Source organism: Phacochoerus africanus, chromosome 9, assembly GCF_016906955.1.
Source record: "Phacochoerus africanus isolate WHEZ1 chromosome 9, ROS_Pafr_v1, whole genome shotgun sequence".
In the NCBI taxonomy this organism is placed as follows: domain Eukaryota; kingdom Metazoa; phylum Chordata; class Mammalia; order Artiodactyla; family Suidae; genus Phacochoerus; species Phacochoerus africanus.
The window spans coordinates 78,797,055-78,919,982 of NC_062552.1; the positions used below are offsets into that span (position 1 = coordinate 78,797,055).

General features: G+C 43.0%; 5 protein-coding genes across 8 annotated transcripts; 3 read left to right on the plus strand and 2 right to left on the minus strand.

Moving 5' to 3' along the window:
- Positions 1-7,430: 7,430 nt before the first annotated feature.
- Positions 7,431-7,814, minus strand: LOC125136676 (ribonuclease homolog). The gene has a single exon (XM_047797487.1). The coding sequence runs from the start codon at positions 7,812-7,814 to the stop codon at positions 7,431-7,433; it is 384 nt and encodes a 127-aa protein (XP_047653443.1).
- Positions 7,815-42,814: 35,000 nt separating this feature from the next.
- On the plus strand, positions 42,815-57,208 carry SALL2 (spalt like transcription factor 2). 3 transcript variants are annotated; one of them, XM_047796052.1, is made up of 3 exons: positions 42,815-43,074; positions 52,599-55,414; positions 56,041-57,208. In XM_047796052.1, the coding sequence occupies exons 1-3, from the start codon at positions 43,002-43,004 to the stop codon at positions 56,278-56,280; spliced, it is 3,129 nt and encodes a 1,042-aa protein (XP_047652008.1). In that variant the 5' UTR covers positions 42,815-43,001; the 3' UTR covers positions 56,281-57,208. The 3 variants fall into 3 exon arrangements, with proteins under 3 accessions (XP_047652008.1, XP_047652006.1, XP_047652007.1); XM_047796050.1 differs by having other exon boundaries at positions 42,816-43,074; positions 55,867-57,208; XM_047796051.1 differs by lacking the exon at positions 42,815-43,074 and adding an exon at positions 51,878-52,182 and having other exon boundaries at positions 55,867-57,208.
- Positions 57,209-64,429: 7,221 nt separating this feature from the next.
- On the plus strand, positions 64,430-82,652 carry METTL3 (methyltransferase 3, N6-adenosine-methyltransferase complex catalytic subunit). The gene is made up of 11 exons (XM_047796796.1): positions 64,430-64,754; positions 76,167-76,384; positions 76,477-76,881; positions 77,926-78,101; positions 78,937-79,153; positions 79,382-79,569; positions 79,931-79,969; positions 80,158-80,266; positions 80,389-80,454; positions 80,619-80,731; positions 82,424-82,652. Exons 1-11 carry the CDS (start codon positions 64,655-64,657, stop codon positions 82,533-82,535), a joined length of 1,743 nt encoding a protein of 580 aa, XP_047652752.1. The 5' UTR covers positions 64,430-64,654; the 3' UTR covers positions 82,536-82,652.
- Positions 82,653-83,340: 688 nt separating this feature from the next.
- On the minus strand, positions 83,341-102,380 carry TOX4 (TOX high mobility group box family member 4). The gene is given in 10 exon segments (XM_047796795.1): positions 83,341-83,879; positions 85,159-85,322; positions 86,688-87,434; positions 88,069-88,149; positions 90,663-90,769; positions 90,772-90,892; positions 91,236-91,496; positions 92,515-92,757; positions 102,014-102,082; positions 102,290-102,380. Coding segments are annotated over 10 exon segments (1,860 nt in total). The 5' UTR covers positions 102,296-102,380; the 3' UTR covers positions 83,341-83,818.
- A 104-nt stretch (positions 102,381-102,484) lies between these two features.
- Positions 102,485-121,043, plus strand: RAB2B (RAB2B, member RAS oncogene family). Of its 2 annotated transcripts, XM_047796797.1 has the most exons (8): positions 102,485-102,748; positions 102,986-103,057; positions 106,810-106,877; positions 111,662-111,744; positions 111,966-112,058; positions 115,961-116,072; positions 117,612-117,680; positions 119,427-121,043. In XM_047796797.1, the coding sequence occupies exons 1-8, from the start codon at positions 102,703-102,705 to the stop codon at positions 119,532-119,534; spliced, it is 651 nt and encodes a 216-aa protein (XP_047652753.1). In that variant the 5' UTR covers positions 102,485-102,702; the 3' UTR covers positions 119,535-121,043. The 2 variants fall into 2 exon arrangements, with proteins under 2 accessions (XP_047652753.1, XP_047652754.1); XM_047796798.1 differs by lacking the exon at positions 117,612-117,680.
- Positions 121,044-122,928: the final 1,885 nt, after the last annotated feature.

Consider the following 122,928-nt stretch of genomic DNA (forward strand, 5'->3'; position numbering starts at 1 on the left):
TTGCTTGTGATCTGAGGGCTGCTATCCAGGGCATGTACTCACATGAGGGACCAAGTGTCAGTTGAAGATCACTGTAGGTTGCTTGGGCATTCTACAATGGATTGTATAATGGGGCGATCACTTTGTAAGACAGTATAGCAGTTCCTAAAAGAAATAAAATAAAACTGGAATTACCATATGATCCACAATCCTGTTTCTGGGTATGAACCCAAAAGACTTGAAAGCAAGGTCTCAAAGATACTTGTACACCCATGTTCATAACAACATTATTCACAATAGGTGGAAGCAACCCAACTGCCCTCAACAGATTTTCTTTGGATTAAAGAAAAAATGTGATATATACTTACAGTAGAATATTACTCAGCTTTTAAAGAGAAGGAAACTTGGTAAATACTAAAATAAGGATGAATTTTTAGACACTATGCTAAGCAAATTAAGCCAGTCACAGGGAGTTTTCCTGTGATGCTGGGGATTAAGGATCCAGTGTTGTCACTGCAGCAGCTTGGGTTGCTGCTGTGGCACGAGTTCCAGCCCTGGCCAGGAATCTGCCTCAAGTGCAGCCCCAAAATTAATAAGCTAGTCACAAAAAGACAAATATTGTGTGATTCTACTTACACGAGATCCCTAGAGGAGTCAAATTCATAGAAACAGTAAATAGAATGGTGGTTGCCAGGGCCTGGGGGTAGGGAGGAATGGAGAGCTGTTGTTTAACATGTGTAAAGTTTCAGTTTTGCAAGATGTGATGCGTTCTAGAGATTGGTTACACAATGTAAATACTCAACACTTCTGAACTATATACTTAAAAATGGTTATGCTGATAAATTTTATGTTATATGTATTTTACAATTAAAAATTTTAAATGGGGAGTTCCCTCATGGCACAGTGGGTTAAGTATCTGGGTGTTATCACCACAGCAGCCCAAGTTGCTCCTATGGAACAGATTTGATCCCTGGCCAGGGAACTTCCACATGCTATTGGCACAGCCAAATAAATAAATAAATGTTAGGAGTTCCCTCATGGCTCAGAGGTTTAAGGATCCAACCTTGTCACCACTGTGGCTCTGGTTATAGCTGTAGCATGGGTTCGATCCTTGGCCAGGGAACTGGCCAAAAAAAAAAAAAAATTGGTTATGACAGATGGAATCACTCTAATATAAACCTCCAAGGAAAATGTACCCTCCTCCACTGTTGGTGGGAGTGTAAACTGGTATAACCACTATGGAAAACAGTATGGAGTTACCTCAGAAAACTAAATATAGAGCTAACATGTGATTCAGCAGTTCCACTCCTGGGCATATATCCAGTCAAAACTTTCACTGAAAAAGATGCATGTACCCATATGTTCACATTAGTACTATTCACACTAGCCAAGACATGGAAACAACTTAAATGTCCATTGACAGATGAATGGCTAAGATGTGGTACACATATACAATGGAATTTTACTCATCCATAAAAAATGCAAACTAATGCCATTTACAGCAACATGGATGGTTGCTGTAAACCACAGAGACTCTCATACTAAGTGAAGCAAGCCAGAAAGAAAAAGACAAATACCATATGATATCACTTATATGCACAATCTAAAATATGGAACAGATGATCCTATCTAAAAATAACAAAAAACAGAAACAGATCACGGCCAAGAAGAGCAAACTTGGGGTTCTGGGGTCGGGGGAAAGGGGAGGGAAGTGGGATGGATGGACATTTGGGGGGTTTTGGAGATGCACACTATTATGCTTATAATGGATGGGCAGTGGGATCCTACTGTACAGCACAGGGAAATATGTGTGATTAGGTCACTTTGTTGTACAACAGAACTTGATGAAACATTGTAAGTCAATTACACTTTAGTAGTAATTTTTAAAAAGGAAAAAAACCTCCAAGGTTTTCAGGTAATGACTAGTACTGTTGAAAAAGAAAAACAAGAAATGAAAGATAAATTTAAAAATTTTTAAATGTTAAAATTCCACTGCTGTGCATATATCCAGACAAAAGTTGTCAGCTAGAGGGCATTCTCGGTAAGGAAAGGGGAGAGGGAAGAGGGAGGGGGAATGTAGATTTGAAAAGCCATGTGTTCGTTGCAGCTGGCTGCACACAGGGTTTCATTCTACTCTTTACTCATGTGTACTTGGAAATTCCCCTTATAAAAGATTTTCTGAAAGCCATAGCCATGAAAATCTCAAGAAAAATTTTCCAAACTGAGGGAAAAGCTAGTACAAGTCTCAGGATGGAAAAGAGTTTGGCATGTTTGAAAGGAAAGCAGATTTGGGGGGCGGGGGTGCAGAGTACATGATTACATCACAGGAGCAAGCAAGGGAAACTATAGAAGAAGGTTGGATTTAGTATAATGGGCCATGTGTTTTCTATTGCTTCATAACAAGGGATCACACATTTAGCAGCTCAAAGCCCATTTACTAGCTCACAGTTTGATAGGTCAACAATCTAAACACAGCACGACTTGATTCTCTGCTCAGGATCTCACAAGGCTAAAATCAAAGTGTTCCTGAGCTGCATTCTCATCTGGAGATCAGGGTTCTCTTCCAAGATGTCATGGTTATGACAGAATTGAGTTCCTTGCAATCCCTGTTTCTATCCCTGTTCCCTTGCTGGCTGTCAGCTAGAGGGCATTCTCAGCTACTGGAGGCTGCAGGAATTCCTGAATTCCACACGGCCTCCTCCATCTTTAAAACAGCAATACAGAATCTCCCTCATCTGGAATCCCTCTCATGCTTCTAATCTCTTTCTTCAAGAAGAATGCAGTCCTTTTTAAGGGCTCACCTGTGGAGCTAGGTCCACAGAGGATAATCTCTGTATTTTAAGATCAGCTCACTTGGGGCCTTAATTACATCTGCAAAATTCCTTCACATCAGCACCTAGGAGGAATTTTGATGGTGTTTGATTAAATAACTAAAGGAAAGTGTACATGTCAGAGGACAAAACCCTTGGAAGCTACCTTAAGCAGGTGCTTAAAAGCTTTTCAACCTTTCTCAGTTTTCATGCTGGATAAAATTAATGATTTTCTAGAAATCAGCAGCAGCAGATTGTTACCAGCCTCCCGTTGCAGAATCTTTGGGATGCTGCAGCATTGGAAGCAGGCTGTCCCCAGCCAATGAAAATGCAGTGGGCCACTAGGGTCAGGCTATTTTTGCCCACCTCCACTTTAGGCAGCCTCTGACCTGCAGCTCTTTGGGCTGCCTGCGACTTTCTCAGCACCGCAGAGCAGCCTGAGTCTCTTCCTACTTCATCTTCCTTCCTTACCACTCTGAACCTGCTATTCTGACTCTTAGAGTTTGCTTCCTAGAAAACCTGAATTAAAATACCTGGCTGTGTTAGAAATACCCAAATAAACAATACTACATGGAAACCTCAATGTCATTTTGTCACTGGTAGGTATATACTAGCCTATTTCTTTTTTTAATTTAATTTTATTTAAGTATAGTTGATTTACAATGTTGTGTTAATTTCTGCTATACGGCAAAGTGGTTTCGCCATCATTGAATTACATACACACTGAATTACATATACACATATCCATTCCCATATAGGTTATCACAGAACATTGAGTAGATTTCCCTGTGCTATACAAAAGGTCTCTGTTGAGCATCCATTCATGTACTAAAGTATGGCTTTGCCATTCCCCAGACCCCAGTCCATCCCTCCCCTTGTCTGTTTCTCCTTTAAAGGAGATCCCAGGGACACCTCCATGACTGCCACACTAGGGATGTGCTCCATTCTGCAATTTGGGGATGCCCTGTGGACCAATTTACTATCAATTTTTGACATAAACTGTGGCTGTAAGTGTAACTCTTCCATCGTTGCCTTTGTGAGGAGGCAGAGATTTGTGTCTGTTTTTTTCACCACTGAATCTCTAACACTAAGAAGAGTGTTAGAACATAGAAGGTGCTCAGTAAGTATTTGTTAACTTATTTAATGAGTATAGTTAAATCTCTTGTTCTTTCACTTTATAAAAGGAGGCTATTAGAACCCCTGCTTTTTCCTCCACCTCTTTTATCTTCACCTCCCAACTATTGTTACCTGTACTTTTTTTCTCTTTCTGGCCACACCCATACCATGCCCAGGCCAGGGATCAAACATATACCATATGAGCAACCCACACCACAGCACTGACAACACCAGACCCTTAACCTACTGTACCACCAGGGAACTCCCATTTTCTTATAAACATCTTTATCACATATGTTTTTAAACATTCCTCTAAATGCATTAGAGAAGAGCTGTTACATCCAAACCCTGAAGTAACATTCTTGTTAATGTAGCTTGCAGAGAGCACTTACTCATATAAATCATCCTTAATATGTGGGTTTTGTAGGGTTTGGGGGTTTAGGGTGTTTTTGCTTTGTTTTGCTTTTTGCTTTTTTTAGGGCTGCACCCTCACATATGGGAGTTCTTAGGCTAGGGGTCGAATCGGAGCTACAGCTGCAGGCCCATGCCACAGCCACAGCAATGCAGGATCCTAGCCACGTCTGTGACCTACAACAGAGCTCACAGCAACACTGGATCCTTAACCCACTGAGCCAGGCCAGGGATCGAACCCACATCCTCATGGATCCTAGTCGAGTTTGTTAACCACTGAGCCATGAAGGGAACTCCCAGTTTTGTGGTTTTTATTGAAATATATTGGACATATAACATTATATAAATTTAAAGTATACAACATGTTGATTTGATACATTAATATAATATGATTTCCATTGTATCAATAATTTACACCTCTATTGCATCACTTAATCATTCCTTTTTAGTGGTTGGAATAAGTAAGATCTAATCTCTTAGCAAGTTTGATTATAATAAAATATTGTTACATAGTTTTAATATTAATAGATATTACTGTGACACCATCCCAGATTGTAAAAATCCATGCTCCTAATTCATTGTGTTGAATGACTATAATACGTTATGTATTTTATACAAGCTCTATATATGTATGTATAAATGAACACCCATTCTCCCACTTTCATTCACCTGCACTAGATCATATTAACTAGTTTCTGCAGTCTGTTGGGCAGCTCACTTTTAATTTCTCTGACCAATAGAGAGATGGGGCGTCTTTTGTTAGATTTATTTGTCAATAGGAATCACTCTTCTAGCCTTTATCTCTTCATGTACCTTGCCTATTTTTCTACTGAGCTGTTGACTTCTTCCTACCAATTCATGAGATATCATTTTTTATTAGAAAAATCATCTGTTGGGAGTTCCTGCTGCAGCGAAGCGGGTTAAGGATCCCATGTTGTCTCTGTCGTGGTGCAGGATTGATCCCCAGCCTGGCGCAGTGGGTTAAGAATCCAGCATTGAAAAAAAAAAAAAAAAACATGGAGTTCCCGTCGTGGCTCAGTGGTTAACGAATCCGACTAGGAACCATGAGGTTGCGTGTTCGGTACCTGCCCTTGCTCAGTGGGTGAACGATCCGGCGTTGCCGTGAGCTGTGGTGTGGGTTGCAGACGCGGCTCAGGTACCGCGTTGCTGTGGCTCTGGCGTAGGCCAGTGGCTACAGCTCCAATTCAACCCCTAGCCTGGGTACCTCCATATGCCGAGGGAGCAGCCCAAGAAATAGCTAAAAAGACAAAAAAAAAAAAATCCAGCATTGCTGCAGCTGTGGTATAGTTTGCAGCTGCACCTCAGATTCAATCCATGGCCCAGGAACTTCCATATGCCAGAGGTGTGGCCCCAAAAAAGAAAAATCATCTGTTGCTAAAAGTATAAACATACAATTTTTTCAAATGTCGTTTTTTGTGTTTATTCTGTCATTTTTATTTTTGTGCAGTAATCTTTTCCTTTATGGGCCCTAGGTACCTGTCTTGCTTAAGAAACTCAACCCCGCTCCAAGATTTTCTACTGTCCTAAATTTTCTTCTAACATTCTTATAGTTTTGTTCATTTATATCTTTAGCCCATCTGAAATTTATCTTTAAATTTGGTGTGTAATAATAATCTAGATTAACCTTCCCTCTTCCAGAAAGCAACTGCCACTTAAAGGACAAAAGAAAGTGAGCCAAACCAACAGCAAAGACTCTGCTCTTCTTTTTTTTAACTAATTTTTAGGGCCTCACCCGTGGCATATGGAGGTTCCCAGGCTAGGGGTCTAATCAGAGCTTTAGCTTCTGGCCTACACCACAGCCACAGCAATGCTGGATCCTTAACCCACTGAGCAAGGCCAGGGATCAAACCTGTGAGCGCATGGATGCTAGTCAGATTCGTTTCCGCTGAGTCACGACGGGAACTCCAACTCTGCTCTTCTTCCACTAAAATTTTAAATGTACTCATGAGTCCTAAACTTTTCCTCACCAATTTCCTTGCAGGAACTGTAGTAACCAAAAGACCATAGAGATGATAGATTTAAAAACTTTAAATATTACGCTGATGTAGAAAGGGGTTGATTCTAAAGTCTGAAGGCTCTCTGGAGGAACTAAAATGCAAGGCAAACATCTTCCCATCCTCTCATACCTTTCCTTTCCCTTCCACAGTATAGTGTCCAGAATGTTGGAAGTGTTTCTGGCATGCTGAGGATGCTCAGTAGATATGCTGGGTACCTTTCTTGATCCCTTTGGACCACAGTCTAAGTATCTCAAGGTGATAGGCAGAATGGAACAAGTTAGGAAATCTCTACTTGGTAGCTTTATGCTAGTTACATCCTCTGGATTAATTTTCCTTTCCTCTTGGTAATCAGTTTGGTCTTTTCCACATTTCTTCACATCTAAGCAGAAGCAGAAAGACAGGTGTTCAGGGTGGTGGGCCAGTGTGGAGGAATGTCAGAGAAGGGATTGTACCTCTTGGGATGGGTTTGCCCCAGGCCCCCATCACTCCCATCTCCTGACAGTGAGGCTCCTACCCACTACTGGTGTTTGACAATTCTGGTGTTTGTTTCTGTAAAGGAGGCTTTCCCCTCTGTCACCCACCCCCCTCCGATAAGAGGGAACTGGAAACCCAAATTCACAGAGTCATTCATGGTCAATGCCCTTGAGAGTTTTATTAAAGCAGCAGGTGGACAAATGGGCTCAGCAGATCCCTGGGGCAAAACTGCCCACCACAGGCTCTCAAACCTTCCCCTGACTTACTCTTCCACTGTAGGGATTGAAGGCCTGAGGAGAAAAGGGGCCAAACCCCAGGAGAGAATTTATCATCAGCTCTCTTTCTCTCTCTCTGCAGTCAAGACAAGGCAATTAGACAGGACACCCACTGAACATCCTAAAGGCTGCTGATGACAAGCCCATCTCCCCTCTGCCTCCACATCCCTCTAACCAAAATCCACAGGAGGACTGAGAGAGAGCAAGGGTTGGGGGCTAGGACCCAGGGAACAATGAGGTGGCCCAGGCTATGGGGGAAACCAAATCAGCCGGGATTGAGCAGGACTTCGCAGCGGGAATGGGGTGGAGTGAAGGAGAACAGCGAGCTTGTTGAGAGGCTGCAGCAGCTACTCATCCAAATGAATTGGATGGTTCCCCATACAAACCACACTCACATCCCTCCAGAAGGTAACACCTTTGTAGTAACAGTGTGGGGGCACAGCCTCTGGGTAGAGATTACACTGAGTGACTTTGAAGATGATGAGGTGGCAGTTGTAAAATTCAGACATCTTCACACACTTCACAGCCGGACCCTCACAGAGGCCACCCGTGGTGGGGGACACACTGTGGACAAAGGTCTTGGTCTTCTGACAGCTCTTGTCAGTGGCCAGCCCTCGAAATTTCATCATCATGTCACAGTAATATTTGTGCTTGGCAGAGATCTTTGTTTTAGGCCTGTCAAGTTGGTGATGGAGGAGGTCTTGGGCCTCAGAAAAGCCATGCTGGTCCATTAGGAGGAATAAGAGAAGGGTCCATGTCAGAAGCATGTTTTCTATTAGAAAAAGGAGGAAGGGTAGCAAAAAGGAGAAATCTGTCACATAGCCCCAAACATCAGGGCTTCATGGGCTCAAAGTCACCCCTGCACACCAATCTAAGGATTACAAATGCCCTCTATTTGTCTCTAATAACACTCACTTCTCTGCACTCATCCCCCCAAAAATCATTGTGGTCCATCCTCCTTTCAACATTCATCTTTTCCTCTTTCCACGTCCTCCTTCATTTCCCCTCATCCCACTGCTGGGGTCCAGCACATTCTTTTTTTTTTTTTTTTTTTTGTCTTTTTGCCCCCGCAGCATATGAAGGTTCCCAGGCTAAGGGTCTAATTGGAGCTGTAGCTGCTGGCCTATGCCAGAACCACAGCAACTTGGGATCCAAGCCACATCTGCAACCTACACCACAGCTCACGGCAAAGCTGGATCCTTAACCCACTGAGCAAGGCCAGGGATCGAACTCGAAACCTCATGGTTCCTAGTCGGATTTGTTAACCACTGTGCCACGACAGGAACTCCCCAGCACATTCTTAATTATCTCCCTTAAGACTATACTCATTAAAGAAATTAGGATACAGGGATCCATAACCCATCCATACCTTCCACCCCATCATGGTCTTACATAAGAGAGCAAAATTGGACCCCAAGTGCTTTGATCCTCAGTCAAGCAGTAACACTAACTTATGGAGTACTTTACAATGGTGCTTTTAAAATGTTTACATGCAGTTAAATATCTGGTAATCTTGTTAAAATGCAGGTTTCGATTCAGTATATTTGGAATGGGACCTAAGATTTTCATTTCTAACCAGGTGCCAGATGATTTTGTGCTTTGTTCCAGGGGCCACAATTTAAATAATAAGGTTTTAGCGCTTACAAAGACTTCTCAGAGAATTCCTGTTGTGGCGCAGTGGAAAAGAATCTGACTAGTACCCACGAGGGTGTGGGTTCAATCCCTGACCTCGCTCAATGGGTTAAGGATCTGGCATTGCCATGAGCTGTGGTGTAGGTCACAGACACAGCTCAGATCTGGCATTACTGTGGCTGTGGTGTAGGTCAGCAGCTGTAGCTCTGGTTTGACCCCCTAGCATGGGAACTTCCATATGATGCACCTGCAGCCCTAAAAAGAAAAAGATATAAAGAAGAAGAAACAAAAAAAAGACCTCTCACACATATATAAGGTCATCACCTTCTCTGTGAGGTAAGACAAGTATAATGGTAACCCATTTTTAGTAACTGACTTTCAGAAAGGTTCAATGAATTGCCTAAAGTCATACAATATCAAGGAGCTGTACCCAAATCTTAGAACATTTAGGGCTAAAGAAAAGTCTCTGCTCCAATTTATATTAATCCACTGGCCCACTGTATTACCTACAAATATAAAGCTCTTCCATTGGAAACCTGTTTCATATCTGCACCAGGGAAAGGCTTGACCAACCATCCCCCTTCTCTGGTATTCACTCTGCCTTAATTGTAAGAACCTCCTTGACTCCTTACCCACTCCTGTTTTCCTAGTCTTTTCTCTGGGGCCAAAGAAAGATCACCAAGGCTACCTCTACTCCTCCAGTGAAACACTCACATACCTAGTCTCAGTCCTGTGTGTGCTGCTTTACTTGACCCCAGGCTGATGCTCCTGGAGAGGTAGGTCCTGGAGATTCTGTGGCTGGAAAGGTGTCTGAGTCTTTCTCCTCTTAGGCTGTGTTATTATAGTACCCAGCTGTAGAAGGTTGGAGGATGGATGGGGTGGGGTTGAGTAACTTGGGTAGTGACCCAATACTTTCTGACGCTACAAGATGCTGAGACTTTCTGGCCTGATACCCAATACAGACCTCATTCTACGCTCCATTTAATGAACCCAAACATCAAGAGCCAGGTTTCCCTCAGTATAGAAGACCTCACATAGCCTGGAGTATGAAGAGAAGTAAAAGAAAGGAGCCTGGACTCCTAAACCTTTGTCTCTACCCTCTGGTAGAGAAGGAGTTATATAGAGAAGGAGTCCCTGTTCCCACTGGAGCTAGGCAGTTCTCAAGGACAACATACAACTACATCAGTGGAAATTCCTCAACTAACTTGGACCCAGTTCAAGCAACAAATCAGCTTCTACCACATCTGCGCTCCCCAATCCCAAATGCCCAGCATTGAGGCTCTCAGGCTGGAGGATCTAGCAATCAAAGGTTTGGGGGATAATAATATCGTTTTCCAGAGAGGAAAGGGCAACAAGAAAGAAGTAAGGGGGGGTGGCGCTGAGGAACCCTTGAAGAGAAAGGGCAGGTCCTAAGGTCTGAAGGAAGAAACAGGAAGCTGGTGACGTTGGAAACTACTCTCTTTAATACTTTCCTGGCTACTATGACTTAAGATCCCGACGACCTAAGACCTTCCTTCTCTCCACCCACAGCCAGGGCTTTGTTCTTTGAATGTTTGCCCTGGAACCATACTAAAACAGCTCTCCAATGCCTTGGCAGCCTTATCTTTCCCTGACCTCTGCAGCCTTTGTCCCTGCTAGGGCAGGTCACTGTATTTGTTTCTCTGCTTGTTGACTCTTTCAGCCTGACCACACAGCCCCTCTGGGCCTCCTTATTCCATGCTCCAGAATATCTCATGTGATTCAGGCCTTACCTGACCTGCCACAGGCCAATGGGCAGGAACGATTATTCCCATGCCACAGTATGTAGAACACTGAAGGAAAGAGATATTTACCTAGTAATGGAAAAGTGTGTCGGAGTTCCCTGGTGACTCAGCAGGTTAAGGATTGGGCATTGTCACTGCTGTGGCTCAGATCACTGCTATGACATAGATTCAATCCCTAGCCACAGAACTTCTGCATACCATGGATACAGCCAAAAGGTATGTGGATAGTAGAAGAGAACTAAGATTTGAAATATACAGAATTGTATCAAATAATTAGTTTGCCTATTCTAGGTACATCATATAAGTAGAATCACATAGTATTTGTCCTAAGTGCTTTTCATTTGAATAAAGTCTTCAAGGTTCATCCATGTTGTAGCATGTAACAGAATTTCATTCCTTCATAAGTTTGAATAATATTCTATTGCATGGCTATACCACATTTTGTACATCCATTCATCATTTGATGATTATTTGGGATGCTTCCACATTTTGGCTATTATGAATAATACTGCTATGAACATTTATGTAAAATATTTGTGAAAATATTGTTTTTAATCTGAGACAAAGGTTGAGAAAGAATTAGGCAAGACTAATATGGTTATTGAGAGTAAGGATAACAGAGATGAGAAAAGAGAGGACAAGCAGTGTGTGGGGCCATTTAGATCTTTCTAAGGACTATGGTTTTCATTCTAAGTATAATGCCAAAGCCACTGATTAAATCAAAGCTCCACATTGACATGCTCCAACTTGTGTTTTAATATTGTCACTATTGCTGCTTTATAGTAAGTGGATTGTGGAGAACAAAACATGGTAAGGAGGCTAGTAGTAAAACTATTGCGACAGTTCAGATAAGCAGTGATAATAGCCTGGATCAAGGTCATAGTGGTGAATATTGAAATTTGGAAATGCATTTTTTTTTTGGTCTTTTTAGCTATTTCTTGGGCCGCTCCCACGGCATATGGAGGTTCCCAGGCTAGGGGTCGAATCGGAGCTTTAGCCACAGGCCTAAGCCAGAGCCACAGCAACGCGGGATCCGAGCCGCGTCTGCAACCTACACCACAGCTCACGGCAAGGCCAGATTGTTCACCCACTGAGCAAGGGCAGGGACTGAACCCGCAACCTCATTGTTCCTAGTTGGATTCGTTAACCACTGCGCCACGATGGGAACTCCTGGAAATGCATTTAAAATTTGTCTCCTCTATTGGGTTTAAGTGTTGAAAGAAAACAAAAAAAAAGAATTTAATAATTTCATCGACTTGTACAACTTCAGCATGAGTTACACTAAACAATGCCTTTTTCCAGCATTTTCAGCTTTGAAGTTGTGCAATTTGGTAGGACTTCCATTTTCTTATCTGTTTATAAACTCGGAATACAGAATTAACATTTCAAACAAGCTCCTGTGATCTGTTAGCTAACTGTGATCTCCACCAGGAAGGGCATTATTTAATTCATTTTGTCTTAATACACCTTATTTCCCTTTCATAATAATTTTCTAATTAGAATACATACAATGGTCATAGTAGTAATTAATCTCTTTTAGATCAAAGGTGCCATGTTCTTTCTCTTTTAAAAATAGACATTATTAAAAAGACATACAGGAAGTTCCCTTATGGTGCAGTGGGTTAACGATCCATCATTGCCTCAGCTGTGGTACAGGCCACATCTGAGATCCACAGCTCAGATCCAGCGTGGGTTCGATTCCTAGCCCAGGAACTTCCACATGCCCCATGGGCATGGCCAAAAAAAAAGAGAGAAGACATACAGATGGCCAATAGGCACACCAAAGGATGCTCAACATCACTAATTATTAGAGAGATGCAAATCAAAACTACACTGAAGTATCACCTCACACTGGTTAGAATGGCCTCGCTTGGTGGGTTAAGGATCTGGCATTGCTGTGGCTGTGGCATAGGCTGAAAGCTGCAGTTCCAATTTGACCCCTAGCCTGGGAATTTCCATATGCTGCAGGAGCACCCCGAAAAAGGAAAAAACTAAAACTAGAGTTACCATACGATCCAGCAATCCCACTTCTGGGCATATATTCAGAGAAAACTCTAATTCAAAAAGATAACATGCCCACCAATGTTCATAGCAGCACTATTTACAAATAGCCAAGACATGGAAACAACCTAAATGCCTATCAACAGACGAATGGATTAAGAGGATGTGATATAGGAGTTCCTATTGTGGCTCAGCAGATTAGAGCCCGATATACTGTCCATAAGGACAGGGGTTCCATCCTTGGTGTCACTCAGTGGGTTAAGGATCCAGTGTTGCTGAAAGCTGTGATGTAAGTCACAGATGCAGCTCAGATCCAGTGTTGCTGTGTCTGTTGCGTAGGCCTACAGCTGCAGCTCCAATTCAGCACCTAGCCTGGGAACTTCTATATGCCATGGATATGTTAAAAGGGGAAAAAAAGATGTGATGTAGATATACAATGGACTACTCTGTCATAGAAAAAGAACACAATGATGCCATTTGCAGCAACATGGATGAAACTAGAGATTCTCATAAGTGAAGTAAGTCAGAAAGAGAAAGACAAATATCATTATGATATCACTTGCATGTGGAATCTAAAATATGATACAAAGGAAATTATTTACAAAACTGAAACAAACCCTCAGACGTAGAAACAAATTTATGGTTCCTAAAGGACAAATAGCTTAGGGGAGAGATAAATTAGGAGTTTGGTATTAGCAGATACAAACTACTATATATAAAATAGAGTTCCTTGGTGGTTCAAAGATCTGGTACAGTCTCTGCTGTGGCTCAGGTCACTGCTGTGGCATGGGTTCAATCACTGGCCCCTGGATCTCTGCATGCTGTGGGTGCAGCCAAAAAAATAAAATACATAAACAAAGCTGTATTGTATTGCACAGGGAACTATATTCAATACCTTGTAATAAACTACAATGGAAAAGAATATGAAAGTATACACACACACACACACACACACATCTGAAGCACTTTGCTGTATACCAGAAAATAATATAATATTGCATATCATTTTATATTAATTATACTTAAATTTAAAAATTAGATTTTATTAAGCATGTCTTTTTTAATTATATCATTTTTATTTTTTTAATTTAATGATTTTTATTTTTTCCATTATAGCTGGTTTAGTGTTATGTCAGCTTTCTACTGTACAGCAAGGTGACCCAGTCACACATACACATACACATTTCTTTTTCTCACATTGTCATGCTCCATCATAAGTGACTAGATATAATTGCCAGTGCTATATGGAACTTTTGTGGTCTTTTGTGGTACATTGATTATCCATTCCAAAGGCAATAGTTTGCATCTATTAACCCCAAATACCCAGTCCATCCCACTATCTCCTCCTTCCCCTCGGCAACCACAAGTCTGTACTCCAAGTCCATGATTTTCTTTTCTGTGGAAAAGTTCATTTGTGGCATATATTAGATTCCAGATATAAGTGATGTCATATGGTATTCGTCTTTCTCTTTCTGACTTACTTCATTTAGTATGAGAGTCTCTAGTTCCATCAGTGTTACTGCAAATGGCATTATTTTGTTCTTTTTATGGCTGAGTAGTATTGTGTATATATGTACCATACCTTTTTAATACAATCATCTGTCGAAAGACATTTAGATTGTTTCCATGTCTTTGAATAGTGCTGCAATGAACATAAGGGTGCAGGTGTTTTTTTCAAGGAAAGTTTTGTCTGGATATATGCCCAAGATTGGGATTGCTGGGTCATATGGTAGTTCTATGTATAGTTTTCTAAGTTACCTCCATACTGTTTTCCACAGTGGATGTATCAATTTGCATTCCCACCAACTGTGCAGGAGGGTTCCCTTTTCTCCACACCCTCTCCAGCATATGTTATTTGTGGACTTATTAATGATGGCCATTCTGACTAGTGTGAGGTGATACCTCATAGTAGTTTTGATCTGCATTTCTCTAATAATCAGTGATGTTGAGCATTTTTTCATGTGCTTGTTGGCCATCTGTATATCGTCTTTGGAGAAATGTCTATTCAGGTCTTTTGCCCATTTTTCCATTGGGTTGTTGGCTTTTTTACTGTTGAGTTGTATAAGTTGTTTGTATATTTTAGAGATTAAGCCCTTGTCAGTTGCATCATTTCAAACTATTTTCTCCCATTCTGTAAGTTGTCTTTTTGGTTTTCTTATGGTTTCCTTTGCTGTGCGAAAGCTTGTCAGTTTGATTAGGTCCCATTGGTTTATTTTTGCTTTTATGTCTGCTTCCTTGGGAGACTGACCTGAGAAAATATTTGCAAGGTTGATGTCAGAGAATATTTTGCCTTTGTTCTCTTCTAGGAGTTTAATGGTGTCTTGTCTTACATTTAAGTCTTTCAGCCATTTGGAGTTTATTTTTGTGCATGGTGTGAGAGTGTGTTCTAGTTTCCTTGATTTACATGTAGCTGTCCAGTTTTCCCAGCAACACTTGCTGAAAAGACTGTCTTTTTCCCATTTTATATTCTTGCCTCTTTTGTCAAGGATTAATTGACCATAGGTATCTGGGTTTATTCCTGGGTTCTCTATTCTGTTCCATTGGTCTGTATGTCTGTTTTGTTACCAGTACCACACTGTCTTGATAACTGTGGCTTTGTAATATTGTGCAAAGTCTTGGAGAGTTATGCCTCCTGCTTGATTTTTGTTCCTCAGGATTGCTTTGGCAATTCTGGGTCTTTTGTGGTTCCATATAAATTTTGGCTTGTTTGTTCTAGTTCTGTGAAAAATGTCATGGGTAATTTGATAGGGATTGCATTGAACCAGTAGATTGCTTTGGGTAGTATGGACATTTTTACAATATTAATTTTTCCAAACCAGGAGCATGGAATATCTTTCCATCTCTTTGACTCTTCTTTAATTTCCTTGATTAATGTTTTCTAGTTCTCAGCATATAAGTCTTTCACCTCCTTGGTCAGGTTTATTCTCAGGTATTTGATTTTTTGGGGAGTGCAATTTTAAAAGGTATCATATTTTTGTATTCCTTTTCTAATATTTCATTGTTGATATACAGAAATGTGACTGGTTTCTGAATGTTAATCTTATATCCTGCTTCTTTGCTGAATTTGTTCATCAGTTCAAGTAGTTTTGGGGTTGAGTCCTTAGGGATTTCTATATATAGTACCATGTCATCTGCATACAGTGACACTTTTACCTCTTCTCTTTCAATTTATTTCTTTTGTTTGTCTGATTGCTGTGGCTAGGGCTTCCTGTACTATGTTGAATAAAAGTGGTGAGAGTGAGCATCCTTGTCTTGTTTCAGATTTTAGTGGGAAGGCTTTCAGCTTTTCTCCATTGAGTTTTATATTTGCTGTGGGTTTGTCATAAATGGCTTTTATTATGTTAAGGTATGTTCCCTCTATACCCACTTTGGTAAGAGTTTTGATCATGAATGGATGCTGGACTTTGTCAAATGGTTTTTCTGCATCTGTTGAGGTGATCATGTGGTTTCTGACTTTCCTTTTGTTAATGTGGTATATAACGTTGATTGATTTGTGTATGTTGAACCATCCTTGTGCGCCTGGGATGAATCCCACTTGGTTGTGGTGTATGATCTTTTTTATATGTTGTTGGATTCAGTTGGCTAAAATTTTTTTGAGAATTTTCGTGTCTATATCCATCAAAGATATTGGCCTATAGTTTTCTTTTTTTGGTAGTATCTTTGTCTGGTTTGGGTATTAGGGTGATGGTGGTGTCCTAGGATGTCTTTGGGAGTGCTCCTTCTTCTTCAACCTTTTGGAAAAGTTTAAGGAGGATGGGTATAAGTTCCTCTTTATATGTTTGGTAGAATTCACCTGTGAAGCCATCTGGTCCTGGACTTTTATTTGTAGGGAGTGTTTTTATGACATATTCAATTTCATTTCTAGTGATTGGTCTGTTCAGTTGATCTATTTCTTCTTGATTCAGTTTTGGCAGGCTGTAAGTCTCTAGAAGGTTGTCTGTTTTGTTGGCATACAAGTGTTCTCTTATGGTTTTTTGTATTTCTGCAGTATTCATTGTGATTTCTCCTTTTTCATTTCTTATTTTGTTTATTTGGAGTTTTTCTCTCCTCTTCTTGGTGAGTCTGGCCAGAGGTTTGTCAATTTTGTTTACCTTTTCAAAGAACCAGCTCTTGGCTGGTTCCTGTCATGGCTCAGGGGTTAACGAATCTGACTAGGAACCATGAGGTTACAGGTTCGATCCCTGGCCCTGCTCAGTGGGTTAAGGATCTGGCGTTGCCATGAGCTGTGGTGTAGGTTGCAGATGTGGCTTGGATCCCACGTTGCTGTGGTTCTGGCATAGGCCAGCAGCTACAGCTCCAATTAGACCCCTAGTCTGGGAACCTCCATATGCTGTGGGAGCAGCCCAAGAAATAACAAAAAGACAAAAAAAAAAAACAGCTCTTGGTTTTATTGATTTTTTTTCTACTGTTTTTTGAATCTCTATTTTATTGATTTCCTCTCTGATCTTTATGATTTCCTTCCTTCTGCTGACATTAAGTTTTGTTCGTTCTTCTTTTTCTGATTCATTTAGGTGGTGGGTTAAATTGTCAATTTAAGACATTTCTTTTTTTTTGAGGAAGGCCTTTATTGCTATGAATTTCCCTCTGAGCACTACTTTTTTTTTTTTTTTTTTGTCTTTTTGCCATTTCTTGGGCCTCTCCCGTGGCATATGAGGTTCCCAGGCTAGGGGTCGAATCGGAGCTGTAGCTGCCAGCCTACGCCAGAGCCACAGCAACACGGGATCCAAGCCGCGTCTGTGACCTACACCACAGCTCACGGCAATGCCGGGTCGTTAACCCACTGAGCAAGGGCAGGGATCGAACCCGCAACGTCATGGTTCCTAGTCAGATTCGTTAACCACTGTGCCACGACAGGAACTCCTGAGCACTACTTTTGCAGCATCCCATAGATTCGAGTGGTTGTGTCTTCATTATCATTTGTCTCCAGGTATTTTTTTATTTCCTTCTTGATTTCCTCATTGACCCATTGGCTTTTTAGTAGCATGTTGTTTAGTCTCCATGTAGTTAGTTTTTTCTCATTTCTTTTCCTATGGCTGATTGTTACATCTTTTTTTGTTTTGTTTTGTTTTGTTTTGTTTTGTCTTTTTGCTATTTCTTGGGCCGCTCCCGCGGCATATGGAAGTTCCCAGGCTAGGGGTTGAATCGGAGTTGTAGCCTCCGGCCTACGCCAGAGCCACAGCAACTCGGGGTCTGAGCCACGTCTGCAACCTACACCACAGCTCACGGCAACGCCGGATCGTTAACCCACTGAGCAAGGGCAGGGACCGAACCCGCAACCTCATGGTTCCTAGTCGGATTCGTTAACCACTGTGCCACGACGGGAACTCCTGTTACATCTTTTGTAGTTGTCCCACAGCTCTTGAGTATTCTGTGCTATTGTTTGCTTGTTTGTTTTTTTCAGTCTCTTTTCTGTTGCTTTTCAGTTTTGGATATGTATATTGAGATATCCTCAAGGTCAAAGATTCTTTCCTCAGTTGCTTCCAGTCTACTAATAAGACCATCAAATGCATTCTTTAGTTCTGCAACAGTGTTTTGTTTGTTTGTTTCGGTTTGTTTTTTTTGTCTCTTGTGTTCCTTTTTGGTTCTTAGGATTTCCATCCTTCTGCCTACATTGCCCATCTGTTCTTGCATGCTGTCTACTTTATCCATTAGAGCTATTAGCATCACAATCGTAATTATTTCTAATTCTAGTCTAATAATCCAACATCCCTGCCTTATCTGATGCTTGCTTTGTCTCTTCAAACTGCTTTTTTTTTCTTTTGCCTTTTGTTATGTCTTGAAATTTTTTTTTTGATAGCTGGGCATGAGTTTCTTGGTAGAAGGAAGTGCTATAAATATGCTGTTAGTAGTATGGTGGTGAGGTTTGAGAGGAGGGAAAGCATTCTACAGTCCTATGATTACATCTTATTTTGGTGAGCCTGGACCTCTGGATTTTGAACTTCACATGTCCTTCTCATGGCACAGTTGGGACAGGATGACTAGAGCAGGCTGGAGTTGAGTATTTCCCGTTTCCCAGATCAGTTAGGTTTTGATAATACCCCCAGCAGATTAGTCTCTGGTTAAACAGTTTCCCCTGGAGGCAAGACTTTTTAAGAACAGAAAGCTCCATTTTCACTTCTCCTGCTGGAAGCAAGAGAGAATTTTTCTTCAATATTCAGTATAAGAACCAGGTAGAGGGAGTTCTCATTGCGGCTCAGTGGGTGTTCCTAACCTGACTAGTATCCATGAGGATGCGGGATCCATCCTGGCTTTGCTCAATGGGTTAAGGATCTGGCGTTGCCATGAGCTGTGGCATGGGTCACAGACATGGCTCAGATCCTGCATTGCTGTGGCAGAGGCCAGCAGCTGCAGCTCTGATTTGACCCCTAGCCTGGCAACTTCCATATGCAGCAGATGTGGCCCTAAAAAGACCAAAAAAAAAAAAGATTCATCAATTGTAGCAAATGCACCTCTCCCAAGGGGATGTTGATAATGGGGGAGGTTATCCATGTGCGTGTGCATGTACAGGGGGAATATGGGGACTCTCTGGACCTTCTGGACAATTTTGCTGTGACTCTAAAACTGCTCAAAATAATACAATCTATTTTCAAAGAAGACTTTGGAAAAGAACCAGAGAAGGCCAAAAGATGGAAATAAAAGTTGGGGAAACAGAACTTCAGAAAAGAAGATAAAAAAGAACAATTAGTCAACATGTTGAATATGTTTTTTGTTTCATCCTATGTATACACAAAACCAGGAAGAGATGCACCACCTATAATTTGAAAGAGTTCATACAAGAAAGCACACCCCCCTGAAGAAAATGGACCATTTCTTATGCTTTCTTCCTGTGCTGAGCCCTAGAATCCCTCTAATGGGCCCTTAGCTGGAACTTGTGGCTACAAGCAGGTGATGGAATTGTGCTAATAGCTAGTTAAGAGGAGCCTTCTAGCCTAGTTGCTAGGTTCTCTTCCTGAGAAAACTATCACATCCCCCTAAACTATGTTTGGGAGACACTGGGATCCTGTATGATAACTGTGAGAGTCTAACAATAGCAGTACGTGCCTGCCCCAACCTGGGCTTCTGCTTCCTCGGTGGAGAGGGAGAAGATTGGCATTTCAACTCTTGTTCATTCCTTCTGCCAAGAAGTACTGCAGGTAGTCTCCTGAATAGGGGCAAGCACACACTGTCATTGTTTTATGTTTTGGGGATTTTTTGGGTCTTTTTTTTAGGGCCCAATGGTGGCATATGGAAGTTTCCAGGCTAGGGGTCAAATCAGAACTATAGCTGCTGGCCTACACCACAGCCACAGCAATGTGGGATCCTTAACTCACTGAGCAAGGCCAGGGATTGAACCCATGTCCTCATGGATACCAGTTGGGTTCGTTAACTGCTGAGCCAAGACAGGAACTCCCCACACTGCCACTGTGATGATTAATTTTCTTCTGAATCCAACAGAAGGAACACATATTCCTTTGCCTCAACTTATTGTGAAATAACTCTGGCTTAATAATGCTAAGGCAATTCTGGCTCCCTCCAGAATCCCCTTTCATATTGTAACCCAGTGAATGGACTCATTTCCCTCTGCAACAGAAAGACCAACACTTGAGGCAGCAGAGGTCTTTTGCAGAGAGAAAAGGCTTTTTTGCAGGGCAGCCAAGCAAGGAGACAGCAATGTTCAGATTGGTCTCCCCAATTTGAGTAGGGTGTTTATCTATTGTGGAAGTAGGAAGCAAGAGGGAGAAGGGACTCAAAAATGACTGGTGGAAAGTAAATGTAAGTTTCAAGTTTTCTCAGCACAGGTGCTACTATCCTTCATGCCTCTTCACGGGTCACATGTGCCCTTTCAGGGGATTCTATATGTTACATGCAGTGGATTTTCGGCCTGTGACATCCAAAGTTCACTATTAGTCATTCTGGTCCCCCAATGTGCCTGCCAGATGCTCCGTCCAAGGGGCTGTTAGCAAGTTGTTTCTATTCCATTCCTGGTTTCCCCTGGTACTCTGCAAAACAAGCTTGGGAGGGGGGGTCTCTGTTAATCATTTTGTTTCCATCTCTGCGGCCTTGTAAATTATAGAGTATGGGTTCAAGATTAGCCTATCTGAGCCTCCTAGGATAAGTGCTGCTATCAACAAATAGATTCCTCCTGCCTCCTATAGTAAACCAATTAAAATACTCACTTTTAAGGAGTTCTCTTGTGGTGCATCGGATTAAGGATCTGGCGTGGTCACTGCAGTGGCTCAGGGTACTTCTGTGGTGCTGGTTGGATCCCTGGCCCAGGAACTTCCACATGCCTCTGGTGTGGCAAAATATTAATTAATCACTCTTAGAAAGGATATTTATAAGCCATTGCAGATGTGGCTCAGATCTGATGTTGCTGTGGCTGTGGTATAGGCCACCAGCTGTAGCTCCAATTGGACCCCTAGACTGAGAACCTCCATATGCCTCAGGTGCAGCCCTGAAAAAGACAAAAAGACAAAAATTCTTATGGGGCTCAAGATTAGGGACTATTGGCGTTCCTGTCAGGGTGGCTCAGAGGTAATGAACCTGACTAGAATCCATGAGGATGCAGATGTGATCCCTGGCCTTGCTCAGTGGGTTAAGGATCCGTTGTTGCTGTGAGCTGTGGTGTAGGCCAAAGATGCAGTTCGGATCTGGCATTGTTGTGGCTGTGGCATAGACTGGCAGCCACAGCTCTGATTTGACCCCTACCCTGGGAACTTCCATATGCCACCAGAGTGACCCTAAAAAAACAAACAAACAAAAAGATTAGAGACTCTTTCTCACTAGCGGCTAGAGAGGCTAGGTACATTACTTAAAGCACCCCTATCCTGGAATCAGGAATACCTCAGAGGTGAAATTATATTCAGGTCACTTGTGAGCACCAAAGTAGAAAAGGGGGGCCAGCAGTTGGAGGGCTCTGTACTGTCTACTAGGACTGCCACAGTAAAATACCACAGACAGGGTGGCTCAAGCAACAGAAATGTATTTCTTACAGTTCTGGAGGCTGGACGTCCGAGACTGAACTGCCAGCACAGTTGGTTTTTCCTGAGGCCTCTTTCTTTGGTTTACAGAGGGCCACCTTCTTTTTAGCTCATGGCCTCTTCTCTCCCGCGTACACACCCTTGATGGCTCTAATTCTTATAAGGACACCAGTCCTGTTGGATTAAGGCCCAACCTTTAAGACCTCCTCTAACCTTGATTACTTCCTTCAAGGCCCCATTGCCAAATAGAGTCACATTAGGGGTTAGGACTTCAACATACCCACTTGGTGGTACACAGTCTGGCCCATAAGCAGATGAGTTTACAGACCTAGGTGGAGCCTAGTGAGTAGCCACAGCTGCTCTCTCAGAGAGCACTGGCTCAACATACGAGTCTTGATCTCTGACCCCTTTTCCTTAGGCTCCAAGAAGACCCCTCCCCTTGTGTTTACAGTCTTCCTTAGGCAAGTGACTGTGTGATCACATAATTCAGGTTTCTGTCAGTTACGAACACATTCCAGCTGCCTCCCCTTGCTATGCCCAGGCTACCTGATACATTTACCTTTTCCAAGTCTTTTCAGGCCCATATCCAGAGAGTCTGTATGGATCTCTATCTAATTCTACCCATTATATGATCACTTTACTAGGTTAAAGTTAACCTAGCACTTTTATTTCATTTATTTATTTTTCTTTAATGTCTGAACCCACTGTATTTGGAAGATCCCAATCCCAGGCCAGAGACTGAATCTGAGCCACAGTTTCGACCTATGCAGCAGCTACAGCAATGCCAGATCCTTAACCACTGTGCCAGGCTGGGGATCCAACCTGTGCCTCCACAGTGACCTGAGCCACTGCAGTCAGATTCTTAACCCACTGCACCACAGCAGAAACTCTTAACCTAGTACTTTTTTTTCTTTTTTCTTTCATTTTTTCATTTTTTAGGGCTCAACCTGTAGCATATATAAGTTGTCAAGCTAGGGGTCAAATTGGAGCTGCAGCTGCCAGACTACTACACCACAGCCACAGAAACACTGGATCCAAGCTCCATCTGTGACCTACATCTTGTTGCTCGCAGCAACACCAGATCCTTAACCCACTGATTGAGGCCAGGGATCGAACCCACATCCTCATGGATACTAGTCAGGTTCATTACCACTGAGCCACAGCAGGCACTCCAACCTAGAACTTTAAAAAGATAACCTAGCACTTAAAAAGACAGTGTAGGGAACTGGTTAAAAGCAGATTCGGAGGCCTGACCACTAGGATTCAAGTACCAGTTCTCCCACTACCTGAGTGACCTTAAGCAAGTTACTTAATCTCTCAGTGTCTCATTTTACTCATCTGAAAAAGGGGTACATACTAGTACCTTCTTCCTAAGTAGGGCCAGGACAAGCATGAAGCAAAAGAAGCACCTAGGATGGAGTTTCCTCATAGTACAGTTGGTTTAAGGACCTGGAGTTGTCACTGCAATGGCTCATGGCTGCTGTAATGCAGGTTTGACCCCTGGCCAGGGAACTTCCACATGCTAAGGGCGCGGCCAGAAAAAATCAGGGGGAGCACATAGGATGCAAAAGTACACTTGTGTGACTGAGTCAGTGCCTCTTAAATTTTGCTCTGCAAATTCCTCTCTTGCCTCATCCCAGTCCTGCTCATAAGGTTGTAAATATGAACAGCAAAACAATTAGTACAGTGCATTGCACAGAGTGAGGGATAGTTGTTAGTTACTATTGTCATCATCATCATCTTTTTTTTTTTTTTTTGTCTTTTTAGGGCCACACCTGCGGCATATGGAAGTTCCCAGGCTAGGGGTCTAATCAGAGCTGTAGCCACGGGCCTACACTGCAGCAACTCCAGATCCAAGCCATGTCTGCAACCTACACCACAGCTCACAGCAACGCCGGATCCTTAACCCACTGAGTGAGGCCAGGGATAGAACCTGCAACCTCATGGTTCCTAGCCAGATTTGTTTCCACTGTGCCATGACGGCAAGTCCATCATCATCATTATTATTAAGAGTATCCTGGAGTTCCCGTCATGGCGCAGTGGTTAACGAATCCGACTAGGAACCATGAGGTTGCAGGTTTGGTCCCTGCCCTTGCTCAGTGGGTTAACGATCCAGCGTTGCTGTGAGCTGTGGTGTAGGTCACAGACTTGGCTCGGGTCCCGCGTTGCTGTGGCTCTGGTGTAGGCCAGTGGCTACCAGCTCCGATTGGACCCCTAGCCTGGGAACCTCCATATGCCGCGGGAGCGGCCCAAGAAATAGCAAAAAGACACACACACAAAAAAAGTATCGTGGAGAAAGATCCAGGGTGGAATCTTGAAGAATTTGATTAGAAAAACAAACAAAACCAATTACTGACCTTTTGACTCCTGCACCCCTGAAATCAGGATGGATCGCCAGCAGCCATGTTGAACCCACTTTCAAAAATTCAGCTGTGTTGAAGTTCCTGCTATGGCACAACAGGATCAGTGGTGTCTGCAGCACCAGGACACAAGTTCAATCCCTGGCCCAGCACAATGGGTTAAGGATCCTGTGTTGCCAAGCTGTGGTATAGATAGAAATTATGGCTCCAATCTGATCCCTGTTCTGGGAACTCCATATACTGCAGGGAAGCCCCCCTCCCCCCCAAAAAAAATTTCAGCCATGTTTCTCAATTCTTCTGAGTCTGCTCAAACTGGATGGTCTGATCCAGAAATATGGCCTCAATATATGCAGCCAGTGTTCACAAGACTATAAGAAGAATATAGGATTCATCAAGCTTGTCTAAATGATTTTCCTTGAATGGATTATCCAAAGGATTTACCTGGTGAAAGAAACAATAGTTCTTTGCACATAAAAGTTAATAATAAATTTTTAAACTTGGTGTTTTGTTGTAAATGGAATAGTTGTTACAGAAATTTTGTGCTGTACAGCAGAAATTGACAGAACACTGTAAATCAACTATAACAAAAATATATTTTTAAAAAGAAATCTTGAAGTTCCCATTGTGGCACAGCAGAAATGAATCCGACTAGTATTCATGAGGACACAGGTTTGATCCCTGGCCTCCCTCAGTGGATCAGGGATCCAGCATTGCCATGAGCTGTGGTGTAGGTTGCAGACACGGCTCGGATCCTGAGTTGATGAGTCTGTGGTATAAGCCAGCAGCTGTAGCTTTGGTTCCACCCCTAGCCTGGGAACTTACATATGCTGCAAGTGTGGCCCTAAAAAGCAAAACGAAAGAAGAAAAGAAAAAAAATTTTGTTTAAATTTACCATTTTCAGAGATCCTGTTACGGCACAGCAGATACGAACCCAACTAGTAACCACAAGATTTGATCCCTGGCCTCGCCTCAGTGGATTAAGGATCTGGCATTGCCCTGAGCCATGATGTAGGGTCACAGATGCAACTCAGATTCTGCGTTGCTGTGGCATAGGCTGGCAGCTGTAGCTCTTATTAGACCCCTAGCCTGAGAACCTCCCTATGCCGAGGGTGTGGCCCTAAAAAGTGAAAAAAAAAATTTACCATTTTCCTCTCAATGGATTTATCTTTGAAATATGCGACTTGTTTTCCCTCGGTTATATAAAAGTATTTATGCTGGAAACAAAAGGTTGTTGAGTTTCTTCTTACTATAGCACTCTACTAAATGCTGTGAGTAGTGCAAAATGAACACAATATTGTCTCTATGCCTGAGGAATTCTCAGTGCAGCCAGAGAAACAGGTATGAGCTCCACCTTTGATAAAAGGTAAACTCTGGTAAGTGGTATAATCAAGGTACAAACAATGTACTGTGCTATTGTGGAGAAAGGAGAGGTCACAGGTGATTCGTATGCAAGTAGAAAGTTTAATGAGATCCTAGAGTGTGTTCAACACTGTGCCCAGAGCTGTGGCGTAATAGAAGGTGCATAAAAGCCCTGACCTCTTCTCTGACGTAGATGACTATTTAGTTGGGGTGACAAAGCTAACACACATTATAAAGAGCAGCAAACAATGTTCCATGTTAGGTTGTGGACAGAATACTAAAAGTATTGCAGCCTTCCAGAGGAGACGGAGACCCATAGAAGCTGGAGGAGGGCAGGAGGGCTCTAGGACATGAGGAAGTGCAGGGGTGGAAGTGAATGTGGGGCCAGGAAGTAGCCTGGCCAAACTGCAGCAGAGGGAGGAAGAGGCAGGAAGAATAAGGCCATTTGGTAAAGATGAGGTCTCAGGAAACAGGGGGATATTACTGCATGTAGTAGCAATGTAAGAGCCATTGAAATATTTGGGACAGATGAGGGTCCCGATGCAAGTGATATTTAAGTTTCTGCTGTGGCACAGTGGGTTAAGGGTCTGGCATTTCCACAGCTGTGGTGTAGCCAAAAAAAACTAACAAAAAAAAAAGTTCGTAGGATGCAATAAAGAATGAAGATGGTGGTGAAGAAATAGCCTAGAAGTGGGAGGAGGAAGGTTAGAGGTGATTCTTTGGAGGAAAGAGCTAAAGATAGCGACTAGGAAGTACCTGTGGAAATAAAAAGAGAATATTTCCACAGTATTTTATTATTATTTTTTTAAATCTTTTCTAGGGCCGAATGAAGCATATGGAGGTTCCCAGGCTAGGGGTTTAATCGGAGCTGTAGCTCCTGGCCTACACCAGAGCCACTGGAACACAGGATCCAAGCCGCAACTGCAACCTACACCACAGCTCACGGCAACACCAGATCCTTAACCCACTGGATCGAGGCCAGGGATCGAACCCTCAAACTCATGGTTCCTAGTCAGATTCGTTAACCACTAAGCCACGATGGGAACTCCATTCACAGTGTTTTTTGAGACACAACCATGAGAAATATTTTCATATAAGGATTGCTCTGTGGTTATTGCTTTGGTTTTTTCCGTATTTCTGTTTCTGTTATTGTTTCTTAGGAAGAAGGAAAGTATTGTTTCTTAGGAAGAAGGAAAGTGAAAGTGAATTCTGACTAATTAATAGAAGCAAATGCCTTCTACAGGGAAGGTAAAGTTGGGAGGCAAAGCTGCTTTAGGGGACAAGATAACTAGATGTGGTTTAGATATCCTGCTATAGTGGGAAGGAACGGGGAATCCCTCACCCCCTTTAACTCATCAGAGTTAAAGAACTCAGAAAACTGGACTTAAAAATTCCAGAATCTGAAGCCTATCTCTCTCCTCCATCAGGCCAGGAATGGGGACACACTTCCTCTAAAGATTCAAGTCTTGAGGTATCTTCCCTTGCACAGTAAAGGGAAAATCTAAGCTGGCTAAAACTTCAATTTTTATCTCTCTGACATTGTAATTCCCTTCTGAAACTGCCCTAACTTTCCAGTTAAGAACATCACAAGTCCTCAGGTGAATCTCTCCTGAGAAACAAGAGGGAGAGTTCCCGTCGTGGCGCAGTGGTTAACGAATCCAACTAGGAACCATGAGGTTGCGGGTTCGGTCCCTGCCCTTGCTCAGTGGGTTAACGATCCGGCGTTGCCGTGAGCTGTGGTGTAGGTTGCAGACTCGGCTTGGATCCCGTGTTGCTGTGGCTCTAGTGTAGGCTGGTGGCTACAGCTCCGATTCGACCCCTAGCCTGGGAACCTCCATATGCCGAGGGAGCGGCAAAAAATAAATAGCAAAAAGCAATAAAGAAATAGCAAAAAGACAAAAAAGAAAAAAAAAAACAAGAGGAAGGAGATGGATCTGTCCTTCCCTAGTCCTTCCTATTTCCTGAAAAGAAAGAGACAGTACCTATGGATGGGTGGGAGGAGGCAGGGGGCACAGACCACCTCTAGTGGCAGCATTAAGAATCATACCCCTAGGAGTTCCCATTGTGGCTCAGCGGAAAGGAATCTGACAAGTATCCATGAGGACAAAGGTTCGATCCCTGGCCTCACTCAGTGGATTAAGGATCTGGCATTGCCATGTGCTGTGGCGCAGATCAAAGATGTGGCTCCAATGTGGCATTACTGTGGCTGTGGCTACAGCTCTGATTTAACCCCTAGCCTGGGAACCTCCATATACCCCTAAAAAAACAAGGGAGGAAAAAAGTGTCATACCCCTGAGGAACCAGAGAGGCCATATCAAAAAGACAGTAGAAGAGTTCCCATTGTGGCTCACTGGTAACTAACCCAACTAATATCCATGATGATTCGGGTTCCATCCCTGGCCTCGCTCAGTGGATTAAGGATCTGTGTTGTGGTGAGCTGTGGTATAGGCTGGCAGCTGCAGTTCTGATTCTTGACCCCTAGTTCCATATGCTGAGGGTTAGGCCCTAAAAAAAGGCAAGAAAAAAAAAAAGACTGTGGAATAAACAGTAAACTAGCAAAGGGTGCCCTCTAGAAGGAAAAGGAAGGAAAAAGCACCTTCCAGCTCTGGGATTACACTGAATTTATGGTAAGAAGACATTTGGGTAGGAAATAACTCCTGTGGAGTTGGGAGATATAAGACTAGACCTTGTGTACCCATATTTGGATTGGATACAAAAACAAAAACAAAAAAAACTGAGTTATCAACATAAAGATATTTAAATATTTTTAAAATATATGTGAGAAGGAGCAAGTACTAAATGCTAAATACTTTCCTGGGAGTGGCTCCTGCATGTTAAGTCTGCATCCTCTTCCTTTTGCTGCTAAACCTGCATTGCAGGCTCTCACTCATCACTCACCTTGGCAGTAATTTTGTGTTTCTAGCACCAGGTGGCGATGTCCCACTGTACCTCACTGACGATCAAAGCGAAGCGAGGTCCTCATGAAATTTGGGGGAGGGGGCAGGGGGCAGGTTCTTTGGTTTCACTAGTTATACAAATAAGCACTTGCCTTCACGCCCAAGAGCAAAAAGAATTTGGAGAGTGAGCATAAAAGGTCAGGCAGTAGCTGCCTCTTCCTCTCTTTCTGTTTTCTTAGCCCTTTGGTTTCCATGGGGATCTCTGTTTGAGCAGCAACTCTGAATCCATTTTCTGCCCCTCCAGGCTTGGGGCTGAGCCCAGAGACTGGCTATGAAGAACAGCAGGAGTTGGAATGGCTTGTGAGGTGGAGACTCATTTGGTGAATTTGGGTAGCAAAGGATGAGGACAGGTATAGGAGAAGGAGTGACGGAGTGAGCCTTGGAATGGGATGCACAGAGGGATACGAATGGCAAATAATGTTTTAGTTCAAATAAAATCAGGGAGCATTAAAAATCTTTCCCAAAACTCTTGAATCAGGGACCCTTTGTGAGAACATAGACCATTTCAGGACACACTCTGGACCCTTTATATTACCACGTTCTCTCCCACCCCTATCCAAAAACATCAGTAGACCTGTGTCAGTACCTGCCTGGGTGCTGATACGTCCTCCTGTTCCAAATGCACTCGAGCAAGAGATGAGACCGCCAAGGAAAACTACCCACTGTACTCCCCAGGCAAAGTATAGTGACAAACACATAGTAAACTGAATGGATAAATAATTAAATGAGTGATAAGAGTAGGGTAGCCTTGACTAATTTTACTTAATCCTAGCTTGAGAGAAGATACAAGGCAAAGAAAAAATGTTATTTTCTTGTCATCAAAATCACAAAGATGTGGGACTTCCCATCGTGGCACAGTGGAAACGAATCCGACTCGTAACCAAGAGGTTGTGGGTTCGATCCCGGCCTTGTTCAGTGGGTTAAGGATCCAGCGTTGCCGTGAGCGTTGGTGTAGGTTGCAGATGCATCTCGGACCCTGTGTTGCTATGGCTGTGGTGTAGGCCAGCAGCTGTAGCTCAACCTGGGAACCTCATATCCTCGAGTAAGGCCCTAAAAAGAAAAAAAAAAATCATTTAGATGTGAATGTGTTCATTCACAGATCAATTCATTCAAAGATTGATTAGGGGGGTTTGTTGTTCTTCTGCTTAAATCAGAGGTTTTTCATATGTGCATTACTAATAGCCCCTGTTTGTAAGAGTATTTGCATTTCCGTCAGTTAGGGCCATTATTCAGTAGTCATTCATGGATAGTGGTCAATCTACATATGAACAGCCCTCTACCTGGGGATAGATTCAAGTTTTCCCTCTAATGGATTACCTTGCAGCCCCACCTTTCCACCCTACTTTCTCTCCCATTATCCTGTTTAATTACCACTCTCAGTAATTATCTAATTTATTTACTTGCATTTTTATTGCTTGTCACTTTCCACAGATAATAAGCTCCTTGCTGTTTTCCTCCACAGAGCCTCCTATTCTAAATCTTAATCTAAATGTTCAAGTCTTATCTTAAAAAAAAAACAAAAACTTCAATTTAAGTGACTTCATCCACCTTTAATCTTTCACCCTCCTGCCCTCCAGTTTGAAATGAGCTTTCCTCCCTCTAAATGTATACATATTTGATCTGCATCTCTCCTAGCCTTCACCCCTTGCTACCTATGCAGGACAGCATAATATTAGTCAACAAATGTAGAGAGCTTGAAAGATTGGCCAGGCACTGGGCCAAAGGCTTTAACTGAGTTTTGTTAAATTTCCACCACAATCCTATGAAATAGATACTATTAACCTTATTTTTATATGACGAAACTGAGTATCAGAGAGGTTAAATAAAATGCCCCCCCAAATCATGTAGCTGATAAGTGGTGAAGTCAATTTAAACCCAAAGTCACACCCCAGAATTCACATAGCATTTAGAACACAGACTTTGTTGTAAGATAAATGTATTAGGGACTCAGTTCCATAATTCACAGCTGCATGACCCTTAGCAATTTACTAACCTCTCTTAACCCCAATTTCCTAACTGGGAAAACAGAGTTAATAATGCCTACCTCACAAGATCACTGCAAAACAGAGCCTCAGGTAGCTTTGTCACAAAGAAATGGCTCATAAAGAGCTGCTATTAGTATTACCCAGTTACCTGTGTTTTATCTCCCATACCAAGTTAACACTGCTTCAAGAAGGATCTGTTTTTATTCCCTTTGGTTTGTGACATCTAGCACAGTGATTTATATATACTAACTAACCACCACAGACTTTTGTTTAATAGAGGAATGGAGGAAAGAGGGATGGATGGATGGATGAATGATGGATGATTTATTGCCAGTTTCAATCAGTCCAAGTCAAATCTCTTTTCTTCTTCTCATGGAACTTTATGCACACCTCTATGAAATTTCCTCACAATGGAGTTCCCATCGTGGCTCAGTGGTTAAGAAATCTGACTAGGAACCATGAGGTTGAGGGTTCTATCCCTGGCCTCGCTCCAGTGGGTTAAGGATCCTGTGTTGCCTTGGGCTGTGGTGCAGGTTGCGGATGTGGCTCGGATCCCACGTTGCTGTGGCTGAAGCTACAGTTCCGATTTGACTCCTAGCCTGGGAACCTCCATATGCCGCAGGCGCAGCCCCAGAAAATACAAAAAGACCAAAAAGAAAAAAAAAAAACTTCCTCACATTATATATTTTTTCTTTTTTTTCCCTTTTTTTTTTTTTTTTTTTTTTTTTAGGGCCGCACCTGCAGCATATGGAAGTTCCCAGGGTAAGGGTTGAATCAGAGCTATAGCTGCCGGCCTACACCACAGCCACAGGATCCAAGCTGTATCTGTGACCCATACCACAGCTCACATGGCAACACCAGATCCCTAACCCACAAAGCAAGGCCAGGGATGGAAACAGCATCCTCATGGATAGTAGTCGGTTTCATTGATCACTGAGCCATGAATGGAACTGTGTATATTTTCTTGTTTAACATTTCACCTTCAAGGAGAGGCAGGATCCATGTAAGAAGAAAGGCCATGTGTTATTTTTACCTATTTCACCCCAGCATCTCATTTCTCTTGTTTGTCTCTTAATACGAGCATGCACATGATTCTGTGTTCAGAAGTGCATTTTTTTTTAAATTCTGCTTGCTCCCTAAATGCAGATCTGGTGAATGAAATATGAAATGCATCTGATAAATATTTTGGTTTTTTGTCTTTTCTAGGGCCGTACCTGAGGCATATGGAGGTTCCCAGGCAAGGGGTCTAATTGGAGCTGTAGCTGCCGGCCTATGCCAGGGCCACAGCAACACAGGCTCTGAGCCGTGTCTGCAACCTACACCACAGCTGATGGCAATGCCAGCTCCTTAACCCACTGAGCAAGGCCAGGGATTGAACCTTCAACCTCATGGTTCCTAGTCGGATTTGTTAACCACTGCACCATGAGGGGAACTCCAGTATTTGGTAAATGTTTGTTGAGAATATAACTAATTGGAAGGCCTAGCCTGCCCTGATGTCCCAAAAGAAAGGATTTTTTCTGGCTTGAGTTTGGCTTTAAAACCTGAGGTGATTCTACCATCTTGAGATACAGAATCACGAACCTATAAGCTGCTTTGGTTTTTGACTGGACTTATGTGTAAAGGTCACAAAGATCAGCATGTCTAAAAATTGTTTGTTAATTTTAATATCTTTAAATAACAATTCAAATAAATTTCAATGTGCATATTTAATTACATTAAGGTCTCCCAAAGAAAGGGAGAAACAACAACTTAGGGAATGTAGTCAGAATATAGTCAGAATGGCATTCCATTCAATGAGCATACAGTGAGTCTCTCAGTTCTCCTGTCCCTCTCTAATATATACAAGTATAATTCTTTTTTTCTCCCTCTTTTAATTTTTTTTGGCCACAGCCAGGGCATATGGAAATTCCCTGGCCAGGGATCAATTCTGAGCTGCAACTGTGACCTATGCCACAGCTGTGGTAATTGTGGATCCTTAGCCCACTGGGCCACAGCAGAGATGCCTATACAAGTATAATTCTATATTGATACTTTCTATTCTACCTACCCGCTAAATGCAGGCTTTGTGCATCATTTGATACTCAGTCAAAGAAATGATAATCTGTTCCAATACCAGAGCAAAACAGTCTCTGGTGTATTCCTTCCTCAGGGATTTTCAACTTTGACTCTAGGTAGCTTTGTCTTAACTGATCCCTTTAGAAACTGACTCCCATGGATTTATTATTGCAGGACTTATATAGTAATTGCTACAATAGAGACATTTTGTTTTTTAGGGGGGTTTTTGTTGGGTGTTTGTTTTGGTTTGGTTTGGGATTTTTTTGGTCTTTTCTTTTTAGGGCTGCTCTTGTGGCATATGGAGGTTCCCAGGCTAGGGGTCGAATCAGAGTAGCAACCGCTGGCCTACACCAAAGCCACAGCAACACCAAGTCTGAGCTGTGTCTGCAACCTACACCACAGCTCACGGCAATGCCGGATCCTTAATTCACTGACTGAGGCCAGATGTCGAACCTGTGTCCTCATGAATGCTAGAGAGATTAGTTTCCACTGAGCCACAACAGGAATTATGACACATTTTGCTGATAGAGGCAGATAGTCACATATGAAGTACAGAAGTTAAAGCTGGGTGTTAAAATCATCTGGACTAACCTCATCACGGCAAATGAGGGAAGGGAGGTCTGGCAAAGACATTTTCCTAAGGTGATTTGACTGGGCACTGGAAGATCCTACTAGAACCCAAATCATTGATTTTCCCACCAAAAATGGAAATATATGTCCTAAGAGCTCTATTTGTGAAGTAGACCTTCAATATAAGCTCTCAAGGGGTAGAAAGGATGTGAGGTTACATTCATATACATCATGCCCACCTAGCATAGAGTGATGCCCAATAGGCATCAAAGAATGGCCAAACTATGATTTCATATAAATGTGTTTTTTATTTTGAAAAGTATGTTTTAATGCTCTTATTTTAAATAGATCTTAAATTTATAAGGATTTTTTTGTCTTTTTGTCTTTTCTAGGGCATATGGAGGTTCCCAGGCTAGGAGTCTAATCAGAGCTGTAGCCGCTGGCCTACATCAGAGCCACAGCAACACGGGATCCAAGCTGTGTCTACAACCTACACCACAGCTCATGGCAATGCTGGATCCTTAACCCACTGAGCAAGGCCAGGGATTGAACCCCCAACCTCATGGTTCCTAGTCAGATTCGTTAACCACTGTGCCACGATGGGAACTTTAAGAATTCATCTTACTTTAAGAATTTCATCTTACTCTAATTGTTATGACACTTTGTCTGTTTTCTAAGATTTTAAAGTATGCAATGTGATTTTATTGAGTTTATTCCTAAGGCTATTTTCAGGTATCTCATGGGAAAAGGTGGGTATTCCTTCTCTCACTTCAAGAAAAAATGTTAAGGAGTTCCCATCGTGGTGCAGTGGTTAACGAATCCGACTAGGAACCATGAGGTTACGGGTTCGATCCTGGCCTTGGTCAGTGGGTTAAGGACTCAGCATTGCTGTGAGCTGTGGTGTAGGTTGCAGACGCGGCTCAGATCCCGCGTTGCTGTGGCTCTGGTGTAGGCCGGCGGCTACAGCTCCAATTCAACCCCTAGCCTGGGAACCTCCATGTGCCATGGGAGCGGCCCCAGAAATGGCAAAAAGACCAAAAAAAAAATGTTAATACTGGGATTTCAAGCTGACTGAATAAAGATGTGGAAGGATGGGAAAGTTCGCAGTATAAAGATAGGAGGTGGTGATGAAAAAAATAATTCCACTTGAGAAGCAACCTTGTTTCTCCCAATTAATTCTCCCTTTTCACTCTTTTCTTTCAGACTTTTATCCAATTTTTTGGAAATATACACATATCCTGGTGACAATTACCCCTTGACCAAAAGATGGAAACAGGTCACTGAACCAGATAGGGCAAGGAAAGATTTAAACCTCACAGTGTGGAATTTAGTTAAGTATCTTCTCCATCATCCTCAATTTCTGCTCCAAATCCACTGGCCCCTTCTCCTCATTTTTGTATATACATTTCAAAAGATATATTATTTTTATACCTCTATAGATATATTTTATCTATCTCTCTATATATATAGAGAGAAATACAGATATCTATATATATCCTTACAGATATCTGTATCTATCTACCTATCTCAGAAAAGGAGAGAAAAAGAGGAGAGATAGCATTTACAACATGTATAGTAAATTTCTGAACTTCATACTAGATTCCATGGGATTAAGTGGGTCATGGGGTCAAGAAATATGCAATGCACTTTGATGTGGAGAAAGAAGAGAGAATCAAACAGTATATGATTATTAAATGATATAAGTACTATTGCCATCCAATCTTAAAAGAATGCTTGATTGCAGAGAGGCACAGAATTCTCCACAATATACACCATGCATCTTTTTAAAGTAGTTAATTTACAATGTTGTGTTAGTTTCCAATGTACAGCAAAGTGATTCATATATATACATATATATCTTTTCCATATTCTTTTCCATTGTAGTTTATTACAAGGTATTGAATATAGTTTCCTGCACTATACAGTAGGACCTTGTTGTCTATCTGTTTTATATAGTTTGTATCTGCTAATTCCAAACCCCTAACATCTCTCCCCCACCCCATTTCCTCTTTGGTAACTATAAATTTCTTTCTTTTTTTTTTTTTTTTGTCTTTTTAGGGCCACACCCACAGCACATGGAGGTTCCCAGGCTAGGGGTCTAATCGGAGCTGTTGCTGCCAGCCTACACCACAGCCACAGCAAAACCAGATCCTTAACCCACTGAGCAAGGTCAGGGATCGAACCCGCAACCTCATGGTTCCTAGTCGCATTTGTTTCCACTGCACCACAACAGGAACTCCCTATAAATTTATTTTCTTTCTTTTTTTTTTTTTTTTTTTTGTCTTTTTGCCATTTCTCCTGCCGCTCTCGCGGCGTGTGGAGGTTCCCAGGCTAGGGGTCTAATCAGAGCTGTAGCCACTGGCCTACACCAGAGCCACAGCAACGCGGGATCCGAGCCGCGTCTGCGACCTACACCACAGCTCACGGCAACGCGGGATTGTTAACCCACTGAGCAAGGGCAGGGACCGAACCCGCAACCTCATGGTTCCTAGTCGGATTCGTTAACCACTGCGCCACGACAGGAACTCCCCAAATTTATTTTCTATGTCTGTGAGTCTGTTCTTGTTTTGTAAAGAAGTTCATTTGTATTCTATTTTAGATTCTTCATATAAGCGATATATGATATCTTTCTCTTACCTCACTTAGTATGATAAGTTCAAGGTCCATTCATCTTGCCACAAATGGCATTATTTCATTCTTTTTATGGCTGAGTAGTATTCCATTGTGTATATATACTACATCTTTATCCATTCATTTGTCAATGAACATTTAGGTTACTTCCATGACTTGGCTATTGTAAATTCTGCTATGGTGAACATTGGTGTTCATGAATCTTTTTGAATTAGAGTTTTCATCTTTTCTGGATATATACCTGGGAGAGAGATTGACAGATCATATAGTAACTCTATTTTTAGTTTTTGAGGAAACTCAATACAGTTTCTATAGTAGTTGCATCAACTTACATTCCCACCAAAAATGTAGAAAGGTTCCCTTTTCTCCACATCCTTTCCAGCATTTATTATTTGTAGACTTTTTAATTATGGCCATTCTGACTGGTGTGAGGTGATATTTCATTGTAATTTTTTTTTCTTTTTGTTTTAAGGGCTGAACCTGTGGCATATGGAAGTTCCCAGACTAGGGGTTGAATCTGAGCTACAGCTGCCAGCCTACACCACAGCCACAGCAACCCAGGATCCAAGTCACATCCGTGAACTAGCCCACAGCTCAGGGCAACGCCAGATCCTTAACCCACTGAGCAAAGCCAGGGATCAAACCCTCATCCTCACGGATCCAAGTTGGGTTTGTTAAACCGATGCACCACTAAGGGAACTCCTACTTCATTGTAATTTTAATTCACATTCCTCTAATAATTAGCAATACAAAGCATCTTTTCATGTGCCTGTTGGCCATCTGTATATCTTCTTTGGAGAAATGTTTGTTTAGGTCTTCTGCCCATTTTTTGGTTGGGTTGTTTGGTTTTTTTGTTATTGAGTTGAATGAGCTGTTTGTATATTTTGGAAATTAAGCCCTTGTTGGTCATATCCTTTGCAAATATTTTCTCCCATTCTATAGGTTGTCTTTTCATCTTGTTTATGGCTTCCTTTGCTGTGCAAAAGTTTATACATTTGATTAGGTCCCATTTGTTTATTTTTGCTTTTATTTCTATTGCCTTGGGAGACTGATCTAAGAAAGCATTGCTACAATTTATGTCAGAGAATGTTTTGCCTATGTTCTCTTCTAGGTACACCATGCATCTTTAACTTCCATGTTTAAGCTAGTTGCTATTTACCTCAAACCCACAAGCCCAGTAAAGTCAATATTTACATCACCCCTTCCAGATATTAGCTCCTCTTTCTGTTAACTCACTTGCTATTTCAGCCCCCTTGAATTAGCAGTTTGCCTTTGGGAATCTTGATCTCCTCCTAGTTCTCCTCAAGTATTCTGGCCTTGATTTGCTCCTTCATCAGCTCTCCTTACTTTGATTTATCTTCTATAGTAAACTTGCTCTAATCAACTCCATGAGAACCATGTGTCCTCACTCATTCTGAGGCCAGAAGAGCAGTTTCAGGATAAATGAGGACCGACATCAGAAGTCCCTAAGAATCCTGGTATTATTCCAATTATGGGTGAGGAATAAAGTGGCATAATTTGGAAAGGGAAATAATGTTAAAAACAAAGAGCTATCACCAAAAGACTAAAGTCCAAACAATTAAAAAATAATAATAATAAACTGAACAGTATTAGTTGTCTTTTCTGTTGTATACTAGGTACTTAGCATATAGTAGGTGCTTTAAAAATATTTGTTGAGTTCCCTGGTGGCTCAGTGGGTTAAGAATCCAGCATTGTCATTGCTGTCACTGCTTGGGTCACTGCTGTGGCTCAAGTCACTTTCATAATGCAGTTCAGTCTCTGGTCAGGGAACTTCCACGTGCCATGAGTGTGGCCAAAAAAATTGTTAAACAATGATTGTGAATGAATAAACTCTACCAAGGACAGATTTAAAATATACTTAAAATATAATTAGGAATCATTTAGGCATGATCAAAATTTTTCTCCATATTTTAATTAGTCATTGAAGGATCCCTTTCCTGGGAAGAATCTCCAAAGTGGAGAAGGGGTTATTATTTGATTGAAATGGTTTCAGGTATGAAGTTATGAGAATAGAATTGGTTACTAAAATACAATGGTCCCCACAAGGAAAACAAAATGTTCATAAAAATAAAAGTTCATAAATTCTAGAGAACATGGAGAAATTAAAGATCTAGCTTTTACATTTTTACTTCTGCTTGGGCGTCTACTCTTCCCGCTTCCTATTTATTCTCCAGTTCCATGACAGTACAAAGGGCAATTCTCTGAGATAAGATCTGCTTCTGGAGAGTCATTTAACCTCTCTTGGTCTTAGTTTCCTTATCTAAAAAGTGAGAGGTTTGGAGATGATCCCTGTGGCCCCTTCCAGCTCCAAAGTCCTTGGGAGTCCACGTCTTCCTTAAAGTTTTCTCCTGAAGTCTCTGACCATGTTTTATTATAGGTTGTCAATTATTTGTATTTACTGACATACTTCAATCCCTTTGTTCCTATTCCTCCAAAGACTTGCCTCTGTGATTTAACTCTTTCCCATCATGTTGATCACTCTGATTTGTTTTTCTTTCTCATAGCTTGGTCTATCATTTTTTCATTTTTTTCTCTTTTTTCTTTTTTTTTTTTTTGCCATTGTCATCCTGCCTCCTCCTTGCCCTCACTGAACCTCATTTGTTGATTTGTTAATTTTCTTTTAAATGACAAACTGGCCTCAGGATCCCCAGAACTTTAGCAAATTGTTCTCTAATTCCTTCCTTGAAAACACACATACACATATACTCCTCCCCACCCCCACCCTAGGCTTCTTCCACTGCCTACTAGGCTCATGGCCCTTCCCCCACAACCTCCCTTTCCAGTTCCACTACCTTGATCTCTTCACAAACTTCATTTCTACTTTATTTACCATGAGTAACATGGAGAAATTCAGGAAAGCAAAAAGACTAACTTCTATCCTTTCTCTTACGAATGTTTAAATCCCTGCCATCCTTTGCAGAATGAACTCTGAAAAGGAACACCAGACAAGACTCAGTCTGAATGACCTCCTTGATCTTCGCTCCCTCCATCTGCCCCTAAAACACCATGGCAACTGCCACCTGAAAGAGGCCAGGCAGAAATTATCTAATAAGACCCGGATCAGTTGCCAATGCTTTCTTGTTTGATAAAGTTTTGCAAAGAACACTTTTTCTTTACTCTTCCTTGCCTTAATGCTCCTCCCTTAATGCTAGCAAGACAAAGAACATGTAGTACATGTAATTTTAAGAACCGTAATTTGTCACAGGTATTTAGTTATAGATCTTTACATTTTCTTTGGAAGTTGAAAGTTTAAGTCATCCTCTAGGCCTGCACCCAGAGTGTGAGGCCTATAACAGAGGCAGAAATTGTTGTGGTGAGGAAAAAAAAAAAAAGCTGTGGAATCAGGCAGTGCTTGGGCAAATTTCAACCTGCTATTTATTAGTTAAAGGACCTTGAATGAGAAAGCTACTTTGCCTCTCTCTGCCTCAGTTTCCTCATTTGTAAAATGAGATGTTCTGCTTGTTTCAATGGGGATTACATAATGCTCCCCTTGCAAAGTTATTTTAAGGAATTAAAGGAGGCCATGCATTCAAAGGGCAGAGCATACTGACTGCAGCCAAGCTATGAATAGCTATGAGTATGGTTATCAATAGGAAGGTTACATGCATTGGCTCTCTCTTCTACAAACTAGAAAAGGAGGAATGCTAAGACCAGAGAATTGTTCTGTGAGAAGAGGCCTTGTATAAAATGCAAAAAAAAAATTTCCTGAACTCCCCACATGACTATAGCTGTATTTTTAGAGCAAAAAGCCACTATGAGTTTAGAAACACTTTTCAATGTATTTTACTCTCAGCAACATCAACAAACATTTGGCCAACAATAGTATATACAATTGAGAGGCATGTTATTTACTGGGGCCACAGGCTGGGCTCACTTCATAAGTACATGGATTCCCTTGTAAAAACACTGCAGTCCCCTAGGAATCTAGAGTCCACGGTTTAGAAACCAACAGTCAAGCTCAACTGTCTCAAATGGCAAACAAATCATTTAAGAGCTTATTTTTCAATCTTGAGCCCCACCCCCCAGAGATTCTAATGAAGTACATCAGGGGTGAAGGCTAGGAATGTGAATTCTCATAAATTCCCTATGTGATTACTGTGAATCCAGAGGCCTGATAGAGCTCCAGGAATTAGCATCCCTGACTGGCCCCTCTACTTTCTCTTCCAGGGATCTCATTCCAGTCACCTTCCCTTTGTTCCTCACAAGTTCTGGGCTTCTTTAACTGAAGTGTTTTGCTGATATTATAAACGATGTGTAGGAAAATCTCTGAGAGTTGAACATAGTAACTGGATTTCTTTAAAAAGCAACAACGTTCAATTATACCTCAATTTTTTAAAAAAGCAACAACTAATTTTTTGACACTAACAATATCTTAACATCTGTTTTAAATAATTCAGAGGCAACCTATGCTCACAAATGGAAATTCAGAGATTATTCTCTCGAGTGGCCTGGTTTGAAAATTGGCTCCATGATGTAAACACTCAACAGGACTTTAAGCTACTCCTGTTGAAAGAAAAAAATGTTAACCCAATATGGAAGCCAAAATAGAAAATGTTAAAATTAGAAAATATCATGGGAGTTGCTCTGTGGCTCATCAGGCTAAGGATCTGGTGTTATCACTGCAGTGGCTCAGGTTGCTGCTGCAGCGCAGGTTCGATCCCTGGCCCGGGAGTGTCCATATGCCACAGGTGTGGCAAAAAAAAATTAATTAAAAAAAATCTTCAGTTAAAAGGAGGAAAATATAAGAAGGAACCACAAAGCCAGAATAAAGAGCCCATCTTTACCACCAACTTCCCCCATCCAGAATATTCCCCTAGAGCCTCTCAGGCCCCCACATGGGAGCCCAAAGAACTGAGGGTTGGGAGCCAGGATACATCATCCCTTTTTCCCATCTTTTATTGTCTTCAGTACCCTTGAGTGCCTCTTCAGCTCTTAGGGAACTTAAATGCTTAGTTTAGAAGGTCAAAGGACCATGGAACATCTTCCAAAAATTAAATCACCGATTAAAGAAAGAAAATTGTTGTTTTAATATTCTCTTCTACTACTAAGTTTCTCTCAGTCTCTCTCCCCCTCCTCTCTCTCTCCACATCTCTCCTTTCATTCTCTCACTCTTTCTCTCCCCCCCTCCCTCCCTTTCTCCCTCTCCCTCCCTCTCTCTCCTTCCCCTCCCCTCTCCACTTCACCACACACAGAAACCCCTTTTCAAAGGGGCTTTTTTCCAACTCAGTGAAGTAAAGTCTTTGCCCCTTTGTGGGGAAGGCTCATTAACATTCCCACAGCAGCATCTCTTCAAGGATTTTACTTTTGTAACTCTGTGGGGAGGTCAAGAGGCCACAGTGGAGAGGTAAAAGGAAAAAAAATGGTAAATGGGGGAGGGCGGAAGAAAGGAGAGGAGGGGAAAGAGCCCTTCCTTTCACAATAAGGCCAGCAAGTAGGAGGGTGGACCAAAGCAGGAAAAGACCGGACAGACAAGACTCAGGAAAGAGATGACAATTGGGCCCCCAGATCTGCCCTTGGAGATCTCCAGACTCCTGAGAAAAGCAGAAAGCTATGTTCCTTCTCTCATTTCTCATCCTCAAAAAGGAAGTAAATGATGGAAACAGTAGGATGAAAGAGTGACAAGACCCAGTCCATTCCACTGAGAAATTAGATATTTCCCTGGCCTCAGTGTTCCCATTTTCCCTACAATAGCCTAGTGATAACTGCACCTGTTTACCACAGGGAGATTAACAGGATGAATTAAGACAATGTCAGCAAGAGTTCCAAGGGTAAACCATGGGGGAGACACTCAAGGTCCTGACCCCAAAGAACTGGGAAAATAATGGAGATTCAGTGAACTCCAAGGCAAAGATCAGAGTGCTTCCCAAATCTGAAGATCAGATGTGGGTACCCACCCCCATGTAACACCAGAAATTCTCCTACCATCTGTTTCTCTCCCTTTTTTAGCATTGCCAACAGAGCCTGGACTTGTGTAAGAGAAGAAATGAAGGTAACTTCACGTTTGCACCCAACACTATGAGTGAACTTTGCTTTGCTTTTCTCTCAGGATGCAGCTATCAGAGATTTATGTCACTAAACTCCAAAGGGAAAAATAATTTCCACTTTCCTAACTGACAGTGTTTCAGATGCTCTCTCATCTTAGCCAGAAAAGCAAAAGGTAAATAAGGTTAAAAGAGAGGGCATGGCATTATAGCTAGAAGATAGAGCATATCTGGATAGTCTATGCCCAGTAGTATGGTATTCCCCAAATTTAGGTAGGAACAACAAGGTCAGAAGTTAAAGAACAATAAACTAATTACCCTTAAGTGTGCAAGCTGAGCAGGAGAGACATCGTTGGTTGCCAAATCATGTATTTTAGACATAGAGGAATCCTTAAAGGTCAAACTTCATAGCCACAAGGAAATTCTTTCCACAGAATCCTTGACAATTGTTTTCAGCCTCTGCGAGAACATATTACAAAGAGCTCACAAATTCACTGGAGAGTCCATTGCCCTTTATAAAGTTCCTTTGTATTGAGCTGAAAGTGCCTCCTTGTAGCTTCTACTCTGGAGTACCACGGAACTCATTTATACCATCTTCTCCAAGGTGGTATCCCTTCAACCCTGGAAGCTGGACAGGAGTAGGAGAGACAGAAGTGCCACTGACCCTGTAGCTATTTTAAATTAGATTCCTTAAATGAGATCAATCACTTCTCTTTTTCCATGCTAGGAGTCTGGTAGCATATTGTACCTTTAATGAGGTAGTAGGAAAAAAAAATGCTAGACTGGCTTCAAGGCTTCTCCCTGTTACATCATAGCTGTGCAACCTCCGATAGGTTACTTAACCTCACTGAGCCTTTTGGTTCATCTATAAAGAGGATCATCTATAAATAGAAGTAGTAAAACCTGCTGTGCTAATCTCAGAGTTGTAATACTCACAATATGTCAAGTACATGAAAATATCCTGTAAACTATAAAGGGATCTACATACATTAAGTAGTTATTATAATAACTGTTTTTACTTGATCTTTTTATCAGCCTTCCATATCCTCATTTTTGACTGGCAGGTAGCTGATTTGTCAACCTTATAATCAGGGTATACCATAAAGTTCTCATTTCAGTTTATACCCCAGAAGCAGTCATATCATCAAACAAGGTGGTATGGAATCATGAAATAGCCAAAAAGCACGGTGGGGTGAAGATCTTAGAAGAGGGTTAGAAAAACAACCGAGGGACATTTTCTGAACAGACAGCATGGTGAGAGGCCCGAGCCCTGGCAGGGAGGAGAGGGTTAAATCCCTTCCTCTGCAGTACAAAAGAAAAGAGTGTGCGGAAAGATTAGGATTTTTGCTTTTACAATGGGAGCTGCAGAAGCGTAGGGAAGAAGCTGAAGAAAAAAAAGGGGGCGTCTCCCCTTTAAAGACTTGCAGAGATTGAGAAAGAGCGAGAGTCAGGGACAGAGAATCAGAGAGAGCGCGCGCGTCTGTCTGTCCGTCCCAGGAAACGAGAACATCTCTGCTTCACAGTGATTGGCACTGGGGGAGGCATCAGTTGGCTTCAGACCCAAGGGGGAGACCAGACCAGGTCACCCCGGTTAAGACTAAGTGAGCGTTGCCCCTCCCTATCCCACCTCTCTCTACCCGGGAATGTCTCGGCGAAAGCAGCGGAAACCCCAACAGTTAATCTCGGACTGCGAAGGTCCCAGCGCGTCTGAGAACGGTGGGTGCCTGGGGAGGGTGGGGGAGCCCTGAGTCCAAGCCTGTGTGGGTCAGGCCAGGGCAAGGGAGGGCACCCGGGCCATGGGCGAAACCAGGGGGAGGACTTGGTCACTGGGTGGGAGTCGGGGGGTGAAGGAGTTGAGATGCAGGGAGTGAGGAGATGACCTGTGCCCGGGAGAAGACCCGCTTGGCTTTTCTCGGGAGTTGATTCTGTTTGTGTTTTCTGTGTTGTTTTTCTCGGCTGAAATGGAGTTTTCAAACTGGCTCTGTCTCCCCACCCAAGAGTTTTCTCCCCAGGTCCCCCTTTGCTCACTGGTCTTTGTGCCGTTGCTAAGTAACCTCCTCAGACCTGAAGACCGTCTCTTAGGGGTGGGATTTCCCCCCTCGCCTTTCTTTCTGGGGAGTTGGGTTGCAACAGAATGAATTGGATAAACGTGAAGGTTCCCCTGAGGGAGAAGAGAAAAAAGTTTCTCATTGTTGGGCTGAGCAGACAGCAGAGCAGAACTCCCAAAGGGAGTGAGCTAAAGCCGGTCAGAGGTAGCCTGGTTTGGGATGTGTATCTGTGTCACCTGGTGTAGAGGCTGGAGGAAAGGTCTGGGTGAGGGGCATGGGTTGGTTTGTGCTTCAAGGGAGGCCAAGCTAAAAAAAAATGTATGAGTTAACATACCTGTTAATACAAGCATACCATTTTATGAGGGTATTAGGATATTATCAGTTTCCTTAAGTAACAGATTTTCTTTGTGAGTTTTCATGTATTCTTAAAATGTTCCAGTGAGTAAGAGGCAGCCTACAGGGCAACTAGGGTACTCAGAAGTGACATTGCCCAGCCTCAGAAACAGAGGCATTGTCGAGACAGAAAACTAGGTTTCATGATATTCAGGGTAGGTGGTGCTGACTCCACATAAATTAGGGTTTTCCAAACTTGCTTGATTATGGGTAGATCTGGGCTAGGGTCGGGGAATCTATATCTTTGCAAATGTCCAGATAATTCTTAAGATTGAGCAAGTTTGGGACAATCTGGCTACATATGTTCACTTTATGGAACTCTGAAAGTCCTGGTTCAGGGATTAACTAATTTGCTTAGCAAATAATTGATTCACCCAACAATATAGTGTAGGATTAAGTACAGGGGTTCTGAAGCCAGATGTTTAGGATTCAAATCCTTGCTCTACCATTTGGTTAGCTTTGCAATCTTGGTTGGTTGACTTTGCCTTTCCATGCCTCAGTTTCCTCATCTGTGAAATAGGGATGATTCATGCTAGCTACCTCATGAGGTTATTGTGAAATGAGTTAGTACATATTAATACACTTGGAAAAATAACTAGCATAACTAAGTGCTTAATACATATGGTACAGTCCCTATCATAAATAAGTACTTAATATGTGAGTATTATTAGCATTATATGTGAGTACAGTGGCACTTCCTGCAAGTGCTGAAATATGACCAAGGCTCAGGAGCCTCTTGGTGAACTTAAGCATTTCTTTATGAAATGTGTGCAGTGAAAAGCTTTAGGATAATGTATTTGTAGTGACTAAAACTAGATCATTGATTAAACTTACCTTTCCACCTGTTGTTAAAAAAAAAAAAAAAAAGATACGATCAAATCAGGGCACCACGTGCTATGGAACAGCCTTAGCAGACATACTGGGTTTTGGGTAGAGCGCATCCCCCTTGAGTCAGTGCTTTACTAGGATCCCACTGTGCCAATATTAAGAGGTTCAGGCTGGTGGCATCCTACCCTCCTGGGACATATTAGCCCTTCTTAATGCTGCTACAGGCCGGATGTTTCCTCCTGCTGCTCTACAGGAGACTTCCCCCAGAGCCTCAGAGTTGCCTTACAGCCCTGCTCCCCTGCTGGTTGGATTGTGGAACAATGCTGAGTCCCCTCCACTCCAGAGGCATCCTCTCCTTTCTTCCCCTCTCCTCTCTTCTCCCCACATCCTCAGTTTACCCATTCCCCATACCACCGCTGAGCAAGAATCTGGGAGGAAGTCACAAGAAATCTTTCACAACTGCCCTGGGTGGATTCTCAAGCCCCACTTGGGACTGTTAACACTTGGGGGCTTGGGGGTACTGCTACAAAGCTGTCTCCATAGAAACAGTACAGGCTTGAACCCAGTGGCAGCGACAAATTTCAGTTAAGATTTTTTTCCTCTGAGCCATAAAAGTTAGAAACATAAATGTAAGGAGCAAGAAAGCAGTAGTAACCTTAAGAAAGCCCAAGGGGTTTCGATTCCAAATTCTCCAGAGACTGAAAGATCCTGAGCTACTTGCATGACCTAGAGTGTTCACTGGGTCTCACTTGTGAAAAATGAGGTGGCTAATATTTGATCAAATCTAAAATTCCTTCCTGCTCTTGTAAGATATATAGATAGGGTTTCTATTCACTTATGTGATCTTCAGCTGCCTGAGTTTTCCGCAGGGACATTTTCTTGTTCTGCATGCCCCAAAATTAGGTAGGGAGAGCTAATATTGGAGGCTCTTATGTGTGTCCTTTTACAAATGTACCTGTGAAACTATGGATATCATTGTGAGAGTCAGCAGACATTTATTTAGGAGACAAGGGTGCCACTAGGGTTTTCAGGAGTCTTTGCCTTCTTTTAAGCAATGTTTACCCTATGTGACAAGCAAATGCTGAGCCTTTGTTGCACATTTTAAAAGCCTCATCTCTGCAGTGACCTAAGATGTCACCAAGACACAGTCTGAAAAACCTGTTTTCCAGCCCTGTTTCTACTCAGTTTCCCTGACCAGAACACCAATACCTAACAGAATAGTTATTGCACAGAATGATGAGAAGGAAATAGTCTATTTACTTAAAAACTCTGGAGAGAGAAAAAATTTTCTCTCTCCCCTACAGAGTCTAGAAATCTGGATTAGAGGACATAAGGGGTGTGAATAGGGAAAATGTAAACTAGTACATCTGGGAAATAAAGGAAACGATCAGAAACCCAGATATTTAGTGAGAAGGAGAAACCAGGACAACAGCCAGACAGATCTAGAGGGAGAAATGGAAGTTGGCAGACATCAAGAGCAAAAGGGGAAAGAAGGCAAAAATAGAGTTTTGAGGGTTCTGTTCTCTTTATTGCTGAATGTAGAGAACATTGTCTCTCAGGGGTATTGAGCCCTGAAACTTTCAGCCCTAAGGACCCCTGGGTCAAAAACAAAACCGTTCCAAGTAGATAGAAAGTAACTCTGGCAGCATACAACAGAGCCCTGGATAAGGAAGCAGGAAACCTAGTTTTCAATCCAGCTTCGACCTTGAAGCTTTGTGACCTTGGACAAGTCCATTCTTTCTCCAGGGCTTCAGCTTTTAGCCTTTAAATGATAACATCCTTTGCTAAAACTTACCAAGCATTTAGTATTTGTCAGGTGCTATGCTAGGCCCTTTATGTATTTCCTCATTTATCCCCCCCAACTCCATTCCTACCTCCGTTAAATTTTTAAAAATTTATTATAAAATATACATAATAAAATTACTGTTTTTAAGCATACAATTCAGTGGCATTAAGTATATTCACAGTGTTATGCAACCATCACCACCATCCATTTCCAGAACTCTTTCGTTTTTTTTGCAAAACTGAAACTCAATAGCCCTTAAATAGTATCTCCTCATTCCCTTCACCTCATCCCTCCCAGCCCCTGGCACTCACCATTCTATTTTCTGTCTTTCTGAATTTACCAGTTGTAGGTACTTCATATCATGAAATCATACAAAATTTGTCCTTTTGTGTCTGGCATATTTCACTTAGCATAATGTTTTCAAGGCTCATCATGTTGTAGCACGTATAAAAATTTCATTTTTGTGGCTATGTCCCCATTTTAAAGAGAAATCCAGGCGTTCCCACTGTGGCTCGGTGGGTCAACGACCCGGCTTATCTCTGTGGAGGCACTGGTTCAATCCCCAGCCTGGCACAGTGTGTTAAAAGATGCAACATTCCCGAAGCTGTAGTGTAGGTCGCAGATGAGGATCAGATTCGATCCCAGGCCAGGGAACTTCCATATGCCTCAGGTGAGCAAATAAAAATTAAAAAATAGGAATTCCCACTGTGGCACAATGGGATCAGTGTCTCTGCAACACCAGGATGCAGGTTCAGTCCCCACCCTGGCACAGTGGGTTAAAGGATCAGGTTGGAGTTTGTGTTGTGGCTCAGCGGTAACGAACCCCACTAGTATCCATGAGGTTGCTGGTTTGATCCCTGGCCCCCCTCAGTAGGTTAAAGATCCTGTGTTGCCATGAGCTTTGGTGTAGGCCACAGACGTGGCTGGGATCTGGGGTGGCTGTGGCTGTGGCTGGCAATTTCAGCTCTGACTTGTCCCCTAGGCTGTGAACTTCCATATGCTGCAGGTACGGCCCTAAAAAGAAAAAAGAAAAAAAATGGGATGGGGATGCCATAGCTGCAGGTAGGTGGTAACTGTGGCTAGGATTTGATCCCTGACCTGGGAACTCCATAGGCTGCAGGATGGCCAAAAAAGAAAACAAAACAAAAAATTAAATAAATAAATAGAAATCCAAGCTTTTGAAAAATAAAGAAAATTTCCCAAGGTCACAAAGATTAGGTGCTGAGACTTAGAGTTCCCTGGTGGCTCTGTGGGTTAAGGTTTTAGCTTTGTCACTGCTATGGCTCGTGTCACTGCTGTTGCATGGGTTCAATACCTGGCCTGGGAACTTCTGCATGTGAGGCAAATAAAAATATTAAGTAGATAAACAATATTCGTTTTTTAAAAGAAGAAAGTTCTGGGGCTTTAACTCAGGTCTGATTCAGAATTGGCACTCTCAATCACTGTGCTTAATGAGAGGTCAGATCTCTGAAGTCCCTTCCAAAATGGTATGACCACAGTATGTGCCGAGTCCTTTGATGTCCAAAAAAATATCCATTGAAAAAAACCTTTGTTGTGTTTGATCTAAGATATTCCTATCCTGGAAACAAATATATTTTTCTCACCTAGCACCAGATGTACCTTGGCACAGGCCACGGGTGCATTTACTGGGTGTGGGTGGCAGAGGAGTATACGTATGCATTTAGAAGAGGGGAGTGAGGAAGAGAAGATGAGACATTCTCCCTTAGAAGTAGTCTATAGCAGCAGTTACAGAATCAATTCATAATTATGGACACTAACAATTGGTGTTGGTCCAACATTAACAGCATGTTTTTTTCTTTTTTCTTTTTGTTTTTAGTGCCACGCCCGAGGCATATGGAAGTTCCCAGGCCAGGGGTCAAATCAGAGCTACAGCTGCTGGCCTATGCCACAGCCACAACAAAGCTGGATCCTTAATCTATTGAGCGAGGCCAGGGATCAAACCCTCATCCTCATGGATACTAGTCAGATTCATTTCCACTGAGCCACAGAGGAAGCTCCCTAAGAGCAAGTTTAGTCAGGGGCTCAGTTCACTTTCTTTTATGACTGGATGATGTTTGAACTCTGTGTAGAACAAGCCTTTCATTTTATAATTAGAAATAATGGCTCAAGATGCACAGACCCTGGGAAAGGCTCACAGTCACTTAAATTCAGTCAGGTGTATATTCTATCAAACTCTGTTCATGGAAGCAGGATACAAGAGAGCCAAAGTGTGGCTGTGGCCAAGAATAGAAGAAAGGGGAGTTCCCGGCATTGCACAGCAGAAACGAATCCGACTAGGAGCCATGAGGTTGTGGGTTCCATCCCTGACCTTGCTCAGTGGATTAAGGATCTGGCGTTGCCGTGAGCTGTGGTGCAGGTTGAAGACATGGCTTGGATCTGATGTGGATGTGGCTGTGGCTGTGGTATAGGCTGGCAGCTGTAGCTCTGATTGGACCCCTAGCCTGGGAACCTCCATATGCCAAGAGTGTGGCCCTAATGGGAAGATTTTGCATTGAGCAGCTCATTTTGCCTCCATCCTAATTTTGGCCAAGTTGAGCACAGGTAAGATTTGTGAGAAGCAGGGTGAAAGGTTTGATGGGGAGGACACTGCTCTGATATGTACTGTGGGTCTCATCCTTGGCTGTACATTGGAATCACTTGAGGAGCTTTACAAACACTGATGCCTAAATCCCACCCTCAGGAAATCTGAATTAATTGGTCTGAATTAATTTCTAAAACTCTTGCAGTGATTCTAATGGGTAGCAAAGTTTGAGAACCTCTTTTCAACTCTACCACCCTGCTACCCACCAATTTTTCTCTTTGTTCTCCCAGCCATTCTCTCCCAAGTGTGATGAGCCACCATCACCTGGTTTCCTTTGTCGTTGTCATTTCAGCTCTTTATAAATGTAAACAAGCATGTCCAGGTCTCAGTCCTATGTTCATCCCAGACTTTGCATGTGAGCCAGGATAGCTTACCTCACCTTATCTGCTATCTAGGGACACCATTACCAGCTTAGTTTATTCCTGTGTTTATGACTTCATTCGTATCTGCCTAAGAATCCTGCCCCCCTTCTTGGGACAGGCATTGAGTGCAAAGTGCTGAGAAATAGAGGGTTCCTCTTACAGGTGGCTGTTGATCCTTCACCTTTCAGCAGGGACTGAATTTACCCTAAAGAAGAGTGCAGATCAAATTACGCATCAGAAAGCAAGTTTCATTAAAGAGCAAGAAAGGGGACAGTGTTTCCCAGGAGAAGATGAAAAGAAAAGGATTTCTTTTCTTGTCGGAAGACTTGACAAAACAGCAACTTGATATCAAATGTTCAATGCTAATTAACAAATGCTCAGAGAAAGCTTCCATCTGATTCCCTCTCCCTTCCTGAGGCCAGAGAGCAAATGGCAGGTAGGAGTCACACAAGGCCCTTTCTCTAGCACTTGGGAAGCCACACAGTGTTGATGCGCTTGGGAGAGCACTGGACAGGAGTCAAAATTCTGAATGCTTGCTTCACTAAATTACTGTGTGAACTTGGGAAAGTCACTTAACCCCTCCAAGCTTCAATTTCCTCATTTGTAAAAACAAATAGCATTGCATTAATCCGTGACTTGCCATACTTGAAACAGAACTTCCTCTCCCTCATAATAAGGGGCCAGGCCTGGAAGCAAATAGCATCTGTTTCAGAGCCATCCTTCACAACATTAAGGCCCTCGTGATTATCTGCCTTTTCAAAGTATAATTCAGTGCAATGTTTTAAATCAAAGTGGACGCTACTAATATTACATTGTTTCAGCTCCTCCCTCCCCACTGCTGTCAATGATAAGAGCCTCAGAAATTAATAAAATAATCTTATTAGAAAACAGATCTAATTTCATTATATGTGTATTTTAGGTTATTTTGATTGCTTTGCCATTGACCGTGTAAATTCTCTAATCCATAATATTTGGAAGTCCTCTCAAAATTTAAAGTCCCATATGTACATATTATTATTATTATTGGTCTTTTGTCTATTTAGGGCCACACCCGCAGCAGCATATGGAGGTTCCCAGGCTTGGGGTTGAACTGGAGCTGCCAGCCTGCACCACAGCCACATCCACACCAGATCCGAGCTTCATCTGCGACCTTCACCACAGGTTCATGGCAATGCCGGATCCTTAACCCACTGAGCAAGGACAGGGATCGAACCTATGTCCTCAGGTTACTAGTCAGGTTCGTTAACCACTGAGCCACGATGGGAACTCCTGGACATATTATTTTATCCCCATAATATTTCTCTAAGATAGCACAGCTACAATATTGCCAATTTACAGAAAAGGAAATAGTGCTTGGTGCTCCTTTAACAAGCCAGGCAAGAATGGGACTGGAATTAGAACAATGTGGATTTACAGGCACCCAAGCAAACCTCAAAACTAAAAAGACTTGTAGTCACTTCCTGTGAGCACGATAAGCTCTTTTAGGAAGCGGGGGAAACCCATTAAAACTTTAGGTAGAAAGGGAATACAGAGTACCTGGTCCAGGAGGCATCTTAGCCCTACTTATCCTCACTCTGAATAGGAGGCCACTTCTGAGCCTGTGAGCAGGTGTTAAGTCATTTATAGGCATTCAAACCAGGTTGGGGCTAAAAGGGGCTGTAGGCACTGAGAAGCCGCCTGGTAGCTCCCTCCTACTGCATTTTTTCCATTGTTTCTTGAGGAGCTCCCCTCCCCCCAGATTAGAACTAGGTGGGCCTCCGTAGGCCTCTGCAGGCCAGCGTCTCCCCAAACCTAGCTGCCCCTAATAGTGGCTGTGTTGCCAGAGAAGGACAACGGAGGAGGAAGAAGGATAGAGAAACGGTACTAAATAGATGGCTCCTTAAATAAACTTTAACTCTAAGTGTGGGCCGGGAGATCTGTGGAGTAACTTGTATTCAGCTATTATTCTGGGGGAGGAGGGGCAGGGAGTAACGGGGCTCAGTGTTCCGCTGAGGGGAGTCCTGAAAAGACTTCCTTGGAGATTCTACCTCGCAGCCTCCCACCCGTCCTGAGAAACTTCTTTTGTGGAGGGAGGTGGGGATAGGGTGGGAATGGGGGTGAGGAAAACAGAACAACACTTGGGAGTATTTGGGAGTGTGTGGATGAGGGCTGGGTGTTCTGGGTTCCCTCCTCCCGCTCTGGCCCTCAGACCACCCTCTCTGGCGTCCACGTTTCCCAAGCTCAGCGGATTCTTTATCCAAAGTAAGAGAAGCCTATCGCTTTGCTCTATTGAGCAAGGCTGTGTTTCCTACTGTGCCTCCTTGAGCTTGCTGGGAGGGCAAGTCTGGGCAAAGACATCTGAGTAGGGGGGGAGCTGACAGAGGGCAAGGAAAGGTAGACACCCCCCGCCCCGCCCCATGCCCCACAGCACCTGTCACTGAGCCTCCGGAAATGCTCCTGGGCTCTGGCCTCCCGCCCCCACGCACCCATCCAGCTCCCGCCTCCCTCCCCAGCAGCTCCTCCCCCATCTCCCCTCTCCCAGCTTTCACGCTCCAGCTCCTCCCCTCCTCCGCGTCTCCCGCTCCCCTCCCCCTCCTTCGCTGCTCCCAGCCCCCGCCGCCGCCGCCGCCGATCTCCATCTCTGCAGTCTGGGCCGCTGAGTGCAGAGGCTGCTGCGGCCCTGGCGGCCACTGCCGCCTCCCCCAATCCGGATACCCATTGTCTCCCGATCCACTCAGCTCTCCACCTCCCTCACAACCATGGCGCACGAAGCCGGGAGGAGCTCTCGTCTCGGGGGGTCCTGCGGGGAGCCCGCGGAGCTTAGAGGTGCGGTAGGGCCCGACCCGGGCAGGGTCTGGGGGCCGAGGGGACGCGCGGGGGTAAGGACTTCTCGGTGGACGAGATAAAATGCATGATTCTCTGCTTAGGACCCTATCCTCACACCCAGTCCTTGCTCCGGCCGGTGGCCAGAAGCGCGCGCGCGTGTGTATGTCCCCCGGGGGGGGGGGGGGAGGAATAGCTTGTGCATGCCCGTTCTCCCTCCCGGTCCCGCACCCCCCACCCTGCCCGATGCTGGGGTGTCTCTGTGTCCAGGCGGGTCAGCACTGAGCTGTAGTCTTCAGCACGGCATTATGGTGAGCTCATCTCCCCACCCCCCACTAGTGGTGCGCCGTTGTTAATTAGAGCCTCTCTATACCCATCCCAACCGCACCACCCACGCTCTCGCCTTGTCTTCTCCCCAGGTGATGCTAGTGAGGAGGACCACCCCCAAGTCTGTGCCAAGTGCTGCGCTCAATTCACTGACCCAACTGAATTCGTCGCCCACCAGAACGCATGTTCTACCGATCCCCCTGTTATGGTGATACTTGGGGGCCAGGAGAACCCCAACAACACTTCGACCGCTTCTGAACCCCGGCCTGAAGGCCACAATAGTCCCCAGGTCATGGAGGCAGAGCACGGCAACCCCTCGGATTCCGGGTCCTCTGTACCCACAGATCCCACCTGGGGCCCAGAGCGGAGGGGAGAGGAGTCTTCTGGGCACTTCCTTGTCGCTGCCACAGGTACAGCAGCTGGGGGAGGCGGGGGCCTGATCTTGGCCAGTCCCAAGCTAGGAGCAACCCCATTACCTCCAGAATCTACCCCCGCACCCCCCCCTCCTCCACCTCCTCCTCCACCCCCAGGTGTAGGCAGCGGCCACTTGAACATCCCTCTGATCTTGGAAGAGCTCCGGGTGCTGCAGCAGCGGCAGATCCATCAAATGCAGATGACTGAGCAAATCTGCCGCCAGGTGCTGCTGCTTGGTTCCTTAGGCCAGACGGTGGGCACCCCTTCCAGTCCCTCAGAGTTACCTGGGACAGGGACTGCCTCCTCCACCAAGCCCCTTCTTCCCCTCTTCAGCCCCATCAAGCCCGTCCAAACTAGCAAGACACTGGCACCTTCCTCCACCTCCTCCTCCTCGGGGGCAGAAACACCCAAACAGGCTTTCTTCCATCTTTATCATCCACTAGGGTCACAGCACCCTTTTTCTGCTGGAGGGGTCGGGCGAAGCCACAAACCCACCCCTGCCCCATCCCCAGCCCTGCCAGGCAGCACAGATCAGCTGATTGCCTCACCTCATCTGGCATTCCCAGGCACCACGGGACTATTGGCCGCCCAGTGTCTTGGGGCAGCCCGGGGCCTCGAGGCTGCTGCCTCCCCGGGTCTCCTAAAGCCAAAGAATGGAGGTGGTGAGCTGGGCTATGGGGAAGTGATGGGTCCCTTGGAAAAACCCGGCGGACGGCACAAATGCCGCTTCTGTGCCAAAGTATTTGGCAGTGACAGTGCCCTGCAGATCCACCTGCGTTCACACACGGGCGAGCGGCCCTATAAGTGTAATGTCTGTGGCAACCGCTTTACCACACGCGGCAACCTCAAAGTGCATTTCCACCGGCATCGGGAGAAATACCCCCATGTGCAGATGAACCCTCACCCGGTACCAGAGCATCTAGATTACGTCATCACCAGCAGCGGCCTGCCCTATGGTATGTCAGTGCCACCAGAGAAGGCCGAGGAGGAGGCAGCCCTGCCAGGTGGAGGTGTGGAACGCAAGCCTCTGGTGGCCTCTACCACAGCACTCAGTGCCACAGAGAGCTTGACTCTGCTCTCTACCGGTGCAGGCACAGCCACGGCCCCTGCACTCCCTGCTTTCAATAAGTTTGTGCTCATGAAAGCGGTCGAGCCAAAGAGTAAAGCTGATGAAAATACCCCACCAGGGAGTGAGGGCTCAGCCATCGCCGGGGTGGCAGAGAGTGGCACAGCAACCCGCATGCAGCTCAGTAAGCTGGTGACTTCACTACCCAGCTGGGCACTGCTTACCAACCACTTTAAGTCCACCGGGAGCTTCCCTTTCCCTTATGTGCTTGAGCCCTTGGGGGCTTCCCCCTCTGAGACATCAAAGCTGCAGCAACTGGTGGAAAAGATTGACCGTCAAGGAGCCGTGGCAGTAGCTTCTACTGCCTCAGGAGCTCCCACCACCTCGGCCCCTGCAACATCATCCTCAGCCTCATCTGGACCTAACCAGTGTGTCATCTGTCTGCGGGTGCTGAGCTGTCCTCGAGCGCTGCGCCTGCATTACGGCCAACATGGAGGCGAGCGGCCCTTCAAATGCAAAGTGTGTGGCAGAGCTTTCTCCACCCGGGGCAATCTGCGTGCACATTTCGTGGGCCATAAGGCTAGTCCAGCTGCCCGGGCCCAGAACTCCTGTCCCATCTGCCAGAAGAAGTTCACCAACGCTGTCACTCTGCAGCAGCATGTTCGGATGCACCTGGGGGGCCAGATCCCCAACGGTGGTACCACGCTCCCTGAAGGCGGGGGAGCTGCCCAGGAGAATGGCTCTGAGCAATCTACAGTCTCTGGAGCAGGGAGCTTCCCTCAGCAGCCATCCCAGCAGCCATCTCCAGAAGAGTTGTCTGAAGAGGAGGAAGAGGAGGAAGAAGAAGAGGAAGATGTGACTGATGAAGATTCCCTAGCAGGGAGAGGCTCTGAGAGTGGGGGTGAGAAGGCAATATCGGTGCGGGGTGATTCAGAAGAGGCCTCTGGGGCAGAAGAAGAAGTGGGGACTGTGGCAGCTGCGGCCACAGCTGGAAAGGAGATGGACAGTAATGAGAAAGTGATTCAACAGCCTTCTCTGCCACCACCCCCACCCCCACCACCTGAGAGCCTGGATCAAACACAGCCAATGGAGCAGGGAAGCAGTGATGTGGCCAGAGGCACAGAAGAGGTGAGCAAGCCAGAAAGGAGTTCCAGCCCAGCATCAGTGATGGCCCTGGAAGGGGAAGGCAGCAGCACCACCTTGGTGGAGGAGCTGAGCCTGCAGGAAGTGATGAGAAAGGAGCCAGGAGAGAGCACTAGCAGAAAGGCCTGTGAGGTGTGTGGCCAGACCTTTCCCACCCAGGCAGCTCTGGAGGACCATCAGAAGACCCACCCCAAGGAGGGGCCACTCTTTACTTGTGTTTTCTGCAGGCAGGGCTTTCTCGAGCGGGCTACCCTCAAGAAGCATATGCTGCTGGCTCACCACCAGGTACAGCCCTTTGCCCCCCATGGCCCTCAGAATATTGCTGCTCTTTCCTTGGTCCCAGGCTGTTCACCTTCTATCACTTCCTCGGGGCTCTCCCCCTTTCCCCGAAAAGATGACCCCACAATCCCATGAGCCTGTTTTTCTGTACCTGCTGCCCCTTGAACCAAGGAGCAGAAACTGAGAGCTCTGTAGAAGGACCTCCACAATCTGTGAGTCCTTATTTGTTTCTCTGAGTTCTTATGTGCTATGTCCCTAGTGGCTTTTCTCTAACCCCTGAGCTTCAAAATCGTTGTGCTCACAGTGGGATTACCCCCTGAGAAACTTTTCTTCCCTCTTCATTTGTTGTACCTGAGGACCATAGATTCTCTACAGCTTTCACGTTCCCAAGAAGAACCCTCTGCAACTTCCCTGGGGATGACCCTTCTGCCCCCTCCCCTCTCCTCTCCCTTTGGCAGGTGCACCTGAACACCCACATTTGGAATTGCAGCCCAGGCCAAAGGGGCGGGCAGCTGTCCCTGGAGGGCCTAGGGCAACCCCTCTCTGGTGACCAGGTTAACCTGCAGGACTTCTTGTCCCAGGGCATTCCTGCCCACCTGGTGAAGTTGGGCCCCCTGTCTTTCTGGAACCAGGATGTAGCTTTCCTGTCAAGTGACCTGCCCACCAGGCCCCAGAGTTCCAGCTCCATCTCCATCTCCACTACCACTTCAGGCCCCGCACCACCAGTGCTCTTTGGCCTAGGAACTGTGGCTGGGAAGTTGCCTCCAGCAGTGGGATCCAGAGAAGCCAAGGAGAAGAGAGCCCCTCTCTTCCTCTTTTGGCCTCTTGCATCCAAGACAGTGCCTGAGAAGCCCAACACAGAAGAGAAGTAGCAAACTGTACATTCCTTCTCCTTCCCCTGCTCCAGAAGGTGCCAACAATGAAGATGAAATACTATCTGTATCTGGTGGCTCAGCCCCAGGGGGGTAGAGAGAAAATGAAGGACACTCTTCCAAGCAGTAAGGCACTTAGTCACATTAAGGCAAAGGTGTTGGCTGGTTAATATGCAAAGATATTTCGAACTTCTCATATCCTTCATCTTTGCCTCTCAAAATTAGGAAACTGGTGGATTTCTTGCCAAGAAGTCTCCCTTGGGATATTTGGGGGAAGGAAAGGTAAAGTTCATATCTTTAACAGGCATTGTTGATGAGGGTCATTGAAGGAATAATGGAGAGTTGAGGTGTGTTGCTAAAGCATAGGACTTGCTGAGAACCAATGTGATTAAGAAAGGGGCCTAATGTAAGGGAGGGGACCTCAAATTCTTGTTTGGATGGGTGTCATGAATGTTCTTTTGGACTAATGATGACTTAGTGTGCAGCAATGCACCATGGATCATGAGGAATTTCCTAGCACTAGCGTGCTTCTAGTTTTAGATAACTCCCACCTTTAGTCCCTGGCCCCTTGTATTTTCCTCATCTTCCTCTCAAGGACCACTTCCTCCCCATTTTGCCTGTCCATGGACTGGGGCTTATGTCTTTGCCACTGTCTGGTTCTTAGTGTCCCAGACTCTGGGAGATGAGCTCCAAGTGCTGTCCTCCCTGCCTCGTCCTGTAACGAGATGTAGTATTTACTCTTAACATAGGATCATTTGAAACAGGAGTTCTGAGGAGGAGAGAGTGAGGGTTCTGCTATTGACTGACTTGAGAGGTGGTTTCTCCTCCAAAGGTGTAGGCTCCAGAGTTTCCTAACATAGTAAATGTAAAGAGCAGATAAGGGAAATAATAGTGTCTTTCTCTTTTCATTAAAGGTGTTTTAACCAAATATTTGTGTGTTTCTACTTATTTCGTGGCTAAATAGCCAGCTGGAGTGTGACAATCGGCATTCCCTAACATTGAGATTGCCTTCCCACCTACATTTCCTGCCAAAGCTGAACATATGGTGTTGAAATATTTAATTTGCTCAGCCTTGTCCTAAAAACAACCTCCAGTGAGTATAATTTCCTTGTAGAAGTGGGGTTTATGTTCTCAAAATGTAGGGGATTTGCTCACTGTGCCTAGTCATTGTCTAGGTTTTCCCTTTCCTTAGAACCTTCCAAACCAGGCTTTTGTATTTTATTTTGTTTGGTGGTTGAAGGCTGTTTCTTTTCTTTTCTTTCTTTCTTTCTTTTTTTTTTTTCTTTTGCTGAGCTTTAAGAATAGATTAGAAAATATATATATTTTGTCTTTTTTTTAGGGCTGCACCCACGGCATATGGAGGTTTCCAGGCTAGGTAGGGGTCCAATCGGAGCTGTAGCCACCAGCTTATGCCACAGCCACAGCAGCCCAGGATCCAAGCCGTGTCTGCAACCTATGCCACAGCTCACAGCAACACTGGATCCTCAACCTACTGAGTGAGGCCCAGGGATCAAATTCGCATCCTCATGGATGCTAGTCAGGTTCGCTAACTGCTGAGCCATGACAGGAACTCCAATTTTTTGAAAATTTTTTATTAAAGTATTAGTTGATTTACAATGTTGTGCCAATTTCTGCTGTACAAAAAAGTGATTCAGTCATATATATATTCTTTTAAAAATATTATTTTCCATTGTGGTCTGTCCCAGGAGATTGGGTATAGTTCCCTATGCTATACAGTAGGACCTTATTGTTTATCCATTCTAAATGCAGTATTTCACATCTACTAACTCCATACTCCCAGTCTATCCTACTCTCCCCACCCCAAAAAGCTGTTTCTATCCTGAACCTCAAGCCAGCCTGGCTGACACCAGTTAAGCTGCAGAACCATGATGAATTCATGTTTATGATCCTTGAGGTCTGGCAGAATCCCAGCTTCAGTACTACCACTGGTGGTCAGGGATGGTGCTTGTTTCCTGTTACATCACTAAAGACTCCAGCTGTGAGGCTGGCTGGAAGACAGAATTGAAGAGGTGAGTAAACTTTCTTGGCTCCATTCAAGATAAAGAACAGAAGTTTGATTCTAGTTTGATTCTGGTGCAGTGCACATTCCTCTTTTAAAGGATAACTAGGAATAAGAACCCATTGGGGATTTTGTGAAGTCAGCTGTGAAAGAAACAGCTCCTGTCTCTTTAATTCCCACCAAAGCTTTATAAATCTGTTTTTCCGTTCAGCCTGTGAAAGAAGGTGGGTCACCAATCTTTCTCTTCCCTTTATTTCCCCCACCCCCATTGGACATAGATAATGCCATTTAACTAATTAAACTAGACTCGCCCGCTCTTTAGATGCCAGTTCCCATTATGGTAACAGCTGTTAGTGAGGCTTCTCCCAATGGATACTTTCTTGGGCAAGTCAGCTCTGAGCCTGACTCCCTACTCCCTCCTTCAGAGCTCTACTTTATTTTCCCTTCTGCCTCCTATTCATTTTTCTTTTTCCTCTCATTCTGCTTTTTCTTCCTTCATTGACCTCTTATCTAACAGCTTTCGCTTCTTTTCTTTCTTCACCTTTAATTTTTTCTTCTTAGAGCCTTTTTTTTTTTTTTTTTTTCTGCTTTTTAGGGCCGCACCTGTAGCACATGGAAGTTCCTGGCTAGGGGTCTAGTCCAGCCTATACTACAGCAACCCCAGATCCGAGCCCTGTCTTTGACCTACACCACAGCTCATGGCAATGCCAGATCCTTTAACCCACTGAGCGAGGCCAGGGATTGAACCCACATCCTCATGCATACCAGTCAGGTTCATTACTGCTGAGTCACCATGGGAACTCCCTTAGAGCCTTTATAGCTTCTTCCTTCTTGCAGCTCTCCACCCTCAACCCCACCATTTCTTACTCTCAGTCACTTCTCATTTGATCATCTTTTTGAAAGGTGTGTTAACTCTAACCTGCTAGAATGAATATGTGAATAAATATAGCTTGCAGAGCACTACATGACATACACATAGTGGATTCAGTTCAAACTAGATGGATAAAAACATCACTATTATAAGAAGCAAGAGACAGCATCTTTGCTCATTCAGTTAATTTTTGAGGATTTATTTTATTTCAGAGACCAAGTGTTGAGCAGGTACAAAATTAAACAAGACATATTTTTGCCCCTAAGGAGCTTGGGCAATGAAGAGGAAAAATGTAAACAGATTATATATATAATTTTTTTAAAGGCTGCACCTATGGCATATGGAAGTTCCCAGGCCAGGGGTCGAATCTGAGCTGTAGCTGCTGGTCTACACCATAGCCACAGCAACACGGGATCGGAACACAAATCCTCATGGATACTAGTCGGGTTCTTAATCTGCTGAGCCACAATAGGAACTCCTAAACAGATATTTTTATGTGGTAGTATTAAATACTGTGATAGGCACAGTGGTCTGTGGGATTCCAGAAAGGGAAATGGCTAATTTACAACACAAAGATGGAGAAGGAAAAGGGACATACAGTTCTCTTAAACTCAGCTTTCACAATAACTATGCTCAAAAATATTAACTGAATCTATATAACAATGTAAGGACCAGTGCATTTAAAATTTAAGAACTTATGTAAGATCATCAAGTCCCTTTTGGCAGACAGATGTACTACTTCAAAGATGTCCCTTCAATAAAGAACTGGCTACCTAGCTACAAGAAACCTGGTTAGCTGACAGTCTCTAGCTGTCAAAAACTGGCCAAAGACTAAGCAAGATCGTGTGTGGTACAGGGCTTAGCCATTCCCCATTGGTCTGGCAGAGACTTTTGTTATGTCTGCATCATGGAAAACTTTGGACAGCTCTCCCTGCCTGATCCCACTTTTTCCTCTTTTGACAAGTGTACTCCCCAGTAAAACTTTTGGACTCCTAACTCTATCTTAGCAATTTCTCCCAGATTTCAACCTGTGTCACCCCCACAAAAAAGATTTCAGGAGTTCCCATCGTGGCGCAGTGGTTAACGAATCCGACTAGGAACCATGAGGTTGCGGGTTCGGTCCCTGCCCTTGCTCAGTGGGTTAACGATCCGGCGTTGCTGTGAGCTGTGGTGTAGGTTGCAGACGCGGCTCGGATCCCGCATTGCTGTGGCTCTGGCGTAGGCCGGTGGCTGCAGCTCCGATTCAACCCCTAGCCTGGGAACCTCCACATGCCGCGGGAGCGGCCCAAAGAAATAGCAAAAAGACAAAAAAAAAAAAAAAGATTTCAATTCTATTGACATATTTTCATCTCTCACAAATTCCTGTTCCTGGGACTCTTGTTACCATCCCTGAAACTTCCTAGTAAACCAAGGAATATCTGTCTCCTAATCCCCAAAACAGACTTCACTCATGTGAATGTTACTCTCAGTTAGATCCAACATTGACTTTCCTTTGCATTTCCTTATCTTTTATAATGTTTAATAACAATTTAGCTAACCTCAGTGGACATTTGCTTTTGACCATATAATTTAAAAAACAGTAAGGAAAAAACTATTTGGCCAAAGAACCAAAAGTACAGTATTTGTTCAGTACTGTGGATGTTTCAGTAATCCATTGCTATGTAACAAACAGTCCAAAACTTGGTATCTTAAACAATAGTGTATTTGCTTGTGAGTCCATAGGTTGTCTGAACAGGCCTCACCTAGGATGGCTTGTCTGTGTTCTGTGTGGTGAGGGCTGAGCTCATACAACTTTGACTGGAGCTGGAGGATCTAAGACAGCCTCACTCACTCGTGGCTGCTAAGTGAATGGCTGGAATGATGGAGACTCTCCTTGTCTTTCATTCTCCAGGGCCACTTCTTTTTATTTTTTGTTTTTTTGGTCTTTTTAGTGCTGCACGTGTGGCTAGAGGGTTAATAGGAGCTGCAGCTGCTGGCCACATTCACAACCACAGCAACACCAGATCTGAGCCACTCTGCTCATGGCACACTGGATCACTAACCCACTGAGCGGGGCCAGGGATCAAACCCAAGTCCTCATGGATACTAGTCAGGTTCATTACCACTGAGCCACAACAGGAACTCCTCAGGGCCACTTCTTGCAGTCTTTCAATCTCTAGGCTCTCTCTCCCCCCTCCCTCTCCTTCTCTTTTCTTTTTTTCTCTATCTCCTTCTCCCTTTTCCTCTCTCTTCAAGTGGCCTAGTTGTTAGGATGACTGGACTTCCATGAAGGTCCAGGTCTCTAGGAAGACAAAAGCCAAAGCCTCTGAAGGCCTAGGCTCTGAAACTCAAAGAATGTCATTTCTGCCACTTTCTATTGTCCAAAGCTAGTCAGAGGCCACTCAGATGCAAGAGAAGGGGAAATAAGCTGTACTTCTTATCAGGAAGAATGGCAAAGTCATACCATGTAAAGGCATATGGGATGGGAGCCATTACTGTAGTGGCTAACTCTGGAGACAGTCTACCACAGCAAATAGGAAGAAAAGTTAAGAAACGTAGTGCATGCAGCACTCATCCACTCATAACTAGGCTTGCATTCTTTTGACTAGAAGAGCTCTGGGTGAGAGTCCTTCCTCTTTATTGCTCAGGGTTATTGTATCTAGACTGGCTAAGAATGGACAGACAAGAGAGCAGTGGCTTTCTTTTGAGTTGAAAATTGTTCCTGAGGAATCTAGGAAAAAAATCCCTCTATAAATAGGTCATGCTAATTGACCCTCCTGGACTCTAAAATTTCCCTAATTTACTGCTGTAGTAATTTATGCAGAGTGAAACCAAAGAGTTCTGGGAGCTGCCCTTGATTTGGTTGACTCTCAGAAGTACCTATACTACTTCTTTGGCTTCCTCTGTAGGTGAGAGGAGGCAATCCAGGTCTTAGGTATCCTGATTTCTGAGACTGAATTTCTTCCACTAGAAAATTCTTCCTTTCCTATGAGAAAATGCTTGTAAGTTTAAGGGTTGACCTGAAGAATTCTGTCTTTAAGATGAATCAACCCACTTCATCTGTGAAACTATATCCAGCACTGTCTTTCTCCCCCCAAACTGTTTAATTTTACAGCTATGTAATTTCTATGTGTTTCATTTTTATGTGTTGACCTCGAAAGAAGCAGTGATCTTACAGCAAGTGAGGGACTCAGGTTTGTGAACAATTAACTCTAATAATTCTATATCATAGCAATAACGGGATTATCTTGCTTTAGTTAACAATACATGTATCTAAACATAGGGCCACACAGGATATACCCCACATGAAAGTGCAAAACCATCCCTTGTCAACCTTCTTGAGGGAAGTTGTTAGATCCAGGTTATTTTCTTTTTTTTTTCTATTTCTTGGGCCGCTCCCACGGCATATGGAGGTTCCCAGGCTAGGAGTCCAATCGGAGCTGTAGCCGCCAGCCTACACCAGAGCCACAGCAACGCAGGATCTGAGCCGCATCTGCGGCCTACACCACAGCTCATGGCAACGCCAGATCCTTAACCCACTGAGAAAGGCCAGGGATCGAACCCACAACCTCATGGTTCCTAGTCGGATTCGTTAACCACTGCGCCATGACGGGAACTCCGAAGAACTCTTGAAATTCTTTCCTATAGCTTCATCTACTGAAGTCCCTGCTGTCACTTCAATTGTGAATCTTTATACCACGTAATTTCCAATGTCTTTCCTGAATCACCTAGGTTTAGAATCTTCCCTTCTGGAGTTCCCGTCGTGGCGCAGTGGTTAACGAATCCGACTAGGAACCATGAGGTTGCGGGTTCGGTCCCTGCCCTTGCTCAGTTGGTTAAGGATCCGGCGTTGCCGTGAGCTGTGGTGTAGGTCGCAGACGCGGCTCGGATCCCGCGTTGCTGTGGCTCTGGCGTAGGCCGGCGGCTACAGCTCCGATTGGACCCCTAGCCTGGGAACCTCCATATGCCGCGGGAGCGGCCCAAGAAATAGCAAAAAGACCAAAAAAAAAAAAAAAAGAATCTTCCCTTCTTTGCAATCACGTTTGTTTTTTAAGCCTATGTTTATGCTGCCTTATGCTGTAAAGTTGGTTCAATATTAATAAATGGGTCCTAGCTCTTTTACATGACCAGAAACTCTGAAAACAAGAGGCAGGTCTTTTTAAGTTGTTCTGACAGTGTTTTGCATCTGGTTAGAGTTGATAAATCAGTAGTTCCCAAATGCTTCTGTTCAGAGGATGCAATGGGAACAAAGTTTGTAAGTTTACCACACACAGAAGTACACTTTGGCTCAGTTAATTTTCACAAAGAACATATTTATGCAATCCCAGAATAAGAAACACAGCACAACCAGAACCTCAAGAAGCCCCTTAGTACCCCTTCTGAGGATTCTATTTTGTTTGTTTTTGTTTGTTCTTTTGGCATGTGGAAGTCCCCTGGCCAGGGATCAAACCTGAGTCACAACAGCAACCAGAGTGGCTGCAGTGACAATGTAGGATCCTTAACCTGCTGTACCAGAAGTGAACTCCTGAGGACTCTGTTTTAATGTATCAGACATGACACTTGTAGATTTGATATAAGTAAGAATATGTATTTGTAGACTCCGCATATTATCTCTGTTCATCAGTCCTCCTCTGTCAAAGAAGCATACATAACAGCTGTATTTTTGTAAACAAATATATGGAAACATGAACCTACACCTTCAGTGGAAAAGGCATGTTAGTATCGAACTGTCAAAAGAAATCAGTGATCCTTCATTTAAAAATATCTGGGTGTTCCCCTTATGGCTCAGCATTAAAGAACCTGACTAGAATTCATGAAGACTGGTGTACCATCCCTTGGCCTCCCTCAGTGTTGGGGTTAAGTATCCCATGTTGCTGTGAGCTGTTGGTTTAAGTCACGACACAGCTCGAGTTCCTGCATTGCTGCAGCTCTGATTTGACCTCTTGCCTGAGAACTTCCGCATGCTTCAGGTGCGGCCCTAAAAAAGCAAAAAAATAAAATATCTGTGAATTCACCTGGTGGCCTAATGGTTAAGGAATAAGTGTTGTCTGCTGTGGTTCGGGTTTGATCCCTGTCCGGGAACTTCCGCATGTCCAAGTCGAGGCTACACTCGCACCAGCAGCCCTACCTTGGGTACTTTAACAAGAGTCAACTATCAGGACGCATTTCCTAATAATCAACATGGCCGCATGCGCGGCTATAAGCAAGATGGCCGCTCTGCCAGGCACCAATATGGCAACCCCAGCTTCACCGCTTCCGGTAGCGCGAAAGAGCGTCACTGAAAAACATATCCGCCACTCCGCCAACACTTAAGGTGGCTCCTCATTTCAGTTTCAAAGCGAGAGCGAAACGGGAAATGACTTTCTATCTGGCGCATCTCCCAGGACCTCCTTCCGGTTAGCCTTGGGGAGTACGCGTGAGAGTTGGAAATTTCGTGGAGCCAGTGCTGGGAGGTGCTAGTCGGCTACCCCTTGTTCGAGACGTGTCCCGGCTGTGGGACTAAAATGTCGGACACGTGGAGCTCTATCCAGGCCCACAAAAAGCAGCTGGACTCGCTGAGGGAAAGGCTGCGGCGGAGGCGGAAGCAGGACTCAGGGCACTTGGGTGAGGCGCTGGGCTGTTGGGCTGATGCTTACCCCGGGAGGGAGGGAGGGAACCCAGGAGGGAACCCTGGAGAAAAAGCTCCTGAGTCAGAGCCTTTGCCCAAATGGCCATTTCTTTAATGCTTCATAAGTTGGTACTCTTCTCTTCCCCTTCAGCCGCACAGACGCCTTGTCCTCTGGCAAGTAGTCGCGTTCCTTCCCACCTTGGCCCCTGGTCCCTCAAGTTCACCACTTTCCCGGGACGGAAGCTCCCATTCGTCCACAACCCTGCCTCTCCACGTCTGGTTGACTCCTCTTGAAAGTCTCCTTTGCTAGGCCTTTCAGGCCCCTTCCCTCGAGCAGCAAGTCCCCTCTTTGGATTATTTCCATGGCTCTTTGTTCGTCCCTCGGTTATAGCAATTGCTTTGTAGTGGTTGTTTCTCTGAGACTGTGGGCACTGTAAGAGCAAGTACGAATCTGTATACACAGGGACCATCTCATTGGCCCTCATAGAGCTGGCACAGGGTGTTGCTAAGTGAGTAGAGAAACTGGCATTGTCTTAGCCATTTACATATCAAACAATCTGGAAACATTTGTTTTTAAACTTTTTCACCCCTTCCGTTGCCCTCTGTGTCACAGTCATAAAACTTGAAGGAACCTCAAATGATTGTCATGTCTTTTCCATTCCACATCCCCAGCACAGGCCTTGAATTATCTAAAGCAAATCAATGGAAGATCTACAAGGATAATGAATCCATACCATTCTTGTAGCTTGTTTCTCTGTAGTGTACTTGAGTCCATCTCTAAATCTTGTGTTGAAATACGTGAGGTCCACACATTCATTCTGGTCTTTGGAAATGGAAAATGCCCTGGCAAGACTCTTACGCTATAATAAATAAACATCTATTGAGTATCTACAATGTACATGAGTCTAGTAAGACAAAAATAAGTAAAACAGTGTCCCTGCCCTCAAGGAATTTAAAATTTAGTTGGGAATAAAGGATTGGTACTTTTATTTATTTATTTATTTTTTGGTCTTTTTGCCTTTTCTAGGGCCGCTTCCCTCGGCATATGGAGGTTCCCAGGATAGGGGTCCAGTCGGAGCTGTAGCCACCAACCTACACCAGAGCCACAGCGACGCAGGATCTGAGCCGCATCTGCAACCTATACCACAGCTCACGACAACGCCGGATCCTTAACCCACTGAGCAAGGCCAGGGATCGAACCCGCAACCTCATGGTTCCTAGTCATTAACCACTGCGCCACGACGGGAACTCCGGATTGGTACTTTTAAAAGAAAAAGTCAGAAATGCAGTATGATATATGTAAAATGCCAAATGAATGATTCCTCAATGAGTGAAGGAATAAGTAACAGGAGTCAGGTTTAGTCAGTGAAGGCATCGTGGAGGAATTGGCACTTGGACTTTGGTCTTGATGGCTATATAGGACTTAGATAATTAAAGAGAAAATAAAAGGGCAGGGTAAGTAGAGGAAGAAGTGCAAGTTATATGATAAGGATTAATTAGTAGAAGTTCCACTTCACTTTTCCATGGTATTAGCCACACTTTGGAATTAACCAAACATTGTGCCATATGCAGATTAAACCACTAGAGCCTGGATACTTCATCAAGGTCCTTGCCAAGCATTTTCAATAATTTTGATGACAAGATTTATTCTCCCTTGAATGTAAATATTTTTTTTGATATAAATAGCTCTTGACTTGTAAATCCATTTAATAATATAGTTAAGACTCCTATAAAATTATTATTATTATTATTATTATTATTTGGCCATACCCTTCTGGGCCAGAGATAGAATCTTGAGCTGCAACTGTGACCTGCAACACAGTTGGTGGCAACACCAGGTCCTTAACCCACTATGTTGGGCCAGGGAGGGCACCTGCTCCAGCAACAACCTGAGCCACTGCAGAGACACCACCAGATCCTTAACTAGCTGCACCATGGTGGGTACTCCAAGACTCTTATAAAATTATTTTTGAAATTGTGATTAAACCTGCATTGTCTTCTGGCCCAGAGCTTTCACTGGTCTATTTGATTCTGAGAGAGTAGGTAGAGATGAAACCCAGATTAAACCAGCCTGTCACTGTTCTCTTCGATTATCTTGTTTAGTCCAAGGAATATATTTCTTTAAGGGTTAGGATTCTTAGGAAAGCATCATGAAACATAGTCTTTTAATCTTATTTGTCATGTATGATATAACCAAAGCCTTGATACAAATTCAGATCATTCAGTTCTTTTGTTTTCTTCATTCAGTTCTTTTTTTTTTTTTTTTATAAGGGTCGCACCTGAGGCACATGGAGGTTCCCAGGCTAGGGGTCTAATCGGGTTGTAGCTGCTACACCGCAGCCATAGCAACCATGGAATCCAAGCTGAGTCTGCCACTTACATCACAGCTCGTGGCAACGCTGGATCCTTAACCCACTGGGGCGAGGCCAGGGATCGAACCTTTCTCCTCATGGATACTAGTCAGATTCATTTCTGCTGAGCCATGATATAACTCCTTCATTCAGTTCTTTTCTCACAGTAAATAAATTATTTCTTACCATATCTCGATTTTTATAGCATTATGAAATCTGATACTTGTTTACTACTGAGCTCAATGTTAAAAGACGTAAACTAAAATGTATCTGTCATTAATTAATGCAAAATATTATAGACCAAGAATCTTTGTTAGCTTGGCGTTTTTGTTTGTTTTTGTTTGCTTTGGCTTTGTTTTGTTTGGCCATGCCCATGGGATGTGGAAATTCTGGGGCTAGGGATCAAACTGGTGCCACAGCAGCACTAGACCCTTAACCCACTGAGCTACTAGGGAACTCCAGTTTGGCTTTTTTTTTTTTTTTTTGGTCTTTTTCTTGGGCCGCTCTCGCGGCATATGGAGGTTCCCAGGCTAGGGGTTGAATCGGAGCTGTAGCCACCGGCCTACGCCAGAGCCACAGCAACGCGGGATCCGAGCCGCGTCTGTGACCTGTACCACAGCTCATGGCAACGCCAGATCCTTAACCCACTGAGCAAGGCCAGGGACCGAACCCGCAACCTCATGGCTCCTAGCCGGATTCGTTAACCACTGCACCACGACGGGAACTCCCGCAGTTTGGCATTTTTAAAGTACAACTTTTTTTTTTAACTGCAACAAAATACAGTATAAAATTTACTGGAGTTCCCCTTGTGGCACAGGGGAAATGAATCCGACTGGTAACAATGAGGTTTCCGCTTCGATCCCGGGCCTCGATCAGTGAGTTAAGGATCCTGTGTTGCTGTGAGTGGTGATGTAGGTGACAGACACAGCTCAGATCTTACATTGCTATGGTTGTGGCGTAGGCCGGCAGCTCTAGCTCCGATTCAACCTCTAGCCTGGAAATCTCCATATTCTGAGGGTGCGGCCCTAAAAAGAAAAGAAATTTACATCTTAATGATTATTTTTAAATGTATAGTTGATAGTGTGATGTATATTCATGTTGTTGTGCAGCTAATCTCCAGAACCTTTTTATTTTGCAAAATTGAAACTTTACCCATTAAACAATAACTCCCTATTTCTCAGTCCATGGCAACTATCCTTCTACCTTGTTTCTGTGGGTTTGACTTTAGATACCTCATGTAAATGGACTCATAAAGTATTTGTCTTTTTGTGACTGTCTTATTTCACTTAGCATGTTTTTAAGGTTCATCCATGTTGTAGCAAGTGTCAGAATTTCCTTTTTAAAAGCTGAATAATATTCCGTTGTGTGTCATTAACACATTTTGTTTATCCATTTATCTGTCAGTCGATAACTTGGGTTGTTACTTTTACACTTTAACTGTTGTGAGTAATGCTGCTGTATGAAAATGGGCTCAAGACACTTTTCAGCCCTTTTTTAATATAGATATAAAACCAGAAATGAAATCACTGGATCATATGATAATTCCATTTTATTTTCTCTTTATTTTTAAATTTTTTGTCCTTTGTCTTTTTAGGGCTGCACCCACGGCATATGGAGATTCCCAGGCTAGGGGTTGAATTGGAACCTTTGCTGCCAGCCTACGCCACATCCACAGCAACACAGGATCCAAGCTGCATCTGCAACCTATACCACAGCTCACTGGGACCTCTGGATCCTTAATACACTGAGTGAGGCCAGGGATCAAACCCGCATCCTCATGGGTACTACTCTGGTTCATTAACCACTGAGCCACGATGGGAACTCTGGTAATTCTATTTTCAATTTTCTTTCTTTCCTTTCTCCCCTTCCTTCCTTCCTTCCTTCCTTCCTTCCCTTCTTCTTTCTTCTTCTTTTTTTTTCTCTTTCCTTCTTCTTTTCTCTTCCTTCCTTCTTCCTTCCTCCTTTCCTTCCTTCCTCTTCTTTCTTTCTTTTTTCTTTCTTTCTCTTTCCCTTCTTTCCTTCTTCTTCTTTCTTTCTTTCTCTTTTCTTTTAGTTCTTTCTTTCGTTCTTTCTTTCGTTCCTTCTTCCTTCCTTCCTTCCTTCCTTCCTTCCTTTGCCTGCATTGTGTTCCTGGGCCAGGGACTGAACTGCACCACAGCAGCAACCCAAGCTGCTGCAGCATGGGTCCTTAATTTGCTGTGCCATAAGAGAACTCCTGAACAAACACTTTCTGAAGGAATTGGAACTTGGGGATTCCTAATGATTTCTGGTGGTAACCTATTTAAGAGTGATAAAACTTTGGAATATTTTCCCTAGGTATGTATATAGGCACAAATTTGCATGTGACTTCAGGGAATTCAGAGTGGCTACAGCCATCTATAAATAACACTTGCATTAACCAGCTATTAAATTTTTGTCCATAATATTAAACATAAGCCCCCTCCTCCCAGTAACTTTAAAAGGTACTTTCATTCCCGATGTCCTGAGTATTAGGAAAAGCATATTCCTAGGAAGTGTTATTAGTATGAGAATTTATAATCAGAATCATATCGCCAGGCTGTTTTTTTTTTTTTTTGGTCTTTTTGCTATTTCTTGGGCCACTTCCGCGGCATATGGAGGTTCCCAGGCTAGGGGTTGAATCGGAGCTGTAGCCACCGGCCTATGCCAGAGCCACAGCAATGCGGGACCCGAGCCGCGTCTGCAACCTACACCACAGCTCACGGCAACGCTGGATCGTTAACCTACTGAGCAAGGGCAGGGACCAAACCCGCAACCTCATGGTTCCTAGTCGGATTCGTTAACCACTGCGCCACGACGGGAACTCCCTGTTTTTGTTTTTTTGTTTTTTGGTTTTTGTTTTTCCTTTTGGCCGCCTCATGGCATATGGAGTTTCCCAGACCAGGGATCAGATCTGAGCCATGATTGTGGCAACACCAGATCCTTAACCCCACTGTGCCAGGCTGGGGATTGAACCCAAGTCCTCTTGCTGCAGAGATGCCACCAATCCTGTTGTGCCATAGTGGGAACTCCCAGGCTGTTTTTTGAAAAAGACTGATTAGTCAAATTACCAAAGGAGAAAAAAAGTCAGTATCCAGTTCCAGAGACTGAAAATATAAAAGTGGTTCTTTTCATAGACTGCTTGCTTATTCTAAGAAAAATTATACATGACTCAAAGAATTTATAAATTTAGTTACTAGAAAACTCTTAAGAAGAAATGTTTATATTACTTTTTTGGTAGTATCAGTAGGTTAATTATAAAAAGTACATTTTCATCTTATTAACACTAACATTGGAGCAAAATCAATGCTTTTTCTCTCCATTGTGGCTCAGTGGGTTAAGGATTCAGTATTGTCACTGCAGTGGCTTGAGTCTTTACTGTGGCACAGGTTCAGTCCCTGGCCTGAGAACTTCCACATGCTACAGCCAAAAAGAAGAAAAAAAGAATAAAGCACTGATTAAAAATTTGATATCTGCTACTCAGCCATAAAAAAGAACAAAATAACACCATTTGCAGCAACATGGAACTATAGAGATTCTCATACTAAGTGAAGTAGGTCAGAAGGAAAAAGACAAATACCATGTGATATCACTGGTATATGGCATCTAATATATGTCACAAATGAACCTGTCCACTGAAAAGAAACAAACTCATGGATTTGTAAAACAGACTTGTGGTTATCAGGGGGAGGGGGTGGGATGGACTGAGAGTTTGGAGTTAGTAAATTTACATTTGGAGTGGATAAGGAATGAGGTCCTGCTGTATAGCATGGGTAGCTATCCAGTCACTTGTGATGGAACATGATGGAAGATGATATGGGAAAAAGTATATGTGTGTGTGTGTGTGTGTGTGTGTAACTGGGTCACTTTGCAGTACAGCGGAAATTGAGAAAACATTTTAAATCAACTATAATTGGAGTTCCCGTCGTGGCGCAGTGGTTAACGAATCCGACTAGGAACCATGAGGTTGCGGGTTTGGTCCCTGCCCTTGCTCAGTGGGTTAACGATCCGGCGTTGCCGTGGTGTAGGTCGCAGACGCGGCTCGGATCCCGAGTTGCTGTGGCTCTGGCGTAGGCCGGTGGCTGCAGCTCCGATTCAACCCCTAGCCTGGGAACCTCCATATGCTGTGGGAGCGGCCCAAGAAATAGCAAAAAAAAAAAAAAAAAAAAAAGACAAAAAAAAATAAATCAACTATAATTAAAAATTCAAATCATGGAAAATGCTCAGTAACTTGACATTAATTTTAAATTAATATAAAATTTATTAATTAAAAATAATTTAAAATTATATTCATTAATTTAAAAATGAATTTATTCTTTGGCCACACCTGTGGCACATGGAAGTTCCTGGGCCAGGGATTGAATCCAATCTGCAGCTGTGACACAGCTTTGGCACAGCTTTGGCACAGCTTTGGCAATGCTGGATCCTTAACCCACTGTGCCATAGTGGAAACTCCAACATTTATTTTAATCACTGACAACAGTCTTATTTTCTTTTAAGTCACATGGACAAGAAACAAGCAAAATGTGCAAAATTAGGATGTAGATATGTCTCCAAAGAAGACATACAGATGACCAACAGATATATGAAAATATATACAACGTTGCTAATCATTAGGGAAATGCAAATCAAAATCATAATGAGGAGTTCCCGTCGTGGCGCAGTGGTTAACGAATCCGATTAGGAACCATGAGGTTGCGGGTTCGGTCCCTGGCCTTGCTCAGTGGGTTAACGATCCGGCGTTGCCGTGAGCTGTGGTGTAGGTTGCAGAAGCGGCTCAGATCCTGCGGTGCTGTGGCTCTGGCGTAGGCCGGTGGCTACAGCTCCGATTCAACCCCTAGCCTGGGAACCTCCATATGCTGCGGGAGCGGCCCAAGAAATAGCAACAGCAACAACAACAAAAAGACAAAAAAAATCATAATGAGATATCACCTCAAACTTGCTAGAATGACTGTTATTAAATAGGTGAAATGGGAGTTCCTGTTGTGGCACAGCGAAAACGCATCCCACTAGTATCCATGAGGACACAGTTTCAATCCCTGGCCTCACTCAGTGGGTTAAGGATCCAGCATTGCTATGATCTGTGGTGTAGGTCGCAAACACAGCTTGGAACTGGTGTGGCTGTGGTGTAGGCTGGCAGCTGTATCTCCAGTTCGATCCTTAGCCTGGGAACTTCCCATATGCCATGGATGTGGCCCTAAAAAAAAAGAAAGTCTAAAGACAAGTGTTGGCAAAGACAAAAGGGAACCCTAATTCACTGATGGTGGGAATTGGTATAGCCATTATGGAAAACAATATGGATGTTCCTCAACAAGTAAAAAAAAAAAAAATAGAATTACCGTATGATTCAGCAATTCCATTTTTAGGAATTGAAATCGAGATCTCAATGAGATACCTGTACACCCATATTCATTGTAGCATTACTTACAATAACCAAACTAAATGTCCATTGATGGATGAGTGGATAAAGAAAATGTGGAATAAATATACAATGGAACATTTTTCATTAATGAAAAAAAGGAAATCCTGCCATTTATAACAACATGCTTGGTTCTGGGGGCCATTATGGCAAGTGAAATAAGTCGGATACTGAAAGACGAATACTGTGTGGTCTTAGATTGCATTTGAGATGTGGAATCTTAAATAGTCAGTCATAGAAGTAGAGGGTAGAATAGTGATTGTCAGGGGAAGGGGGGACTTGGGGAGGTGATGGTAAAAGGGTACAGAGTTTCAGTTATGCAAGATAAATAAGTTCTGGAGATCTAATATACAGTATAGTGCCTATAGCTAGCAATACTGAATTGTATACTTAAAATTTTCCAAGGTGATAAATCTTATGTTGTCTTACTGTACATACAAAAATAATAAGAACAGAAGGAAACTTTTGGGAAGTAATAGATATGTCTGTGGTCTTGGTGGTGATGGTTTAATGGGTATGTATACTGTCTCCAAACTCAGTTGTATAGATTATAGCTTTTTACATGTCAATCATAACCCAATAAAGTGGTTTTAAAAATATAAGGAGCTTAGGCCTTTATTAACAAAACAAAACTCATATTAATGGCAATAGAATATTGCCTGTCAAACAAATTTAGAATATGAATTAAAGAGGGGAAATGGATAATATATTATTTATCTAAAATGTTAAAAGTTTCAAAACTGTGCAACAAAGCAAAAGACCTGTATGCAGAGTATTGATTTAAAATTTAGGCATTCCTGCTGTGGTACAGTGGGTTAAGAATTTGGTGCAGTGGCTCAGGTTGCTGCAGAGTTGCAGGTTTGATCTCAGGCCTGGCACAGTGGGTTAAGGGAACAGGTGTTGCCACAGCTGTGGTATTGATTCAGTCTCTGGCCCAGGAATTTCCCAATGCCATGAGGGTGGCTATTGGAAAAAAAAAATTACCTGCATCTTTTTAGGGCCTCACCCAAGGCATATGGAAGTTCATGGGCTGGGGTGGAATTGGAGCTGCAGCTGCAGGCCTACACCACAGCCACAGCAACTTGGGATCTGAGCAGCATCTACAGCCTATGTATGCTGCACCTTGTAGCAACACCAGATCCAGATTGCAGCAAGGTCAGGATTGAACCCACATCCTTATGGATGCTAGTCAGATTCTTAACCTGAACTTTGGATTCTGAACTCCTTACCTACATCTTTTTTAGTGTCTATTTCTATTATCAAACTCTTTAGTTTAATAGTTGATAATATGATTTACTCAGTTTAGCATACTTCATGAGTTAAAATGGTCAGTGTTTAATGTATAAAACAATTTGTGGATGTAATGCCTGAAATCCTAATTTTAAAACACTTGGAGGAGTTCCTGTGGAACATGCAGTGGAAACAAATCCGACTAGGAACCATGTTTCTGGTTTGAAAAACAGAAAACAAAACACCTGATGTTTTTCCACCATAATAATGAACTTTGTCATTAATTGTGCTAGGTTAGGTTGCTAAATTAAAGATTTTGATTACTTCAAAAAAGTTTTAAAACTGGACTGATTTTTTTATTTTATTTTTAATTTTTTTTGTCTTTTTGTCTTTTTAGGGCCATACCCACGGCATATGGAGGTTCCCAGGCTAGGGGTCTAATCGGAGCCATAGCTTTGGGCCTACGCCACAGCCACAGCAACGCCAGATCTGAGCAGAGTCTGTGACCCACACCACACACAGCTCATGGCAATGCCGGATCTGTAACCCACTGAGTGAGGCCAGGGATCGAACTCGCAACCCCATGGTTCCCCATAGTCGGATTTGTCTTCGCTGTGCCACAATGGGAACTCCTGGACTGCTTTTTTAAAAAAAAGCTCAGAGTTTGATCCTTGTGTAAATTGTGATTGGGATATTTTATTTATTTATTAAAAATGTTTTTTAAAATGAGAATCTTTTTTTTTTTTCTTTTGGCTGCACTTGTGACATGAAGAAGTTCCTGGGTCAGGGATCAAACATGCCACAGCAACAACAATACTGAGTCCCTAACCTGCTGAGCTACCAGGGAACTCATAATTGGGGTAATTTAGCTCAAATTTATTAGACTCGTATAATCTTTCAATTGCAAAGGACTTTAATTCTTACCAATTTGATCCTATGCAAGAATTTTGCCTGTAGTCTTCCAAATAAGCTGAATAGTAATTGTCACTTGTATTCTTACATATCTTTAGCTTAAATCACTTGCTTTCAGACTTTCTCATCCAGACCTTCAGAGTGCTTCCATGACCCTTCCATCTGTACCCCTCTTTGCCAAAACAAAACAAGGAACTTGATCTGGCAAAAGTTCAAGTCTGAGATTCGGCAGAATCATAAGTAAGCAAGGTGAAGAACCTCAGTGATTTAACATTTCCAGCTAGTATGGAGTTGTGGAGTCTGTTTTCCTTATAGGGTATAACTTATTTTCCTAAAATGTTATTGTTCCAGCAAGGTGTTTGATATAGTTCAGCTCCATTTTCCTTGGAATTCTGACATTTTACTAAAGTTACTCCATTAGAGTGGGTTTTTTTTTTTTTTTTTTTTGTCTATTAGGGTCACACCGGCAGCATATGGAGATTTCCAGGCTAGGGATCGAATTAGAGCGTAGCTGCTGGCCACAGCCACAGACACAGCAAGGCAGGATCTGAGCCACATCCACGACCTACACCACAGCTCACGACAACACCAGATCCTTAACACTGAGCGAGGCCAGGGATCAAACCCGAGTCCTCGTGGATGCTAGTCGGGTTCGTTAACCACTGAGCCACGACGGGAACTCCTAGAGTAAAAATTTTTAAGTAAGCAAAATATCTTTAAATGGAAGCTAGTGGCACATTTAGAATATTTTACACAATTCCGGTAGATTTCCTGAATGTTTACTATTTCATCTGTATTTTAACTGAAGAAACACAGATATTAGGCTTTCCCAAAGGTAATATTTTGTCATAATTTGAGTTTCTTAAATCTTATTAAGTTTATGATGGCTACCCAACTTGTGAAGTAGTAGAGTAGGTGATAAAAATATAGTCAGGAGATACCATTTGGTGACCAGGGCTTCAACAAGATTTTATAAAATTTTTGTGTTTCTGTTTAAAGGTCACATTGTTCTGACCCCCAGTGCTGTCATTTTTTTATACCCTTTGATTTGCAGTGCCCTTAATTCATTAAAATTCAAACTCCATTCTTCAAAAAGACCTCATCACAGCTTAGGTTGTTGAGAATATTCCTGGTTATAAATGCAGGTTGATTATATCAGTTGTCATTTAGAATGACTGAAGGGAGGTGGTATGGACATTTAAATCTACCATGCTGCTAATTTATTTCCCTTGGAGCATAGCAAGAAAAGGAATTAGGAAAATACCTCTCACTCAACAGAGAAAAGGTAAGTGGTTCCCCCAAAATCCAGGATTGTCTTGGCAAAGCATTGAATGCTTTAGCATAATTAAGAAATGGGTAGCTAGTGTTAAATTTGGTCAGAGAATCTCCTGCATGAAATGAAAGAATTGTGTGTTGTGAGTGGTGGAGGATTTGATTCCTGAGAATATATAGATTGATGGTGGTTGCCCTCTTTCATTTTCACTTTTCTTCACTCCTAGATCTTCGGAATCCAGAGGCAGCACTGTCTCCAACCTTCCGTAGTGACAGCCCAGTGCCTACTGTACCCACTTCTGGTGGCCCTAAGCCCAGCACAGCTTCAGCAGTTCCTGAGCTAGCTACAGACCCTGAATTAGAGAAGAAGTTGCTACACCACCTTTCTGATCTGGCACTAACATTGCCCACTGATGCTGTCTCCATCCGTCTTGCCATCTCCACGGTAATGATCTGATAAGACAAGGTTGGGAACTACCTCTGCTGTTCTTCAGTTCATGGTCAGTGTTTTACTTTCCCTTTCACCTCCTTCTTTAGCCAGATGCCCCTGCCACTCAAGATGGGGTGGAAAGCCTCTTACAGAAGTTTGCAGCTCAGGAGTTGATTGAAGTAAAGCGAAGTCTCCTACAAGATGATGCACACCCTACTCTTGTGACCTATGCTGATCATTCCAAGCTCTCTGCCATGATGGGTGCTGTGGCAGAAAAGAAGGGCCCTGGGGAGGTAGCCGGGACCATCACAGGGCAGAAGAGGCGTGCAGAACAGGACTCGACCACAGTAGCTGCCTTTGCAAGCTCTCTGACCTCTGGTCTGGCCTCTTCAGCATCAGAAGTAGCCAAGGAGCCAACCAAGAAATCAAGGAAACATGCTGCCTCAGATGTTGACCTGGAGATAGAGAGCCTTCTGAACCAACAATCTACTAAGGAACAACAGAGCAAGAAGGTAGGGGTAGATGGAAATCCTCTCACATGTATACTTTTTTTTTAAAATAAATTTTATTGGAACATAGTTGACTTATACACACATGTGCTTTGAATTACAGCTTTGATTGAGAAGGATTTAATGCTAGGGCCAGGAGCAAGAATTGAGGGTTTAAGCAGTGGTTTTCAACTGAGGATGATTATACCCCCCCTTGTAACCCCTAGAGGACATTTGGCAATGTCTGGAGACATTTTTGGTTGTCAAAACACAGAAGAGTGCTACCTTCTACATCTAGTGAGTAGAAGCAAGAGATGCTGCAAAGCATCCCTGTAATTGTACTTGGACAATCCCTACACTGCAAAGGATTATTTGGCCTAAAATGTCAATAGCGCACCAATGTTGAGAAACTTTTCTTTCAATCTATTTGGAGGAATCATCATGTCAAGAGAAGAGGAATCTAAACATAAAAATAGAGGGAAATGAATGATGGAAGATAGTCATATGGACCAGTAGTTACAGAAATTGATTATACTATGCGAAATGGCAGTGTAGTGGTTCTGAGTATAAATATTGGACCCATAGGAGTTATCCATTTCCTACTTCTAGCTATGTGGATTTAAACAAGTTAAGTTCTCTTGAGCCTTAGTCTTCTCATCTGTGAGGATGACTAGAATCCACCCCCCGCCTCCCACACGCTTATAGAATTGTTGCATAAGCTTTGAGCTAACTAGTAACATGCTTAGCACCGTGCCTTGGTTCAGTACCTAATGTAAGTGGCTTGGGTTTGGAGAAATGCTTTCCTTGGGAGGGTAGTTTAGTTTAATGCTTAGCAGTGGAGCCAGTCTTATTTTTTAATTTCATCCCAAATGCAGATTTGTGTGGAAGAACGAAACCCATGACAAATCTCTTTTCCTAGGGTTCCATTTTTCCCTTGTTTTTTTAACCCAATTTTCCCCATATTGACTGAGTTTATTGACCCCCTCATAGCACATTGATGTCAAGTAGATCTTAAGGACTAATTTTATCTACAAACCTTTTTTAAGTCCAAGGTTTCTTCTGTCACAGGTTAGTCAAGAGATCCTAGAACTATTAAATACTACAACAGCCAAGGAACAATCCATTGTTGAAAAGTTTCGTTCACGAGGTCGGGCTCAAGTGCAAGAATTCTGTGACTATGGAACCAAGGAGGAGTGCATGAAAGCCAGTGATGCTGACCGGCCTTGTCGCAAGCTGCACTTCAGGTCTCTTGGAAAGAATAGGGATGGGATGGGTCACCTAGAAGCAGTCATTCTTTTTAAGCATAATACTTCCAGTCATTAGAGTTCTATCTTCAATCCTAGTAGTGAATGGTTTTAATATGATTTGTCTAAGACCTTCAGACTCTGAAGGTTCACTTTCAGAAAAAGTGTTCTTTGGAGTTCCTGTTGTGGCTCTGCAGAAACGAATCTGACTACTATCTATGAGGACTCGGGTTCAATCCTTGGCCTCGCTCAGTGGGATAAGGATCCCTTGTTGCCATGAGCTGTGGTGTGGGTTGCAGATGTGGCTTGGATACCAAGTTGCTTTGGCTGAGGCATAGGTTCAGCTTTAGCCCCGATTTGGCCCCTAGCCTGGTAACTTCCATATGCCATGGATGTGGCCCTAAAAAGCAAAAGAGAAAGAAAGAAAGAGTGTTCTTTGGGAATAGAGTTGCACTCCTAAAAAGATTTAAGGGTATTTTTGAAAAAGTGACCCTCTTCTTGAAATAGCAAGCCATCTCTCTTTGAGTCCCAAAGTTCTCTGGAAGGAGGATAATCTTATGAAAGATGGGAACCTTGTCTCTTAGGTCAGTGCTTTATTCTGCTTTAATTAGCAAGCCCTTCCTTCCTGTCATAAGGAAGCTAAGTCTTTGCTCAGAGAGGAATTAAAACTCTTCTTTAGCATATAGTACACATTTTAATGTCACTTGCCTTTCTGCTCTGAAAACTCTGAGAGGAAACTCTAATGAGACACCTGAAATTCTGCCACAATTTGAAACTTGAACTTTGAGATCTAACTCAAACACCATCTTGACTCCAATTCTTTTTATTTCCCCAGACGGATCATCAATAAACACACGGATGAGTCATTAGGTGACTGCTCTTTCCTTAACACATGTTTCCACATGGATACCTGCAAATATGTTCACTATGAAATTGATGCTTGCGTGGATTCTGAGGCTCCTGGAAGCAAAGACCATACACCAAGCCAGGAGCTTGCCCTTACACAGAGCGTTGGAGGGGACTCCAATGCAGATCGACTCTTCCCACCTCAGGTACCTGTCTGCTCAGAAGACCTACTTTACTTAAGGACCTTTGTCTCAGTAGGGCAGCCATACATGTAGGAAAACAGGGCATAATCAGTGATCAGTCCTGCTGATTGGGAATGGAGTGGGATAGATATACATATAAGGGAGTAGGAAAATCAAATGGAAAAAGAGGGACTGGGGCCATGAATCTTGAGAGTGAAGGAAGGGAAGATGACCAAATACCACCTCATGCAGTGGATCTGTTGTGATATCCGCTACCTGGACGTCAGTATCTTGGGCAAGTTTGCAGTTGTGATGGCTGACCCACCCTGGGATATTCACATGGAGCTGCCCTATGGGACCCTGACAGATGATGAGATGCGCAGGCTCAACATACCAGTACTGCAGGATGATGGCTTTCTCTTCCTCTGGGTCACAGGCAGGTAATGCAGTTCAAAGATACGTAGGTATGGGCAGATATAGTACAGAGTGAGTACTGGGTGGGAATAATAAAATCCTGGGTTTTCCTAGCCCTGCTATTAAAATGTATGACTGAATTAGTCTTTTACCTACTGATATCTAATGCCTATTTATAACACAAATGATACTATGAATTTTGTAACTCTGTTCCTGGTGAAAGGTTAAGACCATTGAGAATAGATACTCTATCTTCTCATTCTTAGATCCATCCTGTTGCCCCAATGGTGTCTTGCATGTAAATATTCACTCAATGTCTACTGAAAACATGTATCTTAGAGAAAAAAATATGGGCATGGAAATAGCTGTTTTAACTCTTCTTTCTAGGGCCATGGAGTTGGGCAGAGAATGTCTGAACCTCTGGGGGTAAGTAGCAATCATTGTGTGGCTTTCTTCTGAGGGAAATAAATATGTAATTACTGTAGTTGATAGGTGTTCCCTTCTTCAAGAGTATTCTGTGATTCCTTGCCTCTATAATAGTTGTAGTAGTTGGCACCACTCCTAAATGATGAAAGCCTGATTAAAGCTCCAATTCTTTTTCTTATACCCCACAGTTACGAACGGGTAGATGAAATTATCTGGGTGAAGACAAATCAACTGCAGCGCATCATTCGGACAGGCCGTACAGGTCACTGGTTGAACCATGGGAAGGAACACTGCTTGGTGAGCAGCAGTAGGGTCCAGTTCAATAGGCGGAGCAAAACATAGGAGTTGTTTGATTTCTTACTGAGAAACAGTTCAAATGCTGGAGTTTCATAAACTAATCTGTTCTCTGTGGTGAGCAGGTTGGTGTCAAAGGAAATCCCCAAGGATTCAACCAGGGTCTGGATTGTGATGTGATCGTAGCCGAGGTATGTGCTTTACCCAGGCATCCAAAGATCCACATTTTAAAACTGCTGTCAGTTTTTCTAGCCAGGTGTATTTTTACCCCCAATTTCATTTGGGTCATAAACATGAAAGAGCTAGAATTGCAATCTTGTGTAACTTAAAAGTAGCTAAAGCTTTTATTTCCTAGGTTCGTTCCACCAGTCATAAACCAGATGAAATCTATGGCATGATTGAGAGACTGTCCCCTGGCACTCGAAAGATTGAATTATTTGGACGACCACACAATGTGCAACCTAATTGGTAAGGTTATGAGAGAATGTGCTGACCCCAAGGGTAAAACTGTTTATAGTTGAGGACAGAAGTTAGTAGAGCTTCACCTCACATTCTAATCTATAAATTAGTTCAGAGGTTTTTTTTGTTTGTTTTTTTTTTTTTTTTGTCTGCACCTGAAGCATATGGAAGTTTCCTGGCCAGGGACTGAATCTGAACCCCAGCTGTGACCTATGCTACAGCTGTGGCAGTGCCAGATCCTTAATCCAATCCACCGTGCTGCTGCAAAGGTAATGCTGGATCCTTAGCCTGCTGTGCCACAGTGGGAACTCTCAGAGGATTCTTTTTTTTTTTTTTTTTTGTCTTTTGTGTTTTTAGGGCCGCATATGGAGGTTCCGGGCTAGGGATCTAATAGGAGTTGTAGCTGCCAGCCTACACCACGGGCACAGCAATGCAGGATCTGAGCCACATCTGTGACCTTCATCACAGCTCATGGCAATGCTGGATCCTTAACCCTTTGAGCAAGACTAGGGATCGAACCTGCATCCTCATGGATACTTGTTACGTTCGTTAACCACTGAGCCATGATGGGAACTCCCCAGAGGATTCTTAAGTCACTAACATTCAGTGGAGACCCAGCAGGTTTTAGGATTTAAACCACTGCTCAGGGTCTCCACTCTTATAACCAAAAGATCTCTGTTATTCTATGGGATTTACTGAATCTGCCTCGTGGTGGTTACTGAGAATCTATTTAATCTATAAACAATTTTACCATCTTTCATCTTATTAGTAGAGCTTTAAAATAAATGCTGCTAGCATTTTACTAATCCAGAGAATACTCACTTACAGCAGGAACTTTGTGAAGTAGGCCTGGTTAGCCATAGGTTATTAACCCTTCATTAGTACTAAGATCTTTTTTTTTTTTTTTTGGTCTTTTTGCCATTTTTTAGGCTGCTCCCACGGCATATGGAGGTTCCCAGGCTAGGGGTCGAATTGTAACTGTAGCCACAAGCCTGCACCAGAGCCACAGCAACGCAGGATCTGAGCCGTGTCTGCAACCTACACCACAGCTCACAGCAATGCCGGATCCTTAACCCACTGAGCAAGGCCAGGGATCGAACCGTCAACCTCATGGTTCCTAGTCAGATTCGTTAACCACTAAGCCACGACAGGAACTCCAGTACTAAGATCTTTTAAAAAAATATTGGCATGGGAGTTCCCATGCTGGTTCAGCAGGTTAAGTATCTGGCCTTATCATTGTGGTGGCTTGAGTTGCTGCTATGATGCAGGTTTGATCCCTGGGCCGGGAACTTCTGAATACCATGGGTGCGGCCAAAAAAAAAAAAGGCATGAATGTTACATGATAGGCAGTAAGGACACATATTTTGACAGTATTAAGCTTTTAAATTCCAAGTTTTTGTTTTTGTTTTTGTTTTTTTTTTGCCTTTTAAGGGCCACACCCATGGTGTATGTAAGTTCCCAGGCTAGGGGTCCTATCAGAGCTGCAGCTGCCAACCTACCCCACGGCCACATCCACACAGGGTATGAGCCTTGTCTGTGACCTGCATCACAGCTCACAGCAATGCTGGACCTCCAACTCACTGATCAAGGCCAGGATCGAACCTGTATCCTCATGGATACTAGTCAGATTTGTTTCTGCACCACAACGGGAACTCCAAATGCCAGGATTTTTTATTTGACCCTTCCTTCCCCTTGCTTCAGGATCACCCTTGGAAATCAACTGGATGGGATCCATCTACTAGACCCAGATGTGGTTGCCCGGTTCAAGCAAAGGTATCCAGATGGTATCATCTCTAAACCTAAGAATTTATAGAAGTACTTTGAAACCTAAGCATCCATGGCCATGGCTCTTCAGGCTGTACCTGAAGAGTAATATTTGTACAATAGCTTTTATTCCTTATTTAAATAAAAGTTTGTATTGTAGTTGGGATTTTGTGGTCAAGTTCTGGCTCTGCCACTTAACAGTGTGCATCTTGTGTAACTCATATCTCAGTATGATTAGTTACATGTAATCTGGGAATATCTACCTCATTGGATTGCTGTAAAGTTTCAAACTAAACGCATGGGAAGCATTAAAGTGTTGATTATACTGTATAGGATCAAAATGATTAGCAATTAGTGGTAGTAAACATGGTAATCAAGAAGGGGGTTCTCCGAGACATTTCTCAAGGTACGATTTGAGTGTCACTTAAGATTATCATCACTAGGGCTATCGTGCTTTAAATAGTTGCTTATCCTGTTACAACTATGGTTTTGCTAGTCTATTATTCATTAGTTTATTTCTAAGAAAAATGAAATAAGCACATCTTAGATTAAATAAGTACCTAGGGTGTGTACTGTATTAGCCTGTGTATTATATAAGTGAAAACACCTCTGGCCTGTCTTTTAAGATACTTCAGACACAAAGTGAACACAACTTTAGACTTTGGTGAAACCTCTTAAATTAAGGATGCAGAGTTCTGCCTTTTACACTCATAAACTGAGATAACTGAGATAAGGAAGGATGTTGACTACAGAAATACATCTTCTAGGTGATGTTATTTTTCTCTATAGTCCAGTGTGCTTACTATGTTGAAAACCTTTGTCCTGAAAGTAATGTATAGAAGTGATAGTAATAGTTCCCTGTTTAAGAAATAACCTTTAATACAACCTTTTAGCCCTTTTAAGATGGATGCACACAGTGGTATTTTCTCCTAGGCCCAAAACTGAGCACTCACCTACCATTTTAATAATGTTTTAGGCAAGTCCTATGATAATTATAACAACGTTTCCTCACATAATCCCCACCACCCTCAATCAACACCCCTACGTTCTGCTTGTCCATATTCCTTCCAGCTTTTCCTCTGTTATTACTGTTTATCTCTGCTTGTTCTTGAAAGTAAAAAGCAGTTGCAGGTTATAGCAAACTAAATGGCCCTGCTCCATAGCCTAGACCCTGATGAAGAGAGATAAAAGAGGAGAAGCATCAAGGGCAGCAAGGACCATCATGGGTTGAGATCAGGCACTACCAGAAACCTAGTTTGTCTTTTAAAAAAAAAAGCTCGGTGGACATGTTCCCAGCAGATAAGTCTTCACTGGCTTGAAGAACAGGAAGGACTATTTCACAAACACCACTGTGTTTGAATTTCTAGAGGCTACCCAGGCCAAGAAGACATCCCTAAGAAAGAAAAAACACACAAAACTTATTATTACAACCTAATATATTATTTTTAAACTCTGTCTTAAACAGATTGGCAAATACTACTTGATAGGTATATAAGGGCAGTGGCCCTAAGAATGAGAAGTATAGGCAATCCTAATTTACTTCACAGGATCTGAGGGAATACCAGTGCCTTGTTCTATGGATACAGGTAAATCTAAGGAAAATCTGAGGAGGTGGATGGGCAAAATCCTCAGAACTTTTTCCCCTTCCCCCCATACTTAGCACTAGTACCTTACTGTGCTACTTACTAGTCATCTATTCCTTCTCAAATTCTAATTTCCTAAGTGGTCTGATTTGTGCTAAAGAGATAAGCTAGGCTAATATCCACAGTCACCAACAGCTTAAAGAGTCATATTTTTTCCTTTTTTTTGTCTTTTTTTGTTGTTGTTGTTGTTGTTGTTGTTGCTATTTCTTGGGCCGCTCCCGCGGCATATGGAGGTTCCCAGGCTAGGGGTTGAATCGGAGCTGTAGCCACTGGCCTATGCCAGAGCCACAGCAATGCGGGATCCGAGCCGCGTCTGCAACCTACACCACAGCTCACGGCAACGCGGGATTGTTAACCCACTGAGCAAGGGCAGGGACCGAACCCGCAACCTCATGGTTCCTAGTCGGATTCGTTAACCACTGCGCCACGACGGGAACTCCTAAAGAGTCATATTTTTAAAGAGCATACATAGAGGTAATATGGTAACTGCTATTTATGCTATCTTTATGTGTCAAATATAAACTCTTTTCTAGTTTTTCTTTTTTGGCTGCCCCATGGCATATGGGATTCCCGGGCTGGGGATCAGATCCAAGCCGAAGTTGGAACCTACACTGCAGCTGCAGATGTGGATTCTTTAACCTACTGTGTCTGGCCAGGGATCAAACTTGCATCCTGGGGCTTCAGGAACACTGTCCTATTGTGCCATAGTGGGACTCCTGTAAACTTTTTAAAGGAGGGGAACTTTTTCTTTTTATAGCCTCACCTGAAGCACATGGAAGTTCCCAGACTAGGGGTTTAATAGCGCTGCAGCTGAAGCCTACACCACAGCAACACCAGATCTGAGCTGAATCTGTGACCTATGCCACAGCTCACGGCAATGCCAGATCCTTAACCCATTGAGCAAGGCCAGTGCTTGAACTACCATGCTCACAGAGACCATGTTCTTAACCTGCTGAGCCACCACAGGAACTCCAGGAGGGGAACTTAATTTAGCCATACCTGAATTAGAAGAGGAAACTGTAAGCTCACCTGCAGTGCTTCACCACGCACTCATTGCTGCAGTACTCGTTGTCCCAGTCTTTACTCACAACAGGAGGGTTCTCACAGCCAGACCTCACACATCGAGGCTGGGGTGAGAGCGTCACAGGAGACTCATCCACCAATTCAACATCCATTTGGGGAGGAGACTCAACCTATGAGAGCCAGAAAGCACCAATGATGGACTGGACTGCTACCTACCTAGCTAGACACAAGTCAATTTAACTCTGGGATCCAATGGAGCAAGAGATGTTACAGTCCCTGACAGGTGGGGGTAAAGTTCCAAAAAAAAATGTGAGTTCCTGGTCTCCTCTATCTCCAGCTTTAGAATTTTGCCATGCAGACTGACATGAAGTCTTCTCATCAAGGGAATGCTGGCCATAATGCTAGTGTTTAATTTTAATCTTACCCATCACTGACTTATTTTCTACATTCTGAAAATATCAGATCAGAAGTAGCATGTGAGTAGAGGTTGGCTCACCTAGAGGGACTAAAAGAAGGTAAAATGAGGGGCCATTAGAAAAAAGGACAGGACAAAACCTAGAGAATCACAGTTTCCTGATTTTTGGGGGGTGGGGGTGGCGTTTTTCTTTAAAATGACTGCTTCATTAATTATGGAGTTAGAGTCACAAACAGACCCATATTTCAAAATGACTACATACTCATTTCCACTGAGCCACAATGGGAATTCCTACGTTTAAGCTTTTGATACTATATAAACAATAGTATTAACAGGGTCCACAGGTTTTCAGTGGCATGTAAGTGAAAACTAGGATAACTGGCATCTGTTCATCCCCTTACTTTTAAAGCATCAAGCCAAGTAGTCAAGTGGGAGAAAAGGAAGGATTTACCTCAAAGCTTTGAATCTGTTCATTCCCTTACTTTTGTGTTTGTGTGTGTGTGTGTTTTGTCTTTTAGAGCCACACCCTTGGCACATGGAGGTTCTCAAGCTAGGGGTCCAATTGGAGCTGTGGCCGCCGGCCTACACCACAGCAACAACAACGCTGGATCTGAGTCACATCTTCAACCTACGCCACATCTCATGGCAACGCCAGATCCTTGACCCTCTGAGTGAGGCCAGGGATCAAACCTGAAACCTCATGGTTCTTAGTTGTGTTTGCTTCCACTGCGCCATGATGGGAACTCCCATCCCCTTACTTTGAAGCATCAAGGCAAGTAGTCAAGTGGGAGAAATGGAAGGATTTATCTCAAAGCTTTGAATCCTTGGGTAGACACCTCTGAGAAACAACTCTATGCTTAAGCTGTATCTTCTCTAGTTGAACTACAGTATTACTTCTGCTTACTTAAGGAGTAGTCTGTGACAGGAGGCCAGAAACACTATGGAGCATCTTGGTTGGGACAAGTCAGCTGTTGGAAACTGTACTCTATAGGATATTTCATACTCCTGGCTGGTAGGCATTAAATAAATACCAGTAGCAACCCTGGTTTTATATGGACCAAAAAAATGTTCTTAGACATTTTCACTGGTCTAGAGAAAATATTTGAAAACGGACACTCACCTCAGGAACTACATCTGTGATCATCTCACAGATTGTCTCAGGAGAGGTTTCCTCCACAGTATGGGCCTCAGGGCTGCTGTTCATAGGCTGCTCAGGACTATTTTCTACAGGTGGTGGAACTAAGGTAGTCTGCATTTTCAGAGTGGGTGGAGGCACAATCTTGACCTGCAGCGGAGGTGGCTGTTGCTGTAAATTGATTCGAAATTTCTGTGGTGGAGGCTGTTGCATGGCCTGGAGTGGGGGAGGCTGCTGCAGAATGGTCACTTGTTGCTGAGTGGGGGGCTGAGGCATCTGTTGCAATGGAGGGGGTTGTAGTCGGGGTGGAGGCAGTTGCATAGAAGCTGCTGCTGCTGCTGCTGCCTGCAACACTGACCGAGTGACAATCTGGGCTTGTTGACTAGGCTGGATAGTAGCTGTACTGGTTTGGCCTAGTTGGAGCCCCCGGGAGGTCACCACTGTTGCTGGGATAACGGTAACCATCCCTCCTTGAGACATAGTAATAGAAGAAGGCAACATCTGTTTGGTAATAATCAACTTGGTAATATTGGGCTGACCCCCAGCTCCAGAAGATGCTTGGTTTGTCACATAGGATGAAAGAGTGGAATTAACAACAATGGAAGGAGACAGGGCAGGAGGCTCTGTTGTGGCTGGTGCTGGAGATGCTGGGTCAGCAGTTGTAGCCACAGGAGGTGGAGAAGGAGTCTGCGATGGTGGTGCTGGATCCAATTCCACTGTTTCTACAGTGGCCTAAAAGAAGACCAAAAGAAAAAGGAAAAAGAAAGTAATTGGGAGATTTATTCTCTTCCCCAGGACATATTCACTATAACCACCTTCCAACAAAAGATATATCACAGATTAGTGGGGTGGGGGAGGAGAGAAAAAGAACAACCCTGGGTGCTACCTGGCTAAAGTAAACAATAAAAATAACAAACTCAGGAAGACAGACTGTTTGGCATGGTTTATGATGGAAACAACAGGAAACCTGTTAAATATGTTTAAGCTGTGTCTTTTTTTCTAGGGCTGCACTGGTGGCATATGGAGGTGCCAGGCTTGGAACTGAACTGGAATTGTAGCTGCCGGCCTACACCACAGCCACAGCAATGCCAGGTCCAAGCCAAATGTGCGACCTACACCATAGCTCAAGGCAAAGCTGGATCCTTAACCCACTGAGTGAGGCCAGGGATCAAGTTGTGTCCTCATGGATGCTAGTCAGATTCATTTCCACTGAGCTGCAACAGGAACTCCTACATTTAAGCTTTTAATACTATATGGTATTAATAGGTTCCACAGGTTTTCAGTGGCATTTACTTCTTATAACTGCTAATAAACAGCTCAAAAAAAAATCTCATTGGTTTAAATCCACCTACCCCAGCCCTCTTACCTGACACTCCTGATTATCTTTATAAGCAGCCAGAGCCTTCAGATACTCTTTCTTGGCAGCTTCAGTTTTCCTCTTGTACACCTGTAGAAAGAGAGACTATTTAGAAAGCCCCATACTCCTAGAAAGGACTGATAATTATTCATCAATGAAAGACAGTTCATCTCCAGTCTAAATATTGACAACTCTTGGTGAATATGTTTTTGAAAGCCAGTAATCAAGACAGTTACCATGGCAGACCTTCCAGTGACCATGCATCTGGAAGCCAGCCAATCAATAAGAATAACTTACAGGATAACTACACTTCTAAAACTAACACCAATCCACATCCATTTCTGTAACTAAAACAAATCCTGACTCCAAAACTATTATAAAATCAGTAGTCTGTTTAGCCTGGGATTATGCCTAATCATTATACTCTCTGATAAGGTGTGTGGTAAACTGCAATGATGGACACAAGAATTTATCCTGTGCTGCACACCTAGTCTTTCATCAACAGCTGAAACCTATGTCCCCTTCCTTTGAATTTGGGCTAGCTGTGAGTTGCTTTAACCATTAGGGTGTGGTTGAACTGACACAAAGATGTTGGGGGCATCAGTTTTTATTCTCTTGGAACATTATTTTAAGTCTGCCATAGTGTAAAGAAGTCAGTCTAGCCTACTGGAGGATGACAGAGAACCAAGGCATTTTTGACAATAGGTAGCACCAACTGCCAGATGTGGGAGCTAGGTCATCTTGACCAGCTATCAAATATTAGCTACCATTTGAGTACAACTGTAGATATGAGGCAAAAACACCAAGAAAACCACCCAACCAATTTGTAGAATCATAAGAAATAATAAATTGCTACTGTCTTAAGCCATTAAATTTACTTGAGAAGTAGGTAACTGATACAAATTTTGTAGAATAAATTTATTGTAGAATAAATTCAAGTTTTTTTTGTTTTGTTTTGTTTTTCTTTTTTTGGTGCCTTGCCCCACATGGAGTTCGCAGGCCAGGGATCAGATCTGAGCTGCCCTCATGACCTATGCCGCAGCTGCAGCAATGCCAGATCCTTTAACCCACTGTGCCAGGCCAGGGATCAAACCTGCATCCTGGGGCTGCAAAGATGCAGATCCCAGTGAGCCACAGTGGGAACTTCCAGTTTTTTGTTTTAATGATTAACAACTCACTGTGACATAAGACCTGGGGAGTTTTAGGGTAATGATAATTAAAACCATTCAATTGCAATTATATCTTACATAGTATCATAATTTTCATTCGTTTAATCCAGATTACATTTAGGGAAATTAATTTTTTTTTGTGTGTCTTTTTGCTATTTCTTGGGCCGCTCCCTCGGCATATGGAGGTTCCTAAGCTAGGGGTCCAATCGGAGCTACAGCCACTGGCCTGTGCCAGAGCCACAGCAACTTGGGATCCGAGCTGCATCTGCAACCTACACCACAGCTCACGGCAACGCCGGATCGTTAACCCACTGAGCAAGGGCAGGGATCGAACCCGCAACCTCATAGTTCCTAGTCGGATTCATTAACCACTGCGCCACGACGGGAACTCCAAATGATATTTTTCAAGTTTATATGATGCCAATCAAAAAAATGTAAATCCAAACTTGGTTGTAGATTTATTTTTTAATACCTTTTTTTCTTGACTGCTGGTAGTTTATGGAGTTCCCAGGCCCATAAGATCTGAGCTACAGCTGTGACAAACACTGCAACTATAACACCAGGTCCTTAACCAACTGTGTCCAGCTGGGGATCAAACCTGCAACCTGGTGCTGCAGAGATGCCACAGACCCCATTAAGCCACAGTGGGAACTCCAGTTGTAGATTTTATTTTTTTTTGGCTGCCCCTGCAGCATGTGGAATTTCCTAGGATGGGATGGAACCCTCACCACATTAGTGACAAGGCTGGGTCCTTAACCCACTGTGCTACCAGGGAACTCCTGGTTATGGATTTTATAGTTAACTACAGCATGCAACCTACCGAAGCATAGCCTAATTTTACAGATGGAAAAGAAAGGGCTTAGAAAAGTTGTATTTAAAACAAACAAAAAAAAATACAGTGGGGAAAAAAAATAATAAAATAAAATGGACTGCAGAAAAAAAAAGTTGGATTTAGTGTTTTTATAATAACTAATTATCATACTAAATTATTTTACTAATTAATAATTTTTAGATGGGTATTCTGGATTCCATGTATGGCTACAACTTTTAAGACAAAGAATGATCTTGAATGCCATTAACAAAGAGTTTATATCAAATAAGAATTTGTAAAAAAGTTAAAACTTTTACTTTTTTGGGCCACACCCGAGGCATATGGAGATTCCCAGGATAAAGGTCAAATTGAAGCTGTAGCTGCCAGCCTACGCCACAGCCACAGCAATGCAGGATCCGAACCTTGTCTGTGACCTACACCACAGCTCACAGCAACACCGGATCCTTAACCCACTGAGTGAGGCCAGGGATTGAACCCGAAATCTCATGGTTCCTAGTCGGATTCGATTCCACTGTGCCACAATGGGAACTCTAAAAACTTAGTTTTTATCCCCTTGCTTCTTAGAGTATTCACTATCCCCTAGTTCTTCATTATTTGCTCACCTGCTTTTGCTCCTCTCCAAGACTGTCCCACATGGAGGCCACAATTTTTGAAACCTCCCCAAAAGTGGCATTGGGATTCTGTCCCTTGATGGCAGCTTGTGTGTCACGAAGAACAAAGCATATGCTGAAACTGGTTTTTGAGGTTCATTAGGATCTTTCTTTTTTCTCTTCTTTGGAGCCTTCTGCTTTTTCCCTGCTTCCACCACAACTGTCTTCTGGCTGGGAAGTTGCTGTAGGGGAAAAAGAAAATTATAAGAAGAAGGGAAGTATTGTGTCTGCAGAATTTAAGAAATGGACTTTTAAATGGGGTAAATTAGTCACATGAATAGAATTTTCAGAAATGCTAAAAATAGAAGGAGTAAGATTAAGATATTAGTAAAGTATGTGAGGACCAATAAGAATGGGGATTGGAAGGAGAAATGTAAATTATAAGTTGAGAAGTGGGACCCTAAACCCAGAAAAGATCAAAGGAGATGGCAGGACAGGAGTAAAGAATACTCAGTAGAATCTGTGGGGCAAGAGTTTTATCCCAGAATAACATGGCAGATTTGATTTTGGCAGGGAATGCCTCACCCTCCGGAATTCCTCAACACCATCCTCATGAAGTGAACTAGTAGGTGAAGGGGTGGTTGAAAGACGATCCTCAGGTGACTGGGCAGGTGGCAGGATGGTGCCACCCCCTAAGCTCAAACCAAGTTGAGAACTCAGTTCTGACTGATCAATGGTGGTCAACTGGCTATGCCCCATCAAGCCAGATGTCATGTCTGTCATTGGTACATCAATTGTAACAGGTGGGTTGGCGCTATACTGAGTTCCTATAGAATGATCCAAGTCCTGAGAGAAGCAGAAGGACTAATTATAAACACTAAATATAAAAAACACCACTCCCCCACCCCCCACCCAAATTCAGGACAGTTCATAAACTCTCTGCTTACCCAAGATGTATCACTGTTTAAACATCAAATAATTTATATACATATAAGTCATATTAAGCTTTTTAATAAAATACAGAAATTACTAAAGTCACTTCTTTGTACACAAAGGGCTGTATCAAAATAACCAAAAGTAACCAAAGCAGTCTTAATTTTGGAAATGTTAATTTAAAGAGCAAGTAAATTACTCAGTAATTTGGGGATAGTGATGATACTCAGGGTAAAGAAAAATTCCCCCCCTGTACCTTCCTAAAACAGTGGCTGTTAAAAAGTTGCAATGCACAAGCAATCAGAGTAAATAAGGCCAATGTTAGAGATGTTTGACATCTAGCAGAGTGTGTGATGTACGACTGATGGAATGTGCTAGAAGACAGTTTTTGTTTTGGGAGCCTGTGGCATGTGGACAGTCCCAGCCCAGGGATCAAATCTGTGCCACAGCAGCAACCCAAGCCACTGCAGTGACAATGCTGGATCCTTAACCCTCTGCGCCACAAGGGACCTCCCAAACATATTTGAATCCATCCCTTAACATGGCAGCTATCACACTTATATTTGCAAGGCAGCTATGCTCACCACTATCACCAAGGCCACTCACTCTCACATTTGAATCCTAGGATGTGAAAACCGTAATAGTAGGGGGAAAAAACTTTTTTTTCTTTCAAAAATCCCAATAAATCATTTTCATTTCAGGGTTAACACTGGACATTTTATAATTTTAAAAATTTTTCAAGTAAAATTGATTCAGATGATAAATCTCATTTATTCAGGAGAAATGAAATCTTTGTTGGTGAGCCTGAGCCAGAAGAATGAGAAATAAGTAATATCCTGAATGTAGTGGGGAACAAAGTGTCATTTATATCCTCCCTTACATCAGGCCTTAATACGAGCGTGGGTAAGCCTGATAACGTCTTGCCCCTTACCATGGTCAAGCCCCCACTCAGGAGCCCCCCGCCCTGCTCCATCAAGCCATGGGTCATGCCCACAGGCATGTCCAATGTCTGGACCCCATATTGGGCTGAAAAGCTGCCATCCTGAGAGGAGGAAGGGTCTGCCAGGTCATCAAAGTGTCCAACCACATCCGAGACAGCCAGTGAGGGATCAGAATCCAAGGAGATGGGTGGGATTTCAAACTCCTCATCGCCTAAGCTTGGTGTATGGAACGTCTGCAGGGAGGAGAAGAGAAAAAGATTTAGTGGGAAGAGGAGAGACTGCATACTGCTAAGTTAAGAACATGGCCGAGCACTGGAGATTGTCAGCGAACCTCTTTTCAGCCTGGATCCTATTTTTGTTATCAGTTTCTTAGGACTTATTTATTTTTACAAATAAGTCTCTCTTCTTCTTTATGTGGTTGGTACATACAAGGCTGCCAACATCAATCACAGTTTTCAATTCTTTCATCTCTTTCCTACCTTCACCATGTTGATTGTAAGGACCTACCCTTTATAACCTGTTTAGCTATGATGCTTAAATCTCTCTAAAGATTCTAGTAGACAGCAGGTATTTCAAATGTACTACACCTCAACTGTGTCATCACACAAACTGTCAACCAGATAATTATAGTTTGTTGCTCTAGGTTCCTTTGAAACAGATCCTAAAAGGTACCGTCATGGGAAACTTACGCCCCTCTAAAAGATACACACTTAAGAATCTCCTACCTCTTCTCCATTTTAGAAATCATGATGTCAACAACAAATAAAACTCCCATTTGTACAAGATTTTCGGACAGCCCAACAATGCCAAGGTAAGGATAATAGTGACAAAAACATTCGTAAGAGATACAGCCAGAAGGCAAACTGGTTCTCTAACTGTTCCCAAACACATTCCTAGTCTTGCTCTGAACAAGCCTTTCTGCAAGAGAGGAAGAAAAAAAGAGATTACTCCAGCTGGAAGACCCAATCCCTTCCTCTGAGTCTAAGTACAATTTAATATCCTCTCTATCCTGAACGAGGCCACCATTCATGGAGCTAAGAGACATATGTCTGGCCTAAAATAATAATAAATGCTATGTTCTTTTTTGGGGCGGGGGGGGGGGGGGGGGCTGCATCCACAGCATATGGAAACTCATGGGCCAGGGATAGAATTCGAACCTCAGCAGCGACCCAAGCCACTACAGTGACAACATTGAATCCTTAATCTGCTCTATCTCAAGAGAATTCCAATATCACTATTTTAAGTGTTTCTAGGAGTTCCCATCATGGCTCAGCGGAAATGAATCTGACTAGTATTCATGAGGACGCAGGTTTGATCCCTTGCCTCGCTCAGTGGGTTAAGGATCTGGCGTTGTTGTGGCTGTGGTACAGGCCAGCGGCTACAGCTCCAATTCGACCCGTAGCCTGGGAACCTCCTTATGCCGTGGATGCAGCCCTAAAAAGACCAAAAATAAATAAATAAATTTTTCTAGACGGAATATTTCCAGCTATTAAAACTAGGGAGAAAGAATGTCTATGAAATGCCCAACTTCTCTGAATCACATTGGGAAACAAGTCTCCTAGAAGAAAAAAACATACGGATATAGCTTCATTTCTTTATTTTCCTCCTCTAAGAGCCTTACTATCTTACTCATCATGTTAAAAATTTGGGCTATAACAAGAGGGGATAAAGAGCATAAGAGCAGACAATTCTTGAAGAAAAAACTAAAACTCTCCCCAAGAACTTAACTTTTCTCAGTACACAGCTCATAATTTTTGTTATTATGTGGAAGTTCTTAACTTCAGGTCCATGACTCTGAAATTTCCTTTAAGTTTATGTCAGCATTTTTCAGGAAGGGAGTACAAAGATTTTTACCAAATTCTCATGCAAACAAACAAAGTTACAGGAACAAGAGAAAGGATCTGAGGAAATATTTATTGTTCTAGATTAAAACTTGTATAATAGTGGTTTACAGTTTTTAAGAAGATACAGGTTGCTTTGGTAAAGCAAAAGATGACTATCCTTTTCTGCTTACCACAACAAATAAAAAAGCAACTCTGCTGAGATATGAGAATGATACTATTTGTTTATGAGAACTGAAAAAAAAACTCACATACAAAACAAGAGAGGATTGTTCAACAAAGGACTAGCTAGCCTTCATAAAACATCTGGAGTTAATTCCGTTGTATCAAATTAACAAGGCATTATTTATGGGCATTTTTTGGGGGGGGGGATTTTGTTTGATTCCTTTTTTTTTCTTTTTAGGGCTGCACCTGTGGCATATGGAGGTTCCCAGGTTAGGGGTCAAATTGGAGCTGTAGCTGCTGGCCTACACCACATCCACAGCAACACAGGATCCGAGCCACATCTGCAACCTACACCACAGCTCATGGCAAGGCCGGATCCTTAATGCACTAGCAAGGCCAGGGATTGAACTTGCGTACTCAAAGTGCAATGGATGCTAGTCAGATTCGTTAAACGCTGAGCCATGACGGGAACTCGTTTGTTTTCTTTTTAAAAAAAGAAGAGTAAAATAATGACAGGGATCAAGAATACAGAAGGGAGTTCCCACTGTGAAGCAGCAAGTTAAGAATCTGGTGTTGTCTCTGAGGTGGTGCAGATTCCATCCCTGCCCTGGCACAGTGAGTTAAGGATCTGGTGTTGCTGCAGCTGTGGCATAGGCTGCACTGTGGCTTGGATTTGTTCCCTGGCCAGGGAACTTCCATATACTGTGCGAGTGGCCAAAATAGAAAAAAAAAAAAATACAGAAAGGTAAGCCACATGCTAGAATAGAGATCCACTCCAAATCTTTTACCACAAATAATCTGTAAGATCATGGGTAAAATCCAATAATGAAGTTACTTTTAGTGGATTTACTACATAACTAAATCATACTCTAGACTGTCAAATATAAAATAAAGAAAAACCAGGAAATATTAAAGTAAAAATAAATGATTTGAACACAGAAGAAGAAAACAGGAACATGATGCTGCTACCTTCCCACTTAGCTTTTGTTTCCTTCTCTCCTAGAGAGGAAGCAGTTTGGGAATTACAGTTTGTTTGTTTATCTTTTTATTTATTTGCCTTTTTAGGGCCACACTCATGGCATATGTAGGTTCCCAGGCTCGGGGGCAAGTCAGAGCTGTAGCTGCTACAGCTCATGGGCAATGCCAGATCCTTAACCCACTGAGCAAGGCCAAGGATCGAACCTGCATCCTCATGGATACTACCACTGAGTCATGATGGGAACTCCTATCCAGTATTTCTTTAAGTAGTTTCTTGTGTATATTTGTGTATATTTCTTTATTTATTTAAAATAAATTTATTTTAATCAAACACCTATTTTTTCAATAATACATTGATAGTATGGGCTATTAAAATAACTTAATTGTTCTTAAAAAATGATATAATAGTGAAAAATTTAACTATTCAGCCTGAAATCATTAACTGGTTCTAATGTTATAAATACCTTTCCTAATTAAGGATAGTTATCTTTATGACTTATTTCTTCAAAGTGCTCAAAGTGCAATATTATTATCTAAGAGCCAACCTGAATGAGAGAAACAAAGATTAAATTCCCTTCAGATTATAGGGCTTTCTTCTCTCAAGCAATGCTATAATAATGCTAAGCCTTCCTCTCTGGACTCTTACTCTTCAAAAATTACTATCATTATTATATATATATATATATACACACACACACACACCCAATTAACTACCAGCCAGATAAAGACACAAAACATTTCCATCACTCTAAAAGACTTTCTCATGCTCCTTCTAGTCAATACTTCCTCCCTTTCACAACAGGTACCACTATTCTGATTTCTATCAGCACAGTATAATTTTGTCTGTTCATGATCTTCATTAAAAAATGAATTCATATAGTATCTACTCTTTTTGTCTGGCTTCTTTTACTCAACAATATATTTTTGAGATCACCCAGGCTGCATTTATTACTAGTTCATTCTTTTTTTTTATTGCTGCCTAGTACTCTTTTTTTTTTTTTTTTTTGGCCACCCTGCAGCATATGGAGTTCTGGGGCCAGATCCAAGCTATAGTTCTGGCCTATGCCACACCTGCAGCAACGCCAGATCCTTTTAACCCACTGTGGTGGGCCAGAGATTGAACATGCATCCTGATACTGCAGGGACATGGCTGATACTGTTGCACCACAATGGGAACTCCTAATATTCCCTTTTTACAAATGTACCAGTTTATAGACATTTGGTTTGTTTCTACTGTTTACTATATAAACAAAGTTGCTGTGAACATACATGTCTTTAAAGAGTATATACACTTATTTCATATATATATATATGGAATTACTAGGTCACAGGATACGTATATATTTATCTTTAGTAGATACTGCTAGTTTTACAAAGTGGTTAAATCAATTTACACCCTCACCAGCAATGATTAAGACTTAACCTACAGCTTGTCAACTCTTGGAATTGTCAGTCTTTTTAGTTTTAACCATTCTGGTGGGTGTGAAATGGTACCTAATTATGATTTTAGTTGGCAATTCCCTGATTAATGATGATGACACTTTCTCATATGCATAATGGCAATTTGGATACCCCCACTTGTGATGTATGAGTTCAAATCTTCTGCTCATTTTAAAATTGTATTCTTTGGAGTTCCTGCTGTGTAGTGGGTTAAGAATCCAACTGCAGTGGCTTGGTTCACTGTTGGGTGAAGGTTCCATCCCTGGCCTGGCTCAGAGGGTTAAAGGATCTGGCAATGCCAAACCTGCAGTGTAGGTTCCTGACCCAAGAATTTCCATATGCCATAGGTGCAGCCATTAAAAAAAGAAAAAGAAAAAGAAAATGGAGTCTTTATTTTACTCTGCAGAGGTATCTGAATATACTCTAAATATGACCCAGATATATATATATATATATATTAAAATATCTTCTCCCAGTCTGTGAAGGGCCTATGTAATTTCTTAATGTCTTTTGATGGGAAGAAGTTCTCAATTTCAATGAAGTCCAATTTTTCAAATTTTTTATGGTTCATACTTTTGTGAACATTTGTTTTTCTTGGAAGAAAACAATACTGTCAAAATGACTATACTACCCAAGGCAATCTACAGATTCAATGCAATCCCTATCAAATTACTAACAGCATTTTTCACAAACCTAGAACAAAAGATTTTAAAGTTTGTTTGGAAGCACAGAAGACCCAGAAAAGCCAAAACAATCCTGAAAAAGAAAAATGGAGCTGGAGGAATGGAACTCCCTGACCTCAGACTATACTACAAAGCTACAATCATCAAAACAATATGGTAGTGGCACAAAAACAGAAACATACATCAGTGGAACAGGACAGAAAGCCCAGAATTAAACCTTACATGCACCTACAGTCAACTAATTTATGACAAAAGAGGAAAGAATATACAATGGAGAAAAGACAGTCTCTTCAATAAGTGGTGCTGGGAAAACTAGACAGCTACATATAAAGAATGAAATTAGAACACTCCCTAACACCATACACAAAAATAAACTCAAAATGGATTAAAGACCTAAACATAAGATCAGATACTTTACTCTGAGAGAAAACATAGGCTGAGCACTCCCTGACATAAACCATAGCAGTATCTTCTCAGATCCACCTCCTAGAGTAATGACAATAAAAACAAAAATAAACAAATGGCACTTAATTAAGCTTAAAAGTTTTTACAAAGCAAAGGAAACCCTAAGGAAATGACAAGACAATCCACGACAAGACAAGAATGGGAGAAAATATTTGCAAATGAAGCGACTGACAAGGGATTAATCTCCACAATTTATAAATACCTTCTGGAGTTCAAAACCAAAAAAGCAAACAACCCCATCAAAAAAAGGGCAGAAGATCTAAACAAACAATTCTCCAAAGAAGACATATAGATGGCTAAAAAACACATGAAGAGGGAGTTCCCGTCATGGCGCAGTGGTTAACGAATCCGACCAGGAACCATGAGGTTGCGGGTTCGGTCCCGCCCTTGCTCAGTGGGTTAACGATCCGGCATTGCCATGAGCTGTGGTGTAGGTTGCAGACGCGGCTCGGATCCCGCGTTGCTGTGGCTCTGGCGTAGGCCGGTGGCTACAGCTCCGATTAGACCCCTAGCCTGGGAACCTCCATATGCCACAGGAGCGGCCCAAGAAATAGCAAAAAGACAAAAACAAAACAAAACAAAACAATAACACATGAAGAGATGTTCAACATCACTAATTATTAGAGAAATACAAGTCAAAACCACTATTAGGTACCACCTTACACCAGCCAGAATGGCTATCATCGAAAAGTCTACAATGAATGCTGGAGAGGGTATGGAGAAAAGGAAATGCTCTTATACTCTTGGTGGGAATGTAAATTGATGCAACCACTATGAAAACAGTATGGAGATTCCTCAGAAAACTAAATTACCATTTGATCCAGTAATCCCACTCCTGGCATCTAGCCAGAGAAAACCATGACTCTAAAGGATACATGTACCCCAATGTTCACTGCAGCACTATATACAGTAGCCAAGACGTGGAAACAACCTAAATGTCCATGGACAGAGGAGTGGATAAAGAAGATGTGGTACACATACACAATGGAATATTACTCGGCCATAAAAAGGTCTGAAATAAAGGCATTTGCAGCAACACAGACGGATCTAGCAATATCATGTTAAGTGAAGTAAGTCAGTGAGAAACAAATGTTGTAGGCAATCACTTATTGGTGGAATCTAAAAAAACGATACAATGAACTTCTCTGCAGAACAGAAACTGACTCACAGACTTTGAAAAACTTATGGTTACCAAAGGAAACAGGTTGTGAGGGAGGGATGGGCTGGAGGTTTGGGATAGAAATGTTGTAAAATTAGGTTGTGAAGATGGTTGTACAACTATAAATATAATAAAATTTTAAAAAGGAGAAAACTCCCAGAGTTCCCGCTATGGCACAGTGAGTTAAGAATCTGACTGTATCAGCTTGGGTCACTGCAGAGGTTTGATCCCCACTAAGAATCCAGCGTTGCCACAGCTGCAGCATAGGGTGCAGCTGCAGCTCATGTTTAATCCCTGGCCTGGGAACATCCATATGTCACAGTAGGTATGGCCATATAAAAGAAAAAAAAAAACCTCCAAAAATAACTCTTTGGGAGTTCCTGTTGTGGTGCACTGGAAACAAATCCAACTAGGAACGGTAAGGTTTTGGGTTCAATCCCTAGCCTCGCTCAGTGGGTTAAGGATCTGGTGTTGCCATGAGCTGTAGTGTAGGTCCCAGACACGGCTCAGATCTGGCATTGCTGTGGCTCTGGCATAGGCTGGCAACAACAGCTCTGATTAGACCCCTAGCCTGGGAACCTCCATATGCCATGGGTGCGGCCCTAAAAAGACAAAAACAAAACAAAACAAAAAAACACAAAATTACTCTCTTCTAAAAATACATATTTTTAAATTACCTAGTGCTAAGTTGTATCTGGGGTGGCTAACAGTAGGACCAGAAACATTAAAACCACAGACCAATTAAAATAAAGAAAAAAAATAGGCGAAAGAATGGCAAAGAAACTGTAATGAGAAGGACAAATATTAACAATGACAGAGCCCTAAGCTTAAAGGTAGCCACTGAAATTTAGTTATGAACTTCTTGGCAAAATAGGTTTTTTTAAAAAGCCTTAAAGTCATAAAGCTAAAACAAATGATAGACTCAAACTCTGAAAGTTCCTTGATGAAGCCCATGTGAAATTTAAAACACTCTAAATAAGAAATTTAAACTGGAGAGACAGGAGTTCCCATCCTGGCTCAGTGGTTAACGAACCCGACTAGTATTCAGGAGGATGTGGGTTCAATCCGCGGCCTCGCTCAGTGGGTTAAGGATCCAGCGTTGCTGCTTAGTTTGCAGACACAGCTCAGATCTCATGTTGCTGTGACTGTGGGGCAGGCCAGCAACTGTAGTTCCGATTCAACCCCTAGCCTGGGAATCTCCATATGCCATGGGTATGGCTCTAAAAAGAAAGAAAAATAAATTAAATTGTGGTGACATGGTTCAGAAGTTGGCAATGATGTGCTTTCATGCGGATGAGGCCAATGTGAAATTTAAAACACTCCAAATAATGAAATTAACCATGGAGATATCACTCAAAAGAAAATGGCAATGAGACTGAAAAGCATCAAACAGATTTAGTTTTGTTTCTTTTGGCTTTTTAGGGCTGTACCCCTGGCACATGGAGGTTCCCAGGCTAGGGGTCCAATGGGAGCTACAGCCACTGGCCTATATCACAGCCACAGCAATGTCAGATCTGAGCCACATCTGCATCCTACACCACAGCTCACAGCAACACCGGATCCTTAACCCACTGAGTAAGGCCAGGGATCAAACCCTCAACCTCATGGTTCCTAGTCGGATTCATTTCCACTGCGCCCCAAAGCAGAACTCCTAGTTTTATATTGTTTCTAAATTTGCTGCTCATTTATAACACATTCTCCTGTTTAGGAGAATAAAACAAACAGTAAATGCAATGAAGAAAATATGAAAAAATAGCAAATGCCCCTTGCTAATCAAATTCTCATCCGTGAAAACATTAAGATTTATTATAGGATAAGTTCATTCAACAGCAGCTGAGAATTCTTGTTACAAAAAGCTAATAAAAATGGTTTACGACATGTTTGAAAACAAAATCCTCAAAAGATATTGGAAAGTTCATAACTTCAGTTTCTTAAGACTGAGAAATTTATTTGTATCTGTTCCATCTTTCCCTTTTGCCTTGCCTAAGTAAATGACGCATACTTATGACAGTATTTCAACTAAAACTTTTCCAGTAATACTAAAGGACCTCACCATGACCATTACATTTACCTCACAACGTCATAAGAAACTATTATTACAGCCATTTGACAGCTGGGGAAACTGTGACATACAAAGGTGAAGTAAGATGCCCAAACTCTGAGTCACTGGCAAACAGAAACACATATTCTACTCAACTCCATGTTTTCTGAAGGCAACTATTTCCTTTCATCCTGTCGCTAGCAAAACAAGCTAACACCACGTAAGTAAACATAACTTTTTAAAAAATCACTGAGTAGAAAATTTTAATGAAACAAAGACCCCTTCAACAGAGTACGTTTTAAGAGTGAACACATTTCATAGTTATTCTCTACTAGGTAAACTCCTTCCCTCTCCCCAATTTCTTTGGCTGAAACACCTCCCTGCTGCGATCCCCCAAGATTGTTTTAGTTACTTCTCCTTCTCCGGATTGGAATCCAGAGAAATTCCACTCTGGATTCCAATCCGGAATCACTGAAATAAATAGGTACGCTCTTTTCAAGGTCTTGCTCTTCTGATGACAACTTCCCAGGCCCTCCCCTGAGCCCTCATAGGCTCTGGAAGCAACTGCCACTCTTCTGCAAACATCAATCACGGCCCCGGATTCCCAACCACCAGCCCCCGGCGTCCACGCTCCCCTCCCCACCACCCTACCCCACCTCCTCTGCCTCAGCAGCCCCCCACCCCCCCGCCGCCGTAACGTCGGCAGCTCTTGCTCACCTCGGCCCCTGACAGGAAGGGGTGCGAGGGTCCAGTGATCGTCAGGTAATTGTCACTTCCTCCGGGAAACTGGAAACCAAAAGAAAGCCGCGAGGATGTTAGAGGAAGTAGGGAATTAGGTTGGAGCGACGGATTTTGACCCCGACATTATGACAACATTCCCGAAACTCGGCTCTCTCCCCTCCCGGCAGCCGCTTCTCCGCCCGACTTCCCATCTCTGCTTCAACTCCGTCAGCCGCGTTCTCTCGCCAGCCTTCTTAGCGCTCAGGCGCTTACCTCCATCTTCACACAACGGCTACCACAGCCTCAGTGCCCTCATCGCTCCCACCGCCCCTACAGGACACGGAACTGCCGTCACTTCCGCAACGACGTGCGTGGCTCTCAGCTGACTGGAAGGAGCGCCGTGGGGCTGTTGTGAGTCAGGCCCGGGAAACCCGAGCGGACTGAAAGGCTAGCTATCGCCCCCTGGATCTTGGTGGTATTATGGCATGTAGAAGTGTTGGAGGCGCCGCCGGAGGTGGTATCTGGGTATTACCGTCGCTCCGACTGAAAGAGGATTTCGAGGGAGAGCAATAGAGACGTGATCTGGGCTAGAAGGGACCGGAGGTCCGTAGATTGCGTGGCTAGAGAGGCCGGAGGTAAGTGGCTGTAGAAGTCGGGCGGACCCGGAATCCAGAGGAAACGGGACCATGACTTATGCTTATCTCTTCAAGTACATCATCATCGGGGATACAGGTAACCCGCAGACAACAGCTCTCAGGCAGGGGCGGGAATCCGAAGGGCCCAAATCGGGTCGTGGGGGCGGGGCTCATTTAGTGGGCTGGGCCATTAAGTGAGGAGCGGGCGGGGGCGGGGCGGCCGGCCGGGGGCGGGGCTCGGGGCTTGGGGCTCCCCTTCCCCAGTCCCTGACGCCCCGACTTTGGACTGTTCCCCTGCCGTGTAACTGCTAGAACCCACATCCTCCTTTTTCAGGTGTGGGGAAGTCATGTCTCCTCCTGCAGTTTACAGACAAGCGGTTCCAGCCGGTCCACGACCTCACAATAGGTAAGTACATATTACCTGTCTTAAAGTAGATTATGAAATCTGATTACCTGAAGTGGAAATTTAGCAGCTTTTAGTGTTCAAAGTAAAACATTACCTGCCCTACTTTTTGAGCTAGTCCAAAGTTACGTTAAGAGTCTCTAATCAAATGCTGATAAATGGGGAGTAGTGTAATTGGGAGTAAATAATTGAAAAGTAACTAAGAGTTGAGTATGGAGGTGTGGATTAGCTGCCTGTAGGATTTTTTTCCCCCAAATGTAATTTGTATGCTTACGGAAAATCCCACTAAAGCGGAATTACTTATTCAGAAACTAACCTTGTTTTGCGGTAAATTAGTGCGAACTTCACGTGTTTTTCAAAGTAATTACTATATAGATTTTGTGTGTGTGTGTGTGAGAGAAGAATAAGCACACTGAAGAGCCATCCCAGACTTAAAAGGTAGATGAAGCGAGTAACTTTTCCTTTAAAGAAAAGAGTATGATCGAGTTCCAAAAACAAACTGGTGATACTGGGACATACGAATGTCTTCACACATACTGGGACATACGAATGTCTTTGAAATTAGCTATAGCCTGCTGGGGCCTATACATCCCCTTTCATATCTCCATAACGCCAGCCCAAATAAAGAATATATGTGTTAAACTAGCCTTCCTTGCAGATGTTTCTGAATAAAAGCCTGATTTCCCATTCTTACCAGATTGCCACTTCCAAGTCCCCCCCTTTTGGAAGTCTGAAGCTGCCACTACTCCCAAGGACTTACTCAGAACCAAATAGCTGATGGGGTTCAAAAAGGATTTAGAGGAAAAATCAACAGGAGAAGATTTTTGCAAATAGTTATTAAGTGAACAACCAACCATACTGTGCAAGGTGCTAATGATACAGTGCCTTTTTTTTTTTTTTTTTGGTCTTTTTAGGGCCTCGCCCACACATGTGGAGGTTCCCAGGCTAGGGGTCCAATCAGAGCTGTAGCTGCCAGCCTACACCACAGCCACAGCAACGCGCGGGATCCTAGCCGCATCTGTGACCCACACCACAGCTTATGGCAATGCAGGATCCCTAACCCGCTGAGCAAACCTCAGAGATCAAACCTGAGTCCTCATGGATACTAGTCATTAACCGCTGAGCCACGACTGGAAACTCCTTGATAAAGTGCTTAACAATGCAAAGATTGTGCCTACATTGAAAGCACCATTGTTGGAGGTAGGGCTGGGGGCAGATATTGACAAGTAAATTCTTACTGTAAAAGGAGAGAAGAGTCTGCCACATCTATTGAAAGGCTAAAAATGAAAGAATGAGTAGGAGTCAGCCAGGCAAAGGGGTTACAAAGATGAAGGAAAAGTCATCAGGTTAAGAGGATATTAACAAATGCAAAGTCTCAGGAATGACAGAGATCAGGCTACCTTTGGAAAACTGAAAGTAATTTAACATGGCGGAGCATGGAGTTTAAAGACAAGAGTAGCAAGATTTAAGGCTAGAGAATATATTAGGGATGAAGTTTTGAAACACCTGAAGATAACGAGAGCAAGTGACAAATGTTAAAGTGGAGGGATGAAGTGATCAAGTTTTTACCAAAGTCTTATATAGGGTCTGTTTCTTTCTGAATTCAGTCTTCTTTACCAAGATAAACAAGGCAGTTGGGTTGAAAATATGTGCAAAATATAAGGGTCTCTGGGTGCATAATTAGAGGAAGTTGCATAAAAGGAGACAAGTTTTTGGTCATGGTGGTTTTTTTTTTTTTGGCTGCACCCTCAGCATGTGAAAATTCCCAGCCCAGGGATCAAACCTGAGCCACAGCAGCAACTCAAAGCTGCTGGAGTGACAACGCTGGATCCTTAACCTGCTGCACCACAGGAGAATGTATTTATTTTTTAAGTTATTTTATAATTCTTCCGCATTGAAATTCCATTCCTGTTGTCCAAAAAAAAAAAAAAATAGTGACTATTTACTTATTCTTTTATTTTTGTCATTTTAGGCCTGCACCTTTGACATATGGAAGTTCCCAGGCTAGGGCTCCAATTGGAGCTGCAGCTGCTGGCCTACACCACAGGCACAGCATCACCAAATCTGCAACCTCATTCCAAGCAATGCCATGTCCTTAACACATTGAGCAGGGCCAGGGATCAAACTGGAGTCCTCATGGATGCTGGTTGGGTTTCTTACCACTGAGCCACAACAAATTCCACTATCACTCTTCTTGATGAAGCAGTCTAGAGTAGTAAGAAACCTTTTTTTTTTTTTTTTTTTAATCTGCTTTATTGACTGCAGAACTTAAGAGTTGAGAGAGATTCTGGATATACTGTGCCTGGAGCCACTGACTAGCAGAAGCTAGATTTGTGCTCTTTGTTTCTTGGATTTCAGAATTCCTGGAGTGAAATACTGTATAAAAATAGAAAATAGAACAAATTGTCTGACTTATGATCAGGGTTTGTTTTTTGTTTTTTTTTTGTCTTTTTTTGCTATTTCTTGGGCCGCTCCTGTGGCATATGGAGGTTCCCAGGCTAGGGGTCGAATCGGAGCTGCAGCCACCGGCCTACACCAGAGCCACAGCAACGCGGGATCTGAGCCGCATCTGTGACCTACACCACAGCTCACGGCAACGCGGGATTGTTAACCCACTGAGCAAGGGCAGGGACCGAACCCGCAACCTCATGGTTCCTAGTTGGATTCATTAACCACTGCGCCACGACGGAAACTCCAGGTATTTTTAATTTAAGTCGATTTTTAAGTTTTGTCCTGACATTACCTTGAAAAAAGACGAATTCAAGGTAAACCAAAACCTTTATTCAGTCTGTTTCTATGCTTTTATGAGGAAGACTGTTTTCTGATGAACTCTGGGAATTATTGGAGATTTGAAATGTTTCATTCTTGAGAACCTATTTCTTTGATAGGCTGTTTTCTCAAACGGAACTTCTAGAATTGCAAAAAAGAAATATTGTTTCATACAAGCACTAAAGAGTGACTTTGAGAAAATATTACAAAACATTTTCAAAAATTTTAGAAGTTTTTAAGAAAATTACAAAATTAGAAGTTCCCATCGTGGCACAGTGGAAATGAATCCGACTAGGAACCATGAGGTTGCGGATTCAATCCCTGGCCTTGCCCAGTGGGTTAAGGATCTGGTGTTGTGAGCTGTGGTATAGGTCTCAGATGAGGCTCGGTTGTGGCATTGCTGTAGCTGTAGTGTAGGCCGGCAGCTGTAACTCTGATTAGACCCCTAGCCTGGGAACCTCCATATGCCACGGGTGCGGCCCTGAAAAGCAAAAAAAAAAAAAAAAAAAAGTTACAAAATTAAACATTACCTAATCAAAGTTAAATATTAAATAATATTGCTAGGAGTTCCCTGGTGGCCTAGCAGTTAAGGATCTCACATTGTCATTGCTGTGGCTCAAGTTCAATCTCTGGCCTGGGAATTTCTACACACTGCAGGCCTGGCCAATAGTAGTAATAATAATAATTCTAAAAATTTGTCACCTTTCCTATTTGACTTCTTTATTAGTTTTATCCCCATGTCTGCTTTTTGGATTTATTCCTAAGGTCGTTATCACCTAGAACACAGTTTTTAATTTTAGAAAACAAATAAAACTTCAAGGAACACAGAATTAATTGTAGCAAATAGGCAGCCATAATGGGCTTAGTGGCGCTGCGTGCAAACAGAGGGTGAGTCATTATCACACTGAGGAAAAGCACAAGTCTCACAGTCAACATGGATGTTGTTCATGAGAATCACATTCTTTCTTTTGGTTTTTCCCTGACAGGTGTGGAATTTGGGGCGCGTATGGTCAACATCGATGGAAAACAAATCAAACTGCAAATCTGGGACACGGTGAGAGAAAGCAAAAATATTGTGGTTCCAAATATAACAGTAGAGGCTGATACAGGGTGAAGGGATATGATGGTGCGGCTATGGTAGAGATAAGAGGAGGGGAAGCGTGCAATCAAAGAGAGAGGGAAAGGAGTTCCCGTCCTGGCTCAGTGGTTAACGAATCCGACTAGGAACCATGAGGTTGCGTGTTCGATCCCTGGCCCCACTCAGTGGAGTGGGTTAACGATCTGGCTTTGCCGTGAGCTGTGGTGTAGGTTGCAGACTCGGCTGGGATCCCACATTGCTGTGGTTCTGGCGTAGGCTGGCAGCTATAGCTCCGATTCGACCCCTAGCCTGGGAACCTCCATATGCCGCGGGAGTGGCCCAAGAAATGGCAAAAAGACAAAAAAAAAGAGAGAGGGAAATTTTCATCTGTGACAGTTATAAATTTGGAATGCCAAATCTTTTGTTTTAAATTACTCAAGTAAGGGAGTTCCCCCGGTGGTGCGGTGGGTTAAGGATCCAGTGTTGTCACTGCAGTGGCTTGGGTCACTGCTGTGGCGCAAATTCAATCCCTGGCCCCAAAAGCTACGCCCAAAAGAAAAAAATAAATAAATAAATTACCCAAGTAATGTATGAGTTTGTTCTAGTAAAAATATTGATTAAATAATCCCAAATTCATTTGTAATTCACTTTGGAATGCATTTTAATTCTTAGGAAATGAGCCTATCTGACTTTGTAGGAATGGGTACTTTAAACTATATATCTTGAAATTATACATAATATGCTGCTTCCACTTGGGAGAAATTAGAAAGCTGTTAATTCTCTTTATCAAATCTCCATCTTAATTCTTTGCTGCTTCAGATTGTTTTTTACTGGGGATGAACAAAGATACCTAAGACTGATGCAGACTGGGAACCAAATTGAACAGCTCACTCTCTCTAGCTTGTTGGCTCTCGAACTTTCATTCAGGAACTGGACTGAGATGTAGAAGTAAAGCAATTTGATTTTTTTTGTTTGTTTGATTTTTAGGGCTGCATGTGCAGCATATATGGACGTTCCTAGGCTAAGGGTTGAATCGGAGCTGCAGCTGCTGGCCTACATCACAGCCATAGCAACGCAGGATCTGAGCCATGTCTGCATCCTATACCACAGCTCACAGCAACGTGAGATCCTTAAGAATCCGACTAGTGTTCATGAGGATACAGATTCGATCCCTGTCCTCGCTCAGTGGGTTAAAAGATCCAACCTTGCCCTGAGCTGTGCTGTAGGTTGCCAGCAATGCTCAGACCTGGCATTGCTATGGTTGTGGCATAGGCTGGCAGCTGCAGCTCTGATTGGACCCCTAGTCTGGGAACCTCCATATGCCACAGCTTCGACCATATAAAAGCAGGAAAGAAAAAGCATTTTCTGGGGGCGGGGAGAGGAATGGACTGGGAGTAAAAGTTAAATGTTACCGTATGATTCATCCATCTCACAGGCCTCCCTCAGACTTTCCCTTTTAGTTCCTTTTCCTTAGTTCCTAGAAAGCCACAGAGCAAGAAGGGACTTTCAACCATAGCAGAAGAGGGAAAGTAAGATGAAAGCTAAATAGTAATCAAATTATTTATTTACTTATTTTTGGGGCCTCATCTGCAGCATCTGGAAGTTTCCAGGCTAGGGGACGAATCAGAGCTACAACTGCCAGCCTACACTACAGCCACAGCAATGCCGGATCTGAGCCTCATCTGCAACCTATACCAAGCTTATGACAATGCTAGATCCTTAACCCATTGAGCTAGGCCAGGGATTCAACCTGTATCCTCATGGATCCTAGTCGGGTTCGTTACTGCTGAGCCACAGTGGGAACTCCAGGAATCAAATAATATAAGATATAAAACTACTAGGGAATAAATATAATTTAAGTGAGCTCTTGAAGGGAAAAATCTTACTTTAAATCTTAACGTATTAGGAGTTCCTGTTGTGGCGCAGTGGTTAATGAATCCGACTAGGAACCATGAGGTTGCGGGTTCGGTCCCTGCCCTTGCTCAGTGGGTTAACGATCCGGCGTTGCCGTGAGCTGTGGTGTAGGTTGCAGATGTGGCTTGGATCCCGAGTTGTTGTGGCTCTGGCGTAGGCCAGTGGCTACAGCTCCGATTGGACCCCTAGCCTGGGAACCTCCATATGCCGCAGGAGCGGCCCAAGAAATAGCAAAAAGACCCCCAAAAAAAAAAAACTTAACGTATTGTTAATATTACCAACAAAGTTCTTTACAATTGTTTGTACATTTTGATGTTCTAACAGGTATGCAACTCATTAAAATGTTTGTGTGATTCTTTTTTTTTTTTTGTCTTCTTGTTGTTGTTGCTATTTCTTGGGCCGCTCTCTTGGCATATGGAGGTTCCCAGGCTAGGGGTTGAATCGGAGCTGTAGCCACCGGCCTACACCAGAGCCACAGCAACGCAGGATCCGAGCTGGATCCAAGCCGCATCTGCAACCTACACCACAGCACACGGCAACGCCGGATTGTTAACCCACTGAGCAAGGGCAGGGACCGAACCCGCAACCTCATGGTTCCTAGTCGGATTCGTTAACCACTGCGCCACGACGGGAACTCCTGTGTGATTCTTATAATAAGAAATTCTTACCTTGTTGGAAAAGTAACCCTAGAATTATTGTACAGAAACACTCTTCTCATCTTCAAATCTGGGTTTAGATTATATGACATAAAACAGACTTTTGTGTCATGAAGTACTAAGTTCCTAGGTTTAAATGATGAATTCAGCATTTATAGAATTAACAACTTTTGGCAAGTTACTGGACTTACCCTTTTGAGGCTGATATTTCCCATTTGTGTTATTATTAGTATCATCACTATTATTATACTGTGGAAAAACTTTATTTTCCCAGTCCACATCTTAGTTTTTATGTCTTTAAATTATGAACAGTAGTCTTCCTTTCTAACTTGCTGTAGGGATATGAGGATAAACAGTTTCAAGAAGGTAAAACTTTTCTGATACGGTAGATTGAGTGCCCAGGGTATTCATATTTAGAAGATTTTGCTTCCTCTGAGGAAGAAACTCCAAAATTTATCCCATCAAGAAAGCAAAAGTAGGGAATTCCTGTTGTGGCTCAGTGGAGGCAGGTCTGACTAGCATCCATGAGGACTTGTTCAATCCCTGGCCTCGCTCAGTGGGTTGGGGATCTGGTATTGCCCTGAGCTCTGGTGTAGGTCAGAGACATGGCTCGGCTCTGGCATGGCTGCGGCTATGGTGTAGGCCAGCGGCTACAGCCCTGATTCAACCCCTAGCCTGGGAGCCTCCATGTGCCAAGAGTGTCGCCCTAAAAAAACAAACAAAAAAAAGCAAAAGTATCCAGTATATGTTGGCATTAATGAATTGCTCAGTTATAGATAAAATTTAATATCTTGGCCTCAATTGGAAATGAGATTAGAGTATAAACAGCTGGATTTTTTTTTTTTTCGGAAAACTTTGTCCTGGGCTTCTTTCCCTGTTTCTTAATCCTATTTGCCGTGGCAAGATTCCAGCAAGGGACGTCTTGGTAGTCATGCCTTTATTAGTGGAACACTTTAATTTTTTAAAATTAATTCATTTATTCGTTTTTATTTATTTCCACAGCATAAGGAAGTTCCCAGGCCAGGGATTGAATCTGAACCACAGCTGCAAGCTATGCTGCAGTGTGGCTCAGGGCCAGGGATCAAACCGAATCCTCCACAGTGCCTGGAGTCACTGCAGTCAAATTCTTAACCCACTGTGCCATGGTGGGAACTCTTAGTGGAACACTTTAAAGATCAATTGGCAAATGTCCACTTTAAGTGCTTTGTATCTGATTTTCTACATTGATCCATTGGAATGAAACTTCCATTAGACAGGGCATTGGCATTCTAAAATAATGTTCCTTTTTATAGAGAAAGGAATAGAAACAGAAAAGTAAGGTTAGGGTTCCATTTTAGTGCAGTGGAAGTGAACCTGACTAGCATCTGCGAGGACGCAGGTTTGATCTTTGGCCCTGCTCATTGGGTTAAGGATCTGGTGTTGCAGTGACCTGTGGTGTAGGTTATAGACACGGCTTGGATCTGGTGTTGCTGTGGCTGTGGTGTAGGCCAGTAGCTGCAGCTCCAGCAGCCCTAAAAAAAAAGAAAGAAAAAAGAAAAAAAGAAAGGTGAATGTTACATGTTCAACATCATATGGGATTGAAAATACTCTGGATTTCTAGTTGTATTTCCAGTTCCCTCCTAGAGGATGTTGGGAAATGTATATGAATTTCTTTGATTGTCGCACTGACTGTGGGACACTACTGACATTTGGTGATGGGGAGCCAGAAATGTTCAGCAGTTTGATGGACAGTCTTACAGGAAGAACTGACCCACCCAGAATATCAATTGCACACTAATTGAAAAATACTGAGTTCCCACCTGGGCTTCTCCCCGAGCAGTCAGGTTTCCTTTCCCTAATTCTCTTGTCTTAATAAAAGTTCTCCTTTAAAATTAAGTCCTTCGGAGTTCCCGTCATGGCTCAGTGGTAACAAACCTGAATGTGTTCATGAGGACTTGGGTTCAATCCCTGGCCTCACTCAGTGGGTTGGGGATCTGGCATTGCTGCGGCTGTGGTGTAGGCCGGCAGCTGTAGCTCCGATTCAGCCCCTGGCCTGGGAACTTCCATATGCCAAGGGTGTGGCCCTAAATAGGCAAAAAAATAAATAAATAAAATTAAGTCCTTTGCATTAGAGTGGTATGTGATCAAGTCATTTCTCTGGAAATAACCCGGTTTTGTTGGGATTCTTTTGTTGTCATGTTGCTGGGAAAGGCTGGGCAAGAATCTTTCCGTTCTATCACCCGTTCATACTACAGGGGAGCAGCGGGAGCACTGCTGGTGTACGATATTACAAGGTGAGTCAGATCTGGTGGGTGGCAGGGAGAGTCTTTCCTTTGTTTGCAAAATCTTTTTTTCCTATCTACTGATTGTTAGTGTTAAAGAGAATGTTAAAGAGGAGTGGCCTCTCAATATTTTTCTTTACACATGTAACTTTCCCCCTTTTCCCATACATTTGGAATTGCTTGGGCATTTTGAAATAGGGCTCTGACCCACTTTCTAATCTTTTCTGCCTTAGGCGTGAAACCTTCAACCACCTGACCTCATGGTTAGAGGATGCCCGGCAGCACTCTAGCTCCAACATGGTTATCATGCTGATTGGGAATAAGAGGTAAAATTTTATTAGTATAAATAATAAGTTCCAGGAGTCATCTAGGTACTCTGTGAAACTTGAATCATTTGGGTCTCAAACTTTTATAGTTTAGGTACATTTAGTGTCACAGTTTAAAAAAATTATTGTGCTAAAAATATACGTAACATAAAATTTGCCCTTTTTAAGTGTGCCATTCTGTGGCATTAACTATCTTTACGTTGTTCTGGAACCATTATCACCATCCATCTCCAGAGTTTTATCATCTTCTCCAACTGACTCTGTTCCCATAAATATTGACTCCGTATATCTCATCTCACCAGCCCCTAGCAACCACCATTCTGTTTTCTGTCTCTATGAAGTTGACCACTGTAGGCACCTCATATAAGTGGAATCATGCAATATTTATCCTTTTTTTACTGGTTTATTTCATTTAGCGTAACATCCTCAAGATTTATCCATATTGTAGCATATATCAGTATTTCCTTCCTTTTTAAGGCTAGATAGTAATCCATTATATGTATTTACTACATTTTGTTTATTCATCCATTGATGGACACTTGGGTTCCTTCTACTTTTTTTTTGCCTTTTGTCTTTTTAGGGCAGCCCCCTGGCATAGGGAGGTTCCCAGGCTAGGGGATAAATTGGAGCTGCAGCCGCTGGCATACTCCAGAGCCACAGCAACGCGAGATCTGAGCCGTGTCTGCGACCTACACCACAGCTCACGGCAATGCCAAATCCCCAACCCACTGAGCAAGGCCAGGGATCAAACCCGGGTCTTCATGGATACTAGTTGGGTTCATTAACCACTGAGCCATGACGGAAACTCCAGGTTCCTTCTACCTTTTGACTGTCGTGAATAATGGTTCTTGTCAATGTGGGTGTGAAGGTGTCTGGATTCTTTTCAGTTCTTTAGGGAATTCACCCAGGAGTGGAATTGCTGGATCTTATGGTAATTCTATGTTTAATTTTTTTTTGTCTTTTTGCTATTTCTTTGGGCCGTTCCCGCGGCATATGGAGGTTCCCAGGCTAGGGGTCGAATTGGAGCTGCAGCCACCGGCCTACGCCAGAGCCACAGCAACTCGGGATCCAAGCCGCGTCTGCAACCTGCACCACAGCTCACAGCAACGCCAGATTGTTAACCCACTGAGCAAGGGCAGGGACCGAACCCCCAACCTCATTGTTCCTAGTCGGATTCGTTAACCACTGCGCCACGACAGGAACTCCTCTATGTTTAATTTTTTGAGGTCTGCCATACTGTTTTCTATAGCAGCTGAACCACTTAGCATTACTACCAGCAATGCACAAGGGTTTTGGTTTCTCCACACATTCACCATCGCTTGTTATTCTCAGTAAGTTTCCTGTGGGGCCCATAGGCCAAAAGACATACCTGGCAGTTTTGTTATTAAGTAGTTAGGGCTAAACAATGTAACATGTATTTTGTCCTAATGACTTACTAGCTACTAAATGAAAAGAGAAAAAGAATTTTTTATTTCATTCTTAAATAGCCATAGTTATTTACCAGTGACCTGTGTGTGCCTAGTGCATAGCTACTCAAACCTTAGAATCAAGATTGGACACTGCCACTCTCCTTTCTGTTTCAAATTGATTTTTGTGTGGTACTTGCTTCTTGTCGCAACAACTACCAAAAAACTCAGTTCCACAAAGATGTACAAATGTTGAATGGAGTCTGTCGTGATCTAATGTTGACACTGCCAACTGTATTAAAGGTTATAGTCAGGTGGTGGTCTGATGTTGAGTGTTGCTGTGTTTCCCTTGAATATTGAAAGTAATCTATGGCATCCTTATGAGTTTCTAGCACTCCCTAGGGTGCACTGTTTGAGACCCGTGGCCACAGCCTAATTGTGCTTGTTTATTGGTTCAACCAGTTCATGGAAAAGCTACTATGTCCTAGACACTGTGCCAGACCCTGAGTGTGCAAGGTGGAAACAGTCCCACACCTGCTCCTTTGGAGCTTACAGTCTAGTGGGGACAGAAATTATTAAATATAAAATGACTTGTATCTGATTACAAATTGTGAATAAATGCAGTGAAGGAAAAAGAAAGGGCACCATTAAAAGAGCAACAGGGTACATATTTTTGATTAAGAATGATATTTAAACTGGAATATGGATGGTCAAAAGCTCAGTTTTTTGCAAAGATTTAAAAAAAAAAAAAAGGTACCAAATAAGAATAATAAACTCTATGAAAGCCTTAAACTGGGAAGAAGCTTGGCAGGTATATAATGTTGAAAGAAATGTGGTATGGTTGTACTGAATCAAAGGGGAATGGTACAAGACGAGGTTGGAAAACAAGGCAGGAGCCAGATCTTGTAGCCCTTACAGACCTTCCTAAATACAGTAGTAAGCATATAAGAGTTTTAAGCAGAGAAGTGGCTTGATCAGATTTTGCTCCCTGGAGGGGAGCAAGGGTTAAAGTAGTCCAAGTGAGAGGGAGTGGTGGATTGGACTAGGTTGATGACACTGGAGAGAGAGAAAGGGTGATTTTAAGGTACATTTTATTTTATTTTATTTTATTTTATTTTTGTTTTTGCTATTTATTTGGGCCGCTCCCGCAGCATATGTAGGTTCCCAGGCTAGGGGTCGAATCGAAGCTGCAGCCACTGGCCTACGCCAGAGCCACAGCAACGCAGGATCCGAACCGTGTCTGCGACCTACACCACAGCTCACGGCAACGCGGGATTGTTAACCCACTGAGCATTGCAGGGACCGAACCCGCAACCTCATGGTTCCTAGTTGGATTCGTTAACCACTGCGTCACGACGGGAACTCCAGGGTACATTTTAGAATGTACCTCGCTTTGGGGTGGATTGGGTGTTTGAACTGAAGGAGGAAAAGGTGTCTTGGTTTTTGACTTATCCCTTTTATGGGGAGATGTAGAAGCCTGGGACAGAATCAGTTTGGGGGAAAAAGATCACATTTCAATTTGATGTCCACATGAGATGCTTTTTAATACATCCGAGTGGAAATGAAGAACCAACAAATGAACAAGCAGATCTGGAGCTTAGAGCAGGGTCTGGGCTAGAGGTACATATTTGTTGCCATTTAGATGGATACTTCTTCCCTGGTGTTCACCCAGCTAATGAATAAGAAATATGCATTTTGCAGATTTGTCATTCTTTAATGGACTTACTCCTTGATATGTTTTTCGTGGCGAAAAAAGCTGGAATCCTCCCAAATGAAAATTTCCTTAAAGAATTTTTGTCTGAAAAATGAAAATCGGACAGTTCATCGTTACCTTATTCTGCAGCCTTTATCCCATCTTTCGTAAAGTGTTTCCATGTCACTTTATTAACTTTCTCAGTCCGTAGCACTGTCTTCACATCCCCTAATTTTATCCATATCATTTTCTCTTAATCCTTCATTTAGAGGCAGGCTGCTATGTATTATATACACATTAATAATGAGACTAGTGAGAGGCAACTGTGTTCTCCTTATTCCTGGCTCCCTCTCTTTTTGTGGATTGATTCCAGTAAAGAGAAGGACACTTATCACTACGGGATGGGACATCCGGGACTTTTCTACTTTCCAACAACTGGAGTTTCCCTTTTGTCTTCTTTCCTTTGCTTTAACTGGATCTCATTTGAAAAAAACGCACAGAGTTTAGGCCTTGAGTAACTATAGGGCTTGCCTAACCTTTTATAAACCTTTTCCTCTGTAGCAGAGTAAGGTTTTATCCTCAACCATGCAGCTGCTGTCCAGAATCTATCTGAAGAGTATTTTCCAAGAGACCTGTATAGAGTTACCAATTTCCAGAAATGGGTAACCCTATACAGGAGAACATCTTGCAGGATCTGCATTCTTTATGGATTAACTGGCAGTTGAAACAGCTATCTTGTAGAACAAGAGTTTCTTCTTTCGCTTGGATCTTTTTTTAGTTTTCTCTCAATTAATCTCTTGTAGTGACCTAGAGTCCCGTAGGGATGTGAAGAGAGAAGAGGGAGAGGCCTTTGCTCGGGAACATGGACTTATATTCATGGAAACTTCGGCCAAAACAGCCTGCAATGTTGAAGAGGTACTATTTGGAAAAAACTAAGGAAAGCTTTTCAGAGATTACACCATATCTTTGTCCTTTTATTTAGAATTCTCTTCTATAAGACAAGGGTAAGGATAGGATGTCTTGGGGTCATAGTGGCCGTATGTCTCCTTTAAGGGAATTGGTCCACTTCTTTTTTTTTTTCTTTCCTTTTTAGAGACTGAGGCATATGAAGTTCCCATGCCTGGGGTTGAACCCAACTCCAGATCCTTTAACCCATTGCACCAGGCCAGGGTTCAAAACTGTGCCTCTGCAGCAACCCGAGCCACTGCAGCTGGATTCTGTGGGGGTTTTTTTTGGTCTTTTTAGGGCCCCACCCATGGCACATGGAGGTTCCCAGGCTAGGGGTTGAATTGGAGCTGCGTCTGTGACCTACACCACAGCTCACAGCAGCGCTAGATCCTTAACTCACTGAGCAAGGCCAGGGATTGAACCTGCGTCCTCATGGATGCTAGTCAGATACATTTCCACTGAGCCACGACAGGAACTCCTACATCTGGATTCTTAACCTAGTGCATCACAGAGGGAGCTCTCCATTCCATTTCTTTCTTTCTTTTTTTTTTTTTATGTCTTTTGAGGGCCCAACCCGAGGCATATGGAAGTTCCCAAGCTAGGGGTCGAATCAGAGCTACAGTTGCTAGCCACATCCACGGTAACGCCAGATATGAGCTGCATCTGCAAACTATGCTGCAGCATGTGGCAATTCTGGATCCTTTAACCCACTGAGTGAGGCCAGGGATTGAACCCACATCTTCATGGATATTGGTCGGATTCTTAACCCACTGAGCCACAGTGGGAACTCCCCTGTTCCATTTCTTTTTCCTTAATTCCTAAGATTTTACTTTTTTATTGGGTAGCATTAATTAGTTCAGTGTGGATTGAGACTACTGTTACTTGTAAATCACTTTAGTTAGAGGATCCTATGGGTTCTACTGTATAGTCTTTCCTAAGCCCGGTGTTGACTGTATCTTCAGTAGCTGAAAAGAGAGCATGTTTATTTTATTTTCAGAGAGTGCCAACCTAGTACATCTTGTGTCATTAGCAAAATACTGTAGAATCCCTTTTTTCTTTTTTTTGTCTTTTTGCTATTTCTTGGGCCGCTCCTGCGGCATGTGGAGGTTCCCAGGCTAGGGGTCCAATCGGAGCTGTAGCTGCCAACCTACACCAGAGCCACAGCAACGCAGGATCCGAGCCGCGTCTGCAACCTACACCACAGCTCACGGCAACGCTGGATCGTTAACCCACTGAGCAAGTGCAGGGATCGAACCCGCAACCTCATGGTTCCTAGTCGGATTCATTAACCACTGCGCCACGACGGGAACTCCAGAATCCCTTTTTTCATTCTGAAACTACTGTCAGTGCCTTTTACAGGGCTTTAGGGGACCATCTGTATTTTTACTCCATTCTCCTAATTCCTAATTCACCTTTGAAATCCAAAGAGGGATGATGTTGATATTCTCATTTTATAATTTCTCCAGCTAATCTTGAGCCTAATGCTATGATTTATGTCTCCTCTAGGCCTTCATTAACACAGCCAAAGAAATATATAGGAAGATCCAGCAGGGTTTATTTGATGTTCACAATGAGGTGAGATAGGGTGGGGGGCTGACAATTAACTTTGCTTTGTCTTAAACAGGACAGGACACTCCCTAGAATGTAAGCATTTCCTGTCTAACATCATACTACTTGAAACTATGCCAATTCGTACTTTATTTTTTATTTTTATTTATTTATTTTACTTTTGCCTTTTAGGGCCGCACCCAAGGCATATAGAGGTTCCCAGACTAGGTGTTAAATTGGAGCTGTAGCTGCCAGCCTACAGCCACAGCAACATCAGATCTGAGCCACATTTGTGACGTATACCACGGCTCATGGCAATGCCAGATCCTTAACCCACTGAGCAAGGCCGGGGATCGAACCCAAAACCTCATGGTTCCTAGTCGGATTCATTTGCATTGTGCCACAACGAGAACTCCTATACTTGATTTTTTAATGCAGGTGCATAGAAACCTGTCATCATTTTCTGTTTTTTCTCAAGTCTGACACCTCCGAATACTTGAAGAGATTACTAGTGATGTAAAAGGTTTATATGGGAGGTTTTCTTCTCAACCTCAGTTTTTCACTATTCCAGAGCATGTGGGAAGTGTGATTCTTTTTGTTTTTTTTTAAGGCCACACCTGCAGTATATGGAAGTTTCCAGGCTAGTGGTCGAATCGGAGCAACAGCTGCCGGCCTATGCCACAGCCACAGCCACATGGGATCCAAGCCATGTCTTTGACCTATACCACAGCTCCTGGCATCACTGGATCCTTGATCCACTGAGCGAGGCCAGCAATAGAACCTGCGTTCTCATGGACACTAGTCAGATTCATTTCCGCTGTGCCACAATGGGAACTCCAAGGAGGTGTGATTCTTAATTGTTCGTCAGGGCGATTTCTATAGAGCAAATTTTGGGGCAGAACAAACAAAAAGAATTATGTGCTAATATGCTGCTACCTCTCTTTTGCCTCCTCCTACTCTTACCTAATTACATTCTGCTTCTGCATAGCTTCTGCCATAAAACTTAATTATAACAGTCACTTTAAAATTGGGCTCAGGGAGTGTCCATCATGGCTTATGGGTTAACGAAACTGACTAGTATCTGTGAGGACTTGGGTTTGATCCCTGGCTTTGCTCAGTGGGTTAAGGATCTGGCATTGCTGTGAGCTGTAGTGTAGATCACAGACACGGCTCAGATCCTGAGTTGCTATGGCTGTGGCATAGGCCAGCAGCTGTAGCTCTGATCCGACCCCTAGCCTGGAAACTCCATATGCCATGGGTGCAGCCCTAAAAAAAAGACAAAAAACAGAAAAAAAACCAAATTGGGCACTGAGTTCCTATCGTGGCTCAGTGGAAATGAATCTGACTAGTATCCATGAGGACACAGGTTTGATCCCTGGCATCACTCAGTGGGTTAAGGATCTGGCATTGCCGTGAGGTATGGTGAACGTAGAAGGTGTGGCTCGGATCCCAAGTTGCTATGGCTGTGGTGTAGGGTGGCAGTTGCAACTCCTATTCAACAGGTAGCCTGGGAACTGCCATATACCAAGAGTTCGGCCCTGAAAAAAGGGGGGAGGGCACAAAAGCCACTTCTTGTGATCTATAATTCCACAGCTTGTCATCTCATCTTTATTGTCACAGATTATTATTCCACAGTCTGGCTAGGGCGCATGTTACCTGCCAAGGCCATATCTGCTTCTAAAAAATATAATTAATGATTTCTCCTTTTACTCCTTTCCTTTTCCCCTTTCCTTTTGCACGGAGGTGGGAACTATTGCCTCTTTTCTTTTATAGGCAAATGGCATCAAGATTGGCCCCCAGCAGTGTATTTCAACATCAGTGGGACCCAGTGCCTCCCAGCGGAGCACTCGTGACATGGGATCTGACTCTGGCTGCTGCTGAACATCTGGCCTGGACTTTTTTTTCCTTCCTGGAACAGCTTCAAATCAATAGGCTCAAAGAAAGAGGTCTTACTTGCTTTGGCTGAGAAAAGCCTCTTTTCAAGGTGTGATGTTTTGCCTTTCCACTTAAAGACCAGGGGAGAATTTGGGCCCTCATCCTCCTGTTTTAATTTCTAAAGTGTTAGGATCAAAGCTGATTGTCATGGTAGTTCAAAAATAAATTCTTTTATAAACATACACAATCTACTCCCCACCAAGAATTAGTAACAGAGGTCTAGGATATAATGCATGAGCACTTGAGATTACTGAGATCTGGATGACTTTTGGGTCATAGATCCTCTGTCTACGGATTTCATTGAGTTTTTTCACTTGCCACTTCATAAGAGTTGTTACAGAAGGCATTCCTTCTACTTGAACTGCTCAAAGATGCGGAATACTTCTCTGCCATCCCATTACTAGTTTCTCTGTCTCAGAGTAACTACAAAACGTTTGAGGTCAGCAGAATTGCTCCTGGACCTGTGGGCACTTACTATCATTACCTAGAAAAAACATCTTTCCCTGTTCGTTTTGTTTTAGGGACCAATCCTAACATGGGTAAGTCTAGTGTCTTTCACCAAATAGACTCCTACTGTTTCATCACACTCACTTTTTAAGGAGACCTATTTAGACTTTTTGCTCTAATCAAGCTAATCTGCTTAACTGGACATGACATATTTGCTTCCAAGTCTCTGCCTTTGCACACTCCCTACTCTCCACTGACATTATACTCAAGTCACATTTTTTTTTCTCCTGACATAGGGACTTCTGAACAATTATTGACACAGTACCCCTTGGCTTTCATATGTTTATTCATATGTGTATTTATTTGTATTTATGTTACTTTGTAAATATATTTTATAGTTGCTTTGTGTGTGGAATCTTTCTCCCCTATATAGGTTGTAAGCTCCTTGAGAGCAGGAACCATGCTATCCCTTTATTTTTGTAAACCACTTGCTCCACCATTTCTTCACAGTGCCTAGTGCTACTCATTGCTACTCATGTGATGTTGAATTTGACTGACATACTTAAAGACTTGGAACAGGTTTATTTTAGGCTGCAAAGGAAACAAAAGGCCTTAGAGTCATCTCTTTGTAATTCTCTCTCAGCCTCTTCCATCTGCTTACTCTAGATTCTGTCTTGCTTTTCTTCCTCTCCTCTCTCTCCTTTCCATGGCTCTTTGCCTCCATTTCACGCAGCATACAACAAGGTTGCCAGCTACCAAGCAGTCAAATAAGTGGGTACTTCTCTAGCCATTCTCCCTTTCAAGAGCATATAATACTAGTCAACTTTGCCTTTGCTTTATTCATCATGCAGCCTTCTGGGTCAGTTGCTGTATCATTTTGCCTTGATGCCCCATTCTCTTCTACAGCACTGAGGTCTTGTGAATTTCTCTCTCTCTTTTTTTTTGGGGGGGGTGTTGATGAATTGTTTCATTGTTATTAAATATATGCATGTATCCAAGCTGCTCATATATCATGTGTCATTTCTGATTGTATCCCAAGCATAAGTAGATACTCTCCTTCTAGGGAATTGTATCAAAGATATTGGAAGAGGCCTCCTTAAGTTACATTATTTTATACTGTAGTATTAAAAGAATGCCCCTAGCAGTAGTAGTAATTGTTAACACTGCACCACAGGAAGCTGGAAGGCATTTGGATTATTGCTCTGATTGTGGTTTTGTTTTTGAAAAGTCTTACCTCATTCCAAAAGGATTGAGGCTATTGAGTTTGGCCTGTTCCCTCACACTGACAACAAAACTAAAGTAAATATAACTTTATAGTTTCTGTATAGTTTTTCTTTACCAACAAAAAGATCTTCAGTCACTGGGATGTATCAGTGCATTGATCAGAGATAACATCCTATCTAGAGCTGTTGCTTTCAGAGTCATTAAAGGATACCAATTTGATATTTTGGAGTATATCTTTTTTTTTGTTTTTTTGTTTGTTTTTGTTTTTGTTTTACTTTTCTAGGGCTGCACCCGTGGCATATGGAGGTTCCCAGACTAGGGGTCAAGTCAGAGCTGTAGCTGCCGGGCTACACGAAAGCCAGCAACGCAGGATCGGAGCCAAGTCTGCAACCTACACCACAGCTCATGGCAAGGCCAGATTGTTAACCCACTGAGCAAGGCTAGGGATGGAACTCGCAACCTAATGGTTCCTAGTCAGATTCATTAACCACTGAGCCACGATGGGAACTCCTAGAGTATATCTTTTTGATCTGAATCTGACATCCAGTTGTATCATGCAAAGCACTAATAACCTCCTATACTCAACTATTTTACCAATTTTAAGGGAGGCATGAGAAGCATGAATTAAACAGTCATGAAGAATTATAGAAAGTGGATCTCTCACCCTCATGTGAAGAACGATAGTTATACGGTAATATGGGTGTTTGGTTTTTGAAGACCAGAGCCATTGGAAATCATACCATATATAGCAGTCTAAAGCATTACTATTTATAGATCATTGCAGAGAGCAGTCATCCCCTTCCCTCTTTCTATAATGCCTATTAATTGGTTCCTTTGCTAGTTTTATTTTGTACCCTTTGTTAGCAGAAGGGTAAGTTCTCACTCCAGAAACTTAGTAATTAAGGTCACATCTGTATATGCATTTACAGACACATTGTTCTGGTAAGTTCTAATACTGACATCAAATTTGATAAAAGAATAGCAGCAGCCGAGGGACAATTTGGCCAACAGATTTTGCTGTTACACAGAGAAATGTATTTGGCCAAATGTCAATCACCTTGGTGATAAAATATTGACACAGATGTCTCCTTAAGGTGTCTGAGCTTCTGCCACGTGTGACCATGCAAATGTTACTCCTTGAGAAATTCCTTTAATAATTTGGAAAGACTCCCTTCGCGAATTCAAAAAAGAAAAGCTGGAATTCCTGTCTGGTTAGGGGTAATGAGTCTGACTAGCATCCATGAGAATGCAGGTAAAATCCCCAGCCCCCAGGGTGGGTTAGGATCCCACCTTGCTATGAACTGTGGTGTAGGTCACAGAGGCTGCTTGAATCCCACATTGCTGTGGCTGTGGAGTAGGACAGTGGCAACAGCTCCAATTCCACCCCTAGCCTGGGGAGCCTCCATATGCTGCGGATGTGGCCCTAAAAAAAGAAAGGACAAAAACAAAACAAAACAAAAAGTTCTTGTAGCTAGTTGCAATACCAGTAGAGATTTAGACTAGAAAACACAGGAGAATCTTATTGAAGGCAAGAGAATTTCACCTACAATAAAATTATTTCCTTTTCAATTTAAACGCAGTTTTTAGGAAATTACTTTCTGAAGCCAATGTTTCTAAGGCTATCTCCTAACACACCTCCTCTTGCATATAATTTCACCTCTAAGACGTC

Coding starts and splice junctions, on each gene's coding strand:
- LOC125136676 (XM_047797487.1), bottom strand. CDS start 7,814: ATGGACCAGCATGGCTTTTCTGAGGCCCAAGACCTCCTCCATCACCAA.
- SALL2 (XM_047796050.1), top strand. CDS start 43,002: ATGTCTCGGCGAAAGCAGCGGAAACCCCAACAGTTAATCTCGGACTGC. Junction 43,075..52,598: donor TCCCAGCGCGTCTGAGAACG/GTGGGTGCCTGG, acceptor TCTTCTCCCCAG/GTGATGCTAGTGAGGAGGAC. Junction 55,415..55,866: donor TGCTGCTGGCTCACCACCAG/GTACAGCCCTTT, acceptor TCCCTTTGGCAG/GTGCACCTGAACACCCACAT.
- METTL3 (XM_047796796.1), top strand. CDS start 64,655: ATGTCGGACACGTGGAGCTCTATCCAGGCCCACAAAAAGCAGCTGGAC. Junction 79,970..80,157: donor GAATGTCTGAACCTCTGGGG/GTAAGTAGCAAT, acceptor TATACCCCACAG/TTACGAACGGGTAGATGAAA. Junction 80,455..80,618: donor GTGATGTGATCGTAGCCGAG/GTATGTGCTTTA, acceptor TTTATTTCCTAG/GTTCGTTCCACCAGTCATAA.
- RAB2B (XM_047796797.1), top strand. CDS start 102,703: ATGACTTATGCTTATCTCTTCAAGTACATCATCATCGGGGATACAG. Junction 103,058..106,809: donor GGTCCACGACCTCACAATAG/GTAAGTACATAT, acceptor TTTCCCTGACAG/GTGTGGAATTTGGGGCGCGT. Junction 111,745..111,965: donor CTGGTGTACGATATTACAAG/GTGAGTCAGATC, acceptor TTTCTGCCTTAG/GCGTGAAACCTTCAACCACC.